The sequence below is a fragment of the Tasmannia lanceolata genome, unplaced genomic scaffold (assembly GCF_043159265.1).
Source record: "Tasmannia lanceolata isolate RefF3 unplaced genomic scaffold, GAP_Taslan_0.1 ptg000003l, whole genome shotgun sequence".
Classification (NCBI taxonomy): domain Eukaryota; kingdom Viridiplantae; phylum Streptophyta; class Magnoliopsida; order Canellales; family Winteraceae; genus Tasmannia; species Tasmannia lanceolata.
This window is the reverse complement of record NW_027518680.1, coordinates 11,393,218-11,536,705: the sequence shown is the minus strand read 5'-3', so window position 1 is coordinate 11,536,705 and position 143,488 is coordinate 11,393,218. Positions and strand designations below refer to the sequence as shown.

General features: G+C 39.3%; 8 protein-coding genes, 5 non-coding genes and 1 pseudogene across 14 annotated transcripts in view; 5 read left to right on the top strand and 9 right to left on the bottom strand.

Moving 5' to 3' along the window:
- LOC143861250 (BRISC/BRCA1-A complex protein) overlaps positions 1 to 1,648 on the bottom strand; it is a 10,875-nt gene extending 9,227 nt beyond the window's left edge. Inside the window, exons 1-2 of the mRNA XM_077372197.1 lie at positions 1,332 to 1,648; positions 559 to 717 (exon numbers count right to left, since the gene is read on the bottom strand). Of these exons, the coding sequence (XP_077228312.1) occupies positions 559 to 717; positions 1,332 to 1,589 (417 nt within the window). The 5' untranslated portion in view covers positions 1,590 to 1,648. The remainder of the gene's footprint in view (positions 1 to 558; positions 718 to 1,331) is intronic.
- Positions 1,649 to 52,876: 51,228 nt separating this feature from the next.
- LOC143851079 (PITH domain protein (DUF1000)) lies at positions 52,877 to 65,528 on the top strand. Its single transcript, XM_077360404.1, has 9 exons — positions 52,877 to 53,037; positions 54,355 to 54,435; positions 55,968 to 56,017; positions 59,401 to 59,478; positions 61,797 to 61,854; positions 61,944 to 61,993; positions 63,232 to 63,340; positions 63,442 to 63,503; positions 65,160 to 65,528. Exons 1-9 carry the CDS (start codon positions 52,954 to 52,956, stop codon positions 65,197 to 65,199), a joined length of 612 nt encoding a protein of 203 aa, XP_077216519.1. The 5' UTR covers positions 52,877 to 52,953; the 3' UTR covers positions 65,200 to 65,528.
- An 8,580-nt stretch (positions 65,529 to 74,108) lies between these two features.
- On the bottom strand, positions 74,109 to 75,154 carry LOC143851071 (ESCRT-related protein CHMP1B-like). The gene has a single exon (XM_077360394.1). It carries the CDS (start codon positions 74,986 to 74,988, stop codon positions 74,377 to 74,379), a length of 612 nt encoding a protein of 203 aa, XP_077216509.1. The 5' UTR covers positions 74,989 to 75,154; the 3' UTR covers positions 74,109 to 74,376.
- Positions 75,155 to 76,532: 1,378 nt separating this feature from the next.
- Positions 76,533 to 89,146, top strand: LOC143851062 (serine hydroxymethyltransferase 3, chloroplastic-like). Its single transcript, XM_077360385.1, has 12 exons — positions 76,533 to 76,690; positions 77,664 to 77,904; positions 81,890 to 82,085; positions 82,200 to 82,374; positions 82,494 to 82,611; positions 82,734 to 82,846; positions 83,022 to 83,144; positions 86,858 to 86,962; positions 87,267 to 87,353; positions 87,457 to 87,564; positions 88,569 to 88,641; positions 88,719 to 89,146. Exons 2-12 carry the CDS (start codon positions 77,691 to 77,693, stop codon positions 88,991 to 88,993), a joined length of 1,587 nt encoding a protein of 528 aa, XP_077216500.1. The 5' UTR covers positions 76,533 to 76,690; positions 77,664 to 77,690; the 3' UTR covers positions 88,994 to 89,146.
- Positions 78,978 to 79,110, top strand: LOC143870193 (U6atac minor spliceosomal RNA; annotated as a pseudogene).
- Positions 89,147 to 90,335: 1,189 nt separating the features above from the next.
- On the top strand, positions 90,336 to 103,084 carry LOC143851051 (ras-related protein RIC1). Its single transcript, XM_077360375.1, has 8 exons — positions 90,336 to 90,571; positions 97,176 to 97,248; positions 101,007 to 101,054; positions 101,151 to 101,198; positions 101,319 to 101,390; positions 101,481 to 101,636; positions 102,195 to 102,298; positions 102,721 to 103,084. The coding sequence occupies exons 1-8, from the start codon at positions 90,558 to 90,560 to the stop codon at positions 102,815 to 102,817; spliced, it is 612 nt and encodes a 203-aa protein (XP_077216490.1). The 5' UTR covers positions 90,336 to 90,557; the 3' UTR covers positions 102,818 to 103,084.
- A 2,479-nt stretch (positions 103,085 to 105,563) lies between these two features.
- Positions 105,564 to 112,210, bottom strand: LOC143851040 (large ribosomal subunit protein eL28y-like). The gene is made up of 4 exons (XM_077360369.1): positions 112,073 to 112,210; positions 110,495 to 110,647; positions 110,223 to 110,386; positions 105,564 to 105,893 (listed from the first exon to the last, which is right to left on the bottom strand). The coding sequence occupies exons 2-4, from the start codon at positions 110,640 to 110,642 to the stop codon at positions 105,756 to 105,758; spliced, it is 450 nt and encodes a 149-aa protein (XP_077216484.1). The 5' UTR covers positions 110,643 to 110,647; positions 112,073 to 112,210; the 3' UTR covers positions 105,564 to 105,755.
- Positions 107,509 to 107,598, bottom strand: LOC143870179 (small nucleolar RNA R24). Its single transcript, XR_013244971.1, has one exon. It is a non-coding gene; the product is annotated as a small nucleolar RNA R24 (small nucleolar RNA).
- On the bottom strand, positions 107,802 to 107,891 carry LOC143870174 (small nucleolar RNA R24). The gene has a single exon (XR_013244967.1). It is a non-coding gene; the product is annotated as a small nucleolar RNA R24 (small nucleolar RNA).
- Positions 108,218 to 108,307, bottom strand: LOC143870178 (small nucleolar RNA R24). Its single transcript, XR_013244970.1, has one exon. It is a non-coding gene; the product is annotated as a small nucleolar RNA R24 (small nucleolar RNA).
- LOC143870176 (small nucleolar RNA R24) lies at positions 108,637 to 108,726 on the bottom strand. The gene has a single exon (XR_013244968.1). It is a non-coding gene; the product is annotated as a small nucleolar RNA R24 (small nucleolar RNA).
- Positions 109,366 to 109,454, bottom strand: LOC143870180 (small nucleolar RNA R24). The gene has a single exon (XR_013244972.1). It is a non-coding gene; the product is annotated as a small nucleolar RNA R24 (small nucleolar RNA).
- A 5,286-nt stretch (positions 112,211 to 117,496) lies between the features above and the next one.
- Positions 117,497 to 130,404, top strand: LOC143851033 (transmembrane 9 superfamily member 7). The gene is made up of 7 exons (XM_077360361.1): positions 117,497 to 117,703; positions 120,616 to 120,780; positions 120,940 to 121,049; positions 121,376 to 121,484; positions 121,563 to 121,675; positions 128,748 to 128,892; positions 128,969 to 130,404. The coding sequence occupies exons 1-7, from the start codon at positions 117,596 to 117,598 to the stop codon at positions 130,124 to 130,126; spliced, it is 1,908 nt and encodes a 635-aa protein (XP_077216476.1). The 5' UTR covers positions 117,497 to 117,595; the 3' UTR covers positions 130,127 to 130,404.
- Positions 130,405 to 132,006: 1,602 nt separating this feature from the next.
- LOC143851021 (L-ascorbate oxidase-like) lies at positions 132,007 to 136,076 on the bottom strand. 2 transcript variants are annotated; one of them, XM_077360346.1, is made up of 5 exons: positions 135,718 to 136,076; positions 135,319 to 135,411; positions 134,992 to 135,204; positions 133,863 to 134,051; positions 132,007 to 133,073 (listed from the first exon to the last, which is right to left on the bottom strand). In XM_077360346.1, exons 1-5 carry the CDS (start codon positions 136,018 to 136,020, stop codon positions 132,111 to 132,113), a joined length of 1,761 nt encoding a protein of 586 aa, XP_077216461.1. In that variant the 5' UTR covers positions 136,021 to 136,076; the 3' UTR covers positions 132,007 to 132,110. The 2 variants fall into 2 exon arrangements, with proteins under 2 accessions (XP_077216461.1, XP_077216467.1); XM_077360352.1 differs by having other exon boundaries at positions 135,328 to 135,411.
- Between the last annotated feature and the right edge of the window lie 7,412 nt (positions 136,077 to 143,488).

Here is a 143,488-nt window from a genome sequence, read left to right as displayed (position 1 = left end):
AGAGCCAAAGGATTTTTTATTGACTCTATAGGGGAAAATGGGGAATGTGGATACGGAGCAACGCGAAACGCAGCCAAAGAAGTTTTTCTCCTTAGCTTCTCGAAGACAAAATGAAGATCCCTCAAGTGGTCCGCTCTCTTCTTTGTTTTTACTGCGGGGGAGTCGACGCAGGCGTGGGGGAGTTTTAAAACTATGCTTTAGGGCACTCAAGATAAGTTATTAAAGTCTGAATTTCTTGCAGCAGAGATAGACACACACACCAACCAACAAAAGTCTAATTAAATAATGAGGAGAAAGAGTTCACATGCACGTCAGCAATGAAATCTTCGCATATTAAAATTTTCAATAAGAAAAAAGGAATAAAAAGTATCAAAGAGAAATCACAATATGTAAAGATTCAATCCCAGCAAACCTCTCAAAAAAAGAGAAATCACAAATAAAAAAACTATCCATACTTCATACATGTCTCTATTTTGACAGTTTCTTCTACCCAATTCCATGTAAGCAAATATTGAAGATATAGAAAAATAATAAACAAGGAAATGAAGCAAAACCTACCACTCTGAAAGTGCGAGATTGTGCGCGGGATTTCTTTGCTTCATGGGCTGCTATTCGGAAGAGCTGCGTGAGATCCGCATGTCCACACGACGAATCGGCGGAGAGAGACCGCAATGAAGCATTTGCAGAATCAACATCACTACTGAACTCCTTCCGTAGCTTTCAAAAAATGAAAAATATACAATGTCATAATTTTCAGGATAACCAGTAATGCACAAATAAATAAGTAAATAAACTTCGAGGGCAAATTAACAAATAAAATAAACTCCAAGTCAAAGCCCATCAACTATTTTAGCAAATCACAAAAACCCATAAAAATTTATGAACATTGCATCAGAGTTCATTGATATAGTAATGGAAAATGAACAAAACCCATCAAATTTGGGTAATTGGAACAAAATCCATCGACATACAAGGCTAATCCAGAAAAACCCATGAAACAAAACAATTAGGGATAATCCAACAAAACCCACTAGAATTTTTTTACGGAAAAAACCCATAAATATTTGGGTAATTGGAGCAAAATCCATCGACATGCAAGTATAATCGAGAAAAAACCCATGAAACAAAAAAATTAGGGGAAATCCGACAAAACCCACTAGAAAAATTTTAGGGAAAAAAACCCATCAATCTTTGGGTAATTGGAGCAAAACCATTGACATATTCGGGGCAATAGAGCAAAACCCCATTAAACAAAACAATTGGGCATAATCTGACAAAACCCATGAGAAAAAAATTCAGAGAAATGGCATAAAACATGGAAAAAGGCATACTCTAGAGGCGGATTGAGCGAGGAATGAGAAGGAAAAACGGTGTTCTGGGTTGATGGAGAGCTTGGCATGAATAAAGAGAAGGATTGCTTGTTTTATGGAGTCTAAACGAGTGATGGGTCGACCTTTGGGTCCGGAAACCTTCATCTCGACTTGGGATTCGAGGCTCACGTCTACGCAAAAGAGGATGTCTTCGTTGTAGAAACGAGAGGGTGGTAATGAGTAAGGGGAAGAAGAAATCTCACCTATTCGTCCCTCCATCTCTCTCTCTCTCTCTAAGTCTCTCCCTTCCTCTCTCGATAATACTTTCGGTTTTATTCTCTACTATTCAACCTTGAATGCGAGCTTGCTTACCATGTTTTTATAATTACACTAACTCATCTTGTCTTTTATCATTTAAATAGCTGTCAAATATTATTACAGCTCCCAAAAACCTCTCACAAAATAAGTAAATAATAAAAGACAAGAAGAGTTTGTGTAATTATTAAAACATGTTTGTGCTGATATCATTTACCTAAAATTAAAGTAAAAAGGAACCAGGACACCCTTGTGGCGGGGTTGTCCGAAACCGCTCCGTTTCTCTGAAAACTCGATTAATGTAGAGTGGGATTTGCTAATGTCTTTTGCTAGTCTGTTGCATGTCAGTCCAGCCACCTTGTGAATGGAGACAAAAGCTGTTGTTGTATTCATTAACGAGGTGGCTGGTCTGATGTGCGACAGGCCAGCCGCCAAAACCCTTTTGTGATGGACGCTAGCAACTCTCATGCAGACTGTATTTTTCAAAAAATACAGTGGGCCCACTTCATCGCATTATCTAAACCGTTCATTTGTTGGGTACAATGGTGAAACTGACCAATGATTTGACCAATTTCAAATTGATTTTTGGCTTCCTTGTCTTCATGCCCATGTGTCATGAAAGAGGCTCTCGTCTTGTTTTTTCCATAGGGAATTCCTATTTTGCTAGCAACCCTGACAATCGAACTGTGAAAGGTATTTTCTGTGTAATTTACACAGATTACTGTATTGAATATATATTGGTAGTATATACGGTTACAAATAGAGGTCATGCCTATGTTACAGAAGAATCTTAACAGAAAGAATAAATCCTAACAACTTTGGTCTAACAGAATTTGTACAGAGGAGAGGAGAGAGAGAGAGAGAGAGAGTGACAGCTGGTGACAGGTGGTGTTGTTATACTAATTGTATTTGTGAGGTGTCATTATCCCCCTTCAAACCGATGGGTGGAACAACCAGAAGTTTGGAACGATGAGCCAAGAAGAGAGATGATGGGAGAGCCTTGGTGAAGATGTCTGCAACTTGCCGAGATGATCTGACAAATTTGACCAAGAGTTTGTTGTTGATGACCAAGTTTCTGACAAAGTGATAATCCACCTCTATGTGTTTTGTACGCGCATGGAGGACAGGATTTGCAGCCATATGAGTTGCTGAGATGTTGTCACATTTGAGAAGCAGTGGAAGATTTATTGCAATGTGAAGGTCCTTGAGTAGGTATGACAGCCAAAGCATCTCAGAGGCAGTGATTGCTAGAGCTTTATATTTAGCTTCATAGCTGGATCTTGAGACTGTTGGTTGCTTCTTTGATCCCTAAGAAAGAAGAGAATGTCCAAGGACTGTGCAAAGCCAGTGGTTGATCTCCTTGTGTCAGGACAGCCAGCCCAATCAGCATCTATATAGGCAACAACAAGTGAGAGAGGACCTGGTTTGAGTTCAATACCAACAGTGAGAGTAGTCTTGAGGTGTCTTAGGATGTGTTTGACTGCCTGAAGATGTTCTGTGGTGGGTGATTGCATGAATTGACAAACTTGATTAACAGAGTAGGAAAGATCTGGTCTGGTGATGGTTAGGTATTGTAATGCTCCAACAATTTGTCTATATTCATGGGGATCAGTGAGGGTTGTACCACTGGATGAAGAAAGCTTTGAACCAAAGGCAGCAGGAGTTATACACGGTTTGCAGCCAGCCATCCCAGTCTTTTGGATGAGACCAAGAGCATATTTGGATTGAGTAAGTTTCAAACCAGTGGAAGTGTGAGAGACTTCAATTCCCAAGAAATAATGAAGCATTCCAAGGTCTCGCATTGCAAATTCAGTGCCAAGATGTTGTATAAACAAAGTGAGTAGAGCATCATTGTTACCAGTGAGGATGATATCATCCACATAGAGAAGTAGAAAGATGGTGCCTTGGTTGGTGAATCTGGTGAACAAAGAGTTGTCTGCCAAGCTTTGAGAGAACCCATTTTTGAGAAGAAAATTGCTGAATATGTAAAACCAGGCCCTTGGTGCCTGTTTGAGACCATAAATGGCCTTGTGAAGCTTGCAAACATGATTTGGAAGAGCTGCATCAGTGAAGCCAACTGGTTGTTGCATGTAAACTTCTTCTTGCAGTGAGCCATGTAGAAAAGCATTCTTGACATCAAGTTGCTTGATGCTCCAATGTTGTGAGATGGCTACTATCAAGACAAGTCTGATTGTTGCAGGCTTTACAATAGGGCTAAAGGTTTCATTGAAGTCAATGCCAGGCTATTGGTGAAAGCCCTTAGCAACCAGCCTTGCTCTGTATCTTTGAATGGTACCATCGCTCCTTGTTTTGATCCTATAGACCCATTTGCAACCCACAATATTCATGTCATTAATGGTAGGAACCAAAGACCAGGTCTTATTTGATAAGAGAGCTGAGAATTCTTCCTGCATTGTTGTTATCCACTTGGGATCTTTGATGGCCTGTTTGTATGTTTGCGGCTCTGTTGGGAGAGAGTGGATGGAGGCCAATAGTGAAGTAGGAATAGGGTGCCTTGTTGTGAGCAGGGAGAGTGGGACTCTTGGTTTTCTGGTTCCAACTCGAAGTCTAGTAACCATGTGATGGAGAGAAGGTAGGGGTGGAGGTGGTGGTGGTGGTGGTGGTGGTGGTGGTGGTAATGGAGGTGGTGGTGGTGGTTTGGCAGAGTTGGATGAGCTGGTAGGAGAGTGAGGTTGATGGTTTTGTGGTGTTGTGACTGTAGTAGGAGGAGGTGGTGCAGGATTGAGAAGTGGGAGAGGTAAGGAAACTGTGAAGGGGCATGTATTTGTATGTAGCTGAGATGGTTGTATATGAGCAAATGGGAAGACATTTTCACTAAATGAAACATGTCTTGAGATATATATTCTGTCAGTTGTTTGATTAAGACACCTATAACCTTTATGATATTGACTGTAACCAAGAAACACACATGTCGTTGATTTTGGTGACAATTTATCAATTCTGTATGGCCTGAGACAGGGGAAACATTGGCATCCAAAAACTCTAAGAGTTGAGTAATCTGGTTTGGTGTTAAAGAGAAGCTCATGGGGTGAAAAATTGTTCAAAACTGGTGTTGGCAACCTGTTAATGAGATATATGGCAGCATTGAAGGCTTCAAGCCAATATTGTTTTGGCATTTTAGCATGAAAAAGGAGAGATAAGCCCATATCAGATATGTGTCTATGTTTTCGTTCGGCTATACCATTCTGTTCAGGTGTATGGGGGCAGGAAATTCTAGATACAATGCCACAGTCATCTAGAAAGGTTTTAAAATTCCCTTTGGTGAGCTCAAGAGCACCATCACTTTGAAAAAATTTTATGGTTTGAGAAAAAATGTTTTCTGCCATTAATTTGAAATGCTTGAAACACTGGAGTGCCTCTGATTTTTGACGTATTGGATAAAGCCATGAAAATCTGATAAAGTCATCAACAAACAGTATGTAGGAATGAAATCCACAAATAGATGAGTGTGGAACCAGATCCGGGACGGGCGTGAGGGGACGGGCCCCCGCGCGAGTCTCTCTAGATCGTCCACGTGAAGGAGAGCCCCACCAAGGAACTCTCGAAAGAGTGCCCCTCACAGCATGAGCGGCGATATAAAGTGAGATACCTCTCGATTCGGGGACTAGCCCAGATTCGAGGCGTACCTTAAACAAAGAAGAGTCGCCATCCAAGGAAGTGGGCCCTAGATCCCATGCTGTGCTCTGTTGCAACGGATAACCAGAGATATAAAATAGGGTTCGTGCCTGATGACGAATGGGGAAGGGATTAGGCGCCCCCAATTCGCCCAAGTGCTAGCACCTGGTCTCTTATGCCATTTATTATTAATTTTGAAGAGTTTTGGGCGAAAATCATGCGAAATGGGAACGAATATCTCCGAGATAACGTCTAGCTAATCATGCATGTCTCGGAGATGAATAAGAAGCACACACAAAAGAAATGAAAGATATGTCGCCTAAGAATAGCTAGGTTATGAGTGCCATGCCTGATTGGTGTCTAAATTCTGGTGGGCAAACACATGCATGCTACAGCTAAAGGTATAAGATCTGTACATAAAAATAAGAAAACACAGCAAAACACACAACACAACACGACTCGACACACGACCCGACACGACAAACCCTAGACTCTAATGCAATACTTGACTCGGACCAGGATGGCCATCCATCCTAGCTGCACTACGTATCCCGGCCTCGGGAAGAATCAGAGCCAACGTAGTTCGGTGCCCTATTCTAAACTACGATGCCTAAAACTCTAGGACCGCTATCCTAGACTCGATCCACTAGACTCGACTGATGTTTAAAGCTTTTTGTGCGATTGCTTAAATTCAAGTGGATTGTAATTTTTAGGACTCTATATGCCCTAACTAATGCAAGTTGATTAGCCTTAAGCTAATGCAGGTGAGCCCTATATCCTATGTGTATCTAGGCTGTGCATTCTAAGGAAAACCATGGGTTGACTATATGCTTCCTAGTCTAGCCATCGGTTCGACTAAATGTCTAACCGATCGACTTGAGGCCTCCTAACTCTAGGGACACTCACACGACAGGACACACCACATCAATACAAATCAAGACCGACTCCTAACTCTAAAACACCCTAAATATCTAGGACAGACTCCTAACTCTAGGGGAAGATCTTTTTGAAAAGGTTTTGAAGTTTTTTGTATTTTTTGGAGGTTTTGAAGTTATGAAAAATGGTGAAAGTTGTGAGAAATATTTACAACAAATGGTGACTGAAAATGGTGAAAGGGTGTAAAAATGGTGTCTAAAAATGGTGACTGAACTCAGGGTGCCAGCAGCACGCCTGAGCTGCCTACGTACCCCTCAGCTAGGGATCAAGCCATCCGTAGTTCGGACCGAATTCCTAACTACTCTGCACATGACTCAAGATTTTTTGAGATTTTTGATTTTGATTATGTTTTTGGATTTTGAATTGTTTTTGAGATGTTTTTGAATTTTCAAGTGTTTTTTGGAATGTTTTTGTTGTTTTCAAGTATTTTTGAAATGTTTTTATTGTTTTTTGACACCAGAGAATAAAATCTTATCATCATACGGGTAGGGAGACTTCTGGAATCCCGCAAAGGTTGGATAGCATCCTATGCTTTGCGGGGGAACGAACAGGAAAATAACTCGGCAAGGGTTGGACAGCATCCTATACCTTGCAGGAGCGGGTAAAGATCACGACTTGATGAGAGGATGGACAGAATCCTAACCCCTATGATGATAGGAAAAACTCCTGGACTGACTGAAGGACTGACTCCTGTGCTGAAGACTGTTATAATTACTATTCACAACTACTATTCACGACTACTATTCACAACTACTATTCAAAGCTACTATTCAAAAGTACTATTCAAAAGTACTATTCAAAAGTACTATTCAAAAGTACTATTCAAAAGTACTATTCAAAAGTACTATTCAAAGTAGGACCTACCAAGTACTATTCATACATCGGCGGGCCCCACACAAACGGGCCCCACATCAGCGGGCCCCACATCAGCGGGCCCCACATCGGCGGGCTCCACACAGCGGGTCCCACATCAGCGGGCCCCACACAAACGGGTCCCACATCGGTAATTGGAAACGAAATAACAATTAAATATTCCACCGAAAGAAAAATAATAATACTTAATTAATAGTAATCATCGCGGTCAAAAAAATTAATAATTTAATAATATTAATAACCGACAAAAATAATAATTTAAATAAAATAATCATTACGGTCAAAAAACAATAATTAATCACCGACAAAATTAATAATTTAATAATATTAATCGACGAAAATAATGATTTAATAATATTAATCGACCTGGTACTGTTCACGCAACCTTTACTATTCACGAAAATAAAAATTGAATCCTATTACTATTCAAACAGCTGTTACTATTCTCGATAATTTAATATTAATAATCAACGAACAGTCAAACATGCAATGATGAAACGACAAAAAAAATTAAAAATAAATAAATAAATAAACATAAAAAATGAAAATACCTGAGCGTAAGGGTGGCCGGAGTTGGGGCCGGATTCCGGCACAGCCGGTCGGAGGTGGTGATGATCGGACTCCGACGAAATTTCTGTCGGAGAAGAAGATCCTTCTCTCTCTCTCTTTTCTCTCTGCAGATCTCTCCTTCTTTCTTTTTTTTTCTTTTTTTAAAAATAAAATAAAAAAAAAAATAAAAATGAAGAAGAAGAAGTTGGAAGTGGGGTGGAGGAGATGGTGGTAGGGCTGGAAATGGCCGAATAGTGGTGGTTTGGGTTTTGCAGAGGAGAAAAGGGGAAAATGAAGGAGAAGGTGGAGATGGTTCGACGGTGGTGATCGGATTCCGGCAAGCTTGCCGGAATCAATGGAGGTGGTGGCTGTTGGTGGTTGTGATTGGGTGAAAGCTCGATCGGAGGTGGTGATGAGGGAAAATATGGGCGGCTCCGGTGGGATGTGGTCGGAGGAGTTGGGTTGCAGAAATAGGATGGAGGCAAAGATGAGGTGGTGGCCGATCCGATCGGAGCTCCGGCACCGTTGCCGGAGGAGAAGCTCTCTCTCTCTATCTTTTTTTGTCTTTTACCAATGAGCTCTCTCCCTTTCGTTTTTGATTTTTTTTTATATAGGTTAAAATAACCTGTTGATATCCGCACCCCCATTTGATGGGCGCACAAAAATGATAAGGCGCGCCCGTAACCTTTGTCCCATTCGGTCCAGGTTCGGCCCCACCCAGGATAAATCACCCCCCTTCTGCGCATTTACACCACAGCACCGTCTTAGCTCGTTTGCTAGGCAAACGCGATCGGATTTCGACGAAATTTTGCGGGGACCTAGCTGGGACCCAAAGCTAGCCTAGGGTTAAGTTTGGGACCCTAACTCATTGATTTGATGGGGATTCTTGCAAAACTGGAAGGGTTTAGGGCACGGTCAAAATGGGGTGTCTACAGATGCCCCTCTTTGGCAGAGCGCGCTTGTCGCGCGAATGTCAAAGCTGAACAGACAACACATTTTGACTGGCCCAAGATTTCGAACAGAAGGGATGCAAAAGGGTGGCGAGATGGATCGACGAGACACATTCTCATCGAGAAGGAATGATAAGATGAATTGACGAGACAGAATCTCGAAAAGAAAACTGAGATGGACTCTCAAGTGGTAATGAGACAGACTCTCACACAATGCAAAATGGAATGATTAGACAGCATCTATTTAAGCCATTCAGGGATTTGGAGATTGTAAAGCGGAATGATTAGACAATATCATGATCAAACCTAAATTTGGATCTGGGACAAGCGAAATGATTAGACAGCATCTTGATCATTCCTGAATTGGGATCTGAGAAGACAGCATCTTAACAGATGAACACAGCGGAATGATTAGACAGCATCATGATCAAACCTGGATTGAGATTTTGAGAAGACAGCATCTTGACAGACGAACGTTGCGGAATGATTAGACAGTTATCATGATCAAACCTGGGATCTGAGAAGACAGCATCTCGACAGATGAACGAAGCGGAATGATTAGACAGTTATCATGATCAAACCTGGATTGAGATCTGAGAAGACAGCATCTTGACAGACGAACGTTGCGGAATGATTAGACAGTTATCATGATCAAACCTGAATTGGGATCTGAGAAGACAGCATCTTGACAGATGAACGAAGCGGAATGATTAGACAGTTATCATGATCAAACCTGGGATCTGAGAAGACAGCATCTTGACAGATGAACGAAGCGGAATGATTAGACAGTTATCATGATCAAACCGGGATTGAGATCTGAGAAGACAGCATCTTGACAGACGAACGTTGCGGAATGATTAGACAGTTATCATGATCAAACCTGAATTGGGATCTGAGAAGACAGCATCTTGACAGATGAACGAAGCGGAATGATTAGACAGTTATCATGATCAAACCTGGGATCTGAGAAGACAGCATCTTGACAGATGAACATAGCGGAATGATTAGACAGCATCATGATCAAACCTGAATCGGGATCTGAGAAGACAGCATCTTGACAGATGAATATAGCGGAATGATTAGACAGCATCATGATCAAACCTGAATCGGGATCTGAAAAGACAGCATCTTGACAGATGAACACAGCGGAATGATTAGACAGCATCATGATCAAACCTGAATCGGGATCTGAAAAGACAGCATCTTGACAGATTGACAACAGCGGAATGGGTGCTCTAAGGGAGACTTTAGTGAGGTGCTCTCAGGGAGACTTTGGTTGGGTGCTCTCAGGGAGACTTTGGTGAGGTGCTCTCAGGGAGACTTTAGTGAGGTGCTCTCAGGGAGACTTTGGTTGAATGCTCTCAGGGAGACTTTGGGTGGGTGCTCTCAGGGAGACTTTGGGTGGGTGCTCTCAGGGAGACTTTAGTGAGGTGCTCTCAGGGAGACTTTGGTGAGGTGCTCTCAGGGAGACTTTAGTGCGGGTGCTCTCAGGGAGACTTTGGTTGGGTGCTCTCAGGGAGACTTTGGTGAGGTGCTCTCAGGGAGACTTTAGTGAGGTGCTCTCAGGGAGACTTTAGTGAGGTGCTCTCAGGGAGACTTTGGTTGGGTGCTCTCAGGGAGACTTTAGTGAGGTGCTCTCAGGGAGACTTTGGTGAGGTGCTCTCAGGGAGACTTTAGTGAGGTGCTCTCAGGGAGACTTTAGTGAGGTGCTCTCAGGGAGACTTTAGTGAGGTGCTCTCAGGGAGACTTTGGTTGGATGCTCTCAGGGAGACTTTAGTGCGGTGCTCTCAGGGAGACTTTAGTTGGGTGCTCTCAGGGAGACTTTGGTTGGGTGCTCTCAGGGAGACTTTAGTTGGGTGCTCTCAGGGAGACTTTGGTTGGGTGCTCTCAGGGAGACTTTAGTGAGGTGCTCTCAGGGAGACTTTGGTGGGGTGCTCTCAGGGAGACTTTGGGTGGGTGCTCTCAGGGAGACTTTAGTGAGGTGCTCTCAGGGAGACTTTGGTGAGGTGCTCTCAGGGAGACTTTAGTGCGGGTGCTCTCAGGGAGACTTTAGTGAGGTGCTCTCAGGGAGACTTTGGTTGAATGCTCTCAGGGAGACTTTGGGTGGGTGCTCTCAGGGAGACTTTAGTGAGGAGCTCTCAGGGAGACTTTGGTGAGGTGCTCTCAGGGAGACTTTAGTGCGGGTGCTCTCAGGGAGACTTTGGTTGGGTGCTCTCAGGGAGACTTTAGTGAGGTGCTCTCAGGGAGACTTACACGGATGATGCCTCAGGGGTCTTACATAGATGGGATGCCTCAGGGGTCTTACACAGATAGGATGCCTCAGGGGTCTTACATAGATGATGCCTCAGGGGTCTTACACAGATGGGATGCCTCAGGGGTCTTACACGGATAGGATGCCTCAGGGGTCTTACACCGATGATGCCTCAGGGGTCTTACACAGATGGGATGCCTCAGGGGTCTTACACGGATGGGATGCCTCAGGGGTCTTACACAGATGATGCCTCAGGGGTCTTACACAGATGATGCCTCAGGAGTCTTACACAGATGGGATGCCTCAGGGGTCTTACACGGATGGGATGCCTCAGGGGTCTTACACAGAAGGGATGGATATTTCTTTTGATTTTGATTGATTGATTTATTGATTCAGATTGATTCATTTGAAAATTGCTTTGTCTCTTGCCGAGAAAATGGGATTGCGAGTTCTTTGCTGAGGACCAGACTCACATGATCTGCTGAGGTTCTGAGTATTGATCATTTCTTCTGAGAGAACTGAATTTTGCTGGAGATTGAAGGCTGCGTGAGCAAATTCTAGACTTCGCTAGGGAAACTGATTTTCTTGGAGAATTGACTCTTCTGAAGAGTGGAATCAACTGAGGAGTTTAGAGGTTTGGCTTGAGATGTGCTCGTACCCCTCTTATCTTAACTTGCTGGAGGCCTTATTACTGATTGCCTTTGTGTGCTTGACATCTTTTATGACGCGAGTCATAAAAGATGCCCCTAGTATATTGTGTTTCCATGACAGGAGTTTTAAGGAGGCAGGACAATGATGGTTGAAGAAAAGATGTTTCATTTCATGAAGGCTTGAGGTTGCACAGTTTTTTTTTGTATGGAGAGAGTAGGACAATCACCATGATGGCTGGGTCTGAGAATCCCTTTTTTTTGCATTGCTCACTTTTGGAGGCTTAAGGTCTCTGGTAGGTTTGAATAAGATGTCTCTCGCCCCTTCTGATACCTAAACCAGGATTTACTCTGAATTTTCTTTGCATTTTGGAGGACACGCTCCCATTCTTCCAGCACCCGACAGTTTGGACTTTGCAAGGAGAGGGAACACAAATATGGAGGAACAGATTTCCAAGGACTCAATCAAAGAAGACTCTTTTTGCTTTAAGGACTCGACTCGCTTTCGACTCACTCTTGGATCTGATGTGTTATTTTTCAAGGGTATGGCTTAGCCACTCTTAGAGTATTTCGAAGACCATGTCAAGAGGCACTACTCTCCTCTTTCGGTGTTTCCGTCATGGTTATTATCCCTTTCAAATTGCTCGGTTTCAATGCCCCTAGTTTAGAGGAATGTTAAAGTAATCTTGCTGGCACTACTTGGACTCCGAGATTTTGCCCTGGTTGAAGACTGTTTCTCCATCTCGATGATTCGCTTTTTCGTTGGAAGTCATTGCCATTGACCAGATTGCCTTTTCAGGTTTTCAATCTGACGGACCGCTTGCCCTAACTTTTGCCTGGTTCGCCCTTTCGGGTTTTCAATCCAGCGGGCTTGATACCCTAACTTTTGCCTAAGCTGACTTTTCAGTTGTCAACTTAGCGGGTGAATGACCCTAAATTTTGCCTAGACCGCCCTCTCGGGTTTTCAGCCTAGCGGGTCTTCAGACTCCGTCTCTTTTTCTTCTTGACTTTGAACCTCTGCTTGTTCACCAGAAGGACTTTTCTAGGTAGGCTTGGATTCAAAAGGGTTGGGTATTTCTTTTGGATTTCAAAGTTTCGACCGAACCTTGATCGGCCAGGTTGCCTAAAGTATCCCAAAAATGGAGGATCAGGTCCGCGTAGTTCGCTGGGGTTTGGAACACAATGATTTGGCTTTAAGCTCAAAGGTTGAAAGGGAATAATGTGACTTTTATTCCAAAGGTTGAAAGGGAATAATTTGACTTTTATTCCCAAGGTTGACCGAACCTGAATTGATCAGGTTGCCTACGTACCCCCGAAGAGTTGGGGATCAGGTCAGACGTAGTTCGAAACGAACTACCCCTGGTTTGTGGGTGTTTGAAAAGAATGTTTGATTTTGTTGAGGCTCAAAGGTGTTTGCAAAAGGATTTTTTTTTTTTAAAAAAAAAAAACTTGGGATTTTGGCATTTAAGGCTCAGGCGTCCAAGGATGGCCTTCTGGTGTTTTGGCATACAAGCTTTTTGAATGGCTAAGGTTCAATGGCTTTGAACTTTTTTTTTTCTTTCTCTTTTTTTTTGAGGAGTCCGGCGGCATTTCCTGGCAAGACTTCATCTGCACTGTGCAAGCTAGACTGATTGAATTCCCACTTTTTCTTTGGGATCTCGCACTGATATTCGGGATTCTACGGCTCTGGGTCTTCTATGAATGCTGAAGATGATTTTGAAATTTTCAATCCATTTATCGACTTTGCTTTTTGAGATTCTGACGTTCTTGAGGAGTTGACGTGGGGCATGCTCCCCTCTCCTTTCTTCTCTGGATTCTATCTTTTTTTTATTGGATGTCGGGGAGGCCCCTACTCCTTGAATGTTCTAACTTGAAATTCCATCGGAATGTATAGCCCAAGTATTCTTTTTGGGGTTCATGTTCTATGCTCATGACTTTGTTGTCCGAAAGTCTTCTCTCAATTTTTCATTAACTTCACTTGATGTCTGGTATTCTTCGTTTGGAATTTTTGCTCTTTTGACCTGATGTCTGAAGCTGAGGGTGACTCACGTTGAACAGTGTCAAGATACGCTTCCGGTTTATCCTCATAGGACCAAGCAACACTTATTTGAACCCTCTAAATAGGTTTATCGATTCTTTGCGCTCTTCGGGAGATTTTGCCAATCCTTATTTCCCGAGTTTCGGATTTGGATACCACTATCCACGGTATCGATTTCATCTTCGAGTGGCTCTGTTCGACGCTCTTCCTCTCGTTTGATCAGCTTTCAAATCTCGAGGAGAATTTCATCGGCATCCTCGTCTGAGGAGGGTGTCTTAATTTGTTTATTAACATTAGATCCAAGAGTGAACATATACAAAAATACTGACGACACTGGAATCAAATGTTCGTTGCATTGAATGTTTGAAGTACATACATTGATTTTTGACGCGCCACGATAGGCTCTCCATCAAATTCAACAAAAGATTGGACATTGGTTCACAATGAGAGAGACCAATAAACACAACGTACGTAGAATTGATATTGACATGGTTAGGCTTACCAACTTTGACAGGAGGGTTGGTATACACTCTTCCAAACAAATTTCAAAGATGAGACACTTCATCGGAGGCAACGGATTGGCGCTGAAAGTTCAAGGACAACGTGCCTTCATTGATAATGATTGGAGAGAGCAATCCTGGAGTTAGAATCTCAGAAGAGAGGGCCTCTTTGGTTTCTGTTGATCCAGCTCAAATTGTCCTTTAGCACCTGACAATGGCAAGGCTTTCTCTGGTATAATGTTTTCAAGGAGTTCAAGCTCTGACATTTTTCTTTTCCCTTCCTAATCATTTTCCAGCCCAGAGGTGGTATAGGTAGAGGTGGTAAGATCTGTGAAGGGTTGAATGAGTTGAATGGTTCCCATGGTGGGTGAAAGAAGTGCAACACGGTTATGTGCAGGGTTCTCAGAAGCATTTGAGTTCGAGAAGACTGAGGGGATCCCCGTCTATCAGGTCATGGATGTCATCACCATCTCTCTCATTTCTCTCAAGACGAGACTTTCAGCATACTCAGCCATCTGGGCAATGTGAGAGGAAAAAGGTATAGCGGGCTAGACCAAGCGAGTTTAGAGATGAAAGCTTTTTGGGGTTGATGGTAAACGAGTGACTAAGACTCCTGTCATGGACATCATAAACACTAGGCTCAATGAGAATTAATCCCATAGCAATGTAATGTGCAAGTTGAGACAAAAGGTAGCGCCAACACATCCTTCCCTTGGATCAAAATCCGACAGCTTAACGGTTGTGCATGAAGATGTGGTACGACAAGTACATGGTTTGTCAACAAGCCTAAAAGGATGATGACCACACTCAAGGTATTTGGAGAAAATTCGGCAGCATAACGGCTATACCAGGAGATGTGGTAAGGTAAGCACATGGTTTGTCAATGAACCCAAAAGGATAATGATTACGCTCAAGGGTTCTAAAAAAAATTGGCAGCATGACGGCTATACTAGGAGGGTCTCAGCAACTAAACATGAAGAGTATGCCGTCATGGTCAAGATAAAGCAGGGTTCTCAGCAAGAACACACACTCCGATAATGATAATGGCAAGATAGACTCACAATCGACATGTGGAACACGGTCTGATCAGGATCAATCAAATGATCAAGCTCACGGAAGACAGATCATGACTAAAAGAGCCAAGAATCTGATGATAATCCACAGAATGGATAGATGGGGAAAAATTGATTAGATTAGAAGGAAACCTAACTAAGAAGCAAGCCCTAATCTAATAATAAATATATACATATATATATATACATCCTAACCAGGGGCACCAACCCTAGTCTAACTAGCGGAGTCAAGGAAGTCTCGACTCAAGACAGACTGATGAGTGTACTAGGACCGTTGTAGCCATGTCAAAATGAACTACCCTAGTCTACAAAGGGGACAAAGCTCCTAACTCTAGGCTCCACACGTGTGAGCAACACATGTTCGTCCTATATGAGTACATATATATAGTGTCCTAGCAAGGGTTCCCTAATTTTGGTTCTAAAGGGAGCAACTAATATATATACATAATATAATGAAATGAAAGTAGGGCCCAGGCATTTCTGCAGGGTACTATTGTAGACACCCCATTTTGACCGGACCCAAGTTCGCTATGCTTGGGAGAAACCCCATCCGATCATTTCCGCCATGTTTCGCATTTTTCCGTGAGAGGTTGAGAGAGATTATTCATAAGAATCCAAGCGAGGGAGAATTTGGACCCGTTTGGTGGGCCCGCATTGAACATTTGTTTAAAATTCGAATCAACCGAGGGCCCACATTGTGGGGCCCACATTGTGGGGCCTCAGTAGGGCCTCTTGTGAGGCCTCTTATGAAGAACAATAATGATGGATTCTCCACTAAAGAAACATGATGGGCCCTCCACTAAGAACAATAATGATGGATTCTCCACTAAGAAACATGATGGGCCCTCCACTAAGAAGAATGATGATGGATTCTCCACTAAGAAACATGATGGGCCCTCCACTAAGAAGAATGATGATGGATTCTCCACTAAGAAACATGATGGGCCCTCCACTAAGAAGAATGATGATGGATTCTCCACTAAGAAACATGATGGGCCCTCCACTAAGAAGAATGATGATGGATTCTCCACTAAGAGGGACAACATGATGAGCTCTCCACCAACACATCTCTCTCTCTCTCTTTCTCTCCCTATATATATCTTCCTTCCCATCCATAAAAAAAAGGAGAAAAAGGAGAGATTTATCTTCCATTATCTTTTTCTCTTCCATTATCTCTTCCAATCACTCCCTCCAATCCCTTTCCCTATATTCTTCTTCCATTATCTCTCCCAATCACCTCCCAATCCTTCCCTCTAAGAGAAAGTGAAAGACGGCGGAACGGATCGGCGGCAACATTTTTTTTTTTTTTTTGGGGGTTTTCTTTGCTAATTGAAAGGGTAAGACAAAGCGTATATCCGAGGATTACTTACCCTAGAGACAAGGAGAGCTAGCAAGGTTGGTATTCCAAAACCCTCTTTCATATATCTTAAACTAGAAGCATGCTAGGATTGAATTTGTGATTTATTTTTATTTTTTCTTATTGTTATTCAAAATATGTTTTTTTCAATCTCTGAGTGTTTTGAACATTAAGAAGTGTAGAAATCTGGAATTTCGAAGAATTTTGACTTCGTTTTGACCGTAATTTGACCTTTTGAACTTTACCCTCAAAGGGGTAAAATTCTAAAGATTGAATTTAAGAAGATGTCAACATAGATCCAAAATCAATGAAAATTTAAACATAACATAATTGTAAGATTTTGAATTAGTACGAATTTCTTTATGAATTCTTGATTTGATTTAAAGGGTTTAAAAATTCATTTAACTCTAGGGGTATTTTTGGAAAAAACCAATTTTCAAAAACTCTATAATGTTTTCAAAAGTAAAATTTGGATGAGATGCAAATTAAATCTAATCTAATCTCCCGTGAAGTTTTCAAGATTTTTGGTTGCTGTTGGATATTTGTTTATGATTTTGTACGTAAAATCATGCATGCTGTATTAAATCTGATAAAAATAGTAAATTGCAATGAAAACTTCTGAAAATATTTGTTTGATAATTACTACTGGAATTACATGTTTTCATAAAGTTTAAACTGATTTGGATTTGATTTACTATGTGTTGCTTTGTTAATTCATAATCTGGATGGATATTTGTAAAATCGTAAATTAATAGTAAATCATTTTTAAAATTTATGAACCTTTTACAGTAATCCTTTCTTATTGTAATACACATACTATAGAAATTTCATATTGTTTTGAATTGATTTGCTATACGTTACTGTGTTAATTCACAATCTGGACAAAAACTTTCAACATTGAAAAACTAATAGCAAACCACATTTAAAATCTATGAAATTTTTATTATAATCTTATATAATTAAGGAGAAGTTACTGTAAAAATTTCATCTTGTTCTGAAAAGATTTGTTATATGTTGATGTGTAAATCTACAATCTGAATTGAAACCTTTTAAAATCCTTGAGTAAATTGAATTAAAATCAAATTGTTTTAAAAATTTCCAGATCATAATATTCCATCACATATTCAATCATTAAATTATCAAAATAGAAACCTTAGGAATCACTGATTTCCTTTGTAAAATCCTGATGCTGTGATTAGTTTGTATGTTTTATTTTCTCATCACATTTACTCAAACTTAATCTAACAAAACCTGAAGGTATCATAGATTGCGCGAACTTATTGCACACACTTACATCACTTGCATCTAAACCCCTGCATCTCACATGCACACACGTCCTATTTTAGGAACCCGGAGTGTTATCTAGCATGGTTGACTGGGATTTCATCACCTGGTGCCTCTGTGCTAGAGAAGCATTCCACCCTTAGCCTAGTACCTTTATGGTACGTAAACGGATCTCTTGTTCACGTACTGATACGCCGGACACTGGTACAGTATATCGAACATGGATTCGCGCTAAGGGAACTCTTGGCCTTACCCCTAGATTAACCCACACATGCATGTAGTATACGAACACATGTGCATCACGTGTGTGAGCCTAGTTTAGGATATCCTACCCATTTATGTCTAGATTAGGCCGTAGTCCATCTTCCAATGGCTACGATCGGTCCTAGGTACACAAACAAAGTCATGAGTCGAGATCCTTTCTCCACTCCGCTAGATTAGGGTTAGGGTTGATGCCTTCAGGTAACACTGATAAAATGTGTGAAGATTAAAAAACTTTTCCTTTGGGGTTAGGATGTAAATCCCATTCATTTCCAAAGATCTCATAGGATTAGTCATTCATGATCCATCCGTTGAAAGCAATCTTATGCTATCTCATTTCATCTTGATCACAGATTTTCAATCTTATATTATCTGATTTGACTCGTGTTTTCATCTCTTTTAGAGAGTCTTTGACTCATTTATCCTTTAGTTGGTGTTAGTGGAGTCTTTGACTCGTGTTTCTTTTCCTTTAGAGAGTCTTTGACTCGTATATCCTTTAGTTGGTGTTAGTAGAGTCTTTGACTCGTGTTTTCACCTCTTTTAGAGAGTCTTTGACTCATTTATCCTTTAGTTGGTGTTAGTAGAGTCTTTGACTCATGTTTCTTTTCCTTTAGAGAGTCTTTGACTCATTTAGCCTTTAGTTGGTGTTAGTAGAGTCTTTGACTCGTGTTTCTTTTCCTTTAGAGAGTCTTTGACTCATATATCCTTTAGTTGGTGTTAGTGGAGTCTTTGACTCGTATTTTCATCTCTTTTAGAGAGTCTTTGACTCATTTATCCTTTAGTTGGTGTTAGTGGAGTCTTTGACTCGTATTTCTTTTCCTTTAGAGAGTCTTTGACTCATATATCCTTTAGTTGGTGTTAGTGGAGTCTTTGACTCGTATTTTCATCTCTTTTAGAGAGTCTTTGACTCATTTATCCTTTAGTTGGTGTTAGTGGAGTCTTTGACTCGTATTTCTTTTCCTTTAGAGAGTCTTTGACTCATATATCCTTTAGTTGGTGTTAGTGGAGTCTTTGACTCGTGTTTTTCATCTCTTTTAGAGAGTCTTTACTCATTAATCCTTTAGTTAATGTTAGTGGAGTCTTTGACTCGTGTTTCTTTTCCTTTAAAGAGTCTTTGACTCATTTATCTTTTAGTTGGTGTCATTGGAGTCTTTGACTCGTGTTTCCGTTTTTAGAGAGTCTTTGACTCATTTGTTTTATTTGCAGTATTATTAGAGAGTCTTTGACTTCGTTATCTCATTTCAGTGTTATCAGTTGCTCTTATTAGAGAGTCTTTGACTCGTTTATCCTTTAGTCGCTTTTATTAGAGAGTCTTTGACTCATTTATTCTCCAGTTACTGTCATTAGAGAGTCTTTGACTCATTTGCTCTTATAATAGTATTATTAGAGCATAGTTGATTTGCCGTAAGTGTTTGATAGGTAGAGAGTTCGTTTCGAACTACGTTGGCTTGATCCTCTTCCATGAGGTACGTAGTGCAGCTTGGGATCCACATCCCAAGTCCAGCCAAACCTTTAAAAATAAAAATTTTAAATCTTTCAAAGTTACAAAAATATTCAAACCATTTTCAAAAAGATCTTCCTCTAGAGTTAGGAGTATGTCCTAGCTGTTTAGGTTGTGTTCTAGAGTTAGGAGTTTGTCTTGATTTGTATTGATATGGTATGTCCTGTCGTGTGAGTGTCCCTAGAGTTAGGAGGCCTCGAGTCGATCGGTTAGACATTTAGTCGAACCGATGGCTAGACTAGGCATATAGTCATCCCGTGGTTTTCATTAGGTTGCACGGCCTAGTTACACATAGGATTGTAGGAACCACCTGCATTAGCTTAAGGCTAATCAATCTGCATTTAGTTAGGGCATATAGGATGTCCTAAAATCCACCATTCATTGGAATTTAAATAATAGTTCAAGAAGCTTTAATAACTAGTCCGGTCTTTTAGATCGAGTCTAGGATAGAGGTCTAGGTGTCTTAGGCATCATAATTTTGAATAGGGCATCGAACTACGTGGGCTCCGATTCTTCCCGAGGCCAGGATACGTAGCGCAGCTAGGATGGATGGCCATTCTGGTCCGAGTCCAGTCCTGCATTAGAGTTAGGACTTGTCTTGTCCCGTCATACATAGCATAGATTTGTGTCTCATGTTTTGATATGTTTTCTTACTTTCTTGTACTGATACTATACCTTTGGTTGTAGCTTGCATGTGCGTGTCCACCAGAAACTTAGACACCCATTAGGCATGTCACTCATAACCTAGCTTTGCTTAGGTGACACATTTTTCATTTCATTTTACGTGTTTATTTCTCCATTCTCAGGAAATGCATGCTTAGGTAGACGATTCCTGAGGATTGTTCCCATTTCACATGATTTTTACTCAAACTTCTTTGGAATTAATGAAAATGGCATAAGAGACCAAGTGCTTGCACTCGGGCGAATTGGGGGTGCTCTCAGACCTTCCCCATTCGTAACCAGGCACGAACCCATATATATTTCTGGTTATCCATTGCACAGAGGATTTGATTTTAGGGTTCCATGGCCTATCCATGGATGGCGACTCTGAGTTTATTTTGGGTATGTCTCGGTTTCGAACCTCGGTTCCGAATCAAGACATATCCCTTTCTTTTTATATCGCCACTCGTGCTATGCAATGAGGGTGGCATCCGTTTCGAGAGTTCCTTGGCAGAGCTCTCCTTCACATTGTGGGGATCTTAGAGGATTGCTGTGGGGACCTCGCGTCCCTCGCCGCACTCGTCCTCTCCGGATCGGGGTCCACAGGCTGGCGACTCTGCTGGGGAGTTCTTGAAACATTGCCTAACTCTTTAAAAATGCCATTTTTATTAACTTTGGAAAAATTTGAGCTAAAATCATTTTAAATGGGAACCTTTTCGCTTAGAATCCAGGGGCACCAGATAGGTGCGTAATTAAAACAAAGGATTCACACACTACATATCATGCATTATCATATTTGTTATTTCTTTCATTTTTGTTTTTCCTTCTTGGCTCCACGGGATAGATTCAATGCGTGCCCGACTGGGATGTCTTCACCCTGATGGTACTGTTGAATCTATTTCCAAGCTATGCGCCAGCGCTGTAGCCGTAAACACTCGGTGCACTTGTGTTTACAGCAGCCGATGAGCAATGAAGCATACTATGTATAACACTCGGTGCACTTGAGTTATACATATTAAGTATGTTTCATACGCATAGTACCCATTAGATTGAGTCCGGAGCCCTACTTTGTTTTATATATATTATATATATACTTACTGACCTAGTGAAGCCCAACTAGGGAGTACCCGTGTGTATATTGCATTCATGTAGGGTCGAACATGTGTTGCTTACACATGTGGAGCCTAGAGTTAGGAGCTTTGCCCCATTTGTAGACTAGGGTAGCTCATTTTTACATGGCTACAGCTCGGTCCTAGTACACTCATCAGTCTGTCTTGAGTCGAGACTTCCTTGACTCCGTTAGATTAGAATTAGGGCTGGTGCCCCTGGTTAGGATTTGTGTGTATGTGTATTTACTTATATATACTGATTATGTATATTATGGTTCTCCTCTTAGTCAGAGATTCCTTATTCCTTTCAGTCGGTTATATCCATTCCGAATTTAGATCTAGATCTAGTCAGTGGATTTTGACCGCCATTACCTTGGCCGGGTTTAGCCCTTGATCTGTTGATTATAGGGTTTGACCCATTGTTGTATATTCTCACCTTTGGTAACCGTTATTCATACCTTTCGATTGAGCTAGGGTGATCCCTTGTATAGTCGTTATGCTGCCGGATTTTATCCAGAACATTTTGAGCATGACGGCTACCCTTTAGAGTCAGTTTACTTAGTCAGGACCTTGACCTCCTTGTATAGCTGTTGTGCTGCCGAATTTTTCGCAACACATGTTGAGCATGATTGCTATCCTTTGGAGTCAGTCTGCCTTGTCTTGATTCTCATGTATACATCATTCAGTAGGATTAGATCCTTACCCGTTTTGTCTTGAGATCTGGCCGATAGCTCGTTTGCTATCCTTATGACCATGATCTACCATTTCTGATCATATTGATCGTACAGTTGTTGATATCCATCATTCAGATTTTAGATCTGGTCTTTGACCCTACTTTTGTCATTCTTATGGCCATGGTCTATTATCTGAACCATTGATTTTTCATTGATCCATGTTTACCTATCATATATCTTTTACCCTTGGATCATATCGAAATCATTAATGGGAAAGTTTGATCTTACCTGTATTCTTTGAGTGCATGATCATTGCTGAGATCGAAATTTATTTTGATTAGGGATGTTTATCGTTCCTGACTATTTCATTCCCAAAAAGAAGAGCAGTTATACTCAAATAAGACTTCAAGGTGTGGATTGAGAATTCATTGAAACCCTGTTGATGTAGGTCATATTATCACTGTCTATTTTTCCTTGACCTTCATAGACAATATTTCTTTGATTTTCAGAATAAAATACCCTTTGGTGTATTTCAAGATTACTCTTTTCTCTATTTGTTCAGAATCTTTATCCCATGACTATTGATCTAGTGTGTGTGCTTCCAAGTCAAGAGTCTGTGTTTAGCGAAAGGCCATTCTTTCTAAAGACTGACAATTTCCAATCATACTTGATCTAGGCAGTCTATTATTTTACCCACATTGTCAACATAAGCCTTTTGTTGCCCCATTTAACCAAGACCTTGTGGAGTTGCTTTTTCTGGGATTTCTACTCCGGGATTGAACTTTATAGTTATCATTATCATGAGGAAAGGTGTATCACCTATAAGCTTTCAGTGTCAGTTCACTACCTTTGAAGAAGTGTCCTGTATCTTTAGATTTGTCTTTGAGCGTACATCAACTTTCTTCTCTCTAAGTTGAAAAAGTTCAGTCATGTGGATGTTAAAAGAAAAAAAAAAGAAGTCATGTCTGTCAATCTTTCTTATATGGAGTCAGTATTCTGTTTTCTATCAGAACTGATGAAGAGCCCAATGAGGTGTGTCAAAAATCATCAATGTACTTACAGTCTTCAATTCAATAAAATTGTTGATTTCATATCTTTGATACTCTATGATTCACTCTTAGATCTAATGTTTAAACAACTAAAGACCCCCTTCTCAGATGAGAATGCAAACGAAATTCACCTCGAGATCTGAAAGATGGTCGAACGAGAGGAAGCGCGTCGAGCATAGCCACTTAAAGAAGAAATCAAAGCCATTGATAGTGGTATCGAAATCCGAAACTCGGGATGGATGGATTGGAAAAACTTTATCTCCTAAGGAGCGCAAAGAATTGATAAACCTGTTTAGAGGGATTTGAGGTAGTTTTGCTTGATCCTATAAGGATAAACCAGGGGACTGCCCTGTCGTTGAGCAAAGCAAGACTTCATCTGCTTTAGACATACAGTTGAAGAGTAAAATTTTAAAGAGATACGCGTCAGGCATCCTGTGGAGCTGATGAGATATTGAGAGAAGATTTTCAGACAGAGTTGTGGAATCTTGAGCATAAATTCAAGATCTTTGAGACGGGAGTGGAGCACAGTGGTTGAAGTTTTGCCAGAAAACCACCAGACTCCTCAAAAAAAAAAAAATTCAAAGGCTTTGAACCTTAAACAAAAGGGCTTGTACATCAAATACATCAGGAGGCCATCCTTGATCGTTTGAGCTTTTATAGCCAAAATCCTAATGTTTTAAAATCCATTTGTAAACCCTTTGGGCCAAAAGCAAAATTAAAACAACTTCTTTTCAAACACATTATAAACCCGGGGCATTTATGCACCCGAACTACGTCGGACCTGATCCCCACCTCTTCAGGGGTACGTAGGCAACTTGATTAATTCAAGTTCGGTCAAACCTTGGGATAAAATCCCCTTTGAAAATTTTGAAGCTAAATGCTAAACCATTCTTTGAAAAATCCCAAAGCGAACTACGCGGATCTGATCCTCCATCTTTGGGGTACGTAGGTAGTCTGGCTAGACCAGATTCGGTTCAAATATTTAGAACCTTAGGTATTCAACCCTTTCGAACCCAAGCCCACCTAGAAAGTCCTTCTGGTGAAACAAGCAAAGGTTCGAGGCGAATGAAAAGAAAAACAGAAAGAAAAGAATGAGAGTCTGAAGACCCACTAGGTTGAAAACCCGAAAGGGCGGCCTAGAGATATACATTTGCTAAGTTAACAGCCAAAAGAGTTAGCTTATGCAAAAAGTCAGGGTAGTGGTCTGCTGGATTGAAAACTTGAAGAGGTAATCCAGTCAAGGGCAAAGACTTCCCATGAACAGTTGAGTTGAATAGAAGCAGAAGGAGTTCCTCAGTTACGTAGAATTCCCAAGTTTGAGTACAAGCAAAAGTTGAGATAAGTGGTCTTTCAGACTGAAAGCTTGGAAAGCAAAAGTTATGACTTCTTTTGAAGAGAGAAATCAGGGAGACGGAGAAGCCACCTCTGCACAGGGCAGAATCCTGGAATCCGAGTAGTGTCAGCGAGACTTATTTTGACACCTTTTTAAACTAGGGGCATTAAGACCGAGCAATCCGAAAGGGGTAACAACCATGACGGAGATCCCGATGGAGGAAATTAGGTCATCTTGACATAGTTTTTGAGAGTGCTCTAAGAGTGGCTAACCTTACCATAACAAAATAACACATTTTATCTAAGGGTGAATCAAAATTTAGTCAAGTCCCTTGAATATTGTAAGTCTTCTTTGAAAGAGTCATCAGAAGTCTGTTTCTGGTTTATCATTGTTTTTCTTTTAGAATCAAAAGTGTTTGGCACTGGAGAGAATGGGTGTATACCTTCCGAAATGTAAAGAAAAATCTAGAGTAGATCCTGGTTTAAGAATCAAGGAAGGGGCAAGAAACATTTGGTCCAAACCTACCAGAGACATCAAGCCTCAAGTAATGTTCAACAATGAAAGGAAGAATCTTAGATCTAGCCTTTGTGAAGTTGGTTTTACCACTATACCAAAGAAAGAACCCATGCAAACTCAAATTTTTCCTACTTACCTTGGTTCTGCTTTCTTAAGACCTTGTCATGGAAGCACATTATACTAGGGGCATCTTTTATGACTTGCGTCATAAAAGATATTTACACAATGATAACTGGGATATCTATTCTTAGCAAATAGAAACCAGAGAAGCTTGAGCATACTCTTTGAGTTGAATTCCTTGATCAAATTATTTCTTTTGGAGTTAGTTTCAGAAACTTCAATTCCCAGCGGAGTATAAAATCTACTCCTGCATCCTTCAAACCTCATCAAAATGCTTCTCACCTGTTAAAGAGAGTCAGCACCTGAAAATCTCATCAATCTATTTGAGTTTTGCTTTCAGCAAAGATCATGCGCTCCTAGTTATTCTTGGTAAGAGATGACTGGCCCATTAGTGAAATCGATCAAAGATGGTAAATTCTTCATTCATTTTGAAAGATTTTAACAGAGTTTGAAATTACCGAACTTGCGTTACGCGGTTTGGTCTTTTTGAAAGATTTTAACAGAGTTTGAAATTACCGAACCTGTGTTACACAGTTTGGTCGTTTTGAAAGTTTTTAACAGAGATAGAAATTACCGAACCTGTGTTACACGGTTTGGTCCTTTTGAAAGATTTTAATAGAGATGGAAATTATCGAACCTGTGTTACACGGTTTGATCTTTTTGAAATGTTTTAATAAGGAAAATATTTCTGATCCTGTGTTACACGGATTGGTCTTTTCTTCCTTCTCCCGGGTATTTAGTACCCCGATCATTAGTAGTGTAATGTCAAGTAGTGACTTACCTAATCATCGTTCCGCAATGTGCAGCTTCTTAACGAGTTAGGAGTCATGTGTATCTGCGAAGAGGTTTGTAGGGGACTGTTTAGCAGGACCTACGAATTTGGGTTTATGTGGAACTGTTTAGCAGAACCGCGTGATCCGGAGTGATTCGCTACCTTGAAAGAGAGGAGTCAGAGTTACTCGGATAGTTAAACAGATTTATTTTCAGTAATGATCTGTATAACTATCGCTAGGCTTGAGACTTAGTCTCGCCTCTGGTACTTAGTACTCAGATGATTAGTAGTGTAATGTCAAGTGGTGACTTACCTAATCATCGTCCCGCAATGTGCAGCTTCCTAACGTGTTAGGAGTCATGTGTATCTGCGAAGAGGTTTGTAGGGGACTGTTTAGCAGGACCTACGAATTTGGGTTTATGTGGAACTGTTTAGCAGAACCGCGTGATCCAGAGTGATTCGCTACCTTGAAAGAGAGGAGTCAGAGTTACTCGGATAGTTAAACAGATTTATTTTCAGTAATGATCTGTATAACTATCGCTAGGCTTGAGACTTAGTCTCGCCTCTGGTACTTAGTACCCAGATGATTAGTAGTGTAATGTCAAGTGGTGACTTACCTAATCATCGTCCCGCAATGTGCAGCTTCCTAACGTGTTAGGAGTCATGTGTATCTGCGAAGAGGTTTGTAGGGGACTGTTTAGCAGGACCTACGAATTTGGATTTACGTGGAACTGTTTAGCAGAACCGCATGATCCGGAGTGATTCGCTACCTTGAAAGAGAGGAGTCAGAGTTACTCGGATAGTTACACAGATTTATTTTCAGCAATGATCTGTATAACTATCGCTGGGCTTGAGACTTAGTCTCGCCTCGGGTATTAGAAGTTTGAGTTTAGCTTGAATATTCGATTACCCTAATAATTGGTCGAGTCTTTGACTGATCGGCATGATTTAAAAAAAAAAAAAAAAACTCTTTGAGTGTTTGGTTTTGAACTTGTTTTGGACGAGTTTCAATACATTGGTCTTTGGCCTATTTTTGTAGGTTTCTAAAAAGAAAAAAAACTCTTTGAGTGTTTGGTTTTGAACTTGTTTTGGACGAGTTTCAATACATTGGTCTTTGGCCTATTTTTGCAGGTTTCTAAAAAGGAAAAACTCTTTGAGTGTTTGGTTTTGAACTTGTTTTGGACGAGTTTCAATACATTGGTCTTTGGCCTATTTTTGCAGGTTTCTAAAAAGGAAAAACTCTTTGAGTGTTTGGTTTTGAACTTGTTTTGGACGAGTTTCAATACATTGGTCTTTGGCCTATTTTTGCAGGTTTCTAAAAAGGAAAAACTCTTTAAGTGTTTGAGTTTGTGCTTGTCTTAGACAAATTGCAACGTGGTTTCTAAGAAAAAAAAAATGAAAGCTCTTTGAGTAATTGAAGTGATTGGTTTGTTTGTTTGGTTTGTGCTCTTTGAGCAATTGTTATGTGTACTTTGACTTAGCCTGATATAAAAAAAAAAAACTCTTTGAGTGTTTAGTTTTGAACTTGTTTTGGACAAGTTTCAATACATTGGTCTTTGGCCTATTTTGCAGGTTTCTAAAAAATTTAAAAAAAAATAAAATGAAAAATGAAAACTCTTTGAGCGACTGAAGTAATTGGTTTGTCTGTTTGGTTTCTGCTCTTTGAGCAGAGGTTATGTCTACTTTGGTTTAGCCTAATAAAAACAATGTATGTGTGTTTGTGTTTTTATAATTGTTCGTTCGTTTTTGTTATCTAGTTTAGATAGTTGAGTCATGAGTATTAGGGAGAGACTATCTCTTTGAGATGTCTTAGTTGCCGAGTTAAGAGTCGGTGAGAGGCTATCTCCCTATTGTTGGTAGAGTTTTATCTTTGTGAATATCGTTTTAAAACTGAAAACCCAAAAATTTGCTTTGCTTTCGGGTTAGTCAAAATGTGTCGTCTGTTCAGCTTTTCCATTCGCGTGTTACACACGCTCTGCCAAAGAGGGGCATCTGTAGACACCCCATTTTGACCGGACCCAAGTTCGCTATGCTTGGGAGAAACCCCATCCGATCATTTCCGCCATGTTTCGCATTTTTCCGTGAGAGGTTGAGAGAGATTATTCATAAGAATCCAAGCGAGGGAGAATTTGGACCCGTTTGGTGGGCCCGCATTGAACATTTGTTTAAAATTCGAATCAACCGAGGGCCCACATTGTGGGGCCTCAGTAGGGCCTCTTGTGAGGCCTCTTATGAAGAACAATAATGATGGATTCTCCACTAAAGAAACATGATGGGCCCTCCACTAAGAACAATAATGATGGATTCTCCACTAAGAAACATGATGGGCCCTCCACTAAGAAGAATGATGATGGATTCTCCACTAAGAAACATGATGGGCCCTCCACTAAGAAGAATGATGATGGATTCTCCACTAAGAAACATGATGGGCCCTCCACTAAGAAGAATGATGATGGATTCTCCACTAAGAAACATGATGGGCCCTCCACTAAGAAGAATGATGATGGATTCTCCACTAAGAGGGACAACATGATGAGCTCTCCACCAACACATCTCTCTCTCTCTCTTTCTCTCCCTATATATATCTTCCTTCCCATCCATAAAAAAAAGGAGAAAAATGAGAGATTTATCTTCCATTATCTTTTTCTCTTCCATTATCTCTTCCAATCACTCCCTCCAATCCCTTTCCCTATATTCTTCTTCCATTATCTCTCCCAATCACCTCCCAATCCTTCCCTCTAAGAGAAAGTGAAAGACGGCGGAACGGATCGGCGGCAACATTTTTTTTTTTTTTTTTGGGGTTTTCTTTGCTAATTGAAAGGGTAAGACAAAGCGTATATCCGAGGATTACTTACCCTAGAGACAAGGAGAGCTAGCAAGGTTGGTATTCCAAAACCCTCTTTCATATATCTTAAGCTAGAAGCATGCTAGGATTGAATTTGTGATTTATTTTTATTTTTTCTTATTGTTATTCAAAATATGTTTTTTTCAATCTCTGAGTGTTTTGAACATTAAGAAGTGTAGAAATCTGGAATTTCGAAGAATTTTGACTTCGTTTTGACCGTAATTTGACCTTTTGAACTTTACCCTCAAAGGGGTAAAATTCTAAAGATTGAATTTAAGAAGATGTCAACATAGATCCAAAATCAATGAAAATTTAAACATAACATAATTGTAAGATTTTGAATTAGTACGAATTTCTTTATGAATTCTTGATTTGATTTAAAGGGTTTAAAAATTCATTTAACTCTAGGGGTATTTTTGGAAAAAACCAATTTTCAAAAACTCTATAATGTTTTCAAAAGTAAAATTTGGATGAGATGCAAATTAAATCTAATCTAATCTCCCGTGAATTTTTCAAGATTTTTGGTTGCTGTTGGATATTTGTTTATGATTTTGTACGTAAAATCATGCATGCTGTATTAAATCTGATAAAAATAGTAAATTGCAATGAAAACTTCTGAAAATATTTGTTTGATAATTACTACTGGAATTACATGTTTTCATAAAGTTTAAACTGATTTGGATTTGATTTACTATGTGTTGCTTTGTTAATTCATAATCTGGATGGATATTTGTAAAATCGTAAATTAATAGTAAATCATTTTTAAAATTTATGAACCTTTTACAGTAATCCTTTCTTATTGTAATACACATACTATAGAAATTTCATATTGTTTTGAATTGATTTGCTATACGTTACTGTGTTAATTCACAATCTGGACAAAAACTTTCAACATTGAAAAACTAATAGCAAACCACATTTAAAATCTATGAAATTTTTATTATAATCTTATATAATTAAGGAGAAGTTACTGTAAAAATTTCATCTTGTTCTGAAAAGATTTGTTATATGTTGATGTGTAAATCTACAATCTGAATTGAAACCTTTTAAAATCCTTGAGTAAATTGAATTAAAATCAAATTGTTTTAAAAATTTCCAGATCATAATATTCCATCACATATTCAATCATTAAATTATCAAAATAGAAACCTTAGGAATCACTGATTTCCTTTGTAAAATCCTGATGCTGTGATTAGTTTGTATGTTTTATTTTCTCATCACATTTACTCAAACTTAATCTAACAAAACCTGAAGGTATCATAGATTGCGCGAACTTATTGCACACACTTACATCACTTGCATCTAAACCCCTGCATCTCACATGCACACACGTCCTATTTTAGGAACCCGGAGTGTTATCTAGCATGGTTGACTGGGATTTCATCACCTGGTGCCTCTGTGCTAGAGAAGCATTCCACCCTTAGCCTAGTACCTTTATGGTACGTAAACGGATCTCTTGTTCACGTACTGATACGCCGGACACTGGTACAGTATATCGAACATGGATTCGCGCTAAGGGAACTCTTGGCCTTACCCCTAGATTAACCCACACATGCATGTAGTATACGAACACATGTGCATCACGTGTGTGAGCCTAGTTTAGGATATCCTACCCATTTATGTCTAGATTAGGCCGTAGTCCATCTTCCAATGGCTACGATCGGTCCTAGGTACACAAACAAAGTCATGAGTCGAGATCCTTTCTCCACTCCGCTAGATTAGGGTTAGGGTTGATGCCTTCAGGTAACACTGATAAAATGTGTGAAGATTAAAAAACTTTTCCTTTGGGGTTAGGATGTAAATCCCATTCATTTCCAAAGATCTCATAGGATTAGTCATTCATGATCCATCCGTTGAAAGCAATCTTATGCTATCTCATTTCATCTTGATCACAGATTTTCAATCTTATATTATCTGATTTGACTCGTGTTTTCATCTCTTTTAGAGAGTCTTTGACTCATTTATCCTTTAGTTGGTGTTAGTGGAGTCTTTGACTCGTGTTTCTTTTCCTTTAGAGAGTCTTTGACTCGTATATCCTTTAGTTGGTGTTAGTAGAGTCTTTGACTCGTGTTTTCACCTCTTTTAGAGAGTCTTTGACTCATTTATCCTTTAGTTGGTGTTAGTAGAGTCTTTGACTCATGTTTCTTTTCCTTTAGAGAGTCTTTGACTCATTTAGCCTTTAGTTGGTGTTAGTAGAGTCTTTGACTCGTGTTTCTTTTCCTTTAGAGAGTCTTTGACTCATATATCCTTTAGTTGGTGTTAGTGGAGTCTTTGACTCGTATTTTCATCTCTTTTAGAGAGTCTTTGACTCATTTATCCTTTAGTTGGTGTTAGTGGAGTCTTTGACTCGTATTTCTTTTCCTTTAGAGAGTCTTTGACTCATATATCCTTTAGTTGGTGTTAGTGGAGTCTTTGACTCGTATTTTCATCTCTTTTAGAGAGTCTTTGACTCATTTATCCTTTAGTTGGTGTTAGTGGAGTCTTTGACTCGTATTTCTTTTCCTTTAGAGAGTCTTTGACTCATATATCCTTTAGTTGGTGTTAGTGGAGTCTTTGACTCGTGTTTTTCATCTCTTTTAGAGAGTCTTTACTCATTAATCCTTTAGTTAATGTTAGTGGAGTCTTTGACTCGTGTTTCTTTTCCTTTAAAGAGTCTTTGACTCATTTATCTTTTAGTTGGTGTCATTGGAGTCTTTGACTCGTGTTTCCGTTTTTAGAGAGTCTTTGACTCATTTGTTTTATTTGCAGTATTATTAGAGAGTCTTTGACTTCGTTATCTCATTTCAGTGTTATCAGTTGCTCTTATTAGAGAGTCTTTGACTCGTTTATCCTTTAGTCGCTTTTATTAGAGAGTCTTTGACTCATTTATTCTCCAGTTACTGTCATTAGAGAGTCTTTGACTCATTTGCTCTTATAATAGTATTATTAGAGCATAGTTGATTTGCCGTAAGTGTTTGATAGGTAGAGAGTTCGTTTCGAACTACGTTGGCTTGATCCTCTTCCATGAGGTACGTAGTGCAGCTTGGGATCCACATCCCAAGTCCAGCCAAACCTTTAAAAATAAAAATTTTAAATCTTTCAAAGTTACAAAAATATTCAAACCATTTTCAAAAAGATCTTCCTCTAGAGTTAGGAGTATGTCCTAGCTGTTTAGGTTGTGTTCTAGAGTTAGGAGTTTGTCTTGATTTGTATTGATATGGTATGTCCTGTCGTGTGAGTGTCCCTAGAGTTAGGAGGCCTCGAGTCGATCGGTTAGACATTTAGTCGAACCGATGGCTAGACTAGGCATATAGTCATCCCGTGGTTTTCATTAGGTTGCACGGCCTAGTTACACATAGGATTGTAGGAACCACCTGCATTAGCTTAAGGCTAATCAATCTGCATTTAGTTAGGGCATATAGGATGTCCTAAAATCCACCATTCATTGGAATTTAAATAATAGTTCAAGAAGCTTTAATAACTAGTCCGGTCTTTTAGATCGAGTCTAGGATAGAGGTCTAGGTGTCTTAGGCATCATAATTTTGAATAGGGCATCGAACTACGTGGGCTCCGATTCTTCCCGAGGCCAGGATACGTAGCGCAGCTAGGATGGATGGCCATTCTGGTCCGAGTCCAGTCCTGCATTAGAGTTAGGACTTGTCTTGTCCCGTCATACATAGCATAGATTTGTGTCTCATGTTTTGATATGTTTTCTTACTTTCTTGTACTGATACTATACCTTTGGTTGTAGCTTGCATGTGCGTGTCCACCAGAAACTTAGACACCCATTAGGCATGTCACTCATAACCTAGCTTTGCTTAGGTGACACATTTTTCATTTCATTTTACGTGTTTATTTCTCCATTCTCAGGAAATGCATGCTTAGGTAGACGATTCCTGAGGATTGTTCCCATTTCACATGATTTTTACTCAAACTTCTTTGGAATTAATGAAAATGGCATAAGAGACCAAGTGCTTGCACTCGGGCGAATTGGGGGTGCTCTCAGACCTTCCCCATTCGTAACCAGGCACGAACCCATATATATTTCTGGTTATCCATTGCACAGAGGATTTGATTTTAGGGTTCCATGGCCTATCCATGGATGGCGACTCTGAGTTTATTTTGGGTATGTCTCGGTTTCGAACCTCGGTTCCGAATCAAGACATATCCCTTTCTTTTTATATCGCCACTCGTGCTATGCAATGAGGGTGGCATCCGTTTTGAGAGTTCCTTGGCAGAGCTCTCCTTCACATTGTGGAGATCTTAGAGGATTGCTGTGGGGACCTCGCGTCCCTCGCCGCACTCGTCCTCTCCGGATCGGGGTCCACAACTATGCCTATGACCATACCCTTGATGTATAACGCCAGCACACCCGGCATTATACAGAGTATGTTCATTGCTCATCGGCTGCTGTAGAACACCAGCACACCCAGTGTCTACGGCTGCAGCTCTGGCGCATAGCTCGGAAATAGATACAACGGCTCCCATCTGGTGCGCGTCATATCTATTCCCTGAGGCCAATAATGAAAATAATGAAAGAAATAAAGAATATGACAATGCATGATGTGCAGTGTGTGAATCCCTTGTTTTATTTACGCACCTAATTGGTGCCCCTGAATTTCTAACGATAAAGTTCCCATTTAACTTGGTTTTGACCCAAATTTCTTCAAAATTAATAAAAATGGCATTTTTACAGAGTTAGGCAATGTTCCAAGAAATCCCCAGCAGAGTCGCCAGTCTGTGGAACCAGATCCGGGACGGGCGTGAGGGGACGGGCCCCCGCGCGAGTCTCTCTAGATCGTCCACGTGAAGGAGAGCCCCACCAAGGAACTCTCGAAAGAGTGCCCCTCACAGCATGAGCGGCGATATAAAGTGAGATACCTCTCGATTCGGGGACTAGCCCAGATTCGAGGCGTACCTTAAACAAAGAAGAGTCGCCATCCAAGGAAGTGGGCCCTAGATCCCATGCTGTGCTCTGTTGCAACGGATAACCAGAGATATAAAATAGGGTTCGTGCCTGATGACGAATGGGGAAGGGATTAGGCGCCCCCAATTCGCCCAAGTGCTAGCACCTGGTCTCTTATGCCATTTATTATTAATTTTGAAGAGTTTTGGGCGAAAATCATGCGAAATGGGAACGAATATCTCCGAGATAACGTCTAGCTAATCATGCATGTCTCGGAGATGAATAAGAAGCACACACAAAAGAAATGAAAGATATGTCGCCTAAGAATAGCTAGGTTATGAGTGCCATGCCTGATTGGTGTCTAAATTCTGGTGGGCAAACACATGCATGCTACAGCTAAAGGTATAAGATCTGTACATAAAAATAAGAAAACACAGCAAAACACACAACACAACACGACTCGACACACGACCCGACACGACAAACCCTAGACTCTAATGCAATACTTGACTCGGACCAGGATGGCCATCCATCCTAGCTGCACTACGTATCCCGGCCTCGGGAAGAATCAGAGCCAACGTAGTTCGGTGCCCTATTCTAAACTACGATGCCTAAAACTCTAGGACCGCTATCCTAGACTCGATCCACTAGACTCGACTGATGTTTAAAGCTTTTTGTGCGATTGCTTAAATTCAAGTGGATTGTAATTTTTAGGACTCTATATGCCCTAACTAATGCAAGTTGATTAGCCTTAAGCTAATGCAGGTGAGCCCTATATCCTATGTGTATCTAGGCTGTGCATTCTAAGGAAAACCATGGGTTGACTATATGCTTCCTAGTCTAGCCATCGGTTCGACTAAATGTCTAACCGATCGACTTGAGGCCTCCTAACTCTAGGGACACTCACACGACAGGACACACCACATCAATACAAATCAAGACCGACTCCTAACTCTAAAACACCCTAAATATCTAGGACAGACTCCTAACTCTAGGGGAAGATCTTTTTGAAAAGGTTTTGAAGTTTTTTGTATTTTTTGGAGGTTTTGAAGTTATGAAAAATGGTGAAAGTTGTGAGAAATATTTACAACAAATGGTGACTGAAAATGGTGAAAGGGTGTAAAAATGGTGTCTAAAAATGGTGACTGAACTCAGGGTGCCAGCAGCACGCCTGAGCTGCCTACGTACCCCTCAGCTAGGGATCAAGCCATCCGTAGTTCGGACCGAATTCCTAACTACTCTGCACATGACTCAAGATTTTTTGAGATTTTTGATTTTGATTATGTTTTTGGATTTTGAATTGTTTTTGAGATGTTTTTGAATTTTCAAGTGTTTTTTGGAATGTTTTTGTTGTTTTCAAGTATTTTTGAAATGTTTTTATTGTTTTTTGACACCAGAGAATAAAATCTTATCATCATACGGGTAGGGAGACTTCTGGAATCCCGCAAAGGTTGGATAGCATCCTATGCTTTGCGGGGGAACGAACAGGAAAATAACTCGGCAAGGGTTGGACATCATCCTATACCTTGCAGGAGCGGGTAAAGATCACGACTTGATGAGAGGATGGACAGAATCCTAACCCCTATGATGATAGGAAAAACTCCTGGACTGACTGAAGGACTGACTCCTGTGCTGAAGACTGTTATAATTACTATTCACAACTACTATTCACGACTACTATTCACAACTACTATTCAAAGCTACTATTCAAAGCTACTATTCAAAGCTACTATTCAAAGCTACTATTCAAAGCTACTATTCAAAAGTACTATTCAAAAGTACTATTCAAAAGTACTATTCAAAAGTACTATTCAAAAGTACTATTCAAAAGTACTATTCAAAAGTACTATATAAAAGTACTATTCACAGTAGGACCTACCAAGTACTATTCATACATCGGCGGGCCCCACACAAACGGGCCCCACATCAGCGGGCCCCACATCAGCGGGCCCCACATCGGCGGGCTCCACACAGCGGGTCCCACATCAGCGGGCCCCACACAAACGGGTCCCACATCGGTAATTGGAAACGAAATAACAATTAAATATTCCACCGAAAGAAAAATAATAATACTTAATTAATAGTAATCATCGCGGTCAAAAAAATTAATAATTTAATAATATTAATAACCGACAAAAATAATAATTTAAATAAAATAATCATTACGGTCAAAAAACAATAATTAATCACCGACAAAATTAATAATTTAATAATATTAATCGACGAAAATAATGATTTAATAATATTAATCGACCTGGTACTGTTCACGCAACCTTTACTATTCACGAAAATAAAAATTTAATCCTATTACTATTCAAACAGCTGTTACTATTCTCGATAATTTAATATTAATAATCAACGAACAGTCAAACATGCAATGATGAAACGACAAAAAAAATTAAAAATAAATAAATAAATAAACATAAAAAATGAAAATACCTGAGCGTAAGGGTGGCCGGAGTTGGGGCCGGATTCCGGCACAGCCGGTCGGAGGTGGTGATGATCGGACTCCGACGAAATTTCTGTCGGAGAAGAAGATCCTTCTCTCTCTCTCTTTTCTCTCTGCAGATCTCTCCTTCTTTCTTTTTTTTTCTTTTTTTAAAAATAAAATAAAAAAAAAAAAAAAAAAAAATGAAGAAGAAGAAGTTGGAAGTGGGGTGGAGGAGATGGTGGTAGGGCTGGAAATGGCCGAATAGTGGTGGTTTGGGTTTTGCAGAGGAGAAAAGGGGAAAATGAAGGAGAAGGTGGAGATGGTTCGACGGTGGTGATCGGATTCCGGCAAGCTTGCCGGAATCAATGGAGGTGGTGGCTGTTGGTGGTTGTGATTGGGTGAAAGCTCGATCGGAGGTGGTGATGAGGGAAAATATGGGCGGCTCCGGTGGGATGTGGTCGGAGGAGTTGGGTTGCAGAAATAGGATGGAGGCAAAGATGAGGTGGTGGCCGATCCGATCGGAGCTCCGGCACCGTTGCCGGAGGAGAAGCTCTCTCTCTCTATCTTTTTTTGTCTTTTACCAATGAGCTCTCTCCCTTTCGTTTTTGATTTTTTTTTATATAGGTTAAAATAACCTGTTGATATCCGCACCCCCATTTGATGGGCGCACAAAAATGATAAGGCGCGCCCGTAACCTTTGTCCCATTCGGTCCAGGTTCGGCCCCACCCAGGATAAATCACCCCCCTTCTGCGCATTTACACCACAGCACCGTCTTAGCTCGTTTGCTAGGCAAACGCGATCGGATTTCGACGAAATTTTGCGGGGACCTAGCTGGGACCCAAAGCTAGCCTAGGGTTAAGTTTGGGACCCTAACTCATTGATTTGATGGGGATTTTTGCAAAACTGGAAGGGTTTAGGGCACGGTCAAAATGGGGTGTCTACCCAGTCTGTGGAACCAGATCCGGGACGGGCGTGAGGGGACGGGCCCCCGCGCGAGTCTCTCTAGATCGTCCACGTGAAGGAGAGCCCCACCAAGGAACTCTCGAAAGAGTGCCCCTCACAGCATGAGCGGCGATATAAAGTGAGATACCTCTCGATTCGGGGACTAGCCCAGATTCGAGGCGTACCTTAAACAAAGAAGAGTCGCCATCCAAGGAAGTGGGCCCTAGATCCCATGCTGTGCTCTGTTGCAACGGATAACCAGAGATATAAAATAGGGTTCGTGCCTGATGACGAATGGGGAAGGGATTAGGCGCCCCCAATTCGCCCAAGTGCTAGCACCTGGTCTCTTATGCCATTTATTATTAATTTTGAAGAGTTTTGGGCGAAAATCATGCGAAATGGGAACGAATATCTCCGAGATAACGTCTAGCTAATCATGCATGTCTCGGAGATGAATAAGAAGCACACACAAAAGAAATGAAAGATATGTCGCCTAAGAATAGCTAGGTTATGAGTGCCATGCCTGATTGGTGTCTAAATTCTGGTGGGCAAACACATGCATGCTACAGCTAAAGGTATAAGATCTGTACATAAAAATAAGAAAACACAGCAAAACACACAACACAACACGACTCGACACACGACCCGACAAACCCTAGACTCTAATGCAATACTTGACTCGGACCAGGATGGCCATCCATCCTAGCTGCACTACGTATCCCGGCCTCGGGAAGAATCAGAGCCAACGTAGTTCGGTGCCCTATTCTAAACTACGATGCCTAAAACTCTAGGACCGCTATCCTAGACTCGATCCACTAGACTCGACTGATGTTTAAAGCTTTTTGTGCGATTGCTTAAATTCAAGTGGATTGTAATTTTTAGGACTCTATATGCCCTAACTAATGCAAGTTGATTAGCCTTAAGCTAATGCAGGTGAGCCCTATATCCTATGTGTATCTAGGCTGTGCATTCTAAGGAAAACCATGGGTTGACTATATGCTTCCTAGTCTAGCCATCGGTTCGACTAAATGTCTAACCGATCGACTTGAGGCCTCCTAACTCTAGGGACACTCACACGACAGGACACACCACATCAATACAAATCAAGACCGACTCCTAACTCTAAAACACCCTAAATATCTAGGACAGACTCCTAACTCTAGGGGAAGATCTTTTTGAAAAGGTTTTGAAGTTTTTTGTATTTTTTGGAGGTTTTGAAGTTATGAAAAATGGTGAAAGTTGTGAGAAATATTTACAACAAATGGTGACTGAAAATGGTGAAAGGGTGTAAAAATGGTGTCTAAAAATGGTGACTGAACTCAGGGTGCCAGCAGCACGCCTGAGCTGCCTACGTACCCCTCAGCTAGGGATCAAGCCATCCGTAGTTCGGACCGAATTCCTAACTACTCTGCACATGACTCAAGATTTTTTGAGATTTTTGATTTTGATTATGTTTTTGGATTTTGAATTGTTTTTGAGATGTTTTTGAATTTTCAAGTGTTTTTTGGAATGTTTTTGTTGTTTTCAAGTATTTTTGAAATGTTTTTATTGTTTTTTGACACCAGAGAATAAAATCTTATCATCATACGGGTAGGGAGACTTCTGGAATCCCGCAAAGGTTGGATAGCATCCTATGCTTTGCGGGGGAACGAACAGGAAAATAACTCGGCAAGGGTTGGACATCATCCTATACCTTGCAGGAGCGGGTAAAGATCACGACTTGATGAGAGGATGGACAGAATCCTAACCCCTATGATGATAGGAAAAACTCCTGGACTGACTGAAGGACTGACTCCTGTGCTGAAGACTGTTATAATTACTATTCACAACTACTATTCACGACTACTATTCACAACTACTATTCAAAGCTACTATTCAAAGCTACTATTCAAAGCTACTATTCAAAGCTACTATTCAAAGCTACTATTCAAAAGTACTATTCAAAAGTACTATTCAAAAGTACTATTCAAAAGTACTATTCAAAAGTACTATTCAAAAGTACTATTCAAAAGTACTATATAAAAGTACTATTCACAGTAGGACCTACCAAGTACTATTCATACATCGGCGGGCCCCACACAAACGGGCCCCACATCAGCGGGCCCCACATCGGCGGGCTCCACACAGCGGGTCCCACATCAGCGGGCCCCACACAAACGGGTCCCACATCGGTAATTGGAAACGAAATAACAATTAAATATTCCACCGAAAGAAAAATAATAATACTTAATTAATAGTAATCATCGCGGTCAAAAAAATTAATAATTTAATAATATTAATAACCGACAAAAATAATAATTTAAATAAAATAATCATTACGGTCAAAAAACAATAATTAATCACCGACAAAATTAATAATTTAATAATATTAATCGACGAAAATAATGATTTAATAATATTAATCGACCTGGTACTGTTCACGCAACCTTTACTATTCACGAAAATAAAAATTGAATCCTATTACTATTCAAACAGCTGTTACTATTCTCGATAATTTAATATTAATAATCAACGAACAGTCAAACATGCAATGATGAAACGACAAAAAAAATTAAAAATAAATAAATAAATAAACATAAAAAATGAAAATACCTGAGCGTAAGGGTGGCCGGAGTTGGGGCCGGATTCCGGCACAGCCGGTCGGAGGTGGTGATGATCGGACTCCGACGAAATTTCTGTCGGAGAAGAAGATCCTTCTCTCTCTCTCTTTTCTCTCTGCAGATCTCTCCTTCTTTCTTTTTTTTTCTTTTTTTAAAAATAAAATAAAAAAAAAAAAAAAAAAAAAATGAAGAAGAAGAAGTTGGAAGTGGGGTGGAGGAGATGGTGGTAGGGCTGGAAATGGCCGAATAGTGGTGGTTTGGGTTTTGCAGAGGAGAAAAGGGGAAAATGAAGGAGAAGGTGGAGATGGTTCGACGGTGGTGATCGGATTCCGGCAAGCTTGCCGGAATCAATGGAGGTGGTGGCTGTTGGTGGTTGTGATTGGGTGAAAGCTCGATCGGAGGTGGTGATGAGGGAAAATATGGGCGGCTCCGGTGGGATGTGGTCGGAGGAGTTGGGTTGCAGAAATAGGATGGAGGCAAAGATGAGGTGGTGGCCGATCCGATCGGAGCTCCGGCACCGTTGCCGGAGGAGAAGCTCTCTCTCTCTATCTTTTTTTGTCTTTTACCAATGAGCTCTCTCCCTTTCGTTTTTGATTTTTTTTTATATAGGTTAAAATAACCTGTTGATATCCGCACCCCCATTTGATGGGCGCACAAAAATGATAAGGCGCGCCCGTAACCTTTGTCCCATTCGGTCCAGGTTCGGCCCCACCCAGGATAAATCACCCCCCTTCTGCGCATTTACACCACAGCACCGTCTTAGCTCGTTTGCTAGGCAAACGCGATCGGATTTCGACGAAATTTTGCGGGGACCTAGCTGGGACCCAAAGCTAGCCTAGGGTTAAGTTTGGGACCCTAACTCATTGATTTGATGGGGATTTTTGCAAAACTGGAAGGGTTTAGGGCACGGTCAAAATGGGGTGTCTACCCAGTCTGTGGAACCAGATCCGGGACGGGCGTGAGGGGACGGGCCCCCGCGCGAGTCTCTCTAGATCGTCCACGTGAAGGAGAGCCCCACCAAGGAACTCTCGAAAGAGTGCCCCTCACAGCATGAGCGGCGATATAAAGTGAGATACCTCTCGATTCGGGGACTAGCCCAGATTCGAGGCGTACCTTAAACAAAGAAGAGTCGCCATCCAAGGAAGTGGGCCCTAGATCCCATGCTGTGCTCTGTTGCAACGGATAACCAGAGATATAAAATAGGGTTCGTGCCTGATGACGAATGGGGAAGGGATTAGGCGCCCCCAATTCGCCCAAGTGCTAGCACCTGGTCTCTTATGCCATTTATTATTAATTTTGAAGAGTTTTGGGCGAAAATCATGCGAAATGGGAACGAATATCTCCGAGATAACGTCTAGCTAATCATGCATGTCTCGGAGATGAATAAGAAGCACACACAAAAGAAATGAAAGATATGTCGCCTAAGAATAGCTAGGTTATGAGTGCCATGCCTGATTGGTGTCTAAATTCTGGTGGGCAAACACATGCATGCTACAGCTAAAGGTATAAGATCTGTACATAAAAATAAGAAAACACAGCAAAACACACAACACAACACGACTCGACACACGACCCGACAAACCCTAGACTCTAATGCAATACTTGACTCGGACCAGGATGGCCATCCATCCTAGCTGCACTACGTATCCCGGCCTCGGGAAGAATCAGAGCCAACGTAGTTCGGTGCCCTATTCTAAACTACGATGCCTAAAACTCTAGGACCGCTATCCTAGACTCGATCCACTAGACTCGACTGATGTTTAAAGCTTTTTGTGCGATTGCTTAAATTCAAGTGGATTGTAATTTTTAGGACTCTATATGCCCTAACTAATGCAAGTTGATTAGCCTTAAGCTAATGCAGGTGAGCCCTATATCCTATGTGTATCTAGGCTGTGCATTCTAAGGAAAACCATGGGTTGACTATATGCTTCCTAGTCTAGCCATCGGTTCGACTAAATGTCTAACCGATCGACTTGAGGCCTCCTAACTCTAGGGACACTCACACGACAGGACACACCACATCAATACAAATCAAGACCGACTCCTAACTCTAAAACACCCTAAATATCTAGGACAGACTCCTAACTCTAGGGGAAGATCTTTTTGAAAAGGTTTTGAAGTTTTTTGTATTTTTTGGAGGTTTTGAAGTTATGAAAAATGGTGAAAGTTGTGAGAAATATTTACAACAAATGGTGACTGAAAATGGTGAAAGGGTGTAAAAATGGTGTCTAAAAATGGTGACTGAACTCAGGGTGCCAGCAGCACGCCTGAGCTGCCTACGTACCCCTCAGCTAGGGATCAAGCCATCCGTAGTTCGGACCGAATTCCTAACTACTCTGCACATGACTCAAGATTTTTTGAGATTTTTGATTTTGATTATGTTTTTGGATTTTGAATTGTTTTTGAGATGTTTTTGAATTTTCAAGTGTTTTTTGGAATGTTTTTGTTGTTTTCAAGTATTTTTGAAATGTTTTTATTGTTTTTTGACACCAGAGAATAAAATCTTATCATCATACGGGTAGGGAGACTTCTGGAATCCCGCAAAGGTTGGATAGCATCCTATGCTTTGCGGGGGAACGAACAGGAAAATAACTCGGCAAGGGTTGGACATCATCCTATACCTTGCAGGAGCGGGTAAAGATCACGACTTGATGAGAGGATGGACAGAATCCTAACCCCTATGATGATAGGAAAAACTCCTGGACTGACTGAAGGACTGACTCCTGTGCTGAAGACTGTTATAATTACTATTCACAACTACTATTCACGACTACTATTCACAACTACTATTCAAAGCTACTATTCAAAGCTACTATTCAAAGCTACTATTCAAAGCTACTATTCAAAGCTACTATTCAAAAGTACTATTCAAAAGTACTATTCAAAAGTACTATTCAAAAGTACTATTCAAAAGTACTATTCAAAAGTACTATTCAAAAGTACTATATAAAAGTACTATTCACAGTAGGACCTACCAAGTACTATTCATACATCGGCGGGCCCCACACAAACGGGCCCCACATCAGCGGGCCCCACATCGGCGGGCTCCACACAGCGGGTCCCACATCAGCGGGCCCCACACAAACGGGTCCCACATCGGTAATTGGAAACGAAATAACAATTAAATATTCCACCGAAAGAAAAATAATAATACTTAATTAATAGTAATCATCGCGGTCAAAAAAATTAATAATTTAATAATATTAATAACCGACAAAAATAATAATTTAAATAAAATAATCATTACGGTCAAAAAACAATAATTAATCACCGACAAAATTAATAATTTAATAATATTAATCGACGAAAATAATGATTTAATAATATTAATCGACCTGGTACTGTTCACGCAACCTTTACTATTCACGAAAATAAAAATTTAATCCTATTACTATTCAAACAGCTGTTACTATTCTCGATAATTTAATATTAATAATCAACGAACAGTCAAACATGCAATGATGAAACGACAAAAAAAATTAAAAATAAATAAATAAATAAACATAAAAAATGAAAATACCTGAGCGTAAGGGTGGCCGGAGTTGGGGCCGGATTCCGGCACAGCCGGTCGGAGGTGGTGATGATCGGACTCCGACGAAATTTCTGTCGGAGAAGAAGATCCTTCTCTCTCTCTCTTTTCTCTCTGCAGATCTCTCCTTCTTTCTTTTTTTTTCTTTTTTTAAAAATAAAATAAAAAAAAAAAAAAATAAAATGAAGAAGAAGAAGTTGGAAGTGGGGTGGAGGAGATGGTGGTAGGGCTGGAAATGGCCGAATAGTGGTGGTTTGGGTTTTGCAGAGGAGAAAAGGGGAAAATGAAGGAGAAGGTGGAGATGGTTCGACGGTGGTGATCGGATTCCGGCAAGCTTGCCGGAATCAATGGAGGTGGTGGCTGTTGGTGGTTGTGATTGGGTGAAAGCTCGATCGGAGGTGGTGATGAGGGAAAATATGGGCGGCTCCGGTGGGATGTGGTCGGAGGAGTTGGGTTGCAGAAATAGGATGGAGGCAAAGATGAGGTGGTGGCCGATCCGATCGGAGCTCCGGCACCGTTGCCGGAGGAGAAGCTCTCTCTCTCTATCTTTTTTTGTCTTTTACCAATGAGCTCTCTCCCTTTCGTTTTTGATTTTTTTTTATATAGGTTAAAATAACCTGTTGATATCCGCACCCCCATTTGATGGGCGCACAAAAATGATAAGGCGCGCCCGTAACCTTTGTCCCATTCGGTCCAGGTTCGGCCCCACCCAGGATAAATCACCCCCCTTCTGCGCATTTACACCACAGCACCGTCTTAGCTCGTTTGCTAGGCAAACGCGATCGGATTTCGACGAAATTTTGCGGGGACCTAGCTGGGACCCAAAGCTAGCCTAGGGTTAAGTTTGGGACCCTAACTCATTGATTTGATGGGGATTTTTGCAAAACTGGAAGGGTTTAGGGCACGGTCAAAATGGGGTGTCTACAGATGCCCCTCTTTGGCAGAGCGCGCTTGTCGCGCGAATGTCAAAGCTGAACAGACAACACATTTTGACTGGCCCAAGATTTCGAACAGAAGGGATGCAAAAGGGTGGCGAGATGGATCGACGAGACACATTCTCATCGAGAAGGAATGATAAGATGAATTGACGAGACAGAATCTCGAAAAGAAAACTGAGATGGACTCTCAAGTGGTAATGAGACAGACTCTCACACAATGCAAAATGGAATGATTAGACAGCATCTATTTAAGCCATTCAGGGATTTGGAGATTGTAAAGCGGAATGATTAGACAATATCATGATCAAACCTAAATTTGGATCTGGGACAAGCGAAATGATTAGACAGCATCTTGATCATTCCTGAATTGGGATCTGAGAAGACAGCATCTTAACAGATGAACACAGCGGAATGATTAGACAGCATCATGATCAAACCTGGATTGAGATTTTGAGAAGACAGCATCTTGACAGACGAACGTTGCGGAATGATTAGACAGTTATCATGATCAAACCTGGGATCTGAGAAGACAGCATCTCGACAGATGAACGAAGCGGAATGATTAGACAGTTATCATGATCAAACCTGGATTGAGATCTGAGAAGACAGCATCTTGACAGACGAACGTTGCGGAATGATTAGACAGTTATCATGATCAAACCTGAATTGGGATCTGAGAAGACAGCATCTTGACAGATGAACGAAGCGGAATGATTAGACAGTTATCATGATCAAACCTGGGATCTGAGAAGACAGCATCTTGACAGATGAACGAAGCGGAATGATTAGACAGTTATCATGATCAAACCGGGATTGAGATCTGAGAAGACAGCATCTTGACAGACGAACGTTGCGGAATGATTAGACAGTTATCATGATCAAACCTGAATTGGGATCTGAGAAGACAGCATCTTGACAGATGAACGAAGCGGAATGATTAGACAGTTATCATGATCAAACCTGGGATCTGAGAAGACAGCATCTTGACAGATGAACATAGCGGAATGATTAGACAGCATCATGATCAAACCTGAATCGGGATCTGAGAAGACAGCATCTTGACAGATGAATATAGCGGAATGATTAGACAGCATCATGATCAAACCTGAATCGGGATCTGAAAAGACAGCATCTTGACAGATGAACACAGCGGAATGATTAGACAGCATCATGATCAAACCTGAATCGGGATCTGAAAAGACAGCATCTTGACAGATTGACAACAACGGAATGGGTGCTCTAAGGGAGACTTTAGTGAGGTGCTCTCAGGGAGACTTTGGTTGGGTGCTCTCAGGGAGACTTTGGTGAGGTGCTCTCAGGGAGACTTTAGTGAGGTGCTCTCAGGGAGACTTTGGTTGAATGCTCTCAGGGAGACTTTGGGTGGGTGCTCTCAGGGAGACTTTGGGTGGGTGCTCTCAGGGAGACTTTAGTGAGGTGCTCTCAGGGAGACTTTGGTGAGGTGCTCTCAGGGAGACTTTAGTGCGGGTGCTCTCAGGGAGACTTTGGTTGGGTGCTCTCAGGGAGACTTTGGTGAGGTGCTCTCAGGGAGACTTTAGTGAGGTGCTCTCAGGGAGACTTTAGTGAGGTGCTCTCAGGGAGACTTTGGTTGGGTGCTCTCAGGGAGACTTTAGTGAGGTGCTCTCAGGGAGACTTTGGTGAGGTGCTCTCAGGGAGACTTTAGTGAGGTGCTCTCAGGGAGACTTTAGTGAGGTGCTCTCAGGGAGACTTTAGTGAGGTGCTCTCAGGGAGACTTTGGTTGGATGCTCTCAGGGAGACTTTAGTGCGGTGCTCTCAGGGAGACTTTAGTTGGGTGCTCTCAGGGAGACTTTGGTTGGGTGCTCTCAGGGAGACTTTAGTTGGGTGCTCTCAGGGAGACTTTGGTTGGGTGCTCTCAGGGAGACTTTAGTGAGGTGCTCTCAGGGAGACTTTGGTGGGGTGCTCTCAGGGAGACTTTGGGTGGGTGCTCTCAGGGAGACTTTAGTGAGGTGCTCTCAGGGAGACTTTGGTGAGGTGCTCTCAGGGAGACTTTAGTGCGGGTGCTCTCAGGGAGACTTTAGTGAGGTGCTCTCAGGGAGACTTTGGTTGAATGCTCTCAGGGAGACTTTGGGTGGGTGCTCTCAGGGAGACTTTAGTGAGGAGCTCTCAGGGAGACTTTGGTGAGGTGCTCTCAGGGAGACTTTAGTGCGGGTGCTCTCAGGGAGACTTTGGTTGGGTGCTCTCAGGGAGACTTTAGTGAGGTGCTCTCAGGGAGACTTACACGGATGATGCCTCAGGGGTCTTACATAGATGGGATGCCTCAGGGGTCTTACACAGATAGGATGCCTCAGGGGTCTTACATAGATGATGCCTCAGGGGTCTTACACAGATGGGATGCCTCAGGGGTCTTACACGGATAGGATGCCTCAGGGGTCTTACACAGATGATGCCTCAGGGGTCTTACACAGATGGGATGCCTCAGGGGTCTTACACGGATGGGATGCCTCAGGGGTCTTACACAGATGATGCCTCAGGGGTCTTACACAGATGGGATGCCTCAGGGGTCTTACACGGATGGGATGCCTCAGGGGTCTTACACAGAAGGGATGGATATTTCTTTTGATTTTGATTGATTGATTTATTGATTCAGATTGATTCATTTGAAAATTGCTTTGTCTCTTGCCGAGAAAATGGGATTGCGAGTTCTTTGCTGAGGACCAGACTCACATGATCTGCTGAGGTTCTGAGTATTGATCATTTCTTCTGAGAGAACTGAATTTTGCTGGAGATTGAAGGCTGCGTGAGCAAATTCTAGACTTCGCTAGGGAAACTGATTTTCTTGGAGAATTGACTCTTCTGAAGAGTGGAATCAACTGAGGAGTTTAGAGGTTTGGCTTGAGATGTGCTCGTACCCCTCTTATCTTAACTTGCTGGAGGCCTTATTACTGATTGCCTTTGTGTGCTTGACATCTTTTATGACGCGAGTCATAAAAGATGCCCCTAGTATATTGTGTTTCCATGACAGGAGTTTTAAGGAGGCAGGACAATGATGGTTGAAGAAAAGATGTTTCATTTCATGAAGGCTTGAGGTTGCACAGTTTTTTTTTGTATGGAGAGAGTAGGACAATCACCATGATGGCTGGGTCTGAGAATCCCTTTTTTTTGCATTGCTCACTTTTGGAGGCTTAAGGTCTCTGGTAGGTTTGAATAAGATGTCTCTCGCCCCTTCTGATACCTAAACCAGGATTTACTCTGAATTTTCTTTGCATTTTGGAGGACACGCTCCCATTCTTCCAGCACCCGACAGTTTGGACTTTGCAAGGAGAGGGAACACAAATATGGAGGAACAGATTTCCAAGGACTCAATCAAAGAAGACTCTTTTTGCTTTAAGGACTCGACTCGCTTTCGACTCACTCTTGGATCTGATGTGTTATTTTTCAAGGGTATGGCTTAGCCACTCTTAGAGTATTTCGAAGACCATGTCAAGAGGCACTACTCTCCTCTTTCGGTGTTTCCGTCATGGTTATTATCCCTTTCAAATTGCTCGGTTTCAATGCCCCTAGTTTAGAGGAATGTTAAAGTAATCTTGCTGGCACTACTTGGACTCCGAGATTTTGCCCTGGTTGAAGACTGTTTCTCCATCTCGATGATTCGCTTTTTCGTTGGAAGTCATTGCCATTGACCAGATTGCCTTTTCAGGTTTTCAATCTGACGGACCGCTTGCCCTAACTTTTGCCTGGTTCGCCCTTTCGGGTTTTCAATCCAGCGGGCTTGATACCCTAACTTTTGCCTAAGCTGACTTTTCAGTTGTCAACTTAGCGGGTGAATGACCCTAAATTTTGCCTAGACCGCCCTCTCGGGTTTTCAGCCTAGCGGGTCTTCAGACTCCGTCTCTTTTTCTTCTTGACTTTGAACCTCTGCTTGTTCACCAGAAGGACTTTTCTAGGTAGGCTTGGATTCAAAAGGGTTGGGTATTTCTTTTGGATTTCAAAGTTTCGACCGAACCTTGATCGGCCAGGTTGCCTAAAGTATCCCAAAAATGGAGGATCAGGTCCGCGTAGTTCGCTGGGGTTTGGAACACAATGATTTGGCTTTAAGCTCAAAGGTTGAAAGGGAATAATGTGACTTTTATTCCAAAGGTTGAAAGGGAATAATTTGACTTTTATTCCCAAGGTTGACCGAACCTGAATTGATCAGGTTGCCTACGTACCCCCGAAGAGTTGGGGATCAGGTCAGACGTAGTTCGAAACGAACTACCCCTGGTTTGTGGGTGTTTGAAAAGAATGTTTGATTTTGTTGAGGCTCAAAGGTGTTTGCAAAAGGATTTTTTTTTTTTTAAAAAAAAAAACTTGGGATTTTGGCATTTAAGGCTCAGGCGTCCAAGGATGGCCTTCTGGTGTTTTGGCATACAAGCTTTTTGAATGGCTAAGGTTCAATGGCTTTGAACTTTTTTTTTTCTTTCTCTTTTTTTTTGAGGAGTCCGGCGGCATTTCCTGGCAAGACTTCATCTGCACTGTGCAAGCTAGACTGATTGAATTCCCACTTTTTCTTTGGGATCTCGCACTGATATTCGGGATTCTACGGCTCTGGGTCTTCTATGAATGCTGAAGATGATTTTGAAATTTTCAATCCATTTATCGACTTTGCTTTTTGAGATTCTGACGTTCTTGAGGAGTTGACGTGGGGCATGCTCCCCTCTCCTTTCTTCTCTGGATTCTATCTTTTTTTTATTGGATGTCGGGGAGGCCCCTACTCCTTGAATGTTCTAACTTGAAATTCCATCGGAATGTATAGCCCAAGTATTCTTTTTGGGGTTCATGTTCTATGCTCATGACTTTGTTGTCCGAAAGTCTTCTCTCAATTTTTCATTAACTTCACTTGATGTCTGGTATTCTTCGTTTGAAATTTTTGCTCTTTTGACCTGATGTCTGAAGCTGAGGGTGACTCACGTTGAACAGTGTCAAGATACGCTTCCGGTTTATCCTCATAGGACCAAGCAACACTTATTTGAACCCTCTAAATAGGTTTATCGATTCTTTGCGCTCTTCGGGAGATTTTGCCAATCCTTATTTCCCGAGTTTCGGATTTGGATACCACTATCCACGGTATCGATTTCATCTTCGAGTGGCTCTGTTCGACGCTCTTCCTCTCGTTTGATCAGCTTTCAAATCTCGAGGAGAATTTCATCGGCATCCTCGTCTGAGGAGGGTGTCTTAATTTGTTTATTAACATTAGATCCAAGAGTGAACATATACAAAAATACTGACGACACTGGAATCAAATGTTCGTTGCATTGAATGTTTGAAGTACATACATTGATTTTTGACGCGCCACGATAGGCTCTCCATCAAATTCAACAAAAGATTGGACATTGGTTCACAATGAGAGAGACCAATAAACACAACGTACGTAGAATTGATATTGACATGGTTAGGCTTACCAACTTTGACAGGAGGGTTGGTAAACACTCTTCCGGAGTTGGGGCCGGATTCCGGCACAGCCGGTCGGAGGTGGTGATGATCGGACTCCGACGAAATTTCTGTCGGAGAAGAAGATCCTTCTCTCTCTCTCTCTTTTCTCTCTGCAGATCTCTCCTTCTTTCTTTTTTTTTCTTTTTTTAAAAATAAAATAAAAAAAAAAAAAAAAAAAATGAAGAAGAAGAAGTTGGAAGTGGGGTGGAGGAGATGGTGGTAGGGCTGGAAATGGCCGAATAGTGGTGGTTTGGGTTTTGCAGAGGAGAAAAGGGGAAAATGAAGGAGAAGGTGGAGATGGTTCGACGGTGGTGATCGGATTCCGGCAAGCTTGCCGGAATCAATGGAGGTGGTGGCTGTTGGTGGTTGTGATTGGGTGAAAGCTCGATCGGAGGTGGTGATGAGGGAAAATATGGGCGGCTCCGGTGGGATGTGGTCGGAGGAGTTGGGTTGCAGAAATAGGATGGAGGCAAAGATGAGGTGGTGGCCGATCCGATCGGAGCTCCGGCACCGTTGCCGGAGGAGAAGCTCTCTCTCTCTATCTTTTTTTGTCTTTTACCAATGAGCTCTCTCCCTTTCGTTTTTGATTTTTTTTTATATAGGTTAAAATAACCTGTTGATATCCGCACCCCCATTTGATGGGCGCACAAAAATGATAAGGCGCGCCCGTAACCTTTGTCCCATTCGGTCCAGGTTCGGCCCCACCCAGGATAAATCACCCCCCTTCTGCGCATTTACACCACAGCACCGTCTTAGCTCGTTTGCTAGGCAAACGCGATCGGATTTCGACGAAATTTTGCGGGGACCTAGCTGGGACCCAAAGCTAGCCTAGGGTTAAGTTTGGGACCCTAACTCATTGATTTGATGGGGATTTTTGCAAAACTGGAAGGGTTTAGGGCACGGTCAAAATGGGGTGTCTACAATGAGGCAGGTACTGGACCCCACAAATCACAATGTATTATTGTCAAAGGTACATTGGATTGTCTAGATGAAATAGGAAATGGAAATTTGTGATGTTTGCCTAATTGGCATGATTCACATAATTGCTGAAATTTAAGAAAACTGGAAAGATCTAGGTAACCCCTAGAGTTGAGAAGTTGAAGGGTCTTCAAAGATGGATGGCCCAATCGGTTATGCCATACTTCAGCAGGAGCTTTGACACCTAAAAATGCAGTGAATGCAGGCTTGAGCGAGGCTTTGAAGACATGAAGTGTGTATAGGTGTGTATAGGTCATTCTGAAGGGGTCCTGTGAGCAGTCACCCCTGTTTGCAGATCCTTAATGGTGAAACCCCATGGAAAAAATGACACAAAACAGTTATTATCACGGGTTTACATGGAAATAGTTAATAAGTTTCGAGCAATATGTGGAACAACTAACACATTTCTAAGATTTAGATCTAATTTGGTAGCAGGCAGAGTAGATGAACCAGTTTTAGAGATTGAGAGACTCTTACCATCTGCTACAAAGACTTGATCTGGTCCAGTGTAAGAGTTGGACTATTGAAGCACAGAAGGATCAAAAGTGATATGAGCAGTCGTCCCTGAATTAGCAACCCACTGATTGTCAGTGTTGGGAGGCTGAGATTGATTTTGAGGAGAGGTATTGGTGTGAAGACCAGCAAAGGTAGGAGAGGATGAGGATGAGTTGTTCCTGCTGTCAGAGTAGCGGAAGAAACATTTGTTTGCAGTGTGGCCAATCTTTGCACAGATCTGGCATTTTGTAGATTTGTATGGAGAATCTGATTGTGGTTTTGAGGATTGTTGAGAAGATTGTTGACTGAACTGTTTGGGGTTGTTGGATAGTTGATGCTGCCTGTATTGACCATTTCCTCTGCCACGATTGTTGTTGAACTGAGGCCTGCGATTGTTGGAATCCAGGGTTAGCAAGGCTGTTTGTGTATGAAGAGAAGAGATGGCCTGATTGCCACCATAACCTCGACGAAGACGCTGTTCGTGGGTGAGGAGTTTGGCACGCAAATCAGCAAAGAAAATGGGAGGGGAAACATTCTCAATAGTGGTGATGAAAGGGCCATAGTAAGATCCAAGACCATTCAGGACATGGTTTACAAGATCTGAATCATTGACCTTGTCATCTATGGCAGCAAGAGAATCTGTAGTAAATTTCAATTTCTGGACAAAGTCACTGATAGAAAGATCCCCTTTGAAAGTGTTGTGCAGCTCATTCCTAAGATAGGAGCGTTTGGCTGTTGATTGTTGTTGAAACTGGGAAGCAAGAGCATCCCATACCTCTCTGGCAGTTTTGAGACCCAGTATGTAGGAGGAGAGTGATTCGTGCAAGGTGGCATTGATGCAAGCACGAACAAAATGATCGGTTTTCCTCCATTTGAGAAATTCTGGGTTGGGTATTTCAATAGTCATGGTCGATAGAACCGAGGTTGAAGACTCAATAATGGTGGTGGGAGGAGCTTGAGAGGTGCCATCAACATGATCTATTAGATCTGAGCTGATGAAAATTGATTCCAGTTGCTCCTTCCACAATAGGTAATTATTGCCATCAAGTTTCACTGCAACTAGATTTGAGAGGTTTGTAATTGGGAACGGGGAAGACAGATTCACCATTTTTGAGTTGTTTTGAAGGTTTTGAAAGTATTTTAAAATTTTGAAGATCGAGAAGGCTCTGATACCATAACAATCGAATTGTGAAAGGTATTTTCTGTGTAATTTACACAGATTACTGTATTGAATATATATTAGTAGTATATACGGTTACAAATAGAGGTCATGCCTCTGTTACAGAAGAATCTTAACAAAAAGAATAAATCCTAACAACTTTGGTCTAACAGAATTTGTACAGAGGAGAGGAGAGAGAGAGAGAGAGAATGACAGCTGGTGACAGGTGGTGTTGTTATACTGATTGTATTTGTGAGGTGTCATAAACCCTCAAAAATCTCTAATCTCCAATGTCATGTTGTGTAACCCGTAACACCACTCGGCTTGTTTTGGTTTTTGAAGACATAATTTCTAGAGCAATAACTAACAAGTGCTTATTCCTTTTGACTACTGATATCCGCACTACAACGTTTTGATAACTGCACTAACTCACCTTGTCTTTTACTATTTAATCAACTGCCATAGTTAATAGTAATACAATATAATTTCCAAAGAAAGCTCTCAAAAGCAAATTAAGAAAGAGAAGACAACATAAGTGAGTGCAAATATCAAAACATGGTAGTGCCTATATCAATATCCATAATGGGCTACTGAAGTGAAGGGCGTCCGGCAGAAATGAAAGGGCGCCCTTCAGTCTAGAACACTGTCATTAAAGTGTCAGAGTGTATTCTGGACTCTCTTGTCTTGATAATGACACTTCAATGGGAATTTGGGATGGGACCCTCCGTTATGTCTGCTTACGCTTGCAAAGAAACGAAACGGAAGACCATAATTTCCCCAGCACTTGCGAACCACTGTACCAGTCTCTTCCTTAGTTCCTTTGAGCATAAGAAATGAATAAAATAAAGCTGAGGTTAAGCGCCCCACCCTATCGGCGCATTTTAGTATAAGGCCACTTATAAAAAGACGATTCTGTCACTCTTCTATAATGTTCTAGTCCCTTGTGTTATTGAGAGAGAGAGAGAGAGAGAGAGAGAGAGAGAGAGAGATGGCTTGTCTGCACGATCACAGCTGCGAAGAACACGATTGTGCTTCCGATTGGTCTCTCTACAAACACATAGACATGACCAAGGTATTTTTAATCTTGTCAATTTATGGTTCTGGCATGCTGAATTTTGATTTCTTATTGGGTTCACGCACTACCCAAATCGTTTTCTTTACAATGCCCAATAATTTCCAACCTTAGAGCCCTGTATTGTAAGGAATGTGCAATGTTTATCTCATCAACATGGGGGAAATAATATGATGGGTTTCTTAATGGCCATGTATCAACTGCTTTTAGAAATCATTTTATTGATAGACTGTTTAGAAAAGAATCAATCCACCAATTAGAACATAATAGTGTACCCATAATTTGACCATGATTTTTCTGTTCTTCCATCATTACATTCATATTTGAGGAACCATTTCCTCATCTCATACATGGAAGGGGGCTTAAACCCAACCAAATTGAACTTCTGGTTGACACTTGGTAGATGATTTTATTCCATGATGTTTTCCAGACAAGTGATGCTTACCTCCCGTGCACCTTTGATCATAAAACTTATAAAACATCTATCCTCTTGATTGATTATGAATTTCCTTGTAAAATCTCATATCTCAGGCATATAACAACTCCAAAATTCCAAAATATTCCATAAAAACAAAGTGAAAAAATAGCCAAGGTACGAGCTAGAAAGAAAAGAATGATAGAAAAGTGAGATATGTACTCACCTTTTGAATAGATGTTCATTCCCCAACAAATCCACCAGTAAAAGCTTGCTCTTGATGAGAGAATCCCCAGGAAGTGACAAATATCGATTCCCGTGTGCGGTTAGGAAGTAATGAAGAAAATGGTAGTTCTCCATATACCTTCCCTGAAACTCAAATCTCTTAAAAATCAAACATTGGATTTTTAAGATTAGTTAAAAAAAAAAAAAAAAAAAAGGAAAACCGAGTTTTAAAATCATGGTATCCGCAAGTCACTGTAACAATTGTCAAGCCAGGGGCGGAGGCACATATAGCATGAGGGGGGCCATGCCCCCCCCCCCCCCCCCCCCCCAAACACACACACACACTCACAAAACCTCTTTTATGGTGCATGGCTATACATGCATGCTTAGCTAGTTTAGTAGCCATGGCGCCCCCTATGACCAATGAAGGCAAGTGTAAATTCCTGGCTCCGCCCCTGCCTCAGGCACTAAGGCGTATTATGCCTCACAAGTGTTACACTCTTCTACTTGCAAGTTGCAACTCAATGCATTTCTTGTGCACCTTGCCTCAAGGCATGCTCCTCACAAGCCTTTTAAAACACCGATTCCGAGTTATTTAATCATTTTTTTTGTCATTTACTACAGGTTTTCTGTTGCTATGATAATGAATATTAACTATTGTTTCTGTTGTTTCAAAGGTATCAGCTTTAAATGAATCTATTTCAGGAAGCGTGAAGTCTATATTTAAATCTTGGGAGCTTCGTTTGAATTCTTCGGAGGTATTCTTGCATACTGAATTGCTATGATATTTTCTTATCTTTCATAGAAAGTGTCATTTTTTACCATTTATATTGATATTCTATTTTATTTTGCTGAAAAAGAGACATAATTTAGTATTTTATCTACAGCTATATGCAATGCATAGAAGATTATATCCAAGTGTTTGATATCTTTGTTCGTAATATCTTTTGCATGCCTTTTTCATCTTCTCTTCAATGGTTTCGGGAAAATATCTACAGGTTAATGGAACCATATCAAACAACGATGAAACAAGTTGTTGATTTTTGTAATGCCTTTTTGCACCATATTGTCTCCATTTCCTTGCTGATTGTCATGTTAGAGGTTTCTACATTCTGATTTTGATATAATGAAACTCCGATTATAGTAGTAAAGAAAAAGCAACAAAGTAGGTTCAATACAAAAAAAAAAAAAAAAAAAGATTTTCGGGCTTACCAACCATAAACTTTGAAGCAAATCTAAAGATCATATTTTTTAATGGTACCAAATTTCCTTTTCGAAAGTTGGTATGTGGCACATATAAAGAAAATGACTCTACACCTGCACTAAAGAGTTCGCGTTATTCGAAAGTGATTTGTTGAATCGGTTTCTTATATCACAGCCAAACACAAAGTCATTGGTCATCCGTTAGACATTTCATCATTAGTCATCACTATTGCCTAATTGCAAGTTACATTGCTGTAAATTTAGCAGTTTCTGTTAAAATCAACTCCTTCCTGTGAACTGGTGCATTTTGTTAGCTTAATAAGAACATTTCTCATAATCCACAGTAATCATTTCTTGAGTTAGTCTGTTGTGCTGGCTTACCAACTAATCACATTCAGAATTTTACACCTGTGTCCATTTCTATCTTTCTATCGAGTTTTAATGGATCATGTCCTGTCAGATTATCAATCCTATGTTTGATCATGATAGTGAACTTTTATAGTCTTTTGGGCCTTCCCATGTTGGAACCCTTATGCTTGCAAAAGAAGAAAAATGTCCTATAGTGTGCACTTCAAGGGCTCTTGTGGTTGTGAACTCTTTCTTCACTTGAATTAGGACAGTTGATGATTGGTTTGTAATAGCAGACCCCAATTATATCACTTTCAAACTGGGTGTTGATTTACTTTGTAATTGGAAATCTCAATTATATCACTTAAAAGCTGCGCACTGATTTACTGAAGTAATCTGTGATCTACTGTTGCATTCGGGTGCTTATGTATTTTTCTTCCCCAATCGCGGTGGCCTTTGCTGTTTCTTATTGTTCTTCGTTCTCTTGTATAGACCTCCTCAGTCTTTTTCTTTTAATGAAATTTATTCTTGCCATTAAAAAAAAAGTAAAATTTAATTTTTTATTCTGAAAGATTTCTTTTTCTGCCATATCTCCACATCTTTTCCTATAAGATTACAAATAATTTACTGTAGTTGCACATGGAAAAATTCTCTGCCTGTTTAATAGTGTCACCATTAAACAGGCAGAGAATTCACTATTATTTGTTAATTTATCTTATCATCATCTTCATCCTAGCAGGGGTTTTTGGAAAGCAATGAAGGTGATCCCGAGCTACTTGTTTTCATCCCGTAAGTAACCATCACCATTCCAATAATTGCCATGATTTTAGGAACACGTTGTTGAGACATTCTAAAAGCCTTTATTCTTGTTAACTATGTCTTTTATCTTATTTATCACTCATCCTAATGTTGTTTAGAGCTCTAATGAATTTTCAAGATTTTTATAATTCACGTTATTTACAGTTTACAGTATCTCATTTTTTATGTGGTGCATTTGTCTTTAGTTTTTTTTTTGTGTGAAAAATGATATCATTTCAAAAAAAGCTCTTTATCCCGTTGGGTTTTCCGCTTGTGAGATATCTATTGATTAGTGCAAGTGATTGAGTGATAAGACACAAAGCCATGCAGCTGTAAAAGATTTTTTTTATTCCTATTACATGGGTTACTCTACTAACCAAAGTTTTTTTTTGGATAAGAAGAGTCATCAACTTCTCTGAGATCTTTATATGTTTCATTAAGAAGAATCAACAAAAATAACTTACAACAAAAATTAAAGGAACTTTCTGAACAGGATACAAGCAGAGAATGTATCTAGATGTTGTAGTTGCGTGTAAAATATCTAGCTCAAGTCATGCCATTCTCACTCAACTTAACTCAACTCAACAAAGCCTTTGTCCCAAACTAGTCGGGGTCGGCTTAAATGAATCCTTTAGAAAAATTTCATGAAGAAGGTGAAAGGAATCTACCCGGCTCTAATCCTGGCTGTAGTTGGGCTCTTCTATGTGGATCATTTTCTTCCATTCTATCCTATTCAAGGTCATGTTCTCTGTTATGTTCATAGCTATCAGGTCTTTCCTCACTATTTCTACTGAAGTTGTTTTCGGTCTGCCCCTCCCTCTTTTTACTCCATCAACTTGGCACAAGTCGCCTCTTCTCACTGGAGCATCCAAAGGCCTACGTTGGATATGCCCAAACCATCTTAAGTGGTGCTCTCTCATCTTCTCCCCAATTTGTGCCACCCCCACCTTTTTACGAATGTCTTCATTTTTAATTCTATCTAACCTTCTGTGGCCGCACGTTCATCTAAGCTTTCGCATCTCCGCTACACTCATCTTATGCACATGCTGCTTCTTGGTGGCCCAACATTCTGAGCCGTACAGCATGGATGGCCTCACCGCTGTCTTATAAAACTTTCCCTTCAACTTGGTAGGGATTTTACGGTCGCACTTCAACCAAGACAAGCTTCCACTTCAACCAACCTGCTCTTTTTCTATGGTTAACATCCTCTTCAATCTCTCCTTCCTTATGTAGAATTGAACCAAGATATCCAAAGATGGTTAACATGCTCTTAGGTACCTCTTGTCCGGTCATAATTACTACATCCTCGTCCCGCCTCCTTACATTACTAAAGTTGCACTCCATATACTCAAGTCATGCCATTCTCAAGAAAAAAATCTAGCTCAAGTCATTACTCTTGTTTAAACACAAACCATCATTAATCAAAGCTTTCGTGAGATGAAAGTTCAGTCCTGAATTTCCCCATGCATCAGGCAGTCTATTAGATTTTATAAAGTGCCTCCTTTTATCTTATTTTAAAAAAGTTTCCTTGACGTGTTTGTATACAAGCATACTAGTGGCTACTGCATCCATATGCATGTTGATGTTTGTACACATGTCTATACACTGTTACACAGTCAATAGCTACACTTTTATGAAGTCCTTAATAACTGCAGAGACAGATGACAGGGCATTGGGTACTATCTGTACTTGAGGAATGTGAGATTATGGAATCTAAGAATAATGGAGAAAACCCGAAAAAGCATGTGTCCGTGTCCCTTTTTTTTTTGGAGGGGGAGGGGGGGTCGGTTCAAAGCATGTATCTGTAATGTACTGTACCTTCAAGATTTGAGAATCACATATGCCATGGAATAATCTAAACATCAAATGTCAGCAAGGGGAATTGATCTCTGACATTGCCCTTGATTTCTTCATAGCTTTCCTTTTTTCTTAGATTATAGCAATACAAATAGCTGATGCATCTAAAAGAACCAAACACCACACATGTTGCATTCGTTCTGTGCATGGATAGCTCTTTTGTATAGAAATGTGTGGTTTGGTTTCCTTCTCAACTCAACTCTACTCAACTAAGCCTTTGTCCCAAAGTAGTTGGGGTCGGCTAATGAATCCTTTAGAAAATTTTCATGAAGAAGGTGAAAGAATGGTTTGCTTTCTTGCTATAGCATAAAAATAGGTCCTAAGGGCTTTTAAATTGCAGATCGTACCAGGAAGTATGTGATATCAGTAATCCAGGTCTGAGTGTTAAAATACACTATCTTTGTCTTGCGGCACATGAAGGATAGATTCATAATTTAGATGACCTTTTTCTGTCTGTTGAAGAATAGAAAAAACGCTACATATCTTTTTGGCTAGTCGATATATCTACACACTGTTTTGCATTTAGTCCTCGAAATGCATGAAATTCTTTAAAACTTTTTGGCTGCTTATATCGAACTACTTCTATAACTGAGGAAGACTACTTACCGAGGCTGCAAGTGGGCGCATGAAAATGATGCCGCATCGTACAATGCTAGATGGCTAAAATTGTGTCAAGACTTATTTTATAATAAATTATGGGAAATGATATCAACGCTGCTATGTTTTTATAAGATGTGCGACACATCTTTTCGTGTAGTATTTAAAGGGCTGTCAGTAGAATGTTACAGTTCTCAAAAAACTTTTACAAGCCCTCTAAATACTAAATGAAAGATGCTTTCGCGCAGCTTATAAAAGAGTGGAGTGCTGAAATCATTTCCCTAAATTATAAGTGTCCTAGCATATTTTACCAAGATAAATTCTGGCAGCAAAAGTACCAGTGGGATCCGGTGGTTTGGTGATCACCATTCATCTGTTGGGCCCAGCAATGGATGGGTCATAGTACATCATAAAAATCAGAGCTCTTTTCTTTGTTAATGTTTTGTGCCATTTTCTTTCTGAGCGGCGTAAAAAATCGAGGAGCAACCCCCCCCCCCCCCCCCCCCCACACACACACACACACATTTATCTGCTCTTCTTTTGGGAAATAGGCAGGCCGACATGTAATTATGTATCTGTCTGGTCTTTATTGTTACATTGGGTCTTTGTTTCAGGAATTTTCTTGTCTTGAGGCTATAAAATTTCCATATTCCTGCTTTTTATCTTCTTCTTTTTTTCTGTTCTATTGAAGGTCCCACATTTCACATATTTCTAACTTGTGGTTTTAAATTATTAATCTCCCAGTTTGCATGATTTTTAATGACAGAGAAAGAAAACGTGTGGATTACCTTCCTCGAACCATTTCTTATCCTTAAATTCATTTTTCATTTGACACCATTGAACTTTACATTTTTAATTGCTCGAAAGAGTTTATATGCAAATGCTTGTATTCATTTGTTAAATTGCTGGTTGCACAATAGGTTTACATCGGATGTTAAAATAAAGAGCATTTCTGTTGTTGGGGGTGCTGGAGGAACAAGTCCTTCCAAAATGAGAGCGTAAGCCCAACCTTGAAATGATATTTCTCATTTTATGATGTGATTCTTGTATATTGATGTTAACATATGACTGGCTAAAATGATATTGTATGCCAGATTCATTATTTCTGTACCAGTTATGGGTGGATATATTGTTGCACTGAGATAATCGCTTGATGTTCATTATTGTTTTATAATGCATGCATGATTTTCAGTATTTACAAGCATGCCTGTGCTCATACATGCACATGCAGTGTTTTAAGTTTGGTCATATAATTTTATGTGCCACATGCACTTGTAGACCTAGCTAGGGATTGATGATTTTGTTGTTTTTCCTGTCGTACAGTCCAGATTAAAGAACATGTTTTTGCCGTATGATTGATACTTGTAGATCATTTATCCTTATGATTCTAATATATTTCCATGGGATGTGTAGCCTACAGATGATTGATATAGCCTTTTTGCAGATTATTTATCCTTATGGTTGTAATATATTTCCTTGGCATCTGCAGCCTACAACTTCTTTGCAGATTACTTATCCTTATGGTTATAATTTATTTACTTGGCATGTGCATCCTACAGATGATTGGTCTCCTGAATTTGTGCAGCTTCATTTTTCTTAGATTGTGTATATTATAATGATTCAGCTTTAAACTCCGTGAAATTTCACTTTTGTTAGTACCAGAGGTCAAGTTATGCACTCACTAAAGATCCACATCTTGATGCATTTGGCCCTATGTTTCATTGAGCAGCTTTATTCAGCAAAGTTTGAGATATCTAAGAAAGGAAAGTAAAAAAGCAGTTTGCACTGTTATCATTCAAAAAAAAAAAATGCAGTATGCATTGGATGTCTCTCAGATGAATTTGTTTCCACCAAAAACCAGATGAAATCCTCCATATATTCGGTGGGAGCATCTGTGTTGAGGTGCATATTCTATATATGTGTATGTTATGGTGTATACATCTATACGGTAGTCTATGATAGTATAAAGGTATTTTTGTCATTCATTTGTTCTTTATTATATTTATGTCTCATTCTGATTACTGGAGTGTGACACTAAGAGATCAACAGGTGTGACCCATTCATATAGAAATAATAAAAATGTAAAAATATTTAAAGTGAAATGTTTTGAGATTTTTATAATTTTACAAATCTGAAAGTATATGTAAGAAACTATTTCCATCATGAGAACAACTGTGCAGAAAAACTTTTTTACAATCAATTGTAAAATGCAATTTTGGGGACCTATAAGGGGCATGTTTGTGAGATCAAGATTGTTGATCTTGTATAGCATTATGAGGCGACCCACATGATATTGGTCCCATTAAGACCCACATGATGTTGGTCCCATTAAGAACAGAAATCCTATGCATATGATAAAGGACTACAAAAATCAATTGTTTAGCTTTTCTTGTCAGAATCCTAAATGAGGCTTGATTAGGCTTGATGGATCAAGGGCCTAGAATATCCAATGAATGAGGTAGAAGTTGGCCTCAAGAATTATCTTTTAGGAAGGAGCTTAAAAGTGACTTTCTTTTTTAGCATTTTCTGTGCATCATGCATAAAAAAAAAAAGGGCTGCCCAGTGCACGTTCTGTGTATCATGCATAATATTCCAAAATGATACCACCTTCAAGGAATATGATCAATAGTGCCAACCAAATATTAATGTCATAATCAAACATTAACCTTCATTTGGAAGGTTAATGTTCGAACTTCGAACCGATCTCTGCTTGCTCCTTTAATGGGATTCAGCTCATTTACCTCTGGTGGGGTTTTCACAAGTTCAATATTTAACTTGCTTTTTACAAAGTGAATCTCTACTTCCAGATGTTTGGCCCTCCTAGAAAACTATTCTTTTCCTTTTGTCAGCTAAATCAGAAGTCACAATTTCCTCCAGTCAGTTAACCTCAGCACAACTAGTGTCCGGATTAGACTTAGTCAATTTGAGCCGGGCAGATCCTTTCACCTTCTTCATGAAAATTTTCTAAAGGATTCATTAGCCGACCCCAACTAGTCTGGGATAAAGGCTTCATTGAGTTGAGTTGAGTTAACCTCAGCACAAGTAATCTAAATCATGCTTGTTTGGGATAGGACTATACCACATCTCAAGAGCTGATATTGTGGCAAGCTCTGTCCATTTTGTAATATTTATCTTTTTAACCTTTTTTGTTACCAAGTAAAAACTACGATAGGATGTACCCTTATTTCCCCCATGTACTTATTTTCCTAAAAGAACTACTTAGCATACTCTTTTTTTATTTATCTTATTGTAATTTACTTCCATCTCCGAACGTTACATTTTTAGATGTCCTAATTATTCTCAAATTGAACCTTAGGTTTATTAATCGAGATGGGATTGATTTTTCAGATGCTCAAAGTATGCAACCAATTCAGGTAATTATATCATCTTACCTTGGCAGTGGGGTTTGTCAATATGTGTGTTTTATTTGAACCACTGTTTTTTACTTTTTTTTGTCTTAAAGGAGTGGGACTTGGCAGAAAATTTGCAAGGAGCATTAGAATACCAAACAAGGTCAGTGACTATTTTTACTAATATGACCCGAGGTATCAAATTGCTGGATTTTATCAATTGTGTTAACCAAAAAAAAATTTACCACAAACTGGAGAAAGGTTGTACCTTGTGCTAGATAATTCTAACTTTTGTATTCCATTTCTGACATTGCAAATTAATAATCGTGCTATATGAGTACTTGACCTGGATAATATGATATTCTCCTCGTTGGATTAACTATGCTTTATTCTCGAACATTTTATGACTGGGCATGGAAGCCATAAATTTTCAGTTGGGCAGTTGACAAAATGGAGTTTTTAGATCTCTTTAAAAAATAGAATGAGAATATAAAAGAGAGGAGTCTCAAATAGAAGAAGATTGATATTGCTAATGGAATCCTCCTCCCCAAAATGTGATAAAGATAAATTTCGATGTATCCTCTTTGGGAAACCTGTGTTTGGCGGGGATAGGTAGATTGTGTAGAGATGAAAAAGGAGAGGCAACAAAGGCTTTCTCTGCTCCAATTGGTTTCAGAGACTCAAATGAGGCTGATTCTTGAACTTTTCTTATGATTTTGTTGCTGTTTTACGAGGAAATAGACTGAAAATTGTGATCTGAAGTTGATTAGTACAGCATCATCTCTTGAATAAAGCATTGGAACCCGGGCCATGGCGTTTGGCCCATTCTGTACTCAAGATAGATGACAGTAGCCTGTTGAAAGACGTTTTCTCATATCATGTTCGTAGATAAGCCAATACTACCACTGACTGTTTTAGCTAAAGGAGGTTCTCTTAGAGAGATATCTGTTAGCATTCCCTATCCCAGGTGTAATTCTCTGTTTTGTAATATTTTTGTTTTTCTTTCTAAATCTCAGTTAATCTTCAAAAAAGAAAAACGGCGTGGGGGGTGGGGGTGGGGGGAGGAATGACTAGGTTTTGTCATCTTTGCTGTATATTTGTTTTATAACAATCCTGCAGTTACATGAATTATTTGTTTTCGAGAATAGTGTTAAACATGTGTTTTTTGGAGGATAGTTCTGCAAGTAATGCTTACCACTTGAAATAAGGTACTTAGTACATAAAATATGGTCACTACAATGCATTCCATATTGAGCTATTGTTCTTTTCTCTTTCTGATTGCATTTCTTTATATTCTGCTATCTTTATATTTTTTTTATGTGTAAAAATATGATAATTTGTGAATTGTGTTACTAACCTTTTATTCACTTTGTCAAATGTTCTGTCAAAACATCCAATCAGATATTCTAGATTTCAAAGTGTGGCCAGTCTCACCTTGCATTTTTCTGAAAATTTTGGTGGTGAAACGTCTCAGATATACTACATTGGCTTACGGGGTGAAGCTACCCAGGTATTTCATACTTCGATTTCTTTCAGAAAAAAATCTTTTGAGGATGGATAAATGCTCTTTATGGTATTTTCTTACCAAAACTTGCCTTTTGACATTAACAGTTGAAGAGGGATGTTGTTGCAACAGTTGTTTACGAGGTTATGCCCAATCCATCAGATCACAAGTAAGTCTTTCTTGCATTAATGGTATTGGTATTTGGTCATTCAAATTCTCAAATTCAAATCTTTCATTAATGGTATTGGAATTGCAAGCTGTCTCGCATATTCTCACATCATGCAGTGAATGGCAATCCAAAAGTCTTGATTTGAAGACTTCACATTGATATTGGATTTCCCTCTGTTAGGATTTTCACATTTCTCTCTATATTTTAAGGTTACCAAATTGCATTTATGGATATTGTGCTGTTTATATGCCCTGTCAAGTGAGTTTGACCTTCAATTTTTTGCCTTGCCCCAGCTGGGATGCTCTTGTCGAGCCTGTTCCTAATACTTAAAAATGGGCGCCATATTTGTCACTGAAGCTTCTGTTAGGTCTAAAAGCCATATATCTGTGCCCTATGAATTGCGGGTGCAACTCGGGTCAGGAAAAAAAAATTCGGGTTGAGTTCGGGTTCGGGTTCGAATTTTTTATGAATTTTTTTTAAGGTTAAAAACTCGGGTTGGGTTGAACTCGGGTCAGGTTCGGGTGGGAAAAAAGGGCTCCTCGGGTCGGGTCGCGTTGAACCTCACCGGGTTGGAAATCGGGCCGGGTTCGGGTTGGGAAAAAGGGTTCCTCGGGTCGGCCTCAACCTGACCCGAGTTGCACCCCTACTATGAGTACCATATTATGGGTACTAGTGATTGCCTTTTCCTCATAGTGAACTCCCAGATTTGACACTAGCTATGTTTGTTTCCTCATTTCATTTTCTCTTGAAACTCGTGTCAACTTGGGTGTATTTCAAGCTCCTGCTTTATTATACATCCTCAAGAAACTCTAAAATTTGCAGTGCTGTGTCAGGTACCCTCTGCTCTTTTTCTGTAAAACCCTCATTCTATTATACTGCTTGTCTTTGCACAATAGGCATATTGGATAGTTAGTTCTCAAAACATCTGTCAGTGGCTTATGTAAAATGTCATTGATTATATCTTGCCTTTTTGGGGTCACAACCAAGGTTTTGACGTAAAACAACAGTGGAGTTCATATGAAAAAATTTAAGTTTTTTCTTCCTCATTTAAAATTTGGTTGCTTTATGGCATAAATTTTGGTTGGGTTTACAATATGAAAAGCTTTTGAAGCCGTAATTATTTTTCTATATTTTTTCACTTTTTACGTATAATTTTTTTATTTCCAATGCATGCTATAGAATATACAAATGTATTTGCATGTGTGAATGCTTATCTGTTTGTTGTTTCACCATTACCCATTTGTAAATTGTACAAGTCTGGCATGTTGCAGGTTGTCGGTTATTTGCCGAATCAAATGTAGCATTATATTTTGGGAAATGATATCAGCAGAACCACCTTTTGTTACTTGCGCTGTTCTAGCTTGTCTTTTCCTTTTTACTTGGCTTGTGGGAGCTTTTTGGGAACTTTAATAACCTTTTGACAGCTCTTTAAATACTAAAAGACAAGATAGGTTGGTGGCTTAGTGCAAATATCAAAACATGGTTGTGCTGATACCATTTCCCCTGTATTTTTTTAACATCAAAGGTGTATAATGCCGATATTGTACTGCTGACTTGTTGAGCTTCTTTTGTGTCTCAAGAGAGTGGAATCAATTACTCAGTTTCAGTCCTTTCAACATTAGTTTTTTACTTGTATGTGTTTCATTTTATGGACAGAACTCCGACCGAAGGAGGGGGTCTCTCGCAGGTGGAGTAAAGAATCTGTGTTCGCAGGTGGCTCTTTGTAAATCTGACTGAAGACTGCATCTTTTCTCTGTGGTTTGTATGAGCAGAAAAAACCTTCCACCAGTTTATCATCTCTAACCAGTTCAATTTGATGGCCTAAGATTGTTTTGTTTTCCAAAAGAAAGATCATTCTGTTCTACAGAAATGCTATCTGAGATTCATTTACTGATTTCAGGCTGTTTCTGTAGAGATTTGTCGACTTTCTTACAGGTGGTGCCCAATGGTGTTAATGTTCTTCATAGAACCCTGTAGACTATGATATTTGCTAGACTATAGATGTCTTGGCTTTGTTCTGAAAAACCCTGCATTCGACACGAGTATTCTTATACTTGATTTATGCAAGGGCAAACAATCAAATCCTGACCATATTTACCAAATTAGAGAGATGTATTATCTCTAATGATTGGGAAAACTTGAACCATTGCCCTCTCTTACTTTTGAAAAATGAAAACAGTTCCTAACTAAATGGGAACAGAGAGAGGGAGGGAGAAATACTTGAATTATGCAAGTGCCCTTGTCTTCTATCATCCCCCCCTAAAGTTTAGAAGTAAAATCAGGTAATTCTAACTTATGAACTCAAAGCATCAATCACACCGAAACATCTTGGTCATGATTGCATGCTTAATATTTCCACGTCTTTTGCAGAAGTGGAATTTATGGCAAAAACTAGGGAACATTTGGATCATGTTTTCCTTCGGCGACGTAAAATGGGTGTAAAACAAATTTTACACGGTGTAAAACAATTTTCGACGTAAAATTTGTTTTACACCCATTTTACATCGAAAGAAACGGAGAAATGAACTCCTTGCTTTGATATTGGCACCCGCTTTATTAAGCACTCTTCCATTTCTTACTGGTAACTTTTGACTTTTGAGAACTGTGTAAAATTAAGAGCTAAGTGCCATTATTGAACAAGGGAGCTAATATATCGTTACCTCTTGGTGACTGATTTTTGCACCATCATGTTTTGTTAATGAGATTCACTTTATCTTTGCCTTTATAATGAGCTGCTGAGAGCTTTTTGGTAATCATAATAGCTTCTGAAGCCTGATTAAACAATAAAAGACAAGAAGAGTTTGTCTCCTTATCAAAACATTGATAGTGGGAAAATTATTAGCCTGCCTTTATCATCATTTTTGTCGTCACCATCTATCATTTTCCGATGACCAATGGTAACTTTCATTTGGCAATTAAATGGAGACTGATCAATTGGACAACATATACACTGAAAATTCTCTGTATACGCCCATTTCGATTCTCAAGATTTAAGAGTGCATCCCTCTTGTTAGGTAAAGAGAAGTGATATACTCACCTCTTATTTTATTTTATTTTATTTTATTTTTTTACTCGGGACACAGGGACGTGTAGTTTATTTATGACTTTTATACTAGAGGGGCTGTCCCAACCCCCAAGTATATGGCGTGCAACTTTAGTAATGTAAGGAGGCGGGGCGAGGATGTAGTAAATATGACTCGACAAGAGGTACCTAAGAGGGATATCTTACGCGATCTTGGTTCAACCCAACTGGTGTCAGGATTAGACTTAGTCGTTTTGTGCCAAATAGATCCTTTCACCTTCTTCACGAAAATTTTCTTAAGGATTTATTAGCCGAGCCCAACTAGTTTGGTAAAAGGCTTAGTTGAATTGAGTTTACTAGAGGGGCTGTCCCAAGTAAAAAAAAAGGGGCGAATATATCATTTCCCATAGGTAAATTACTGAGTGGGATTAAGATGTAGTAAACCACGCCCTGAATTACTTATTGCACCATCTAGCCCACGTGCATGGCGCTCAGCAAGAGGCAGTCCCGGCCTGGCATCCTCACTGCGAAGTCCTCTGGTCATTTTCCGATGCTTGTTACATATAAGCCTTCCGCTATATATATTGGATTATACAGTGTCTGGTTGATTCAATAGGATGTCTGTTTGGCATGGGACCAAGACCATGTGGGTCACTCACACAATATCAAGGGTCTCGAAATTGACCTCTCTTGCAAAGTTGTAATATTTTGCGGGTATGCAATAAAAGAAGGTATTATGGGGACTGGTACCCAACATCTTGAGAATTGTAATTAAGGTTGCAACTATTACCTCACCTCACCAGCATCGACCCGACCCGAAAATAGGCAGGGTCAGGTTTAGAAATCATGGGACTTGGGTTGGGTCTGGTTTCAGGTTGAAAATCACAGCCCAATCTCGAGTGAAAAATAGCCTGTTCAGGTTCATAAATCACGGGTCTTAGGTTAGGTATGGTTTCAGGAGAATCCCTTCAAGAAAAAAAACTGAATCCCGACTCGACTGTATAGGTGTACATTATTTTCCAATATATTATATATAGATATCATTATGTTCATTGAGGTGACCAAGTTTTTTATGTGAAAAATTAGTTTCCAACTTAAATTTAAGCAGGCTTCCAAATCATTGTGTCTCCAACTCTTTCACAACAGTCTTTTACCATGGCATCTTTATTTGTAGCAACTAAGAATATGTCTGGGAACATATTTTTCAATAGGGAGGGAGAACACCAGCTTACATACCAAAAACTGATCCTGTCACCAGAGTATACTTTGTACCTGATGCCACGATTGAAACTGTGATTCATACCCATTATGTCTTGCCATACTGTGACCCCAGTCTTTCTAAAATAGTTAGTTGCTTTCCAATGACCTGGCTCTGCCCCATATTTATTCTCTATCACCTTGGCCCAAAGATGTTCTTGCTCCTTTTTTTTTCTTTTTTTTTTTTGATGGGTAAGCTGGGGTTAGGCTTCAGAGAGTCAAACAAGATTACCAGAATTCATTAGAAAAATATATGAAACAAGATTACAAGGGAGACTTCAGAGAGTCAAACAAGAAGAACAAAAAGAATGCATAAAAAACTAATGAAAAATAGGACATGAAACACCGAATTGGAAAATGCCTTCAATTTGATCATTCAGGAGGAGCATGAATAGCATGACAAGAGCCAAATCCTTTCCAAATTGAACTTCTGTTTTTTATTTTCACCAAACCTCCAAAGCCACTTTCCCAAGAGGGAGCGGTTGAGTTCTTTTATTTTCCCGATACCCAAGCCTCCCCCTTTCAAACGTCTTCCCAACTAACTAAAGCCCCCCCCCCCACACACACACACACAAGAATCTCCTTTGGATCTTTTCAATATGATTTACAATACTCATAGGGCACTTGAAAGACATCACAGCTTTGATCAATGTTACTCTGCCACCCCTCCAGACTAGGTTTCTTTTCCACCAGACTAGGTTTCTTTTCCAAGTGTCTAATCTCCTTTCTATCCTTTCCACAATGGGATCCCAAGCTGGTTTACTTGGTCTCCCCATTCCCAAAGGAAGACCAAGGTATGTAGTGGGAAATTTCTCCAAAGGAAAGCCCAAGAAGAAAGCAATACCACTAGCCACTGCATCTTCTATATTCAATGCAAAAATCCTCAACTTTGAAAAATTAGACATTTGACCCGTGATAGGTTCATAGTACCTCAAAATGGCCTTGAGATTCAGAATATTCGAGACCTAAGGGGAGCCGAATAATAGAGGACCATCCGCAAACTGAAGATGAGAAACCTCTATGACCAATTTTGAAACCATCAATCAGACCCTGAACCAAGGAAGTTTCTTATGAACCAAACATATTCCTAACGAACGAAGTGCATATAAAACTCGCCAACAAACATATTCCTAACGAAACAAGTTTATATAAAACTTGCCAACAAACATATTCCTAGCAATCAAGTTCATATAAAACTCACCAACTGCACAACTGAACCGTAGTTACAAAATCGCAAATTAATTAATGTTTGTGAAATTTTGTATAAATTCTGAATTTTACTAATAATTATAGATGGTCAAAATTTAGAGAACTCTTTTGGGTCAGTGATCTGGGTTTTCCTTTTGTAGGCTGATCTGTGTTCAATCGTTCCTTGTTTACGAACCTTGCAGTAATCCAACTGCGTGTCTCCACATGAGACTCAAAACTTCCTTCATAAAGGTCCTAACCTTGCACACACAGGCCACCTAATTGTCGGGAAAGGTTCAGGTATTCGAAGGACAGAAATAAGAAGCCAGATCCACCCAATTGCAGGCGCTTAAACTACTCAATGTCCTTTCCCACTTGGGCACTAACTAGGAGTGATTGCCTTAACAAATATTCAAGGGATTTGCTAGGGACCTTCGCAGAAGGCATTTTGCGGGACGACTGTTGCATGAGAGTGCAGCCACATAGGCTCAGATTTTGTCTTATTCATTTAATTCATGTGAGGTGGCCGCACTCCCATGCCAATGCCTTCTGCGATGGTCCCTAGCAAATCCCATATTTCAAAATAAAACATGCAAGTAGAGCAAAAGTTATAATATCATCACATGTACACAACCAACCCCTATCTCCGACTTCTAGGCTCTAGGAAATAAACTCAACGAGCATAATGCCATTTAAGGTAGGCATTTCATTTCAACTAACACCGGCTCTAACTTATTCTCAATTAAAACAGTACTAAACATAAATCCTACTATATGTTTTGACTGGGAGCTGGATCAGTTGCCTAGACTTTTGAAAGTATTTGGCAAGAAGCGAATGTCTGGGACTAGGAACCAATTAATGGTAGAATGATTATGACATTGAAAATTGCTGAGGAGCACCAGGTCCAAACCCTCTTGAAAGTATTTGAGAACGTTTTCATAACAATGACTGGTGAGGACAAGAGGGTTTGGACCTGGTGCTCCTCAACAATTTTCAATGTCAAAATCATTCTACAATTAATTGGTTCCTAGTCCCGGACCTTCTCTTCTTGCCAGAGTTTGGACAATTCCAGCGCCTCCCAATGTCTGTGCGTTTGGGGCGATCGTTTGCCTTGACAGGATCCTGACAGTGGGCCATCTTCACAATTGACACATGCTGATAGTGGAATATTGCACCCTATTATTGCAATCAAGCGAGTCAGTAGAGCATGTGTTTCTCCATTGTAGGTTGGCCAGAGAGGTGTGGAGTAGGATATTGAGTAGATTCGGCATGTTGTGGGTCTTTTTGCCAAGGCTGATAGACCTCCTGGAGGGCTAGTTTTATGTTCCCGGCCGGCAAAAGGGTCTCGACGGAGTGTGGCCTTGTTGGCCACTCTATGGGTCATTTGGAAGGAAAGGAACGATAGGGTTATTGACGGCTGGGTTAAATCAGCTCAATATATTTATACAAGAGTGATTGCTATAACTATAGCCTGGGTAAAGATCCTACCGAGCTTCAGTTTAGTATCGGCCTTTGACCTCTAGCATGCTTGGAGAGATATATGCATGAGTAATGAGCAGGTGACGACACCAGCCCTTGTATGGGAACCACCAGAGCCAGAAAAAATGAAATTTAACTTTGATGGTTCCAGCTTTGGCAATCTTAGGCCATCAGGTATAGGAGGGATACTAAGAGACAAGCATAGACAGGCGAGATGAACCTTCTCAGACCCAATTGGAAACACGGGCTCCAATGAGGTGGAGGTGAGAGTAGAGCAACAGTGTATATGGATGATGGTGCCGAACATTTTTGATAGGTTGATGTAATCAAAGTGGTTGTTGGGGTTTCATCCACATCCATGGAGATTTGCGCTCTGGTTTGATGAGATCCAGCAGTCGACTAGAGGGAGCATCTATCTCCTTTAGGCATGTAAGAAGATCGGCCAGTGGTGAAGCGGATGGTTAGCCAGGGTAGGTGTGGATAGGGAGGTAAGAGAGATGTTTGATTTCCCTCCCCCAAAGCAGTCTTTTCATTTTTTTTTAAATGGTAGCAAATTTCATTAAAAAGAGATGATCAAGAAAGTCAGCCCCTAAGATACAAATGAACAAGAATATACAAAGTAGCAAATTTCATCATGTACTTTTATTTGGTTTTCTTCTCTTTTCATTGTATTGACCATCTCGGTTATTGGGCTTTTTTCCCTCCTTTTTATTAATAATATTCCTTGTCATTCAAAAAATTTGAAAACCTGCTATAATTGAAGTTTAACTTCGCTGGGTCTAGTTTGGAGAACCCATTGGACCTCTCAGAAGCTACAAATGTGGAAATGCAGGCTCTCCTAACCAGCATTCGGCCTTCATACCTTGACGTTGTTGTAGCTTACTCTTTTTTTTTTTTCTTCTGTTTAGCACCTCAGCTTGTATTTGGCCACCTAGCTCTGTTTTTCTTAATAAAATTGTTGTCATTCAAAATAAAAATAGCACTGCCACTAAAAAAACTTAAATCCTAATAAAAAAGACAAACTTCAAGAACGATCACTTGTGACTACAATTACCAATTCAAAATTTAATGAGTTAACTGAAACAAAACACTCCTAAATGACCGCCTACAACATTCTCCACTAATGGAAATAGCTTGGACTCAATAGATGCTACTTTATGAGTCATTTGGAAGGGAAGAAACAATAGTCTTTGAGGGCATATCCAAACAGGAGAAATCGCTAAATCTGAAATTTCTTTCCTTAATTATTCAATGGGCGATTGTCAGAATGCTACCGAAAGCGAGTGTGATATGAGGTGTGCAACAACAAGATTCTTTCGACTACCTTTTTGCCCACGTAGATCCCCTTCCTTTCTAGCCTCATCAAGCTAAACTTTTACTGATTGTCCCTTTGGCCCATACAAATGCAGTCAATGCAGAAGTTCAGGCACTCTTTGGTGGCATTCGTTTGCTAGACTTAAATAGTCCGAGGGTAGAGGGTGACTTACTTAACATGATTCGTTGGATGAGTAACGAGGCCTCGTACCCGTGGGATGCGCCGGTGCAATTGAAGAAGTGCACAGATAGAATGAAGGCCGTGCGGTTATCTTTTTAGCACGTGTGGTGATCTATGAACAGTGAGGCGGGTCGTTTAGCCCGATCAGGCAGTTTCAGATTGGGATTGGAGTTTTTCTAATAAAAGTTGCCATTCAAAAACAATAAAATAAATAGTAATAACATCCAATGTTAGATCTTTTACATCAAATATTTTTCTCTAAATCCATCACCATTAATGTTGTTACCTTGACAAATACTTATTGACGCTATGTCTCAAGAATCATGCTTGACAAAAATTCTACTACTAGAACCATCATCTCCTCAACGAACTCTCCTCCATTTGGGTAGTTTCTCAATCTGGCCTGATATCGGGCCATTTTCCATCTTTCGCACAACTTCGCTTTCTTTGCTTGATTATTACGAGGGTGGGCAGATGAGAAGCCCAAGAATTCTCGAAACAGTCAGAAGGATACGATGATCAGATAGTTACGCGTGCAGATGGTGACACAACTGAACAATCTTGCCTTGTAGGTAATCTAAGTATTATGAATCCAAGAGTGTTTGATATCACTTCCTTCTGTGCATGATCAGTGCCAGCCACTTAATTTGCACTTGCAAAAGAAGTGGGCTGGAGCATGTTTTACTCATTTAAAATGTTTATTGGAGTTAATTTTGTTTTATAATTTGATTGAAAATAGGATTACAGTAGGTGGGAGAAATCTAGTGATTTTTAAAAGGTCATCTCGTAGTAAAATTTAACTTATCTGCAATAGGTTAAATCAGTGTTGGTTCTAATTGACATTTGATTCCTAGTTAGAGTGGAAGTGTGGGACTACATGGTTGGGTTTTAGTTGGTTTGTTTTATTTTGGTCTATAAAGAAGCAATTTGTGCTTTTTTCATGCACATGGTGATCAACTAAAGTAATCCTGTTTTATTCGAGGGCCTTATGCATCCCTCAGTCCCTCTAAGATCTAATGTCCTTTAGGAGAAGATATCCTAGAGCTTTTCTCTATATCCCCGTGAGCTTTTGAAATATTGAATTTTTCTTACAATTAATCAAAGAAAACTTCATGGTGTGATGTATGCATACCCCATTGATAAATCCGCTTCCCATCACCGCCAAATCTACTTTCACCACCTAACTCCATCCTTTCCAAAACCCACCTTAACACTGAAAAATCTGCTCCATCATCCCTTCCATGCCATTGCAGTAAACTCTACTAAAAAAGATAGACAGATAACCACTGAAGCTAGAGACTGTACTCTCTTTGAAGGCTGAAGATAGTAATATTTTCTCCTCCTTTGAAGACAGGATGTCCAAGAAATGACTCCAGGCCTCACTGAAGCAAAATGCCTCTTAAGTCATTCTTACTACATTCCATCTTTGCCTTTGAACCTCTAGGCCATAACTGTCACCTTAGGGAAGAACTTCATTGACCTATAATCTCTGGTGATTGATAAATAGAAAGCCAAATCCCTATCTCTATCAGCCAGCCTTGTTGCCTGGGTCTTCCATCCCCTACATGTATCCAGATTCAACAACAGACCCACATCTCACCAGATCCAAGAAAAAAAAGGAACGGAAAAAATCGAATTATTTTTTGGTTGGTAAGCTGGGATCGAACCTGCAACCTCAAGGTTGAGATACAGGGCCTTAACCATTGAGCTACAGGTACAACACGCTAAATATCGAAATTTACATACAATTGTTACTATTTCAGATAGTCCCACATCTATAATTCTTGATAATCTACAAACTATGAGATCCACACAGAACTCCAATATATTATATACTACAAAACAGCAGTAAAAAAAAGATAAACCAGAACAGACACAATACTCACCCACCAATTTCAACAACATATCCACATCTTGCCGATCTAAGGAAAAAAAAAAAGAACAGAACAAAAAATCGAGATTTATATACACACTAGTTGCAGTGTCTGATGACACAAATCTAAAATTTACGATATTTACCAAATTATCAGATCCACACAGAACTCCAATGCATTGTATACTACAAAACAGCAGAAAAAAAAAAAAAAAAAAAACAGAACAGACATAATATTCACCCATCAGATTCAATAACAGATCAACACTCACCAGATCCAAGAAAAAAAAGGACAAAAAAATCAAAATTCACATACAATTGTTACTGTTTCTGATAAATCCACATAAAAATCGAAACTTTCATACAGTTCTTACTGTTTCTGATAGATCCACATCTATAATTCATGTTCTTACTGTTTCCAATAGATCCACATCTAAAATTCATAATACTCACTAAAGTATCAGATCCAAACAGAATTCCAATCTATTATATACCACAAAACATCATTAAAAAAAATAAACATAAACCAGAACAGACATAATACCCACCTCTTTCTCCCTCACCCTTTAGCCTTAAGCTCCGCAAGCCGCCTCGACAGATCATCCTCATCCACCTTCTCTGGCGCCGCAGTCGGAATCGCATGAGCAGCCGGCTGCGGCAGCCCCACCGACACCTCCAATCCATAATCATCCGCCACCTGTTGCATCAAACTATTAACTTCCCCTTCTGGAGTCGAAAGCGTCGAGCTCCCAGCCATAGAACTCTCCATAAATTCCGCCTGTACTTCCATATTAACAAAATGCTTCTCAAACTGATCCATAGTTTCAGACATCTTCTGCAGATTTCCAGTAGCCAAAGACGAATCGAGAGATTTAACGATCGAGGCCATGGATTTGTTGATCACTTGCATCTTAGATTGAGTGTCGAGGCGAGCGACTACTGCGTCTAGACGGGAGGAGAGGCGTAGGTAATTCATCTGCTCGCTGCGTTTTCGGATTGAGTTTTCTGCGTAGATCCGAGCTCCGTCCATGTTTCCTTTCTCGATTGCTTTCTTGACTTTGAGCTTTTGTTCTTTTTCTTCTTTTTCGCATTTTCGCGCTTGGCGTTGGAGGCTCTTGGCTGTGAATTTCAGCTCCATGATCTGGTTCATCAGTTTCTCTGTGTTTCCCATGGTGAGATTCGAGATTTGTTTCTACTTCCTCGGAGCTAGGGTTAGGGTTTCGAGAGAAAGATTACCTCTTTTTCTTTTCTCTCGATCTGCGATTGGATTAGGGTTTGAGAGTGAAGAAGATAATCGAATTCCTTCTCCTTTTTCTGTGCTAGGATTGGGTTTTTGATCGGGATAGATTTTCCCCTTCCTACTAGTCTCCTTGTTATGGACCTTGTCAATGGACCCGGACGGTCCGATGGATCGATTCCGGAATTTATCATCTAGACTCATTACCAGGATCTAATGAAAAGTCAGACCATCCCAAATCCGATTTTCTCATATGATTTTACTATAATCTGATTTTTTTATAGCTTTAAGGGCACAGGTGTCAATGGATCCACTTCGGATTCCAATTTGTTGTCTCAGTCACGATCTATTCAAATCCCTTATCGGTTGGATCAGATTCTGAGTGTTCTTCAAATCCTCTTCCCTATCCCGATCGCAATCCATTTCAAATCGGACCGTCTATAAAATGGATCGTGACTAAGAGACAGGAAGTAGAATCCGAAGAATGCTCCAAATCCGACCCGGTTGGTAAGAGATTTGAATTGATCGTGACCATTAATAGTGGATCTTTTGACACCCCTATTACCAAAGTGACAAGGGCAAAGTTAAAATATCCCATCCTACATAGATATTCAATGCAGAATGGACATCTCACTACCAATACTTAGTGGTGCAAATATCAACGAAGCATATTCAAGGAGTCTCTTACATCAAGCTTGATCAACGGTCAAGAATCATCCAATGCGTGTGGGCCCACAAGAAATAAGCTGGGGTTGTTATGGACAACAACTAGACCTGGCAAACGAGTGAGCCGGGCCAGGTCAACCCGTGGGTGATGCGGGTGCGGGTCACATGGGTTGGGTCAGGAAATGACCCGCATTTTTGCGGGTCAGAATTTAGGTGATCCGCGCGGTCCGCAGGTGGGCCGGGTCAACCCGCGGGTCACCTCCAAATTCAAACAGTCGTTTATTTTGAGAAATGTTATCACTGGATTTTGATGAGGGCGGTATGGCCGGCACCGTGGGATGATCCAAACCGTCCATTAGATGGCCCACAGCCTAAATAGGTTGTGCCCTAAAAATCATTTTGATAGGTTGATCCTAACCCTCCGATCTACAGAGGATTAGATCAAGTGATCAACCCTCTAACATTCAGATCGGAGGGTTGGGATCAACATATGGTGCCAGCCACAACCTATTTATATTCTATGGTGCCAGCCATAACCTATTCACGCATCAAACCCTTAAAAAATAGATTAGCATGACAAAATCAACATCATTTGCATTAGAAAAAAAAGCCATCTAACTAGATTAGCATGACAAAATCAAAACCCTTCAAAAAGCCAAATGACCCGCGGGTTGACCCGACCCGTGTTTTTGCTAGTTAGGTCACCAGCGGATCAGTTTCGACGGGTTACTAAAACTCAGACCCGTGCCCGCAAATTTACGGGTGGGTCGGGCGACCCGCGGGCACGGGTCGCGTTTACCAGGTCTAAGTACAACAACATTCATGAACTTTAACACCTTCCTGTTCGCGGAATGCGTGCGTGCGTGCCATTATCAAAACAAAAGAGCGCAGATAGGTTTTTAGCTCCTTTATAGGGCCTTCGTGAAGAGGACACAGAGTAAGCGAAGGAAGAGCAAAAGAAAATTTCAAGGTAAAAATACGTTTTTTTAGTATATCGGTTCTTTTTTCATTTAATCCAGTAAAGATCTTATTTTTATTGGTTCTGGGTGCGGGGGATTTAATTTCTAGGTTTCTGACTGTATTTTTTTTTTTTTTTTTTGTTCATGTTATTTTTTGTCATTGGATTTCTCATACCCCTTGATTTTATGTCTACCATAGTTAGTTAGTTCACTCTAATACCCATGAATTACCAACCGAGGAAACAAATTTATTAGCCACTTTACGTCATATTTCTTAGTGTTGTATGCAGTATGCACCATAGTCTGCATTTTTGCCTTATAAAGTCAATCAAAACTCCTTCGACTCTCCCAAGTTATGATTGCGTCAACCGAGTACTCGACCGTGTCGTTCTGAGTCTACTAGTGTTTGCTTTGCCCGCATCCGCCCTTTGAAACAATGGTATGCACAGTACTAATTGAATAATTCTATGTTTTAGGATCATGTGGTGCTAGCAAAATAAAATAGTATCTTGATTTTATGTAATTCACATTGGAAGTAGCATAAATAGTGATTGTTTGGCGAATTGGGTGCTATTCAAATAGCCACCAAGTTCATTCTAAGCCTTCACAAGTTGTGGGACAAATTGAACTATCTAGCTAGTTTAGGTTATCGATCTCTTAGTTTTAATGAGAATATAGGAAGTGGTAGAATGAACTGAAAGCAAATTGGTAACCATGGTGTTGATTTAATTTTCTTGGAATACCCTTCTCGGCACGGTGTGGATTTCTTGATTTCTCCATTATCCGTTTTCTTATATATATATATATATATATATATATATATATATATATATAATTTTTATTTAATGCATTTTATTGAAACATTGATTTTTTATGGGATCTGGATCTTTTAGTAATTATTACGAGAGAGTTTCTCAAATAGCATTAGTAATTTCCTGTACAGTTCAGTAACGTCCAGTTTTTCTCATTGTATTATGTTGCTAGATCATAAATTTTCACCACAAGGAGAAAATGCATGCATATAGTGGATCAGTGATGGGCTCCTTGCACCATTCGATTTGGAATAAGGGTTCCAACATTTCTCCCAAGGTTTCTACTTCTGGTGAATTCCCATATCAGATTAGGCTCAATGTTGCGAAACCGTGTAAAGCTTCTTATGTTCAAGGGAGCTTGGTGACAGGAAGGCCACCTTCATCTGTATCTGTTCCTGCACCTGATATTGGAGGTAAGCCTATTGAGAGGTTTATGAATTTCCGACCTTATTAGAATTCTAGTCTTAGCTTTAATTTAGGCCTGGGTCATGTGATTTTTTGATTAGAGTTACTTGATTGATATGCTTGAAAAGTTGTAGAATATAGTCGGTGTAGCTTTAGTTGATCTTAAGCTGTTAAAGATTTCTAGTCTCATGACCTGCATTTGTTCATTTGGTGATGTTATGTCCTGATCCTGCTATTAAGTTCTTTGTGGATGGTAGATATTGTTCAACGATGTATTGGGTTATTTCATTTGGATTTATATTTTTCTTTCCCTATTTCTATGGTTCTTGCAAGGTTTATTCCTATTGTTTACTTGCAAATTTGAAGCTCTTGCTCTAGTGGTGTGCTTAAAACTGAGCTTCGACGGATTGAGTTTGGTAAGCTTGGACTAGAGGGTGTGGGTGGTCTTCTCCGTAGCGCGGGGGCTGAGATAATTTGGGCATGTTTGGGGCCGATTGGTGTTGCTGAGTCTAATGAAGCATATATGCGGACCTTGCTTAGTGGGATCAGGCATGTTGATCAAGCTAGCCTTGACTTGTTGATTGTTGAGGGTGATTCACACAATGTGTTTTGTTGAGCAACATTGCATCTTTCGACGTGGTATTCGATCATCTAATAGCGAGGCAGACTTCCTCACTTGTTCTGGAGTTGGGAGAATGGGGTTGGAGTTCTTCGACCATCTTCTCTGTGATGATTTCATTGTTTTTTTCTTTTTCTTCTCTCTTTCTCCCTTCATTTTGTTTTTTCTCTGTTTTCCTGACCATCTCGATCTTGGGGCTTCTCCCTTCTTATTTATGTATTACAATTCGAAAAATAAATTTTGAAGCTTGAGGCCACTAAGTATAAGAGATATTTAATTAAATTGATCGCATGCCATTTTGAATTGATTTGTACATTTTTGTGGAACTGAACGAACTAGCAGTATATGTTCCCTTTCTGTGTTGGGTAGATACTTCGAACTGGGTGTTTTCCACCCATGTAGGATTGCAACACTTCAGCTTCAATCTGCCCATGATATTTCCGAGTATGTGAACCATTCTTTGTGTATGTTGAAAGGAGAGATGGTTGGCATCTTCCCTGATAGGGAGGGGAACAGCCTTCAGGCTTCCCTTTTACCTCGCACGGTTAACCCCCACGCATGCTTGGCCACATGTCAAGTTCATCTCCTACTATGCAATGGTCTTGTCGGCTGTTTGATAGGCACCTTTTGTAGTTGTTTTTCACTTGTTCCTAGGCCTCCAACATTTTAAATTCCTCAACCCAAGACATTAGAGCCTAGAAGGTAATGGGCCTTGGTAGGTTGCGATTTTTCCAATAAAGCACAATGGAGGAAACTGTCTTTTGGCACTTTACAGATGACCTCCATTCTCACTGTTATTCTTTGTTATGGACAACTGGTCTTGACTAAATAATAATGATTGGCTATCTCTTTCATTGTTTAGCAGATTGATCATATGTACATTTTGGGTTTATTGGTAGACAAATTGGTGTTAAATTTGTTGTTGGTGTTCTATTGATGAGCTTTGGTGTTATGTTTGATTGTTATCTGTGTCTCCTGGGTTATGCAAGAGTTGATTCCCACACTATATGATATTGGTCATCCTCACTTCTGTAGGAGAATGCTATGGATGCTCAAGTTTATTGGCAACTTTTTTGGTCCATTTGGGAGAAATAGTACAATTGAATATTTAGGAACAAGGCTGCAAAAACCATCTCCTAGGTGGTCTCCTCCTGGTCCTGGTTTCTTGAAGCTAAACATCCTATGTCTCCACAGCTTTGTACATCCAATATCCATAAAAGCCTTCTGATGTCGTTAGAAGATAATGCAGTCAATAATTCTCTCCTTAATATCTTTTTGAAAAGTCAATCTTATGATCCAATGAACAGCTATATTAAATTGTATCCTTAATTATCATAAAAGCCTTTCAGTTCCGTTTTTTTTTTTTTTGAATTGTAAAATTTTATTTAAAAAAATTGCCATGAATGGTAGAATCACCGTTAAAAACTGTGACAGTGAGAAAACTAAAAGAATAATATATTAGCACGAATTTTCCCCCTAAAATTGTGACATTTATCATTTTTCTGTTTTGTTGCAAAAATTTCTGCATTAATTATGCAATACTATCCTCATCAAGGTTTTTTAATTGTTTTGCTATATATAAAAAGGATAAAAAATAAGGGAAATTTAGGGAATTATGATCGTGTTCTCAGTACCATTCAAAAAAAAAATTATCGTTTTCTCAACATCTATTTATCAGAGAGAGAGAGAGAGAGAGAGAGAGAGAGAGAGAGAGAGAGAGAGAGAGAGAGAGAATGCATCGCACCATCACTATCATTGTGAGAGCTTTTCTGTTCTTTCTTCTAAGGAATTTGCTTGTAAAGATGTGTAAAATAGTGTATTTTACAACTTGTAAAGGTTTATATGTAACTTAATATTGTTTCAAGATATTACATGACCTTAAGATATACTATATATGTAATTTGGGATTTGCTAGGGACCATCGCAGAAGGCATTTCGCAGATGGTCTGTTGCATGAGAGAGCAGCCACATAGGCTCGCTTTTCAACAGATTTTGTCTTTATTCATGAAGTGGCTGTTCTCTCATGCAACAGACCGTCCACGAAATGCTTTCTGCGATGGTCCTTAGCAAATCCCATGTAATTTTTAGCATTATTTAACACTGACTTGAGTTATTATAAGTGTTGTATATTTATATAAAGAGAAAAGTGTTCCTGCGCATCTGCACAGGGAGTTACCTGTTCATTTGGGGCTTAAAAAGCCACCGATTGGTTCGTATGGCGGGACCACCTTTGCGGGGTCCACAAAAAGCGACCAATCGGCGGCTTTTTAAGCCACTAATGCGCAGGTAACTCCCTGCGCAGCTGCACAGGAACACTTTTCTCTTATATAAATATTCTATTTTCCCTAATCTGCTCCAATGTAAAACCTCAAAAACCCGACCGAAATAAAATCCAGATATAATTTCCCAAAACAATTTCAAAACAAATATTTGACATGATCATAAGAAGTGTGGATGTCTTTTGGGAATGTCGGAGAGAAAGAATCAAGTGAAACTTGAAACAGAAAGTTCATCCATAATGTTGTGTGAGAATACCTTTATAGTGCATTTCCAAGGTCAATTTTTGGTGGAGGGATGCTCTTTCAAAGCCATTAAAGCGGATAAGAAATTGGAGTGAATTTTTTGGGCGTATAGCATATACTCTTGTGGAGATTATTGCTTTAACATCTTTCATTCAAGTTTCTTTCTGTCATGTACATCGTGCCGCAAATGGGGAGGTGGATGTATTGACCCAAGGAAGGGGTAGGGTGACTGAGGCATGTGTTGGATGACATCACACACACATATTGTCATGTACACCTCACTAGTCATCACTTTTGTACTTTTATTTTTCTTCCAAGAGTAAATTTTTTCTTTATACGACTGAAAAAATGACACAAAAGAAAAGGCTGGAAATCTTGATTTCTCATCAACAAAAACCGCACCTATCCAGTTCAAGAGGGGAAAGAAATAAAAACTCTGTATGCCAAAGTGGAAGCTGTACAGATAGCTCAGTTCTTCCTTACAAATGCAATACACTGATATCATTGGGGATGTTAATACATATGTCTCAACAAATGTCTGTATATGTCAGTTACAAGGAAAATATTCCCATTGGCAAATTGGAATTGTGAACAGTCCTGTCCTTGGGCCATCAATCCTTCCATACATAGTATATGTATCATTATTTTATGGGTTTCACTTTGTATTTATTGAAGCTATTGCGTATGGCATACTTTAACTTTGTATTTATTGAAGCACTCATATCGTATGCCTAGAAAAAGATGAAAACCACAAAGTAATCATTGTGATGGTTTTGTTGTAACTACGTGAATTGGTTAGGACTTACCCTTGTCCAACTTCTCAAACATGGAGTTGCATGTTCTGTTATATAGGTAAAATAAGTAGTTTAAAAGATTATAGCCTGAGTGAAGCTGATCCTGAAGTTCATGCAATAATTGGGAAGGAAAAGCAACGGCAGTTCAAATGCTTAGAGCTCATTGCTTCTGAGAATTTTACATCTCGGGCAGTGATGGAGGCAGTTGGTTCTTGCCTCACAAACAAGTACTCAGAAGGACTGCCGGGGAAAAGGTAAATCTTGGACAATTGGACATCTGCATTGTATCTAGCTCTTCCTCTGATTTTTCAAACTTTTTTTTTTCCAAAGTTACATGTAATTAATCATTTGGTAATGCGTGTGACCAGGTATTATGGTGGCAATGAGTTCATCGATCAGATAGAGAGTCTGTGTCAGGAAAGGGCTTTGTCAGCATTCCATCTAGATGGGAAGAAGTGGGGGGTCAATGTTCAACCATTATCTGGCTCTCCAGCTAATTTTGAGGTTTACACTGCCCTTCTTAGCCCACATGATCGGATAATGGTAAGTTTGGCGGTCCTTTGTTTCTCTAGTCATTTTTTTCTTATAATCCTTATCTCGATCTTGTCATCTTCACTCTTCTAGAATTCGAACTAGCACCTTAAATTGTACTTATAACTTAGGGTTTGGACCTACCTCATGGGGGGCACTTGTCTCACGGATTTATGACTCCTAAAAGACGGGTATCAGGCACATCAATTTATTTCGAGTCTATGCCTTATCGACTTGATGAATCAACAGGTGATGCATTTCCTTTTCTTTCTTGAGATTGCTGACTCTAAACTTGGTGATATGTTGACATGGTTTGGCATGTTTTTTGATTTTTTTTGTTGATTTGAATTTCTTTCTGGTTTTGCAAACAGGTATTATTGACTATGAAATGCTTGAGAAAACAGCTATTCTATTTCGGCCAAAGCTCATAATTGCTGGTGCTAGTGCATACCCCCGGGATTTTGATTACCCTCGCATGAGGAAGGTATAAATCTTATGTGATTTTGCAGATTTGATGATTTTTTTCTTCTTTTCTGAATGGCAATTTTATTTTTTATTCTTTAATGGATAAATGTGCTATCATATTGCTCGTTAAAATCCATCAACTCCTTCTGTTAGTACTTGACCTCTAATTTATTTTCTATAAAATGATTTGGAAGATTGCAGATGCTGTTGGTGCTTTCCTTATGATGGACATGGCTCACATAAGTGGACTTGTTGCTGCTTCTGTGGTTGCTAATCCCTTCGAGTATTGTGATGTTGTCACTACAACAACACACAAGGTATGACTTAAATTGTTCACATTACCTGTAGTATTATAGATTAATTTGGTGGGGGTATTTAAATTGGGGATCAATGTGCCATATGTTGTTGGCCATTTAAAACATGCTATGATTTATCCAATTTGGGCTTACACTAAGTATTTGCTAGCTTGTGGCCTCATTATTGTTTTGGTATTATATGTACTAGGCTAATGGTATATGTATCTCAAGTTATAATAGGGGTGGGAATGAAATTGGCAAGCACAGAAAGTGACAGTTCAGTGTCTACTACACATGATGATTGTTGAACTCGAAATTTTACAAAAAGAAATAAAGGTAAATCCCTTAGGAAATAAGAGAAAAAAAAGTTGGTTACATGTCATGTTATTCCCAAAAATAAAAAGGATAAACGTGAAGTTAAAGTATTTTCATGAAAAAGAAAACAAAAAAGATCTCACGACTAAGGGAAAAGAAAACCCTAAATTCAAGAGAACAAATTAATTCTCGCAGAAGAGGAAACAAGTCACCCACATTTCAAAATGGGAAGTTACGTAACTCCCCCACAAAGGGGAAGCTGTGATCGTGGAATCCTAGATAAGGGATGAGGTGGCACCCACAACGGCTCAAAGGAGGGAAACTTGAGATTGTGAAGTGAAAGTAAGGGATAAGGTTGCACTTGCCAACTATTTCAAAATAGCTCTATAAATAGAGCAAAGATCTTTTGGGAGAAGGGATCTTTTGGGGGGATCAGATATTTTGAGAGAAGGAGCTACGCGAAAGGAGAAACAAAAGAGTGGGAAGAGAGAAAGGTGAGAAAAGATTTGGCTAACAATTTTTTTTTTCTTTTGCAGATTTTCTTCGAGCAAGAAGACTTTTCTCTTTCATGAGAAGGAAGAAGAAAATCCCTTTAGAGTCTCTTCCAGAGACTTTTTAAAGGTCCCTTAAGGATCTCTTCCCAGAGACTTTCTTAAGGACCTTTCTCTTCCGGGAGAAAGATGATAAAGACGTCGGTTTCTCCCCAAAAGATAAAGACGGCGGTTTCCCCAAAAGAAAGAAGACCTTTCTCCTTCGGGAGAAAGAACAAAATCTCTTTAGAATCTCTTCCAGGGACTTTCTAAAGGTCCCTTTAGGATCTCTTCCAGGGACTTTCTAAAGGTCCCTTTAGGATCTCTTCCAAGAACTCCCTAAAGGGAGATGACCTTTCTCTTCCGGGAGAAAGTTGATAAAGACGGCAGTTTCCCCAAAACAAAAAAAAATTCATTTCCAGAGACTCTAAAGGTCTCTTTAGGATCTCTTCCCAGAGATCTCCTCCATGAGAAAGATGACAAAGATAGTGGTTTCCTCCGAAAGCAAAAGATAAAGACGACGGTTTCCTCAAAACAAAGAAGACCTTTCTCCTTCTGGAGAAACAAGAAAATCCCTTTAGAATATCTTTTCAGAGACTCTAAAGGCCCCTTTAGGATCTCTTCCCAGAGAGTCTCTAAAGAGAGAAGACCTTTCTTCTCCTGGAGAAGGATGGTAAAGATGATGGCTCCTCAAAAGGAAGATGAAGAAAGTTTGGGAAGATGAAGAAAGTCCAAAGGACAAAGAAATTCCATTCGAAAGGATCTGTTAACAAAAAATCAGATCTTTCTGGAGGATAATTAACTAAAAGTTAAATTTAGATAGGGAACCTTTTGATGTATAATCAGAGGTACTTTCTTTCTTCAAGAAATGTAGTTAATGGCCATTAAATCCGGAAGTGTATGATTCCTACCAAATTTAATAAAACATGTTCTCGCAAGAGGGAAATTTGATCCCAATATATTTTATGTGTGATTATCTTTTTCATGCATGTGAAATTTGTTGTCAACAATGATACTAGGGGCTATTTTTTCAGCCATAAGCTTACCGCTACAACCGTCCAAGAAATTTTTAGAACATTCATTAGGCCACTTGCTCTCGCCGATTTGATGTTCAAAGTCCAAACCCAAACTAAATCATTCTGAAATCTGCTGTAGAAACATGTCTACATTTGAATTCTTTCAACTGCCGGTGTGGTTGTAGAAAATGGTTCTAGAGACTAGTTTTGAATTCTTCAAAACTAGTCCAAATGGTTCTAGAAAATTCTGGAAAATCAAATCAAATCTAGCATAGGAGTATGTGTAGGTACTGGAAATTTGGCAGCATTCTGGCCATATGGGTCCCAGCTACTGACATTAGTAGGTGCTAGATTGATGTCATGCTGTCCAAGCATTATGGTCCCCTTTGGACACCTGAAATCTTCCTGTTTTTCTTCTTGAAATAGGCCTTATTGGCTCTTGAATTATTTTGAACCCGAATTTCAACATTAACATATGTGAAGTTAACATTAGGAAAGAAAGCTGGGGTATCTCTTTTACTGATATTCTCAGAGATTGGACGGAAGACATTGGAAGGACACCTGTGGTTGTTCAGTTCAAAACAAATCATCCGTGTTAGATGGATTCCTCCCAGGCTCCCACAATAGACAACATGGAGCTAAACTTCGACGAATGTTTGATCGGCAATCCGGGACCAGCAGCTGTTGGCGGCACTCTTAGAAATTCTAACGGGGATATAATCAGGTCATTCTCGGGGCCTACATGGAAAACTTATTCGAACAAGACTGAAGTGAGAGCTCTCATAAGTCATAACTGGTCTAAAGTTGAAGGGGACTCGGCAAATGTGCCAAGGGCCGTTTTCTGGTTTGGAATCTAGACTGTATTCTGGTTGTTACGGCAGAAATGAGTGATTTTGGTTTGGAATATGCTCACTAAGCGGTGAGAGAAAAAATAATGGGTTGCATGCTTTACTGTTTTTTTTTTTGTCATTTTGTCTTAACTTCTCTCTTTTATTCTTTAGTTTTCTAATATTTGCATTCTAAATTATCAGGAGATGTGTGAGGCTTGCGACTCACTTTTCTTTTAGGGGCCGTTTGCATACACGGATTTTAGAATCCAGGTTTTTAGTTTGAAAACAGTGTAAAAGAGGGTTCATGATCAAGCTGTTGTATGCTGTGCTGTATGCTGTCCTGACCACGTTTCTTGGATTTTGAGTAAGAAATCCAGGTTTTAGATATCTCTCCCCCATCTTGAGATTTCTAAAACCCGGAAACATGGGACGATCTCCTGCTCTCTTGCTGTCAGAAAGAAGGGCGAGAAATCAGAAAATGATGGCTGGTCTCTTTCTTTTCTTGTCTCCCATGTACAATTTTGAGGAAATCCAAGATTTTAAAATCCGCATATCCCAACGGCCCCATAGAAATACTGGTGTTCCACAACTGTTGATCTCGCCATTCTAAAAAAACAGCTGTTGATATCATGGCTATCCTCTACTTCTTGAACGTATTGCCTGCATAAGCAAAAGGTTCTATTTTTTGAAATGAAAAGGTTCTATTATATGGCATTTATCATCTAGACCAGCAATCCAATCCGTGTCTGTAGTGTAGGAAATCGATCTTTTTAGTTTAGGATTCTGTTGTTGTTTTAAAATCCTTCGTTCATCAAAGTTGTCAATTTAGTCCAGACTTCTGTAAGGTTGCAACTCCTGATATGTCTAACTCTGTCAACTGGTACAAATTACCAACAATTATTGTCTGCTTGATGGAATTTGTTGTATCAAGAAAAAAGTTTGTATTGACCTGTTGCATTGAAGAAGTTTTATCCTGTCTTTGAAAACATTCCCATCATGTTTGGTGCATTTCTAGCCTGATTTGTCATGATTTTGCATTGCAGTCCTTACGAGGTCCTCGAGGTGGCATGATATTCTTCAAGAAGGATCCTGTTTTGGGAGTTGATTTAGAAACTGCCATTAACAATGCTGTATTCCCCGGTTTGCAGGTCAGCAGGAGCAATCATGTTTGCTCTGTGAGGTTACATTCGAATATCTATATATTCCTTATCGGAATCTGCAATTAAGTTGCAATTAAGTTATTTTTAATAAATTAAGGGCGATGATAAATTCGCACCATCTGTAGGATAATTCGCACCCCTAAAAGAGGGTATGTGGCAGACTTTAACGCTTTTTAACATGAATTCACTTTAAAGGGGTGCGAATTATCCCACAGAGGGTGCGAATTTGTCATTGCCCTAAATTAATCCTAGACAAAATAAGAAGCTATCGGTGTGAATCATATGTTTGCAGGGTGGTCCTCATAACCACACAATTGCTGGACTTTCCGTGTGTTTAAAGCATGCTCAAACACCTGAGTTTAAGGCTTACCAAGCCCAGGTATACCACTTCCATTTGTCTTGAAGAAATGGCTCGAGTTGCTTGGTCACCGGCTTGTGGTAGTCAATCCTATTTAATGTGTCGTCTGGTGGCTTTTTCACAGGTGGTATCTAATTGCAAAGCTCTCGCAGGTCGATTGATTGAACTGGGATACACACTTGTTTCTGGTGGGAGCGACAATCACCTTGTTCTGGTGGATCTTAGGCCTATGGTAAGGTTCTGATTTCTGCTTGCCTTGTTGGGATTTTCGCACTTCATCTTTATAGCTCATTTGCATAGTTAGGTCAGTCATAGAATCTATAAATCCTCTATGATGAATTTTGAACATCGAAAGGGGTTATTTCAGTGATGGCCGAAGCTCACCATTCTGTCCATAGTTCTTAAACTTAGTGGCTTTGGGTGGTTCGTCAGCATTAGTTGCTGAAACTCTGCAGCTCTACCAAATTACCAACATTGAATGTATATTTTCACTGGTAGACTATGGTTCTGTTAAAGTATAAAAGCTCCAACAGCTTAAGCTTTTGGAGAAGTTGGTAAGTTAACATGGTATCAGAGCCAAAGGTCTCGAGTTCAAACCTCCCAGATAGCAAAAATCCACTTGCAATGGTCGGCCCAAAGTGGGACCATATGTGCCACGTGTTTGCCAAGTGGGCCACACGTGCGGGGAAGTGTTAAAGTATAAAAGATAAATAACGCCTTTCTCCAACAGCTTAAGCTTTTGGAGAAGTTGGTAAGTTAAAAGGTTCATTGAAATGTATATTGAAATCAAACCTGGTGATTTGATTTGGATGTTAAATCTTAAAGGCTGAAATTCAGTTCTTGATTCATGATTTGAACCACTGTAATACACTGTTTAGTTACCCAAATCGCAGATTAGCTGAACTCCTATCACAAGGTCGTCTTTCTTCTCCTATAGCCCTACCATAGTTTTAAAGAGGAGCTCAAACCTTGGTGCCCAAACCGAGTCAGAGGGTTACTTTTGTAATTTTTCCAAGATATCTCACCTCAACTCTTATTTCACTAGATCACTTGGGCCCTGTTTGTTTTGGATTTTGAGAAATAGTGCCAAACTGATTATTGGACTGCAGTTTATGTTTTTTAGTCCAAGTCTGCCACAAGAGGGAGGGGGGTTGAAAAAATCATCTCTCTAAATTTAATTGTAGAAATATTCTTTCCTTTCCCATTATGCAACACTGATCTACTGCTCACTGAAAGGGTATCGACGGCGCCCGAGTCGAGAAAATCTTGGACATGGGTTCGATCACTCTCAACAAGAACTCAGTTCCAGGTGAGTTTATACTTGCAGTACTCCCCTTTTTTTCTTTCCTTCCCTCTATCCTCATTGAATGTACACATTTTCTGAAGGTGACAAAAGCGCGTTAGTGCCTGGGGGGATCCGCATTGGAACACCTGCTTTAACTACAAGAGGGTTCAAGGAGAATGATTTCATTGCAGTTGCGGACTTTATTCACGAGGGAGTGGAGATTGCGCTGAAAGCAAAGCGCTCTGTTAGCGGGACCAAACTCAAAGATTTCATGGAATGTGTTGAATCTCCAGAGTTCTTTCTGAAGGAAAGCATCTTGGATCTGAAAGGGAGAGTTGAAGTTTGGACAAGTCAATTCCCTTTGCCTGGAGTGTAGTTGTCCCTTTTGAATGCAAGGTTTGAGTGAAGGCTTTTTATCAGCAGATTACCATGTTTTTGCATCACAGAAAAATGGGAATATAATGTGTTCTGCATAGAAGATTAAGACCATGTTTACAACAAATAAAATAAAATATCATTAGATATGCAACCCTTTGAATTTTGAAAAAAATATATTTTTAGGTGTAAAAATAACGAAAATTTTGAATTTTTTTTACAGTAATAAACATTTGTTTTGTGTGAGAAACCAACGAGAAACGCCGGTAAATTGAGATTGGTTTATCTCAACCACTCTCTTGCAAGGAAATACTAATAAGTTTCTCAATTTTATCCCAAAAAGAGAATCTTAAGGGGCTGTTTTGATGCAAAGAAAATTTTTATTGGAATGTTTTCCTTATGGAAAACAAAATTTCCAGTGTTTGTTAACTCATTTTTTATGAAATGCTTTTCCCAGTATTGAAAATATTTGTATGTTTTTAAGAAAATTGCTACCCTATTGAAACTTGAAATTTCTTTTTCTATGGAAAATTCTTACATATAAATATGCCACTAGAAGTAGGCTAATTGTGGGCAAACGTTAGAGATTACATGAATGCAGCATAGCTCTGAGGCTAGGGATTTATCAAGCCCATTGACTTCCCACCTTGTGCCGAATAACAAAGTTGAATTTTTGTAAACATTCCACCCACTGAGCGTGTCGTTAGTTAATCTACACAGCAAATATTGGTCTTATGATAAGATTCTAAAAACCTACATAGCCATTTTATATTGGCTTGTCTAATTCTCTTCCAACGGTTAAGATTGTCCGATCAATGATTATTTGGATCCCACACTTCATCCACCTTGGACGCTGTAGAATAGATCATGTCAATCATAACACTAAGAATTTTGGGTTGGGTTAGGGTCGAGGCCTTGGCAGCCCGATCCGACCCGATCTCATACCTCTAATTTTATCATGATTTTCTCAGTGTTATGTTGTCTTGTATTTTCTGTTTGGCCCCACATGAAACCGAGCCCAACCCGACTAAACTCGACCCGATTTAGCTTGATGGGTTGGGTTATGGTTGAGAAATTTAGAGGCGGATTGGGTTAGGGTTGACAATCCTCAACCCGAGGTTCGGGTTGGATTGGGTTGGGTTAGGGTTGAGGGAATGCTATCTCGGGTTGTTGGCATCAAACCCGAACCAACCCCATCCGAGTTGCCCCTAGAACGGTGGGCAACTTTAACGTTTTATTTGACGGAAAATCACGTTGAAAGGGGGGCGAATGCGTACTTCACTGGGCTGAAAATATCATGGCCCTTTTAATTATTATTATTATATTTTGCTGACAGTGAAAATTCCTAATGTTTTGGTGACGAAGCATTCAATGACCGAAACCCTCGTTTCTCTATAAATTCGCTTCAACTCCTCTCTATCATTTCCTCTCATTTCGAAGGAGATATTTTTATTTTCTTCATCAATATTTTATTTAGGTCTCGTTTTTCCTTTTCACGAAAAGGATAGTTAGGGTTTCGATTTATCGAAGATCCTCTTCTGAGCTTTCTCAAAGCAATTTACGCTATGAATCCCGAATAGTGAGTTTCTTTGCTTTGATTTCCCTCATTTTTCTGAATTTTTGATGTATTATTCATTGCTAGGGTTTGTTCTTGCATGGATTTTGTTGCTATTGCTTTATTTATTGATTTTGTGTGTAATTCAGTACCGTCTGATGCGGATCTGTTTTTAGGATCTGGATCTTGTGAATTGATTGTATGGTGTGGTTTTCTTTTTATCTCGTTGTTGTGTGAATCCCTATGTTTATTTTTTTAAAATTTTGTAGGGTTTTAAGGAGGAGAAATAATTGGTTCGATATGCAAGTTTATGAGAATTTTTTTTTTTTTTGAAATGGACAAGTTTATGAGAATTTTGTTAGCTTTTATTTGCTTTTGTTAGGTCATTTAAAGATTTTGATGGTTGAATTTGTTTATTTATTTGGGTTTATTTGTTGAGTTGTGTGTCATTTTCTTCTGAACGGGTTGGTTTAAAATTTCGTTACTCAGAATGTTGTACGTTGAAAAATCGATAGAAAAATCATTTATTTACCCCACAATTTTGTAAAGACAGTGTTAGAAACTGTTCTCGCAGAGGCCGGTTGAAATGATATTTTTAAGGGCCGGGCTGCATTTTGTTAGGGATGCAATCTTAATGGGTTTATTTGTGGCACTACCCTGCTTGAAGTTTAGACGTTGACATTTCAAGTGGTGGCAGAATCTGTAAACTTGGGTATTTCATGTAAATATTTACATCAAATGTCATATGCTTGTCAATGTTTCTGTTGTATTTGATTGGTGATTTTTATTTTACCTTTTAGAATAATTTTGATCAATTTTTGCTCAAAACAAGAACCCTCTATATTTTGAAGCAGCAGCATTCATTTTTTGGAATCTCATTCTTTCAGTTAATCCATGTAATTGAGCGGGAAACACTTTCCACGGGCTAATGAATTGCATGGGAATTTCCAGTGTTTAGATTCACTTTGATCTGATTATGCCCTCATTCTTATGGAGTTAGGCATTTTATTGGGGTTTTTTTTTTTTGAATGGTAGCAAATTTCATTCATAAGAGAATGACCAGGGAGGTCATCCCCAAAAATACAAGAGAAGAGCATACAAAAACAGGAAGCAATAGAAAATATAATCAAAGCCATCCATCATGGCCTTTTCTGTTTTATTGGGTTGATGCCAGCATGGATAATTGGACAACTAGTTGCACATTTGAGTAGTGGGAGTGACATCTAGATTCCTTGTTAGAAGGATATAAGTACAGCAATTAGTGATATAGTTGGTGCCTGGTGACTCCAGTTGCTTATTGAATTCGAAATTTGAACTCAGCTGCATGTTCCTTTTTTCTATATATTTATCTCCACTATCTTCGATTGTTGTGAATAAGAAGAAAAATTATGGAGATTTGTAGTTCCTGGATAGATGCTAAGCGATGGTGAATACATTCAATAATCACTACATATTTATATTTTAGTTTTCCAAAAATTTCTTCCATTTTTCTAATATTTTTATTCTCTTTTTTAGTCATTCATATAAAATATTCCATGTGTACATTGAATTGCATAGTTCTTTTTTTTTAACATTTATTAAAAAGAGAAGATGATCAGCAAAGGGGCATTGATTGCCCCATTAGCATTTGTAACACATGAAAAATGACCTTCAACATATCTACAATGACCCAAATTTCTCCAAGTGCATAGGGTCATCTCCAGGGTCGAGATTACAATAGTGAGCCCGTAAAATAGTCTCCTTTGACCCAAAGCATACCACCCAACTTGCTAAAGAAGATGCTAAGACCCGTCAACAATGCCCTCACTTTGGACTCGTTCGAGTCCTTCACACCAAGAGAATTCGGAAGACGCCTATATCTTGCTTTTATGATTCCTAAACATGTTGCCCACCCTCTCTAGGCCTGGGCAAAGTCTTTGTCACCATTTTATTTGCAGGAATTATTCGATTCACCTTAGTCGATTCATCGAATTCTCAGACATGCACGGCAACGCATGTCACTAGCTGTTTGTTATTAAACCATTATGAGTTTTTTTTTTTCTTATGTGATGGTTTTTTTATTGTGTATCTGTGCTTATTCTAGCACCTCATGTAGGTTTGCATGTAATTCATGTAAATTTTTATACATAATATGTACACCATATTTCACGTACAATGTGTATAAATATAATTTTGTAACACATACTAGTATAAGCATACTTCTAATATGCTTGCAATTTTTGTTTCGATATGCATTTCAGTTTCGGTGGAGATGGAAAAAGAAACTTTTTGATAATTTCGTGTCGGTGTGTGTGGAAATTTAGAACTATGGTTTTGGGTAACCTATTTTGTAGAAGTGAGAAAATTGTTTGACAAATTGACTACTCAATGTGTTAATTATTAAAAATGTCTCACACTTAGAGAAAAGAGAAAATAGTAGTTTATAAGTTTGATATATGGGATTAAAGAGAGGAAAGAGAGTGTTTGGAGGTGGTAAGTGAGTTTTTAAAATCTTAAACCCACATCTAAATCCAAGTAAAACTCAAAATTATGCAATTTCACTTATTATTTTTCGCCAATCATGAACTCTGAGTTTATTTAGAAAATTTTGAGATGGTGATTTTATTGACTGATTGGGTCTATTCTCCACAGTTAAAAAACTTGGAAGTCGAGCCCTAGTCATGTAACCTCAAACTTAGTATTGATAGGTGTCCTGAATTTAAACTCAATAAAGTTTAAAAAGATTTTGTTTTGTCTAATACTTGATTTAGTCTTTTGATTACCCTACCAAGCATTTATTGGTTTTAGATAACCGTAGTTGTCTCCTTGAGTAAATGAGTCTCTTTGGATTCAAGTTCTCTGGTAGACTTTCTGCAGTCCCCAGTCGAGTTTTTGAACCTCAGTTGTCTCCACTGTCGAAACGTGTGATTCAAAACTGGTACACTTTGAGTACTTTCTTTGTTTGAATTGTATTCATGCAGAGTCTTGAATCAGTATTATGTGACTAAGTCCTAATTGTATTTGAATCACGGTCATTTTCTTTTTGAAATTATAACATTATTAATGACCACTAAAAGAAAATTTGCAGCATTACATCGAACGGCAACAGCTTTCCCAACATGTAAATTTTCCCTAGCCACTTCTTCATTGCTAGCCTATCAGAAATTTCATTTCCGCTTCTAGAAATATGTCTACATCCCTCTACCACACCGCATGTTTTAAGTTTTATCTCGTTAGAGATCTGACCATGCCTCCACGAACCATCCTTGTCACTGTTTATCCATGAGATTCGTTTGATGAATCCCCTTCGGTCAACAATCTTCACTGTTGCTTAGAGCTAAAGAGGCATATACCTGTTAAGAGTTCTCTTCTGCCTCATTTGAGTCCGCCTCGGGGAGGATAAAATAATTTCACTTTCTCATCTCCTAGGACACCCCCTACCCCCAGCTGGACCGGGTTTACCGAGAGAACAACCATCAAAGTTCAGTTCGGCAATGTTTTGGGAGGAGGTTTCCATCTAGCTCCAACCTCTTCTTCTTTTAACATCTTCCAATTATTGCTTTCTTCCAATGCATAAGAATGATCCCAATGGATTTACATTTTGCCTCTTTTCTACTTAAGACCCAGCTGGCAAGCAGCACTTTGATCTTAATAGCGATTAATTCGGCTGATCTTGTCTTGTTATTCAAGGTTCTATCATCCTTTCATTCCATATGCCCCACCAAACTGCCAGTGGCGTCATATTCTAAATGATGTGCCCATGGTAATTAAATGTTTGCAATGCCAGTTCTCGTGTACTTTTTGACTGATTTTGGATTTGATCAAATGATGTGAAACATTCTAAATGTTTGCAATGCCAGTTCTCCTATACTTGTTTGACTGATTTTGGATGTGAATCTGTGACCAACTGAGATCAAACCATTCAAAAGCCTCGGTCCATAGCTTTCTTGATTTAAGTGGTCTTGGCTATTCCTCCTCTTTAGACGTGATACTTTGTTCTCTGGGTAGAATTTCCTTCTCTTGAGCCTGTCCGAAGTATCTATCCTTTTGCTGCTGTCCAACTAACTGCCTAAATCTTGGTTGGAATTGGAGCATACCATATCCTCTTTTACTGGAAGGAAGACTTGGTACTAGGCTTTGAATTATAAGTGCCTTGATGAATGACCTGGCCGTAAATTCTCAAGTTGAATTGGGTGTCCATGCTCTTTTACCCTTGTGTTCTTGCGATACGTAGAAATTTTCCAAGATATATAGAAGGTTAATTAAACTATAAAATCCAAGTTTCTTAAGTTCCTATACAGAACCCAATTTGAACTCTCACACTTCCCCGTCTCCTAAGTCCTAACCTATATCTAATCCCCAATTTGAACTATTCACTTGACATATAGATTTCCAAGCTCCTGATCCTGTACTTCTACCTATCTTTTTAAGCTCCCACTCTCTCGATCATCTCCCTTACTTACCCCGCCGCGACTTTTCTCCAAAGAACTTTTGTCTCCTCTCTGGACCTCCAACGCAACTCTCCAAGTAGTGCTTTATTCATATTGATTAAATTTTGCATCCCCAACCATCCATCATTCTTTTCTTTACACACTCCTCCCACCTGGCTGTATGCTTTAGTCCCTTCCCTTCTTTATTTCCTTCCGTTAGAAAGTTCCTTTGAATCTTTTCTATTTCCTTTCTACACACAACATCTTAAATAAAGACATAATAAATCAGAAGATTTGAGAGTATTACCGCAATGGGAATGATTCACATGCCCCTCCCCCCCCGCCCCCCCTCCTCTCCTCTCTCCAACATGCTAGTTTTTTCTCCATTCTTTCTATAATAAGGGAAACCCCATCCATCCTCTTTCAAACACACTGGGGTGCCAAACTGCAATGGAGGGGCCCGAATAGGACATTGAAAAGCTCCCAACATTGCATCCAAATTCTCGCACCAACTGTTCCATTCTCCTCTGTTCAACTTTGCAACCCGCCATCACACTCTTACTCAGCAACTTTTAGGCCTGATGTTGCTTCAATCCACCTCAAGACAATCTTTAGCTTTCGTACTTGCTCAGGTGATGCCACTAAAAAATGACTGTCATCTGCAACTGCAAATTGAAGATGAGTAGATGACTAATAGATCCAACGTTTTTTTATCGAGGCCCCTTCAATCATAATTCTTACCCTTGCCCTCCACCAAAGAAATCATTCTACCTCACTGCTCTAGTTTCAGGAGTCTATGTAGACACACTTACTCAGTGGTGCTTTAGTTCAGCTTCAGCCCCTTAGCATAACGCATATTGTTCTTTTTTTGAGTTTTTTATTCTTATTTTATTTAACCTTGGAGGTCTTTAGGTCGTCGTTCGTTGACTTGTTATGAATACATCCCAGTAGGTTCTTAATTGTCCGCTGGACTTTTCCATGTTTATATGGATTTTAAAAAAAACAATATTTCCTTGTTCATATGGTTGCACTCAACATAAGTTTGGATATCCTCCATCAGTTAATGGTTTTTTTTTTTCTGAGTGGCTCCAGCAGTTCCCAGTTATTCAACTGAAAATGGAATTTCTGCGCATACAACTGAAAGCTCTCCATTTTGGTTCCATATTCCTATCCATACTGTTTTTCAGAAGCATGTAGTAATATTGGAATAGAATATTTCTTGACTGATCGATTATTGGAATGAAATATTACCCAATCTCTTGATTGCTTTATATTGATCTCTCAAATCATCGTCATTTTTTTGTGAATGGTAATACTTATATAAAAAGGGGGAGAACCCCATTAATTAAAAGGTCAGATAAACAGAGGGAAAAAAAACAAAAGGAGAAAGAGAGGAAAGAAAGAAAAAACAACAAAAGCATTTGGAAGGAAAATGGTTGTAGATATCCAACCCCATTCTTTCAACTCCCGAACTAGTGCAGGAGTCCGCCTCACTATTAGCTGATCGAAGAGCTTGCAATGATCCTCAATCTTGTCCTTAATCCCCTCAATAGCATTTGTAAACCGCCAAGTGTAAGTCATGCCATCTTGAGCCCAATGAATCACTGTTTTAATCCTCCTCAACAATCAACAAATCAAGACTGGTCTGACTGACATGCCTGATCCCACTATGCAGTGCCAGCTTGTTGCAGTATCTGCTGAATGTTCAGAAGAACAGTGTCCATGAATTGAAAATATTTCTGTTAGAATTATCTGTGCCCAAGGATTTTGATATGATCCAAATCCAATGATCTTAATGTTCTTGAGTTTTTTCTCGTGAGGAGTGTTTTCACTTTCAATGTCCCAACGTCACTGCAACTTGGAGTATCCTTTCTGCAATTCTTTGAGTTTTTATATAGCTCGAAATGGAATTTGATGTCAAAATTGCACTCCACTGCAGACTTGTTTTCTGGCATGGTGCTGAAATAGAACTTTTGTATGTTAAGATTGTGCGTTTTAAAGCTTTAGCATGTTTCCAGTCAAAACTTTTCCATTAAAATTTAATAATAAAATAAAAGACCAGTATACCAGAAAGATTGGCAATGATTTTTCATAATTTTTTGTAAGTATTTGTGTTGCTTTTTTTTTTTTTTACATGCATTAAAATGTGTGTCCAATCTTTTTATTCTAGGAGCTCAAGCCTTATGGATGAGAAGTTCTGATGAATTGTTGTCTTGCAGTGACTATCTTTTCAAGCTTTTGCTTATTGGAGATTCTGGTGTTGGCAAGTCATGCCTTCTGTTGAGATTTGCGGTAAGATTCATGTTCACATATTTTCTTCCCTTTAAGATGTTGAATGGCTGCTTGCCTATTTTTGTGGTTTTTGTTTTTCTTGAATCATGATGTTCAATGTATAATGGAAACATGCGAGTTTGGATTTGGAAGCTTCAATGAAAATGAAACAAGTTAAAATCTCAACTCAGAAAACTTCTTAACTGGTTTCAGTCCCAAAAGGGGGGGACACAGGTTATTTGTATACAGAAACTAATAAGTTTCTGTAGAAGATACAAATAACCTGTGTCTCCCTTTTGGGACTAAAACCATTGTGACCTTTACGGCATTTAAAAAAAAACATGTGGTGTGACCCCTACTCATAAGAGCACACCCAATGCATTGGAAGCGCGAAAAGAGGCTCAATTTACAAAGGCGGTTTGACTTCCTTGCCTTCGTCCTTCGGACTTATGACATGACGAGCACTATTGGCCCTTAGTGGTCCCTTGGCGCATTAAGGTTTGTATAGATAGGAACATATGATAAGAAGAAATGATTGGGTTCATTTCTCCAAGTAGCCACTCATTGTTGCCTTGTTTGAGGCATTCCATTCAAAGTATTTGGTGGCAAAATCTCTCTCAACCCGTGACCTGGTGGTCACGGGATTGAGTCACGGAAACAGCCTCTCTGCAAAGGGGTAAGGCTGCGCGTTCATCTAGCCCTCCCCAGACCCCGCAATGGCGGGAGCCTCATACACTAGGCCGCCCTACAGAAACTTAGAGTAATGTTTCTGAAATAAACTAAAAGAACAGGACCCAGCATTGCTGCGACTGCATCAAGGGGTCGGGAACACCGTTGAAAAATTGGATGTACAAGTGTGGCACTTGCATCAGTTTGGAAGGCGAGGTGTATGTGCGTCGAAGTTTTTGAAGTTTTTTCTCAAAAAATATGCTAATAAATGAAAACAGCATGTATAAAAAATAAAAAAGATATGTTATCAGTATGTTATAAATGTAAATGATTTGTTATATTTATTCTAATGGTAGTACCTCACTACTTGTTGCGGCAACATGATTGAACAAGGGACATGCATTCATTATTAGTTTCTAACATGCAGGAATAATTCATCTGTGTTCTTTTTTTTTAATGGCTACATTATAATATATCCAATTCAAAGCTATAAATTAAAAGCTAGAATTTATTTGGTATTTATTCTTCAGCGCTAATGTGGTTGACCACAAATGGGGGATCATACATATTTATATAGGTTTCAAACTACTCGGACTCGCTTTTAATTTAGTTGTGTTACAACTTAGGGAGTAGAAAAAATGAAAGGACGCACTAAAAATGATGAGAGATGATAAGCTATGATTTTTGTTTTAGCTCAACGCCAACAGGACACAATACCGATACTCATACTCAGATAATTCATAGATACTTATTCAAAATAACCATAATATTTGAAACATATGTCACTCTCTTCAAATTAACTATATTGCTTTTTACTTGTGTCACATATTTGCAATTATAATTTTGAGCATGTGAGTTTTATCGATGCTTTTGTAAATTTACTAGTAGTTCCATCTTCCAACTTAAACCTAGTAGAGTTTTATGGTATATTATTTATACATATCTTGCGTCCTATCTCATGGTGTGGGACAACTGTATCTGTATATGTGTCCTCGGATTTGGTAAATGTCGTTTCGTATCTCCATTCTCATGCCCATATATGTATCTGTATCCATATTCATATCTAGGTTTCATAAGTGATAAGTGAGAATCTTACACTTTTACTCCTTTTTTCCACCAAGCTTATACATTTATGCTTTTTTATGATTATATCAAATTGGTCATGCTTTTATATCGTTGTTTGTAAATGTATTGAGGATTCTCTCAATATTATTGTGGTCGAATCTTGCTTTTGAAGTAGATTTGATGCATGATGGAGGTTGCTTCTAAATTGCATTAAAAGTTTTAGCTTCAGTATTGGGGCTCACCATCGGTTTTCATAATCTCATACGAACAGGGCCTTACTGGTGCAGCATAAATAGAGCAATAATCACATAATGAAAATTTCTTTCCTTGGTGGTCATCCTTCTCTAATTTTTGGTTTGAAGGACCTATGAATTTGACTTGCATTAACTCCATTCTGGTTAGAAAAAAATCGACTCTAGTGAAATGTTAACCCTACCAGATTGCCTTCCAGTTCTTGAGAAATTCTTGTTCATGTAGTTTCTTCTTGTTTGTTATAACTTATAATGTTCATCTATTCAGACTTGCAATAAAACTAGGAATTATTCTCATCATCTTCTAGTACACATTGTAATATAGATCTTGAATCCCTTCTAGTAATTCTTCATTCCCTTGTCCATATTTGACAACAACAAGTTTGATAAAGTCAAACTCCTTTTCTTCGTCATGGAGGCTTCATCCTCAATTTTGTCATTTTGAGTTGGGTGTTTTTTTTTTGGAATGGTTTTGAGTTAGGTTCCTTAAACTCCTCTACGCTAATTTCCACCAAATAAAACCCCATTTTCACCTCGTAATTGGTCTTGGGCATGAGTTCTACCTTGTGATTGGGTTGGGGCTTGAGTTCCACCTTGGAAACCTTTCCATTGATTACTGGAGTTCTCTAAAGGATTGTCGGCCTTCGTCTATGTTGCGCTATAAAATCCTTGTCGCAAGTGTTGAATCTCATGCATAACTCGATGCATTTGTCTTGTCAAAGTATCTATTTGTCTTGTCAGAATAGTAGCAATTTCAAAATATTGATTCATATTCCATCTGCCTCCAACAAAATTTCCATGACCACGATTCCTTGCAGCCTAAACAACTGTTTCATACTGATTTCCACCAAACTGAAACCTGTTTTTACCACCCAATTGGGTTGGAGCTTGAGTTCGACCTCTGGCATCTTTTGATTGATTAATGTAATTCTTTAAAGGATTCTCGACCTCTTTTAGTATGGCCCTAGTGAATCCTTTGTCGTAAGAGTTGAATCCCATGCATAACGATCTGCCAATGTCCTCAAGTATCTACTTGTCTTGTCAGGACATTAATAGTTTTAAAGCATCGGCTTCCACCAAAATTTTCATGGCAACTCCTTGCTGCCACGTTATCAGATACCAATCCTTAGATCAAACTTGCTCCTATTCTAATTATTGTGCAGCATAAATGTAAGAATAAATAAAAAAACTAATGAAATCCTTCTTTGATGCCTTCTCCAAAATCTGATTTGAAGGACCTATGAATTTGCACTACAGCAAATATTTCCTCTGTGCTAGGGGCTGGAGGCTTGACGGCTTCACGAGTTCAGAGTGTTTAATTAATTTCTGTGCACTCATTGCGACTGGTCAGATTGGGTTTGCAGACTATGGTTTCTATTCATTACTTGGTATCGCGTTCTCTGTGTCATGTAATTGTACTTGACTTATCCAAAGGAACATGTGAATATGATATTACGAATTACGATAAGCATAGCAACGTTTAGTCTGCCTTCTTTCTGTAGACAGTTGATTGTCCCTAATGCAATATATCCTAGTAGTGTAGGATTGGCCCTAGAGTAGTCAATCTATTATTATTGGAAGCGCCTCTTCGTCACGCATGAGACTCAATACAGATTTGTTTTTTAATGGCTAATGCATATAGATTTTGTGCAGTTTTTTCCCCTTTTCCAACCAACCTTTGCCAAATCTTTTTTGAATATGATCAAGATTTTTCAGTCTTGCATGAGGTCTTTTTTTTGCTTCAAATAATTATTTCAAATCTCTGACTGTTGGTTTTGTTGTTTTCTTGTACAGGACGATTCTTATTTGGAAAGTTACATAAGTACCATCGGTGTTGATTTTGTAAGTATAATATTTTGTTCTACATTTTCCAAAGTACCACTTCTTTCATATTGTAGTGAATGGCTGCCAACTTGCTTTATTATTTTTTGTCTCTAGAAAATTCGTACTGTTGAGCAGGATGGAAAGACCATTAAACTCCAAATTGTAAGTATTTTTGTTTGTTTCCATTATCAAAATATAAACATTTTGTATTCCTGACAGTCGATTGCCATTGATATTTACCAATCAAAAAATAGACAGTCAATTGCTATTTCTTGTTGTTAGTGGGATACGGCCGGACAGGAACGTTTCCGGACAATTACAAGCAGTTACTACCGTGGCGCACACGGCATTATTGTAAGTGGTGCCTATTCTCCTTTTGGTATACCCACGCACCTCATATTGATGTGAAAAGTATCACAACTCATTTTTGGTCTTGTTTTTCAGATCGTTTATGATGTGACTGACCAAGAAAGCTTCAACAATGTCAAGCAATGGCTCAATGAGATAGACCGCTATGCAAGTGAGAATGTGAACAAGCTTTTAGTTGGAAACAAATGCGACATGACTGATAAGAAAGTTGTTTCTACTGAAACTGCTAAGGTAATTTTGCGGCTGACTCTGCTTTTTTATTTATTTAGTTCTTTTAGGGTGCGTTCTTTAACATTCTTTTAGTGTGATTTTCCATTTTTTTAGCCTAAAAAAATGAGAATTGTATTCTTTATCAATTTCAACAACTCGTCTAAGAATTCATCCTATTTTTTCGGCATTATTTTATGGAGCAAAAGTTTCTCGCTTCAGGGAATTAGGCACTATCGCACGATCTTTCCCTCTCTACACTTTCAACTTTTTAGCGTGAAATGTGTCCACTCTCCAACTTTTTAGCATGGAACCACATTTTCCACGTCATCTACTGTTCAAAATCGATAATTTTAGAGATAAGTTCAAAAAACACAAATCTGATTCCAGAGAACTCTAGAGGATAAAGATTAATTCTAATTTTTAGAACGAAAATCTCCAGAATGGTTGAAGAACGCACCCTTATCTTGCACTCGCATGTAGCTGCATCATCCAGATATATTAAGATTATAGAATTCACCTTAGTACTAATTTTAGACTGACGCAATTTGTTTTCATGATTTACCTTTGTCATATCCAAAGGCATTTGCAGATGAGATTGGGATCCCTTTCTTGGAAACAAGTGCCAAGGATGCTACCAATGTGGAGCAGGCATTCATGACCATGGCTGCTGAGATAAAGAACAGGTGAGCTCTCCCCATTGATGCTTTCGACTTGGTAGTGAGCTTTATGATTTTGAATGATCATATTGTTTAAGTGATATGCAATGGGTTTGAATCAAATGGTGTTGAATATTTTAACCTAAGGCCCTGTTTGAATTGCAAGAAAAACATTTCTGATGGAAAAATATTTTTTTACAAAATGTTTATCTTTTCATGATTTGGAGGAAAATTATGTGTGATTATTGTTAATTTAAAGGGGTATTATTATAAATTATAGGTCCCAACAAGTAAAAATTGAATAGAGTTGCTTTACGCAATTATTTTTAGTGTATAAATAAAGTAGGAAGGGCAATCTTTCCAAAAGTTTTTCTGGGACCTATAAAATCTTTCTATATTATCAATTTTAGCGCCATGACCAGATCACCTTGTTTTTTTTATTGTTGTAGGATGGTGAGTCAGCCAGCCATGAATGCCAGCAGACCAGCAACTGTGCAAATGCGGGGCCAGCCGGTTAATCAGAAGACCACCTGTTGTTCCACTTGAATCAAGCCTTTTCCTCAATCTCAGATTTGGGGACTCGCTTCCGATCGAGACGAATCTCAATCCGTGGTGACCAACAGTATGGGGCATGGTTGCAGTCCACCTTAGTAAACAACCTTTATGTGTATAGCAAGACGTGTGGTGCATGGTATGTAATTGTGAACAAAGAACACCTTTAAATTGGATTCAAAATGTCTGTGACTTGTGACTAGAACGGAATGGAACTGTAATTCGTTTCACAAATGTTAGTAATTGCTCTCTGTTTTCAAATTCGCATAGTTCTTATTGATCTTATTTTGTTTCCACATTGCCCTACCCTCAATTATATCGTTATTTTGCTCAGTTGCACCTACTAGATTACAGTCAATTTCTAGTTAAAAGGCTTTACTTCCTCAACTGACATCCACACCCTTTGGTGTCAAATCCAAATCCATAGATTTTTGCCATTCTCTTCAAGAAAAGTTACAAGCAGACCCACTGTGGTTTCATTTTGTTATAAGTAGACCCCCTCCGTTGACAGTCCTTCAGTTTAACCTGACGGAAAGTCCTAAACTAACCATGGTTGATATTTTTGGGACAAAAATACCCTCGTCTCTCACTTTGGAGCAAAGATTGGAGGGAGAGAAAACAGAGAAGAGGGTTTTATGAGTTTGGTCCAAGCTGTTTGGTGGCCATTAATGGCGGTTTTCAGAAAGGGTCAAGAGGCTATGGGAGATAGAGAATGGGTTCGAGTTATGGATAGAGGCGAATGGCGATTTTGGGGGTTTGTGTTAGGGTATGTAAAAGGTGGGTTTTTTAGCTTGAAGGAACGAAGGGCATGAGGTTTTGGATCTGATTTGGGGTAAGTTCAATGAGGGTTTTGATCTGGTTATTGGTTGATTGGAATTTGTCAAGGGTTTGGGTTTAATGGCTATTCTTCTTTTATCGTTTTGTGGGTTTGGTCGTTTGTGGCGAAGGTAGTTTTGTTACAGAGATTTGGGCATTTTTTATGGATGCTTGGATCTGTGATGAGGCATGGACAAGGGCAAACAGGGTTAGATTTGGGCAATATCTGTGAGTTTGGCTGAAATTTGTTGCAGGGATTTGGGTTATAAGGGTTTGAATAGGATGTAGGTTGCAGGTTATTTGAAGCTACGGTCACGGCATGGGTCAAAGGAGTTGCTCGAATGGGGTTGTGGTGGCTGATTCGTTGCAGGTTAATGGTCAGTGGGCTGTGTTTTCATGGTGATGGGCTCGAACAAATTGGGTTTATGAAGGGTTTTAAAGATCAGCAGCATGGGTTTGGAGTCTGTTTAGTTAAAACAACAATATGAGCATTTTCGTCTTTTCCCCTGTGCCATCAGCTCCGTCCAGTTAAAAAATTCCAATAAAACCACAGCAGGTCTACTTGTAACTTTGGTTAAGTTGAATGTGTCAGAAACAACAGGGGGTCTAAGTGTATTTTTCCCCAAAAAAAATTAACAAAGAAAACTTTATAGTTTGGCCAAAGATTAGGATTTTTTTTGTCGTGATTAAAATGGCAGAACTGATAATAGTCCCCCTCTTTCATTCATTTCATTTTTTTTGTTGTCATGTGTACAACACCACTTTAAATAGTGACTCACAATTACCCCCATTTTTTGCAATTGACAAACCAAACCCTACCTTGGAACCCAGAAAAATTTAAAGCGAGTAATGATGTAAGAGGAAAGTGCTGCCCAATCACATGGGTCCCACATTTTTGTGGTGATCCAAGACATTCATTGGCAAGGCCCCATCATAGATAGGGTGTGTACCTAAAATCAAGTCCATTGGATCATCCTAACCCCTCCAAAAGTAGAACGCAGAAATTAGCAGATTTGTGGACAAAGTGTCTCCCCATTTTGACCTAAACAACGGAGCTGATTTTTGGTACATACCCTATCTATGTAAGCCTTTCAGATGAATGCTTTGGATCATCCTAACAAAGTGGGCCCACATGAGTTTTGTGCACTCAGCACATATAAGCTATATGTGCTGAGCGCACAAACGCTTTCCTAATGGAGGGGAGAGGTTGAGGAGCAAAGATGGTGAAGCAAACTGCTAGATCTATGGATTTCCAATTACTTATTTCCACAGCATAATTAATCTGATTTTTTTTCACTGTAAGTTGCTGATTTGGAAAACCAAAGAATTGAATTGGATCTGAATCACAACACAAAATGGGCTGCAAATGAGAGAAATCCAAATCAAAATCTTCTCGGCATCCAAACGGGCACTTTGTTCATTTATAAATTAAGAGGGCTGCAAGCAAAACAGAGAGGAAAATGATATATTATTAATAAGCACTTTGAGATTTGTATTCAAACGAATACAGTGAGTTCTAAGTGGGTAGATCCAGCCTCCCGTGATGGCCCGTGTCTACACTAGTAGCTATTTGTAACAGCTATATACCAGTGCCGAAGAAGGGGCTCTAATGTCTAATTTGCAAATAAAAGATATCAGCTTAAAATAGCCTCATTGGCATTTCGGTGATATCCAGAAAGGCCTTTTCGCAAATTAGAGAAAAGGGAACCCGACCAACTCATTAAAACACAACGAATTACCAAGGAGAAAAGGTAGAGCGGGTTAAGGGAGGAGATGATCAAAGATCTCCAATATATCCAATTGGCTTTTTTTCTGAGCAATGAATCAAATAGAGTAAACCCCTGCTTTTAATTTTTGAGGCCATTATTAAAAGCTCAACCATATTTTCAATGGCTTTTTTGTGGCCAATGAATCAAAATTGTACTGCTCTTTTAAGTCCCATCCGATAGTTAAAACCATTGGAAATACAAGCAAGACTTTTGTTCAAACTTCTACAAGCAACAGTAAAATATAGAAACTAGCGTCTAATTCATTCATTTCTAAGAGCTGTCTTCTAGAATTCAAACAAAACCAAAGCCACAAAAATCTTAAAGAAGAGTTGTATCACACTCACTTCCTAAATCATGGATTTTTTAAGAGCTTGCCTGTTCCTCTTCTTGACACCAGACTTGGCAACCTTAAGGCTCCTGTGCACAGCACTCAGCTTTGCAAGAGCTGCATTCTTCAGGTCAGGCCTGTAGTGGTTATCCGCTACCTGTTCCAAGAAATGGTACCAATAAATCGGGATGTTAAAAAGCAAAATATAGAATGGTAAAGATGTTATATTGAGTTTGAAACAAATGAGATCGATTATCAGACATTCGGAAAGAAGATACATTTAAATATTTTATATCCTCTGTTAACAAAATTGTGTACGTTAAATAAGATAACAACGTCAAAACAACTATTCATATGAAGATAGTACATCTGCCAGAAGTTGCTACATTGTATCCCCTAAACTTCTTGCACTCACGCAAGAAGTTCTCACACTGACTTTATTGTCCCAGAGATGACTCTTCATCATATTGGATTGAAATTTAGAATTTCCAACAAAATTTTATGGATTTCTTGCACAAAAATGCATGTTCACAACTCTGCTTATAACAACAAGTACACGAGTTCTATGGTTCTGGGATTTAATATAAAAAGAAGTTCTTCAGTAATGTAAAAATCTTTGGAGCTCATGTGACCAGAATGTGGAGGAAATACCCAAATGGACAGTGACAAGCAAAATGAAACTGCTAAAATACAGCTTGCAGAAGCTCCTAGATTCAGATCTGCAGTCAATTGTGGCTAGAGAACACTGTTCTGATCACATCTGGTGCGTCTAAATTCATCTGGTTTTTTTATCCTAACCTTAGAGTACATAATGCCAAAAAAAAAAAAAGTGACTGGAGAATGGAGAGCCTGTGCAAACACACCCCAACTGTAATATTTTTCCCATGATGTCCATGCCAAAGGAAAGTTTCATCATGTGCAAGCTTATAGTAAGTGTCATGTTCTAAAGAATGATAATGCTGTGTACCTTCCAACTATCCTCCAAAAAAACCCAACATAGCATAAGAGAAAAACATACAGAAAATGTGATTTCATAGCTATTTATGAGCTACTAAGCTGAAAAGAAGATACACACAACCAATAACAGGAAAAAAATCACTTAGTAAAACATCTTAAAACCGGAAAAATAGTACAAGAGCATTGTGGTTCTGGGTTTTTAATATAAAAAACTTTTACACTCAAGTGACCAGAATGTGGTGGAAACAACCAAATGGACTACGATCAGCCAAATGAAACAGCTGAAATAAAGCTTGAAGAAGCTTCAGGATTAAGATATGCAACTGGTTGTGGCTAGAGAAAACTATTCTGACCGGACAAAAATACAGAAAATGCAATTTGTCAACTAAAGCCCCAAAATACTTTAAAAGAGCAATCTACGAGCCCACAAACTAAAAAGAAGATAGACACACACCCAAAAACAGGGAAAACATCAGTTTTAATTAAAACATCTTAAAACCGTGTCAATGATTATCGATCATCTTCGGAAATTATAGTTCCTTTTTTTTAATGGTGGAAATTATAGATCCTAAATGGACGTATCTCAATAATATTAGGGTCTAGACATCAAGCATGAACAAGGAAAATGAAGAGGGTAATTGATAAATTCGCTCCCTTTACTTGCCCGGGCCACCCCTTGTAGTGTAAAAAGAGTCGCAAATACACTGGTGTGGCCCGGGATAGAAAAGGGGGTGACATATCACTTCCCCTGCACAAATTTTAAAAACCTAGTGAAAATCACTTGAATGTGCACAGAAACTAATAGAGCGAACAAGAATGCTCAGAAGCCAAGCGTAACAGGTATACTTCATTGAAGGCCATTTTCAAATGGTTCTTCTTACATGTTAGCTTCTCATCATCGCAAAAAAAAGTAGGCAAATAGGCAAATTTAATATAGTAAATCGTGCCTCTAAATCCCTCATTTGTAAATCATTTTTCTAACAAGTTCGTTCAAATTCTGAAAAGGGGAAAAATGATTTAATAAAAAAAATATATTCCCAAAAGGTGTCAAAATACTACAACTAACTTATTTTGCCAGCAGATAACAGAAGCTAATAAGTCGAACAACAAAGCTCAGAAGCCAAGCGTAACAGGTATATTTCATTGAAGACCATTTTCAAATGATTCTTCTTACATGTTAGCTTCTCATCACTGCCAATGAATAGAAAAATAAGGAAAATAAATTGATATTAAAAGTGACTCTTCCTTATAAATCCCTAATATGGAATGTATTTTCCAATTAGCAGCGGAAATCCTGCCTCTAAATTGCTCATTTGTAAATCATTTTCTAACAAGTCATTTCAAATTCTAAATGGCAAAAAAACTGATTTAATAAAAAAAAATTCCAAAAGGTGTCAAAATACTACAACTTATTTTGGCAAAAATGCCCTCCAATCAACTCTAAAATCGTGATTTTTTCAAAAAAATTGAACATTAGATATAATTAGAGCACAGCATATAACAAAAGCTAATAAGTCGAACAACAAAGCTCAGAAGCCAAGCGTAACAGGTACATTTCATAGAAGGCCATTTTCAAATGATTCTTCTTACATGTTAGCTTCTCATCACTGCCAATGAATAGAAAAATAAGGAAAATAAATTGATATTAAAAGTGACTCTTCCTTATAAATCCCTAATATGGAATGTATTTTCCAATTAGCAGCGGAAATCCTGCCTCTAAATTGCTCATTTGTAAATCATTTTCTAACAAGTCATTTCAAATTCTAAATGGCAAAAAAACTGATTTAATAAAAAAAAAAAATTCCAAAAGGTGTCAAAATACTACAACTTATTTTGGCAAAAATGCCCTCCAATCAACTCTAAAATCGTGATTTTTTCAAAAAAATTGAACATTAGATATAATTAGAGCACAGCATATAACAAAAGCTAATAAGTCGAACAACAAAGCTCAGAAGCCAAGCGTAACAGGTACATTTCATAGAAGGCCATTTTCAAATGATTCTTCTTACATGTTAGCTTCTCATCACTGCCAATAAATTTAAAAAATAGGTAAATAAATAGATATTAAAAGTGACTCTTGTCAACAAATCCCTAATTAGAAAAGTATTTTCCAATTAGCCACTTCACAATATGAAATGGAAAGACAAAAGTTCAACGTCTTTGGAAATAACAAAAAGGTCCCTAAATACTACAGCAAACTTATGTTGACAAAATTGCCCTTTATCCACCCAAAATCATGATTTTGTTTGCCCGAAAAGGTTTAGTATTAATGTCTCATATTAAAAGCAATTGAGGTTTTCAAAAGAATAAAAATATTTTTTTAGAAGTACTTTTAGAGGTAGCAAAGGGTGTTTTCTCACAAAAATATTGGAGTCAAAGTTAATATAAGTAGTCCTCACGGACTTATAGAAATATGCTTCTAAAAAGTGAACCTTTCGGCTAAATCAAGATTCTAGATGATTAATTGGGATATTATTTATAGATTACTCAACGACTAATTGGGATATAGCTTATAGACTGGGGTTGGTCGGTAAAATCCCCATTAAAAAAATCTGAAAACTTCTCCAAAGAAAGGGATTGGCTTTCACCCAAAATGCTTAATGACTGACTTAAGAGAGACTTCGCAGACAATTAGAACACATGGGATAATAGATACTGATAAATGAAACAAGAAAACTCGGAAGCCATGGGTAACAGGCATACTCATTGAAGACCAATGCAAAATGGTTCTTTTTAGATGTTAGCTGCTCATCACTGAAAATATATATGGGTGAGGGGGGTGTTGGGATAGAGAAAAAAGAGGAATGATAATTTACATATTTTAAATATATAAATTTCTCTCAAGAGAATAACAACATTCAATGGAATTATCCCCTCAAAGCACTTGGACAACTGTTTCAAATGTAGGACCTATTGCAACAGAAAATATGTACACAAAAAATACCCCATCTCACAAAAGATCCCTCTCCCGACGAGCTCTTCCTATATGGTACAACTCATCAAGGGATAATCTCACCAGGAGATTTCCAGATGCAGCAGAAAAGGAAGAGAATTAGTACTTACAAGTGCAAAATCGTGTAAGAAGTTCTGCCATCACAATTAAGAAAATTAACAGGCACCTATCCACTCCTACTCTTTCAAAGAGGCCGTGAGACATTGACAGAACTCTCCCTACTAAGGATGGCACAGATATGATTAAGCAACTTCTTATCGGCAGCAACACTCCAGAAGCAAGCCCTACCTATGATATCAAGAGCCCTAGGCTTTTTTTACCAGATAGTGGTTTTTATTAGATTTCAGTTGATTTCACAATCTGCGAACATTTTATAGCAAGCAACATTATAGAACTAGGTGTAGCTAGTGTAGCCTAATCCCTAAACCCAAAATAGCTAGAACTTGACCCTTTCAAGGGTATAGAATCCCCACAGTAGAGCGAAAATAAAAGAATCAGCAAAAAGGACCCTTTCAAGGATATGAAATTTCAAGACATAACATGATAGAATATTACAGATTTTCTAGGGCTTCTCACCTGGTTAATGACAGCCTTTGCCATCCGACGGAACTCCTTCTTCATAACCGACCTGTGGAACAGATTCGCGGGCTGGTTTTGCTTCTTTGTCTTGCTTGTTGCAAGCACAACAGAAATGTCTTTCCCTCCCGGCTGGATCGATACTGTTTTTTTGTTTGCTAACCCTAAAATTTTCAAGAAACAATTACGACGACGCACAGAAAGATCAAATTTTGGCAATTCTACAAACAAGAAAAAACCAGATAAACAAAACTAAAAACGTCAAGAGATACCAGAATGCTTGAAGGAGTTGACATTGTAGAGATTATTGCTCTCCTTGCTGAACTGCACCTTTGCAGTACCATTCCCAAACTCCTTCACTAGAAAGGAGTTGTTCTTCTTCACAATCTCCCATATCAGATCCGCGGGAACAGTGGTCATTTTATCTATAATGATTACACGAAAAAATAAAGATTCAGAAAAGAGAAATATGAAAAGCAAAATGCCAACGGATTCTGAAAGAAAAATACTATAACGGAATTAGAAAAAAAAAACTAACAGAATATCAAAAGCATTAGCCATTACAGATGCCGGAAAAAAACTAAAATTCAGAAAATAAAAACCTAAGAGAACTTCCAACTACAGACAAACTAGCAATGATTCATGTAAGTCCAAGATCAGAAAGTAAGAAAAGATCTTATTAAGGCCACACAGGAGACTGTATAGGAAAAAATCTTAGAAAAGCGCGCTCGTCATTTTATCTAGGGTAGTGATAAATTCACCCCCTTCTATTACCATATTCACCCCCTATTTTTCAAAATGGAGGACTGCACAACCCACAACATAGGATGATCCAAACCGTCCATTTGATGGGCCACAACGTAAATAGGTTGTGCCCCAAAAATCATTTCCATAGGATCTTAGCCCTCCGATCTATAGAGGCTTGATTATATGGAGTTTCTTTATAAATCGGATGGATAGGATCATCCTATGGAAATGATTTTTGGGGCACAACCTATTTACATTGCGGACCATCAAATGGACGGTTTGGATCGTCCTATGGTGTGGTCTGTACAGTCCATTTTGAAAAATAGGGGATGAATATGGTAAATATAAGGGGGGCGAATTTATCACTGCCCTTTATCTATAAGGATTACACCAAAAAAAAGATCTAACAGAATATCAAAAGCAATAGATTCATGAAAAAGAAGTGAAATTTAGAAAATAACCATGGGCGAAATTCCAACTAGATCAGCTAGTAAGAAAACAAATCTAATAACAAGATCAAAATCAAGAAAAGACAAGCTACAGATTATCAGTGGAAAAATGAGTCTGAAAAGAAGATCAGAAAGTAAGCAAAGATCTGATTGAGGCCACTTAATAGACTGAATAGGAAAAAAACCATAGAAAAGCAGGACATTTTATCTACAAGGATTACACACACACACACACACACACACACACACACGCACGCACGCACGCACGCACACACAAAAGATTCAGAAAAGAGAAACAAAACAATGGAATCTGAAAGAAAAACAGTAGCCAGTACAGATTCATGAAAAAAAAAACTGAAATTCCGAAAAAATAAAAACCTAAGAGAAATTTTAAATGATTCATGTAAAAGATCTAAATCCAGGAGAGAAACTACAGATGATTCATGTAAAAGGAAGTATGAAGAGAAGATCGGAAAATAAGAAAAGATCTGATCATGGCCGATTAATAGACTGAATAGGACAAAAAAACCCTAGAAAAGTGCGAGCTATGTGAGATAAATGTAAGGAAAACAAGGAAATGAGAGAGATCGAGAATAAGTAACGATTATAACAAAGAGAAGGAAGATCGAGAAATAGAGAGAAGAGTTTTTTCACCGTAGATTGAAGAGAGAAGAAGAGAGGTTCTGTTCTTCTCTTTGGCCTCCTCCGAGCTTACAAAGAACAATGTAAAACCCTAGAAAAGCCTAAAACACCGTTTTATAGGAATGGAGAGATAGGTGCTTCTGCGATTGACTGAAATGTCCAGTGGTAAGTTAAAAATGACAAGCATGTCCTTAGATTTATTCATTGACCAAAATACCCTGTTCTCCTCGCAGATGAAATGCCGCCAGGGGTGCAACTTGGATCGGGCTCAACCCGAACCGATGGGTTCAACCCGATTTTGGCTCAGGTTGGGTTCGCATTTTTTAGGATTGGGTTAGGGTTGGGTTAGGGTTGAGGCCTTGGCAGCCGAGGCCAACCTCTAATTTTCTCATTATTTTCTAAATTATGCTGTTTTTCCTTGCATTTTTCTATTTGGCCCTAGATGAACCCGAACACCACCCGACTCAACTCGAACCCAACCCGATTCAACTCGGCCCGATTTGGAGGCGGGATGAGTTAGGATTGACCATCCTCAACCTGAGAGTTGGGTTGGGTTGAGTTAAGGTTGAGAGAAGCTATCTCGGGTTGAGTTAGGGTTGGCCTCAACCCGACCCGAGTTGCACTCCTTATATTCCCACGCGGATAACAGGCCTTGGACCAATTTCTCAAGGTTTATAGCATTTCTCTACGGGCCGAATTCACCAGGGCGTTTTTCTTTTAATAACCCCGTTATAGAATTTCCACACCAATAAGAGCTGATTAAGTAGAAAAAGATGAGGTGATTTCGGCCTATAGACAAAACATGGTAGTGCCAATATCATTAGATTTTCTATAGTATTTAAAAAGCTTAGATGTCGTAGATCTAAAACACGAAAACTAGTGGTCCCTCATCTCCCAACATTAGTAGAGATTTTATGTGAAGTCCAGTATTTTCAAAATGTACAAATGAACAGTTTGGATCATTCTATCAAGTTGGGCCCACTATACATTTTTAAAAGGGAACAATACAGATATACCCCCTCAACTATCTAACATTTTCACTTCTAACCCTATAGTTTCGAAGTCACCAACAACACCCCCTGAACTGTATGACACATCTAAGTAGACCCCCTCGGTTTATTGTCCGTCACTTAAACCCAACGAAATGACTCAAACTAACCTCAGCTAATATTTTGAGGACATAAATAGCCTCATCACTGGTTTTAAGCCATTTGCAAAGGGATTAGGGTTACGCCATTTCCTTCTAAGCTAGCTTATTCCTAGATGACAGTTCCTCCTCCTCAATGGCATCAAGTGGATCTTCTTCAAGACATTCTACACCACAAACAATGAAACCCCACTCCATGGCTACATCAAACCCCACATTTCAAGAAAAAACATTGATAAAGACAAAAAAAAAAGGCCCTAAAATATTAGGGTTTATGTGCAAAGCACGATAATGATGTGAATGAAGACAAATAAAACCCCTACATCTATGGTTTGTGCTGATAAATAAACGAGGATTTGAATCAAACCCTAATTTTCAGTTTTCAATTATAGAAACCCTAATTTTTAGTTGGAGAAGACGAGTACATTATAGTCATCTTCTGCTCGCTGCCCACTCCGTCACATTAAAAAAACCCAACGAAACCTTATGGGGTGTCGTTGGTAACTTCGAAACTATAGGGTTAAAAGTGAAAATGTCAGATAGTTGAGGAGGTCTATCTGTATTTTTCCTTTCTTTAAAAATATTAGACTCCATGTGCACACACTATATAAAATCTCATAGTAGTAAGAAGGCGCTTTTTTTTGTAAGAACGGGGGAGATCGTTTTGACGGACAAAAATGACTATATAAGTTAGAGCACATCTCGCATATGTACTTGGTGATCGAGACCGTTGATTTGAAGGGCTGTCACAAACATTGAAAGATCAAGGGTAGTAAGAGAAGATGCGCAATCGATGATCCAATGTGTCGCTGACATGTCATAGTATCCATTTTATTATTTTAAATGAGACGTGACAAGAAAGTGCTTAAATTGTTAAACAAAATTAAAGCTATGAGAAATACCATGCATAGTAAATTATATTGAAAAGTATCAACATTACTCTTATACCGTGTTTGACCGGGATAAGGAACAACATTGACGATGAATCTGGATTTAACAGCCATTTGAGTATTGATCATCTTGTAATTCCCATCTAAGCTAAGAGGACTTTATAATCCATGATTGTAAAATCCAAGATTTTACAAGCTGAAACCTATAATTTATAAGCTAACACATGGATTTATAAGGTAAAACCTGGATTGTTTGTTTTAAGGATTATAAAAACCTGTCTTTAGCTTTTAAAATCCAGGATTTACTAAAATCTATGTATCCAAACGGCCTCCCTGTTTAAATTTACAGACTTAGAATGGGAATCTAGAATTTTTAAAACCGTGGCTCATCCACATAGACTGGTTCGTGCAAATGGCCATGTAAAAATTCATTTTTGACTCTAATTGTCGAATGTCTCAGCCTTTAACCACTACAACTACAATCATAGCTTGCCTATTATCAAGTTTGATCACTATCGAAAATCTTTTAGAAAAGTTAACCCCCCCTTCTTAATGATACTCCTTTGCCACTAATTGTGCCTCAAGATGTTTCAAAGTCTCGTCAAGTCGTAATTTGGTTCTGAGTAATCATCCTACATCCATTTGCATTAGTGTTAGGTCGTCGTGGAACCAATTCTCATGTATGGTTTGCCTAATGGGAAACAATCAAATAGTACATAGACACTTATGATTTTAGAGTTGGTGTTATCTACTCCCCCCTCATGTGTGGCCCCTCTTTTGGGTTGGACGTACACGTGGATTTTAATAGCAATGAGTTGTCGGGTTTTGAACCGGGGCTGCTCGTTTTTAGAGCTGGCATTATTTATTCATTTATATTTCAACATGTAGTTTCCATCCATTTCCTCGGGCATTGTTACAAGTCGTCCGGATGATTCGGAGCCAGCGGAATTGCTTGTGGTTCATCTAGATTAAAATGACACTCATGGAAAACAACAAAACATAGATTTGGCTTGATAACACCATATCTGACAAGAGGATCAGTGCTGTCATGATCACTCATGAGATGGTTGATCATTAGGCACCAACGGCGATGGTTGTATCACGTGGAGACGCCGAGGATGATTCAGATTCAGCTTCTGTGTCATACTGGTACATGGTATGAGTTGGGTGTTCAGTTGACGGAGAACCATGACCATCCGAGTCTGTTGATGAAGAAATGAGATCATGTAGTTCCTAAACCAATGCTTGCATTGAGATCATTGAGATCGATCTATGGATTGCTTCGATCAAATTGCTCGTCATTTGTCCTTGTACCCAAGTAAGAAACATGGAAGTGACTTAAGGTCAAACCTGTTCTTCACTTAATCTCTTAGATATGAGGAGCACCTGCAACTAGACACCCTAATAGAAAATTAAAAAAAAATAAAAATAGCAAAGGTATTTTCTAAATAATAATAAAAACGGGGGATTCAATTTCAAGAGTGGAAGAGCTATAGTAGGCAATTTATCAAAAAAATCACAGCTGCAAATCTTTTGAACAAAAAACAATTTTCCATTATATCATAAAACATAACTTTCATATTGGATATGTTCTAATATAAGCCCATAGATAATGGACTAGGTGTAGTGGGCCCATATGGGCTGGAGCCCATTACCCTCTTAAACCCTTTAATATTTATCCTTTCAAAAAGGGGCTGGGAGCAACTGTCTTTGCATTCCAAACTAGATGCATTGAGAGGAATGCTTCAAGCACAACTCATGCTTATCTTCTCCACCGACCTTTCGTCTCCCCACCGTTCTAACATTTCAAACAAAAAAACATTCTTCAATTCTAAGATAAAACAATATTAGCCCCATTTCACAAAATTTTTGATGGTTTCGTTCTATGATTCCATATTTTTAGATGTCCCAATGCGAGATTATTGTAGCTGAATCTCATTTGTCTCAAATGATCAAGAAATTCTTTCTACTCAATCCCCCCACCAACCATGTGATTGAAAGATCTCAATTTTCATACCCAATTTTTGTTTTGTTTTGGATACATCACTCCCGGTCCTAACTTTTTCACAAAACTACCAAGCTGCCAACTTCTTAAAGAAATTACCAACACACTGTTCCTGGTTGGGACCCGGTTAGAACTCGCCCTCAAAAGTAAGCCGTTAAGGGGAGGGAGCCCAAATCCTTATAAGCCCATCCACATCCTTCCACTCATCCAATGTGGGATATTTGCTTTCACGTGGAACCCCTCAACATTCCTCTCTCTTTCTCTTACTCCACTTCATCAAATTGTCCTCCCCCCCGCGCCTCTCACTTAAGCTCTAGCTCTATAACTGGCATTTATGGCCAGAATCCATATAACCTCCAAACGACACTTATTGGGCGGCATTTTTTGCTCACATTAGGTGATCAAAGCCGTTGATCTAAATGATTTTTTGATTTTTTTTTAAATGATTTTTTTTCTAGTAGGGTGTCTAGTTACAGGTGCTCCTCATATCTAAGAGATTATGTGAAGAACAGGTTTCCGTTGATCTAATGATCATCATAAATCTTTTCAAATGCCATTAAAAAAACCTTGATCCAATGATCTAAGCCCTTATCGATCTCCTAAGCCATTGATACTTTATGTAGACTTCTATCTTAAGTATGGAACTGTAGTTCAGGCGACCAAGACCAAGTGGCCTCATGATGTTCTACAAGATTAACGGTCTTAATTTCACTTAGTGTCCTCTTGTGGGACCCAAAAGCTTTCTATTTATAGCTCAATTGGTGAAGCTCTATACCTCAGCGTTGAGGTTGTAGTTTCAATCCAAGTTTCCCTACCAAAAAAAGGGAAGTGATATATTTGCCCCATTTTCTTCCCTGCCCGGCCCCCCCTCAAATGTATTTATGACTACTCTTTTACACTACAAAGGGGTGGCCCTGGGAAGAAAAATGGATGAATATATCCTTTCCTAAAAAAAAGGGGAAAAAGCTAGGTGTGCAATTCGGTCAGGCTGAGGCCAATCCTAGCCAAACCCGCCAACCCTAATCCGACCCAACCCGAGCCACCCAACCTGAGCCTTAGGTTGAGGATGGTCAACCCTAACCCAACCTGCTTCTAAATCTCTCAACCCTAACCCGACCCATCTAATCCCAAATTGGGGTTAACATAGTGCCAAACAGAAAAATACAAGAAAAAACATAACCTAAAGAAAATCATGATAAAATTAGAGGACCCCGAGGAAATGCCAACCTAACCCGAGTCAAAATTGGGTTGAGCCCGACCCAAGTTGCACCCCCTAGACAAAACCCAACCAAAATAAAATCGACTTTACACCCTCTCGATAGTAAAAAAAATAAGAATAGTAGGACCGGACGCCAAACTCTATCGTACCCTCTTGAATTTCCATAAAGTTGAAAAGTTGAAAAGTTGAAACAAAACACCCCAAATCTCATTTCATCTCGCTCTCTCCGCTCGATCGATCCCATTTCCTTAATTTCCCAGTCGACTCGTCGGAGATGGGCAGCGCATTTCGAATCGCCGGCACCCTCCTTTTCGCCCTCCTCATTCTCCCTTCTGCACACCCCTTTTACCTTCCCGGCGTCGCTCCTCGTGATTTTCAAACTGTATGTTTTTGTCTCCCCCACCCCCTTCTTCTATTCATAAAATTATTTTTTCAGTTTGTTACCGTTAACGAATCTTGATTTAAATGAATTTGTTAGATCTAGGGTTTTTGGATCTGAGTTCTTGACTCTTCTTGCTCTCTTTCTATGTTGGATCTGGCTTCCGAATGTTAATTTCTGGATTTATTTCGTATTAGATTGTAGATCTCTCGTGAGATTCGTTTTTCTGATTCGATGTTAGATTATGTTTGCGAATCGGATCTAGAATTTGGACCTGTGTAGGGGTTTGGTCTTGCATTAGGGTTTGAAAATTTCTCTGTGCAAATGAAAGATTGGATTAGATTCAGTGTTTTATGGAAGTTTCTTGCATGTTTGCTTAGTTCTAGGGCTTATAACTTGCTCGAATTTTTTGGTTAAATGCTGCAGGGACGCATGTTCAGCTTGGTAACATGTGATTTGATGCGCATTTTATTCGGGACTAGATTTGGACTTTTCAGTTTTATTATGTTGCTACTTGGTTGATTTAGGCTCTGTTTGGTTGCAGGTAGTTACCTTGTAGAGTAGTGGCGTAAGTAGTCAACAGGGAGGAGATAAGCCTTGGAAATCCCTTGAATTACCTCGTAGAATAGTGCTGTGTAGTAGTGTTTGGTTGTCAATGGAGTAGAGTAGTGGTAGGAGGTGTTGCTACCAATAGAGAGAGAAAGAAAAGAAAGAAAGAGAGAAAACGCATCATTCCCAAGAAATCCATGTAAAAAACTCTCTTTTTGTGGATTTTTGCTTGGGAGGAGAGAAGCATGACACAACAACCGACAAGCGAGAGACAACCAGAAGACATTCCTAGTACTAATAGTCTCCTAGGATTTCATTACTATATTAACCATCAAACAAGGGGTTTTGCTGACATGCCACCCAAAGGCCAAGCAAAACCCTAAGCCATCACAGCTTTTGTGCAACCAAACAGTGCCTTAGAGGTTGCTAGAAGATGTGTAGCAACGTTAGAATAAGCTCTTATTTGTTTCATGGTTTTAAAACTCCACCGCGTCATCGTGGACTCTCCCGAGTCGACTCCCTTTTACTTTGGCCCCATTCTGCGTTTTGCCGCCTCATTCCGTGTTTTGTCCTACAGTGTCAATAAAAACTCCTTTGACTCTCCTGAATTATGATCGCATCAACCGTGTACTCTACTGCATTGTGCCGAGTTGAATGGGATTTTCTTTGGCCGTGTTTTGCCCTGCATACGCATTTTGAAACACTGATGGTTTGGACGTCTGAAAAGCCTATGTTGTTCAGCAAATTCATTGAACTCAGCCACTGTGTGCAGCTGTACAAATCATAAAAAATGTTTGAAAAGCTTGTAAGTTGAGTGAGTACTTGCTTCGGGAACTACTGCTTAACCGTGAATTGTCTAGCTTCAGAGATAGCCAGAAAATGCCTAACAGAAATTTCTGCAATTGTAACTTCCTATTTCCATTTCTTTTCATTTTTTATTTTTGTAAGAGGACCAATTTCCTTGAATATCCGTACCAGCTTTCATTCTTCCTTTCATTGGATGGGAAGATAATTTTGCCTTGAAAATGTTACTCGCGGTTGAATATCTTTCTTTTAGTGTGAGGATAATCTCTTAAATTTCTTGAACCCCTCACTGGTATTTGGAATTTTCAGAGCAGTTTCTCCAGTAAGGTTGTAATGAGGGCAACCTTTCTGGTTGCTTGATTGGATGTGGAGGAAAAACCTACATTATATATGAGATTTTAGAGTTGGTTACAGGTTTGATGTTCCTTTTTGTATATCTCGAGATAAGTCAATGACGTGTCATATCTCTACCTAGAGGGGTATCAAGTTTGGAGTTGACTATTGGGAAACTCTGTTCTGATTAGTTTGGAGTTGATGTTCCTTTTGGGAAACTCTGTTCTATGTTCTGATTAGTGGTAGAGTACTAATGTTTTTATTTGTTTCATATCTTTTACTCTTTTTTATTTCCTATTTTGTTTTTCCTTTCAATTCAACTTTTTTTGAGTTTTCATTAATTAATTTTATGTTTCATGTGCAAGTGCAACTCTTATCTTGTATTGTAGTTATGCATGATTGATTGGTTGTCTGATTGTATCTAGTATGTGTAGAACTGTTGATGTTTCTTTCTACTTCATGGGTTATCCATCATTAATGTCATCATAGCCAATCATTACATGCAATTTGTTATTCTATGTCCTGGATGATAAATATTGTATTGAAATAGTTGACTTATTATGCTGTATAGATTATAGAACAAGTTGGCGACTGCTTATGATCTTATATCGCACCTACTTCTTTCTATTTATTCTCATTTTAGTATTTTATTTTTCTGCATTTTAGGAACGACTCCTGATTCCTTTGCGTGAAACTTAGCATATCCTGAGACAAGTAGGTTTTGGTGCCCCTTGTCATAATCTTTGGCTCCAATTCTTAATGTTACATACACTATGTATGTTACTGGTTCTGTTCGATTACTGAAACACAGTACATTATGCTTTGGGTTGGGTTGTTGAACCATGGCTACAGTACTTGAACCTGTCTCTATGGTTGAAGATGTCGGTTGTAGGCTTTTAGGGAAAGTTAGAAATGAAATGTGCAGGGTAATGCCTGTAGGAAATGCAATAAGGTATGAATGGATAAATCATAAATGTTCATCCTGGATATTTTGGTCAGTCCATGAAGCTTTTCCTCACACCATAGTTTACTACACCGGAACAGGAACATTTTTTTAAACCTGCATTATATTTTAGAATGTCATATTTCCTGCTCGACATCCATATTCTAATTTCTTATACTCATTTACCTGGGAAGTTTAGTGGCGAATTCCTTCATTATATTTTGGTTTTCAACAGTCTCTTTCAAGTATTGTTCTTGCTCATGGCAAGTTTCTCTTTTCCACCCAGGGCGATGAACTTTCAGTGAAAGTTAACAAACTCTCATCCACAAGGACACAACTTCCATATGATTACTATTTCTTGGATTATTGTAAGCCTGACAAAATCATGAACAGTGCTGAGAATTTAGGAGAGGTTCTTCGAGGTGACCGTATAGAGAACTCCATTTACACAGTGAGTCCTCACAGTTTTCATTCTATCAATCAATTCTGCTCATTGAAATTGATCAAAAAGAGAAAGAAGTTTTGTACCTGTGACTCGGGGGGTTTTTACTGTTTTCTTTACCTCAATATACCATTTTTTCATGCTTAAATTGGATGAAATGTATCCCAGTTTCGGATGAGAGAAGAGCAGTCATGCAAGGTGGCTTGTCTAAAAAAGCTTGATTCTGAATCTGCGAAGAATTTTAAGGAGAAAATTGATGATGAATATCGGGTTAACATGTAAGTAGCCTAGTTTATGTTTTACCTGTTCATTTACTCTGAAGTAAATGATTTGTTTTGTATGGCTGTGGTGATTGTTTAAGTTTTACAATTATGAAATACCTCTTTCTCCTCTTACTCCCTATTACGAGTGATTGTTCTATGTGATTCCTTCCACTTCACTTAGATCTGTTAGATATAAAATACAGGATTTTGGATATATATGAATGATTGCTGGAGCAATATTGCGTCATTAGATTTTTCTTTAATTTTTTTGTCCCCCTTAAGAGTGATTGTTCTATGTGGTTCCTTCCACTTCACTTAAATCTGTTTGATGTACTATACAGGATTTTGGATAATCTTCCTGTTGCAGTTCTTAGCCAGAGGAGAGACGGAAGTCAGTCGACAAGTTACGAACATGGTTTTCGTGTTGGTTTCAAAGGAACCTACACCGGAGTAAGTTGAACTGGATGCTTGTTCAATGGTTTACTACTAGTAGTTTCATTTCATGTTCACGTGTGCTTGCTTGTGCAGAGCAAAGATGATAGATATTTTATCAATAACCACATGAGCTTCAAAGTAATGTATCATAAAGATATTGAGACTGATGCTGCTCGTATTGTTGGCTTTGAGGTTACACCCCACAGGTGTGCTTTTGCTTGTCTATTATCTTTCAGTTGTTTTTATTTTGTTCTTGTTAAGCTAAATTCTTATTGTCTTGTTAGTTTGTTGGTTTTCATATTTTCTACTCTACTACAATAATAAAAAGAGAAATATAAAAAGTGCCTATGGCGTTGACTAAAGTCGGCATAGATTGGTGGTGGAGATCCTTCAACTAAGGCTCAATCCTAGACAAGCAGTTCCGAGTCTTGCGCAGATGGAGGACGGCGGTGTTTTTTTTTTTTGAATGGTGAGGACGGCTATGTTAATGGGTGATGGGAAGTGTAAAGGAACAAAGAAGGCAAGAGGTTTTTGAGGTGGATGAAAAAGGCTACAATGTGAGTTAGGCAACTTGATTTGCAGTAAATGCAGATTTCTAAACTTTCGAAGGAGGATAGCATGTAGACGGCGCAACAAGATTTGGTCCAGTTTGGACCACAATGTCCCTATGCGAGCTAAATCTTTCTATTCAAAATAAGAAAAAGAAAACGATGTCCATATGGGAGTTTTTGTGGTTGATGGTGACACTAGAAGACTACAATTGGAGACACCTCCTCTCCCCAAGGAAAACCCACTGGCGACTCTAGAAGACTACAATCGGAGACACCTCTGATCCCCAAGGGAAACCCTCGAGTGGAACTCCATCTCGCCCGTAATATGAAGAAATCCATAACCGTTAGCCCTCGTTTGTTTTTGCAGAGAATGGATGAAGATGTTGCTGCTCGAGGAGCTGTTTTGGAGCTCAAGACAGTTTGACACTTCTTGAATAGTCTTTGGGGAATTTCAGCGATCATATGGTCATCAACTATTAAGCAAGGTTTAAATTTCGGTTTCGGTACCGGTTTCGGACCGTGAAAATTTGAAATTTCGACCGAAATTTTGAAATTTCGGTCAAAATCTGGTACTTGACCCGAAACTAATATTTTATTCAATATTAAATTTTGGCCGAAATTTCGGTGAAATATTAAATTAATATTAAAAAAACATATTTTTTGGGTCAAATCTCGGAAAAACCGAAATTTCGACCAAAATTCCGAAATTTGACCAAAATTCCGAAATAAATGACCTTTTCGGTTTTGATGCATTTCGGTGTCGGTCGATTTCGGTCGAAATTTAAAACCATGCTATTAAGGCTCTGGAAGACTGGTTTGTGAGAACCCGTGGGCTAAAATGAAACATTCATATTCATCAAATAAGGGAAAAAGTGGTAGTTATATTCTTCTTGACGAAATTTGCTGGAAGGATGTCATCCGGTTGTTGTAGCATAAACATGGTTGCCCATTCTCTGAGCTGGTTGAGTGGAGTTACAATTGCAGAGTTAAATCTCAAGAGGTGTGTGGTAGGAGATTAGAGGAGTTGGTCGTGCATGGGTATCGGATTCATTCCCTGAGATCGACGGCCGAATCGAGGAAGTCATATCTCTTGATGGACTGCAATGTCGGGTTTGGCTTTGAAGTTGGAAGGATATGCTTGAGAGTTTTTTGATACTTCCGTTGAGAACTCACCCTTCCAATCTTGGTAGGTCATTTGTCTGTTGGGTCATTGCTAAGAGGGATATTTGGATGCCTCGTTGGGCTGATGGGTATTCAACTGAGGCTTTTGTCTGAAGTTGCTGGTCGTGTGGGATCCCTGCTACTTTCGGCCTAGGGGAACGTTGGAAGGAGATACAGAGAAGAAGATGTGCGCCTTGGTATCTACGACGGGGCTCAAATAGATAGACAAGCCCCTCTCGTCAACATGATCCATGTGTGTTTCGGGGACTTTTCAGAACACCACACCTCTGAGCATCTTTGCTAGCGGGTCCAAGCATTGGGATCCGCCTAGGAGAATTCGATACATGTGGGCGGACTAGGTCATTGGTGACTTTTGCCACATGTCACCAAGGTGGTAACGATGATTCAAGGCAGGATTTTTTGAGTTTGAATAGCAGGGTGGGTGTGGCAATGGTGAGGCTGTTGTTGATGCATGGAGCTGAGACACCTGTCTCCCTTATCAACGCTGATGAGACTTTTCCCCTATCTTTTTATTGATAACTAAGGGGTTGGACCCAATGGACATTCAGTTTCTGGCAAGCATTGGGTTTCTTAGGAAACAGATGTTTTACAGTTTGCGTGGGGCCTGTTTCGTACCATTGACCCTCTTGTTTGTCGTGTGGCCATGGACCTTGCCTTTCACGGGCTATTGGATGATGTGTGTGGCCCACCACCCACGCTAGTGGGTATGAGTGTGTGTGTGTGTGTGTCTCTCTCTTCACCTTAGTGGCCCAATATCCACCCGCCTTAGTGGGTATGCACCTTGCCTTTCGCGGGCTATTGGATGATGTGTGTGGCCCAACACCCACCCTAGTGGTGTGTGTCTACAACTCCTTTGACCAATATGAAGGGAGTGCGAAACAGCATTTATGGCTACAACCACTAGCCAACGGAAATGGGAGACGAGGTTTTGTTGAAGAATAAACCCTCCATCTCCTCTATGCAAGTGATGCAAATCAAAGGTCAATTTTGATATTTAGGTATTGGATGTTCCCTTGGTGCATAAACTTCTACTGGGTTTCGGTAAGATTGAGAAGGGTGAACTCACATTGGGCCTTTTGTTTTGCTATGTATGGGCCTGCTGTTGGTTCCCTCTGAGACTATATGTGGACTTACACTCGACCAAATTCAGGGTAGTTGGTCTATTCATTGGTGCATTGGCTTTGGGGTTGGCTTTGGGTGTTGGGAATTTCAACGTCACATACTTTTTGGGGGATAGAGTTGGGTGCTCTTTAATTTCCCATGGTGTGATTGCCTTCTCGGAGTTTGTGGGAAGATATGCATTAAGGTGTGCTTGGTTGCACAAAAGCTCGGCAACCGTTGGAATTTTGCTTGAACTTGGAATGCCATTCCACGTTTGGTTGCCAAAATAACATTGGACTCCCCTTTGACTCCCTTTGATGTCTTCCATGCAATAATTGCATGTCTGCTGAGGTGGATTCCTTGTCCCTTCCTTATGACTTTTAAACCAAATTCTTAAAAAAACAAGGAATTTTTTGTGAATTTTCTAGGGAACGACTCTCTCTCTCTCTCTCTTCTCTCCCTATATTGGTAATGACACCCCCACTTATTCTCCTACTCTCCTAGTATATGACCTGCAACCAAATTACACCATTCTCGAATAAGGCTATGTTTGGTTGTGTGGGGGTGGCTCGGAGAGTAGTGGAATACGAAGTCAAAAGGGAGGAGATAAGCATTTGATTTGTCTGGAATTACCTTGGAGAATAGTGTAAGTGTTGTTTGGTTGCGCGGCATATACTGGGAGAGTAGGAGAATAAGTAGTGTAAGTGGTGTTTGGTTGCGCGACATATACTTGGAGAGTAGGAAAATAAGTAGTGGGTGTCATTACCAATATAGGGAGAGAAGAGAGAGGGAAGAGAGAGAAATAATGACCAATATAGGGAGAGAAGAGAGAGAGAGAGGGAGAAGAGAGAGAAAGAGAGTATCATTCTTTAGAAAATTCAAGTAAAATTCCTTGCTTTCAGAAGAATTTGGTTTAAAAGTCATAAGGAGGGGACAAGGAATCCACCTCAACAGCCATGCAATTATTACATGGGAGACATCCAAGGGAGTCAAAGGGGAGTCCAATGCTATTTTGGCAATCAAACATGGAATGGCATTTCAAATCCAAGCCAAATTCCGACAGCTGCTGAGTTTTTGTGCTACCTAACACACCCAAGATAATTCCAGACAAATCAAATGCTTGTTTCCTCCCTTTTGACTTCTTATTCCACTACTCTTCGAGCAACCCCTGCGCAACCAAACATAGCCTAGTTGATCCTCCGTTAATAGGGGCACGTTTACATGGGATAGGAACGATTGATCCCTTTCTTCTCTTGCCCAGATGGAATGCAGCCTTTTCAGGTGCTATCCTCATTGCTCTTTCCAAATCAGTTGTGGACCTCAGGGCCCTCCTCAATCCTAACCTGGGATTGTGGGTTCCCTTCCGCTTCGAGCTTGCGTCTCTAGAGGAACCCTCTTTGATAGATAAGCTAAGGTTTTGGTGGGTTGAAGCTGGTTTATCGGCTAACTGATGTCAGACGATGTCAAAATCTTAAATTCATGAAATCCAAACTAAAATGTAAGGGTTTACGGCTAATTGCATGTAAGTGAAAGCTGTCATGTTGGGTTCTTGGGTGAATTCGTGAATTGGTATAAGTTTTGGGTAGTAAAAGGAAGTCTATGTTTGTCGATACGCTAAGGAGAAGTGATGGGGACCATCCTAGGCACCATATTTTTAAGTGTCTGAAGTTATAGAAGAGGTGTCGATGGCAATTAAGAGGGGTTAGGGGGCATTAAAGTACTTTTGAGGTGCAGACCATCCTAGGCCCCGTATTTCTAAGTGTGTTAAGTTATAGTAGAGTTGCCAATGTCAATTAGCGAGAGGGGGGGGGGGTGTGCAGTTCTTTGGGGATGCTTATCAAAATTACTAATTATAGTAAGCTTGTATTCACTAAATACAGTAGATTTATACTAAAACAGTAAGTTAGGGTTTACTAAAAATAGTAAGTTTGAGCTCTGATTTGTAGATATTTTCCATTTAAGTTGTGTTAGGAGTTCTAATTTGTGTTGGATTGGTTTTTTGGGTCTTATTAGCATTGGTGGATTACTTACACCTAGTCCAATCTTGTTAGAAGTAGGAGTTCAAGTTAGATTAGAAGTCCAATTTTTATTAGCAGAAGATTTATTTTGTCTATAAATGTATGTAAAGACCTTTGCCATTTTTGAGAACACAGAAGAGCTTGGATGAAGTGAACCCTTACCCCGGAGAAGACCCTATGGGTTATCTCTCTCTCTCTATGCATATGTTTCTTTTATCTGATCTTTCTCTTTAATCTCTCGCTTTAATCCTCTTTATTTTCATTTATTGATCTCTATATCTTATTCTTGATTCTTGCGCCCCTTAGTCTCACCAAAAACCCTTGTTGCACCTTCCTAGCATACGTCTGCACCTACCTGCTATACATCTGCGCATTCTTGACATACATCTGCATCATTTTATACCTACCCTAAACCTAGTAGAAATATTTTTCCAATCTAATCACATAATTTAGGATCCAAAACCCTAATTTTCTGCCATCCATTTTCACCCCTAACGGCCTTTCCATAAATTCCTCCTGCATCAACTTTCTATCAGAGCTGCTGCCTGTATAATGATCTTTCCGCACCCTTCCTGTATCAAGAAGGGTATGTGAAGACCGGTGGTTTCAAGTTGCAATTTTTAAGGGTTTTGAACTGTCGTGGGTCTGCTAGTGAGGTTAGGGTACATCTGGGTATAGGAAAGTGATCTACAGTTTTAAATGTAGGGTTCTTGGATGGGTGGAAGGGTGAAATGGATGGGGAAGTTGGTCAGCTAGGGTGAGGTATGGGACTGGTTTCTTTAGGCCAAAAAAAAAAAAACACCTTAGATCAAGGTTTGTAATGGAAAAAGTTCTGAGAGTTGGAAATTAAAGAGAGAAGAGGAAAGAATAAATGGAAAGGAGAAGAAATAATAAGGAACATAACTCGAAGTAAAGAATCGAAGAAAGAACCTGGAATCATTTCAGGGTTCTTAGAAGTCACACCTAGAGCAGAGCATTAGACTCCAAACAAAGGCATCATGCCCAAGCAAACCAGCAGTCTTCATTTGTATTCAATATCCATAAAGGGCCATATGCCTTACATATTTATAGACAAAAGCAGAACCTATGAAGTTGTGGGTGGGTGCTAGTAGAAGTCTTCTTTTACTCCAACTTTAAGGCATAAAAGTTGGACTGGGCTAAAACTTTGACTAACTTATGGGCAATTATTGGTCTAAAATATGGACTCTCGACACCTTATTACAAGGTCTCTTAAAACTAAACAATATTGGGTCTCCTTTTGTTGCAATGTGGGCTATCTTTGTTTCTTAAGTTATATGATGTCACGTGGGGCCCTTGTGGTCACTAGCTAACTTAAGTGAAATAACAATACAATGACTGAATTTCCCTTAAAACTATATATTTTCGTAAGAAAGGTGTGTGGCACATTTAAAACACTTCCAACTTAAGGGATTTAATACTGAAATCTTGGATTTATGTTTCAAACTTAATCCAGAAATTCATCAGAATTTAGGTCGTCAAATAAGCTAGAGGACCAACTGGCAAAAGAAGGGGTAGATAGGGAGAAGCCAGTTGTCAGCAACTCCATCCCATTATAGAGTCTGTTCAAGTTGAAAGGCTTGAATGGTGGAGTTCATGCTAGGGAATTTTGAAATTTGTTCCTTCTTGGACTGTTGTGTCATTTTTATTGTTTCTGAACTCTCAAGGGACACCTTGTCCCCAATAGTTCAGCTTGTTCGCTCTGTAAGACAATAATTTCATTATGTTAATAAAGTTCTGTTATCATTTAAAAAAGCTAGTAAAAGTACAAAAAAGGGAGGATGAGATGTCGAAAAATAAAATGGCTAAAAGAGAGTTAGCCTATTGGAAAAATATCACTGATCACCATTTTGCTCCTTTTGCCAAATGAGCCGCCTGTTCATTTACACTCTATAGTTCTTGGGTGATGCGCCAGATGGGTTTAATCACATAGCAACAATAAATGATCTCCAATATTATTGGTGCAAGATGCAAAGGTCCAACTGATTGTCTTTTGGCCTACAAATGATCTCTGTTAGAATCTCCTTCACTCATTACTGATTATATTGCTGAATAGACACTCCATGAAAATGCGGTGTCCCATTTGGAGAGCACCTGCGTAGGTTTTACCTTACTTTGTTCATGTTTGATAAAATATATTTCCAATTTATCTCTATTTAGCGTTGTTTGTTTTGTGAAAATCAACTGAATTATTTGTGTGGTTTTTTGTTCTCTATCCAGCTGTCTACTTTTAGTGGATTCCTAGTAGTTTACTGGCATTATACCTGAGTTGTATGTGGCCCCAGGCTGGTGTTAATGCTTCTTCCAATTTTATTCTTTTCTATTTACATTTTTATTCCTCAGTTTCCTAGAGTTTGAAATGAATAGCTTCGTTTGTTCAAATTCTCATTTTGGCTATTGGAGAACAGTATAAATCATGAGTATAAGCAGCCTTGGGATGAGAAGAACCCTCAGTTGTTAACATGCACCAAGAATATAATTCAAGGCAGTACTGTTCCTCAGGAAGTGGACACAGATAAAGAGGTCATATTCACATATGATGTTTCCTTCAAGGTACTGACTTCTAAAGGTGGCTTCCCTTTCCTCCCATCCCAAAATTTCTGCTTCTTACTTTGATCCCTTTCTGCAGGCTAGTGAAGTCAAATGGGCTTCTCGTTGGGACACATACCTCCTCATGAATGATGATCAGATCCACTGGTTTTCCATTATCAACTCCCTAATGATTGTCCTATTTCTTTCTGGGATGGTGGCTATGATTATGATGAGAACTCTATACAAAGATATAGCCAACTACAATCAACTGGAGACCCAGGATGAAGCCCAGGAAGAAACGGGGTGGAAACTTGTACACGGGGATGTTTTCAGGCCACCCATTAATTCCAGTTTGCTCTGTGTTTATGTTGGCACGGGAGTCCAGTTTTTTGGGATGGCACTGGTCACCATGATATTTGCATTGCTGGGCTTCCTCTCGCCTTCAAATCGTGGGGGTTTAATGACTGCCATGGTTCTCTTATGGGTCTTCATGGGGTTATTCGCAGGCTATTCTTCAGCACGTTTGTATAAGATGTTCAAAGGCACAGAGTGGAAGATGAATACTTTGAAAACAGCATTCATGTTCCCTGCAATTGTCTTCTCAATCTTCTTCGTGTTGAATGCACTTATATGGGGGGAGAAATCTTCCGGCGCAGTCCCCTTTGGGACCATGTTTGCACTTGTTTTCTTGTGGTTCGGCATATCAGTGCCATTGGTTTTTGTCGGTAGTTACTTGGGCTTCAAGAAACCTGCCATGGAAGATCCAGTAAAGACCAACAAGATCCCGAGGCAAATACCAGAACAGGCTTGGTATATGCAACCAATCTTCTCTATTCTCATTGGAGGCATACTCCCATTTGGTGCCGTCTTCATAGAGCTCTTCTTCATCTTGACCTCCATATGGCTGAACCAGTTCTACTACATCTTTGGCTTTCTCTTCATCGTCTTTGTTATCCTTCTCATCACTTGTGCTGAGATAACAATCGTGCTGTGTTACTTCCAGTTGTGCAGCGAAGATTACCATTGGTGGTGGAGGGCTTACCTGACCGCAGGCTCCTCTGCATTCTACCTCTTTCTTTATGCCGTCTTCTATTTCTTCACCAAATTGGAGATAACTAAGTTGGTTTCTGGCATCCTATACTTTGGGTATATGTCGATCGTATCATATGCATTCTTTGTGTTGACGGGGACAATCGGCTTCTATGCCTGCTTCTGGTTCGTTCGCAAGATCTACTCCTCTGTGAAGATTGACTGATCGGAAAAAAAATCCTGGCATCTGGGTGATAACAGTAGAGGAGTATAGAATGGAGCACACTTTACCTCTTGGGCTTTTTAGCTGGATAACCTTATGATCGACACTGGGAGGTGGCCTCTATACTCTCTACTTCTCCAAAACTTTGGTCATTTCGTAGAAGAGCTAATGTAGGACATGGCTTGTATCTTCATTTCAATTTTTTGGTAGTTTGCTTTAATACACTGCTGTTGTGAACTGTATTTTTCAATAGAATAATTTCTCTGAAGCAGCTTATTATACACCCTTCTCTCTCTCTCTCTCTCTCTCTCTCTCTCTCTCTGTTTGTGTGTCTCTGTTTGTGTGTATTGTGCACATGCCTGCATGTGTGTATTCTGGTGTTTTGAGAAAAAGTAGGTGAAGTTAAGTCAAATATAAAGGATTGCGTGTATTTTTAGTCCAACTAACGAAATTCATTCTGATGTGCTTCTGGACTGAAAATTAAATATCTGAGTTTATTGGACACCGAAGCATATGTTTTTTGGGTCACTAGAAGCTCATTATGCCTGACTTTTTAAAAAAAAATAAAAAAATTTGACTATATTGTTAATGATGAATGTCACAAGCAGGGGACAAGATGCCTTCAAGTGAAACATAACATCAGGAGTACAAAAACAAACAAAAAGCAACCCGCTACTTCCAAACTACCCATTTGCGCCCTCGGAATGAGAGTCGGGTATGATTATAGCGATCGACTCCAAGAGGACACCCTCTTTTGCCAATCGATTAGTAAGTTTATTTGCCGACCGCCTTCTATGGTGAATTTGGGGACCAAGCTTGCAGACCAAATCCTGAGTTTCCGCAATAATTTTGTGAAGTTTCCATGGTCCAGGAGATTCATTATTCGCCCATGCAACCACATTCGTAGAATCTCCCTCTATAACTAACTGTCTCAGATTGTTTCCTCATTATGCCGGACTGAAACATGTAAAATTGAAACCCAGAAGGTGTGACAGTGAAGAATTGAGGGATTGTGTAAGAAAGAGATGAAAGGAAGGGGGGGTCATTGCAGGAGCCTCACTTGTGTTCAATTTATTTGATACCATTAAGGGCATGTCAATTTATTTGATACCATTAACGATCTTCAACATCTTTCCTGTTATCCCACAACCCAAAGCCTGCCCAAAGCCAGGCTTTGGGTTCTGGGATAACAGGAAAGATGTTGATGAACGGCCACATTCCTGGGATAACAGGCTCCGTTCCTTTCAATTTATTTGATACCATTAACGATCTTCCACTCTGAGAAATACAAATAGATAAGGATTACCATGGATTAACACGAAACCTGGAATTCTGGAAATGGCAACCTGTTCGTTCCCTTTTCTTCTCAACTAAGACCCTATATCTCAACTACACCTAAGCCATCCTAATGGTCGAAACCTAAAACCTAAGTCCCTGTTGGTTTTAGGTTGTGATAACCGATTGCTAGTCCCAAACCGATTATTGGGCTCAAAATTAAACATGATTTTGAGCCCAATAATAGGTTTGGGGCTAGCAATCGGTGGCCACAATCTGAAATTCACAGGGCCCCTCTCTCTCTCTCTCTCTCTCTCTCTATAGGATGCTCAAGAGGCAACTTACATTTTCCCAAAACCTTGTAAAACTTTCTCCTGTTAATTTGTTATTCCTGAATGGAAAACTGTTGAAGTCAGTCCTATTTGTACAAGAAACACGACACATAGACCCAACAGAGATATGACATATTACTTGATTAAATTATCACTTTTAAATGGCTTTACTGGATCATGTAGAAGACTATGTTTCCAGCAAACCACAGCTACATCCATTTCATTAGAAACTGATGATATTTTAACAATATCTTCTAAGGGAAGGCTAGCCCAAGATGCCGAACAATGAAGTTTCATTTTGTATCTCTGAGCTTCAATAATACATGAAGTATAGAGTAACATAAAGAAGAAGAAACAAGAAAAAAAAAATGCTACTAGTTTCATGGAATGCGACCGTTCATCAACATCTTTCCTGTTATCCCACAACCCAAAGCCTCGTTGGGTATTTTGCCGACGAACTCGATCCCTTCTGCCATGACTGCCCCCATACCCATATGCAAATGTGGCTCTATGTGACAATGGAAAGCCCAAACTCCTGGATTATCCGCCACAAACCTAATTGCCGTCCATCCATAGGGGAAGATCACCACTGTATTCCTCAACGGCGGATTCCTCAAGTTCAATTTCTTCACATCCTTTTCCTCTGAAAACTTCCCTTCTCCATAACCCAACACCCAAAAATCGTGCCCATGCAAATGCCAAGGGTGAATTTCACTCACATTCTCCGCCAACGCATTTGCATTCTGAAGAATCAAGTCCACTGTGCTGTTAAATTCAAGCATGTAAATATTACTACTTTCTGTTGAATTTGGGTTCACTGGCGGCTTCATCACATCATACTCCTTGGGGAAGTTTTCCGGCGGCTTTCGCATGTCAAACGCATTTTTCAGGCGGTATTTGAGGGAACCCAAGTAGGGAGTAGCTGGTAAGACTAAGGAGATGTTGTTGATTGACCATTTGGTGTAGCCATTGATCTTGTTTTGTGTATTGAGGATGGAGATCCGACGGTTGGGATTCGTAGGAGGCTTGGGAGAGCCTTGTCGAGCGAGGATTTTGGTCGAGAAGGATTTGCTGTGGTTGTAGTCATTCCATGGAGGAGAGATGGGAGGAGGAGAGAGTGGGAGATTTGATGGGGACATGGGAAGATAGTTTAAGATGGTGAGACCTGGTGGGGTTTTGGGAAGCCTTCCTCTTACACTTACTGAGACCCAGTAGTTTGTCGCCGGATTCTGGTTGGTCGTGATGAGAACTGAGTAGGTCTCGCCGGAGTAAATGTCGAGGTCGTCGACGGCAACTGGTTCGACGTAGTTTCCGTCGGCTTCTACTACCACCATCTTGTGATGCTGAGGAGATGACAATGGCAGTTATTTCAGTTATATACAAGCTGAGTATATACAACATTTGAGCATAATTGAAGTGGGCCCCACTTTAGGGGTGGTATTATCAATTGTTTGGCCCACTCCATAGAGTGATCCAAACCATTCATTTGTTGGGCCTGATGCATGTAATCTGTGGCCTCCAAAATTATCTCCATTGGATGATCATAACCCTTCAATCTGTGTATGAACGGCACATTATAGAAATCTCTACAGATCAGAGGGTGAGTGTCATCCTATGGAGATGATTTTTGGTTATGGTTTATTTAAGTTGGGGCCCATAAAATGAATGGTTTGGAACATCAAATGAAGTGGGCCCCAAAATTTAAAAGTTGAGATATCTAAGAGGTTGTAAAGGTGGTGAAGAATTGGATTTTCCAAAGCTATGCCGATTCCATCAGAAGAATCTGATTCTCTCTTTTCGAGAATGGTTCCTTCTAGGCCACTTGTTATTTTGTATTAGTGTATGCTTCTTTTTTATAGAACAAGCAAAAGGCAGCACCATGTAGTTTTCATGTAATGACAATCCTCACTCTGTTAACCACTTTCTGATTTGCCCCCATATAGTTTTTATGAATTGTAAATTTGTAACAGCCTATAAAATTCTAACAAAGAAATGACAAAAAGATGAGTGCCATTATTAAAATATGGGAGTATTGCTATCATTTCCACATATTATAAATTTACCAATTTATATGGGCACCCCTCCTCTTTATTTTTAAACTTTTCCCAAGTGAAGAGAATAGAATTTGTTACCCCAATGGCCAGGTTGAGAGAGGCAAGAGCGGTGGTGCTGGTGATTCTCAGCCTGTATGTCTTGTTTGGAAGGACATGGAAAATGTTGGGGGTGCACTGACTATTATTGAACTCACACAATTTCGTTCCATTGCTAAAATGAGCCGCGAATGAACAGTTGTATTGCCCTCTCCCATTGATCAATATGGACTGCAACATACCATAACAAACAAACAAGAACAAAAAAAAAAATCAAAAAGAAAAATTCAACACACTTTCTTCGTTTCTTCTTGTCACATATTCCTTGTTTGGTAATGGGATTTGATAACATGGAGATGCAAATGAAGAAGACTACAGAAAATTATAGGAGATCTAATCCTAACCTTACACATTGCACATTTCATGGATAGTCTAGATTGTGAGTAATAATGACAATCGAACGATCCTGACCACCGAATTGATGTCTTGCAAGTTATCCTAATCATGGGCTTCTTTCAGCACAAACAAAATTTCTTCTTTTTTCCAAATTAGATTATCTTAAGTTAATCTCATTTACAAATGCGACGCTAATTAAGGCCCTGTTTGTTTTGGATTCTAAGTACTGATTATGAGTCCAAAACTGATTATTGGACTCAAAATTGCATTTAATTTTGGGAAATGATATTCCCCCCCCTCTCACGATAAAATCCCCCCTTTAACAGTTAAGTTTTAAAGGCAAAAGAAAACTTTAAAGGGTGTGAATTTATCCTCAAGCAGTGAACCATTCTCTCAGAAAACGTTGGGGGGGGGGGGGGGGGGGTATCATTTCCCTTAATTTTAAGTCCAATAATCAGTTTCGGACTCCTAATCAGTTCTCAAAATCCAAACCAAACTGGGCCTAAGGCTACATTAGAAGCAATTAAAAAGGATAGAAATAAAACTAGGTGATTGATAAATATGTATGATGCTATACCGTCTAATTAGAAAAGTGTAAAGCAAAGTGAGTCCCATTATCAAAATATAGTAGTGCGGATATCAGTCCCCTAGAACTACTAGAACCATTATTTGCATATAAGAATATTTTTTTTTTGGGTATCCAAAGAGAGCCTTGACTTGTTCACTCAATCCGAATTTCAGTGTATTCTATTATGTCCTATTGTATTTATTTTACCTGAGGTTCTCCGATCCAGCGGAATGGGTTGGAAGAGAGACCGATCATCTGATCATAGATACTTTGGTGCCACCAATCACTCAAGAGCATGTTGATTTCTCCATCATAATGGAAGGGCTCCTTCTCACCGTCCTCAACCTCAACAACTAGAGAGCCATAGAGTCCAGCAGACCTTTGCATCCCGTAATGGCCGTGGTAAAAGTAAGTTCCCGGCTGAAAAATAAGAAATGGGGTGGAAAATCAACATGGGTTTTTCACTTTGCAGTCATTCACCTCAAAAATTGCTAGCAAGGAATATTACAAATGCTTAAACTTCTATTTAAATACCTTATCAACCTTAAATCTGTAAACAAAGCTTTCATCTGGATTAATGGCACACTGAGAAATGGATGCAGTTCCATCTGCCCATGGCGTTCCAAACTGAAAGGAAGTATAAATGATTAAATAAAACCATCTCTAACAGTTTACGCTTTCGGAGCGTTTGCCTCACTGCAGGTTGAACCCAGTAACTCCTTGAAATTAAAAATCCATGCCAACTCAAAAAGAGGGGTCACACGTGAGGGAGATTGTTGAAGTATAAATGATTAAATAACACCATGTAACAGCTTAAGCTTTTGGAGTAATTGGTTGTTTCACAAAAGGTGAATTGAAGAGAGAGAGAGAGAGAGAGAGAGAGAGAGAGAGAGAGGAGAGTTTGCGAGGGAGTTTAATCTAATCCTAAACTACCTGTCTGATGCCATGCCAGTGAATGACAACCCCTTCAGTGGGGAGCTTGTTTGTGAGCTCCACAACAATTGTATCACCGGATTTTGCGCGGATTGTCGGCCCCGGAAATTGGCCATTGATTCCGATCATGACGTTCTCCACACAATCCGGCGACCAGTAGACATAACCCACTTCCCATTTGAAATGCCTGGCCTTAGATGCTAAGGTGAACTGAATCAAAACTGAGAAACAACACCAGACAAGTAGAGACCACAGAGCCATAGATGATGGGTTGTGAAACAAACTAGAGGAAAGTGGGAGCATTCTATTTGCTTGATAATGAAAAAAGGAGTACGAAAGAAAATGCAATAGATGCGGGATTTATGATTTATGAATGGAATTAGTGTGGTGGTGATGCATTTATAGGTAGTTAGGCTCTACAGTGGGCTGCCTATTGTGTTGATAGTGGTGAATAGTGTGTGGACGGCCGCATATATTCTTTTCAATACAGTGGCTTCTTATCGTTGTCAGGGTCCATGTTCCTAAACTTTTAAAATATGCATAGGAGACTGATATGTGCACTGCCATTTGTATTTTTATAATGGCGCTACTCTCTTCATTTTACAATTCGTTAACCTTTTGTCTAAGGCTAATATAGTCCCCAAAAAACTCTTATAGCAACCCATCAAAGATTGTAAAACTAAGTGATTATTAAACTATTTTCAAATGAATGTTAAAATAGATCTTTTGAACAAATTACTAAACAAAAAAAGAAACATATGCATGATACAGCGCGAAAGATTTAAAACTGAACGACAAGAAGATAAATTTTATAAACTAGAAAAATCATTGTATAGATTAAAAAAATACTCAAGGCAATGTTATCATACTTTTCATAATGTTATAACTAGTAAGGATGCACACAACCCGTGTGTGCACACGCCCGGACATGCATGTGATGAAAGAGATCTGTCAAGGTGACGCAAGAGAGGGGCATAGAGAGATATAAGAAGATATTTTAGTAGGGAGCAAGATGTGGGGACGGAACGAGACGGGCGAAGAGGTATTTTAGGAAGAAAGAGATGAGATAGATGTAAGTGTTCATCATAAAAGGAACACGGGCAACGGATCTTTGACGGTCCAACTTTGAGAAAATCACAATTAACCATATGGATTGAAATTGAAACAGTAAAGGAAACATACCGAAAGCCGAATATCGTTTTGCTATCATTGGAAGGATTCCATTCCGGTATTTCTCCTCACTCCACAACAGACGGTGATGGGGACCGGGACCGACTTCCTCTCTCTTTTTGCCGTGGATTGCAAAGAGAAGGATGTAGAAATTGTTGTGTGCAAGTAGGGACCGGATGAGAGAATAAATAGACATTTATGGGAAGAAACACAACTCCTCTTTTTTATCTTCTCACTCCACAACAGACGGTGATGGGGACCGGGACCGACTTCCTCTCTCTTTTTGCCGTGGATTGCAAAGAGAAGGATGTAGAAATTGTTGTGTGCAAGTAGGGACCGGATGAGAGAATAAATAGACATTTATGGGAAGAAACACAACTCCTCATCACGCTGGTTCCCTCCCCAAAAGTCTCTTACATTTACACCAATTCTTTTATGGCTTTTCACTTAATGCCTTTTCACAAAACCAACTAATAAAATGATCTAGGTCGTTGATCTTGCATATGCCACATCCACCGTTAGGATAATTTCCTAACATTCTCCCACTTGGCCAGCAAGATCTTTGAGCCAAACATAAGGATCATATCTTTAAGTTAGTTAGATAATAAACACAACATTCCGTTCAGCAAAAACTACTAACAATAAACCATGTAACCATTGGGTCACCAACTCTACCCAATAGCCTACCCCACGATTATATCATTAGTAATACTTACTAACATGAATGTAAACGCATACATGCATAAGATGTAAATATGGTCCAAAACAGTCTACAGACATTCTACCTCTTACTCACAATCCATTTACGTAATGTGCACAAAATGGAGCGGTAGAAAATAATATATATCAGAATCATAAAATAAAAATGTGATCACAACAGTGTATCTCAATACCTAATGCAGACTCCCACTATCATAGGCTATCAAAAGTGTCAACCAACTTTATGCGCGCTACATGCTTTTTGAAGAGCTTTGGTGACAAGCCCTCAGTCAAAGGATCCGCCAACATAAGTGCGGTGCTTATGTAATCTTCAGATACACACTGATTCTGAACTTCCTCACGACAATATGTCAATACATTGACCCCATTACTTGATTTGTCGTTCTTGGAATTGTAAAACCGCAACGGAATTATCACAATACATTCTCAGTAACTTGTCGACTATCAACAAGATAAAATCCTGAGATAAAATTCTGTGACTTCAAGGCATAGTACAAGGCCTTGAAGTACACAATAAACTCCGTACCCAAGTTGGAAGCAACTGAGTGTCAATTTGACATTCTTCCACGATTTAGGACTTTCTGCAAAATATACTAGAGCAGAACTCTAGGTGTTCCGACAACAGTCGGAATTAGATTAACCAATCACACTAGGGTTATCTCATTTACTTTATGTGAGCATTAAACCTTTAGTCCCTTACAGACAATATATAATCTTTTAGCAAATTTTCAATGATCCATACATAAATAACATTGGTACTTTCTAAATTTGCCCACCATATAGGTTATATACAGATAGGTGCAGATTTAAACATTCAATAGACCCAAATTGCGGAACTATTAGGGAACCTCTTTATCTGCTCCTATAATGAATCGATCCTGGTACCTTGGAACTGACTGAATATATCACCCTTAACTATAGGAACACTACAAATGGAGTAATTTATCCATGTTCAATACTTAGGACTTTACCAAGATAGGCTTTCTGCAATCTCAGCAATCCTCGAGTCCCAACTAGGTGAATTTAAACTCCTACTATGTAGGATGCTTCACCTGAATTCTTTTGTATGAATATCATTGAACATGGCTAAGTACTACTAGCAAGTAGTATACCATCAACATATAACACGAGAAAAATAATATTACTCATCTGACCTTAAGATATATCCATTATCCTGTGACAATTCCTTAAAACTTAACATAGAGAGTACTTGATGAAACTTTATGTACAATTGTCGGGAAGTCTGCTCTAAACCTTAAGCAGAATCTCTAAGTCTATAGACTATGTGCCTCTTTCTTTAGCCTCAAGGATTGTTCGGTAGTTGTCACCACCAAAACATCTATAATGTGGGTTGTTAACTTATATGTGTCTTTTAATGTTCCAATGAGCATTGGCACCACCTTCTCTTGGATCACTAGTACCGGTACTACAATCTGGTTCTCCTTAAAGGTGATTTTACTAAAGACACTACACTCCCACTAAGGTCACCATCCTTTAGAAGTCTTGGCACATTTAATCCCGACAATATACGTACTATGGGTCAATCAACAGAACCTAAAACCCTTAAATACTTTAAGATAATCTATGAAATTGCAACTTATGGTCATAGAGCTTAATCATTATATTCGTGGGTTATAAACTTTTGCCTCATGTAAACAACTCAAAGTTGCATGTTTCCCAATTTCAGCTTCCTTATGATCCATAAATCTTAAAGGGTCTTAGGCACAGCCTTACTTGGATCACAAAATATATGGGTGTTTTAAGAGTTTTTAACCCACAATCTTAGGCAACAGAGAGTTGCATAAATGACCCTTATTGTTTTGATCGTTTATGTCAAGTTAATTCTCGACTCTTACCTTATAGATCACAAATAAAGATAGGGCCTCCTACTTCTGATTAGAGAGACACATTTAAATATGACTAGAAAATTTAACCAAAAGGGTAACACCTTCCGCCACCAGCTGTCAGAGTCCAAAGATCCAAGATGTCATTGTGAATGACCTTTAGTAGATCAAAACTCTTTGTGACACCCTAAACCGATTAATCTTTGTATGCTTCTCCTTCAATGTACCCCGTATCATTGTTTAAATCGGTAAAATCAAGTGAATCTAGAATTCTTCTTTTACCCAACTATCCTCAGATATGTGGTTAAAAAACTTAAGCCACTGATTGGATAAATTCTTGTTCACGCGATTTCATTTATTTCTAACAATACTGATTATCTCATTCTAATGCAAGGTGGGCCAAGTCTGACCTTGAGAGAAGTACAATCCAAGTCAATAAGGATTGCCCTGAAGAGAACCAAAATCACTAAATGGGAAATAAAAAACTAGAGAGAATCCATTATACTTCAAGACCTTGATTCATAGCCAAAGAAATCAAGTTTTTCTAGAATAAGGTTTCTAGTTCATATGAAACCAAAATTTCAGAAAAGAGTGGCGAGTAATAATGGATTCAACAGCCACCTTCATTCTATTTTCCGATATAATGGTATACTCTCCTCTACTAAGCACCTAACTCGCACCAAGACCTCACATAGAATTCTAAATGTGAATAGTAATGCCTTAATCTATTCACAAATCCTTTTCCGGAGTACTTACGAAATAGAAATCACAATATACAAAGATATGGTATTAATTCCAGGCCATATCGAACTTAAGGGATCCATACTTTATGTGTCATTTATTATTCAAGATAATGACACTTGATACCAAGTTCACTCTCTTTAATTGATAATGCTAAGACTAGTCTATATCTTCAGGACTCTAATGTTGCCATTTAAAATAACCAAGAGGTGTGTCGAAAGTGAGCACAACCAAGGTTCTGAATCTAAAGCCTTTCAAAGTGTGCTCAAAACTACAACTTTGGTGAATATACTTTAAGGTTATCAAAACACATCATAAGGGTATTTGCAAGTGCTTCCAATGATCCTCTAAAATATTCACTAACTACATTCAAGAACTCCTTTGCATTTTCGAGTCTTAAAAACATCTCGAATTGCATAAAAAATGGAGGTCTACCATTACTACTAGAGTGATACTAACATTGAACTCCCACTATTCATAAGCATATTTTAGATGTGGGTTTAGTGAGCCTATCATTCAATGATACACAGTCTAGCCTTTTGTAGTCTTGAATTATGCAGATCTATTCCATCACTTGCTAAGGTTTCTGATCAACTAAAGTACTCAACATAATCAGTATCTAGAAAAGACACTAAGATACCAACAACTTCAATGTCATAGATACAGACTTGCAGTTCCAAACATGCTCACTTCTTATAACACCTATTTAGCCCACAAATGGAGTTTAATTAACTCAATCCACGATTTTAATCAATCCAACTGAAAAGAATGACTAAAATGTATAAAATCATGATGATACATAAGTGTGCTTCTAATTAGATACCATATGTGCCATCGTGGGCCGTCCATTGGGCCGTGCCATGATGCAGAATTGGTTTCTACTTTAGAAAACACAATACCGTGATTATGAAGAGACACCGATGTATCACCGTAGGTCGCCCGTTGGGCCGTGCCACGGCACGCAATTGGTTCTCACATACAATACTCAGTCAATCTATCTTAAGGGAAAATTAGTTAGATTGCCCAGAATCACAAAAAACACAAAAATGTGACCCCGACGAAACATCAGACGTGTCATTTTGGGTCGTCCATTGGGCCGTGCCACAACACACAAATAATTTTCAATTCAGGAAATCACAATACTGTGATTCTGGCGAGACACTAGGCGTGTCACCGTGGGCCGTCCGTTGGGCCGTGCCACAGCACACAATTGGCTCTCCCATGAGACCAACTAGGGCCAGATAACCCTATACTTGAGGCGCACATTACCGTTGGGCAGAAGCATAACCCCAAACCAGGTTACCCAGGCCTAGCCCTCTCACACCGCCTATTTGTGCAAAACAACAGTCGTCCGTTGGGCTAAGTGTTGCTCTTGGACAAATAGTCACAATTGAAAGTGGTTCATAGTCCATAAATATGTCATTGTATGCGACACGGTTCTCAAAATTAACCACTTAACCTTAAGCGATTTCGTTTCCCAGTCGGAATCGCAGTTCTTTGTTCATTCATTTAGTGACCAATCATAACAAGATATAGTTCAATTTCAACTAAAAATAATGAACAACGTAATAAACTTGTGTATACAAAACCAACTTTCAAGTTCCATGATCAAACATAATTCAATGTTTTAGGTTTTGAAAATACACACTATCAGTTTATTATAACCATAAGCTTGGGTTTTAAGCATATCTGGCATGAACTAATGTGCATTCAAGTTAAAAGTTTAGTCCCATATATGATTTCAACTAATCATTTTAACCCTTAAGTTATATGCAAAACATAAAGCATATAAACAACATATAGGGGTTTTTAAGTTAAGAATTAGAAACCAAAAGTGTTCATTGACTGAGTTTTAATCATTAAACAACATCAAAACTTTACATAACCGGGTCTCCATGGCATTTAGTTAATTCTTTAAGAGTTTGAAATCAAAATTAAACTCAATGCTCACTTTAAAAAACCCAAAAGTTATAAAATTACACTGGAATTTTAAAATCCAGACTCCGAACACCAAAACAGACCTTGGAAACGGGTTCAGAATTGTCTAAAACCATAGGAATAGTCTAACCCAAGTCCAAAACCCCATAATATTTGACTTAAAATCAAACTTACAAAACCAAAAGTCTTGATTTTACACTGTAACCATATCATACAGTGCTTAAATACCAAAAATGACCTCAAAAATAGGTCCAGAACGGTCTGTAACCTTAGGAACCAATCTAATCCGAGCCCAAAACTCCAAAACTTTTGACTCAAAACCAAATTTATAAAGTCAAAAGTGTTAAAAATACACTATACCTATATGTTACATATACCAAATGCCAAAACTGACCTAAAAAATGGATTCAGAAGGGTGCAAAACTCCAAAACTGCTATAATCTGGCCAAAAATCTCACAAAAATGGGCCAAACCGAGTCAAATACAGATTTGAGCCGTTTGGGCCTATGGGCCGGTTCAGGTCAGGTTGGGCCAAGCGGTCTGATGGGCTTAGAGGGTCTACTGGGCCCTTTTTAATTGAAAAGCCCGTCGCGGATCCTTGATGGGCCCGCACGGCCCGTTCGGCCCGCCAAGCCCAACACTATTCATCGTCTTTTGCATTAAAATAGTGAAAATCCCAGCAAAATCCGAAAAAACACTCAAAGTTTGATTTATTATTGCGGCTTCATTTGAAGTCCGATTGAGGCTCACGATATGCCGTTGGACTCGTCTCTCGACGAACTTCGCAACCACGTCGGAAAATCTTCGGTCGGATAAGCCGATCGCCGGTGGCACACTGTTTTCCGGTGAGGTCCAAAACTTCCCCAAAAGTTAAAATTTTCATCTTTAAATCGCCGCCAAACGCAATCCAGACAACGGATCGATGAACCGTTTGTTGCGTTGGATTCATGGGAACACAAGCAATGTTTCAGTGCCATTTAATCATCGATCCGACTCCAGAATTGATGGCGGTACTCAAAATATAAGTTTTCACAAACCCTATTTCAATCACTTTTAATGCGATTTTCTCGCCGGAACCGTGGCTCTGATACCACATGTAAGTGTTCATCATAAAAGGAACACGGGCAACGGATCTTTGGCGGTCCAACTTTGAGAAAATCACAATTAACCATATGGATTGAAATTGAAACAGTAAAGGGAACATACCGAAAGCCGAATATCATTTTGCTATCACTGTAAGGATTCCATTCCGGTATTTCTCCTCACTCCACAACAGACGGTGATGGGGACCGGGACCGACTTCCTCTCTCTTTTTGCCGTAGATTGCAAAGAGAAGGATGCAGAAATTGTTGTGTGCA

Excerpts from the sequence above, each read along its gene's own strand:
- LOC143851079 (XM_077360404.1), top strand. The coding sequence starts at position 52,954 with ATGGCTTGTCTGCACGATCACAGCTGCGAAGAACACGATTGTGCTTCC. Across the intron at positions 54,436-55,967 it reads TTCGTTTGAATTCTTCGGAG|GGGTTTTTGGAAAGCAATGA; the intron begins GTATTCTTGCAT and ends TCATCCTAGCAG. Across the intron at positions 61,994-63,231 it reads GCATTAGAATACCAAACAAG|ATATTCTAGATTTCAAAGTG; the intron begins GTCAGTGACTAT and ends ACATCCAATCAG.
- LOC143851071 (XM_077360394.1), bottom strand. The coding sequence starts at position 74,988 with ATGGGAAACACAGAGAAACTGATGAACCAGATCATGGAGCTGAAATTC.
- LOC143851062 (XM_077360385.1), top strand. The coding sequence starts at position 77,691 with ATGCATGCATATAGTGGATCAGTGATGGGCTCCTTGCACCATTCGATT. Across the intron at positions 77,905-81,889 it reads TCCTGCACCTGATATTGGAG|GTAAAATAAGTAGTTTAAAA; the intron begins GTAAGCCTATTG and ends TCTGTTATATAG. Across the intron at positions 82,086-82,199 it reads GAAGGACTGCCGGGGAAAAG|GTATTATGGTGGCAATGAGT; the intron begins GTAAATCTTGGA and ends GCGTGTGACCAG.
- LOC143851051 (XM_077360375.1), top strand. Across the intron at positions 101,199-101,318 it reads AGACCATTAAACTCCAAATT|TGGGATACGGCCGGACAGGA; the intron begins GTAAGTATTTTT and ends TCTTGTTGTTAG. Across the intron at positions 101,637-102,194 it reads TTTCTACTGAAACTGCTAAG|GCATTTGCAGATGAGATTGG; the intron begins GTAATTTTGCGG and ends TCATATCCAAAG.
- LOC143851040 (XM_077360369.1), bottom strand. The coding sequence starts at position 110,642 with ATGACCACTGTTCCCGCGGATCTGATATGGGAGATTGTGAAGAAGAAC. Across the intron at positions 110,387-110,494 it reads CAACTCCTTCAAGCATTCTG|GGTTAGCAAACAAAAAAACA; the intron begins GTATCTCTTGAC and ends TGAAAATTTTAG. Across the intron at positions 105,894-110,222 it reads CAAAGGCTGTCATTAACCAG|GTAGCGGATAACCACTACAG; the intron begins GTGAGAAGCCCT and ends TTCTTGGAACAG.
- LOC143851033 (XM_077360361.1), top strand. The coding sequence starts at position 117,596 with ATGGGCAGCGCATTTCGAATCGCCGGCACCCTCCTTTTCGCCCTCCTC. Across the intron at positions 121,485-121,562 it reads TCAAAGGAACCTACACCGGA|AGCAAAGATGATAGATATTT; the intron begins GTAAGTTGAACT and ends TTGCTTGTGCAG. Across the intron at positions 128,893-128,968 it reads CATATGATGTTTCCTTCAAG|GCTAGTGAAGTCAAATGGGC; the intron begins GTACTGACTTCT and ends CCCTTTCTGCAG.
- LOC143851021 (XM_077360346.1), bottom strand. The coding sequence starts at position 136,020 with ATGCTCCCACTTTCCTCTAGTTTGTTTCACAACCCATCATCTATGGCT. Across the intron at positions 135,205-135,318 it reads ACAGATTTAAGGTTGATAAG|CCGGGAACTTACTTTTACCA; the intron begins GTATTTAAATAG and ends CTTATTTTTCAG. Across the intron at positions 134,052-134,991 it reads GCTGGATCGGAGAACCTCAG|TCCATATTGATCAATGGGAG; the intron begins GTAAAATAAATA and ends GGTATGTTGCAG.